Here is a 144,179-nt window from a genome sequence, read left to right on the forward strand (position 1 = left end):
GATTTCCAAGCACTTTCCTGAAATTAGCAAAATGCAGGTTAGTGCACTTAGTACCTTCACCAACACTGAGTATACATCCGCTGGCAACTAGAGATTAGCTATCTCCGTGGGGTGTAGGATGTTTAATGGACTGCTAGCAGCTAGGACCAATGGACAAATAATCCAAATCTGCCTTCCACTATGGCTCATTCGTTCCCTGGTGTACTTGGGGATGAATTTTTACTTGGCTTTCAGGGAGAGGAAATAGTCAAAGGCAGTAAATGCATTTAAATGAATTAATGCATGTATTATACTGTTATTTGATGTGTTAGAAGCTCCCCTAAAAAGGATTCTTTCCAAGTAAATATTTGTAAATGATGGTGGCTCTTGGAACACTGTTCTAGGCTCCTTTTCAGAATTCAGTTGTATTCTCTTTCTGAGTATAGTCTGAGGTCTTCCAGATCACCTCTCGGTTGCATAGTAGCCACTCAATCTCAGTCAGTTAAACTGGAAGTATCTGTCAGAATGCTTACAAGATGCTAGGGACCATGCTAGATGTTGGAGATTAGTTAAAATTTATTTCACAAATATTTATCAAGTATCTATTATCTTAGGCACTGTTCCAAGGCATTCTCCAATGAACAAGATAAAATTTCTGCTATCACACAGATATTATAGTTCCAGGTAAATGAGACGTGGAACCAACATCTTTTCTCAGAAGTAGTTACCAAGTGATCACAAAGAAATTTCTGATCAGATTTTAATAATAAATGTAATCTAGTGCCTTTGGGTTAAAACCGAGCTAGTTTTAATAATGCAACTGATTGGTTTAAATGAGGCAAGAATAAGACACATATACAGGCCTTTAAATAATTATTTTTTAAAAGATTTTATTTATTTATTTGACACAGAGAGAGAGAGAGGTTACAAGCAGGCAGAGCAGCAGGCAGAGAGAGGGGGAAGCAGTCTCCCTGCTGAGCAGAGAGCCTGATGTGGGGCTCGATCCCAGGACCCTGAGATCATGACCTGAGCCAGAGGCTTTAACCCACTGAGCCACCCAGGCGCCCCCACATATACAGGCCTTTAAAAGCTTTTCCCAAAGTATTGTCTCATCTATTTTTGTACTTTATCCTCTTAACAATCCCAAGGGATATTGGATAATGCTGATTATCCCTCTATCACATATGAGAAAAACTGAGGTAATATAGCACAGTGGTTAAGAGTATGAGTTTAGGAGCCAGATACCTAGTCTATTTTACTGGTCTGAGTAAAATGCGGACAATTCCTTTATTTATAGGGCTGGTGTGAGCTCTAAGGCACATTAGTATGAAATGTGCTCCCCTAGATCCCCAAGATTCTGACTTCCAGCCCAAGCTGGAGCTCAAGTCTCCTTTTACCATATTCTGCTGCCTTTCAATGCACACACGACAAGATCCATCATATTCCACTCTCTTATCATATGGTAAGGTCTAGGGGGGAGCCTATCACGTCCTCTAGGTTGGATGTGGCCAAGCCAGCAGGGAGAGGCAAGAACCGTAAGTTAAATAGTGCCACTCTCCAGGTCCTATTCATCTTAGTTAAAAGCTCCATGCCCCTCATTTCTTTCCTCTTTTTTTCCAAGTAAGCTCTGAGCCCGTGGTGGGGCTCGAACTCACAACCCTGAAATTAAAAGCCTCATGCTCCAACGACTGAGCCAGCCATGCGCCCCAAACTCAACACTTCTTGGATCAAAGGGAATTTTCTACCCACTCTACAGCTCCTATAGAATATGTGGCTTTCCATTTCGATGGCCAACTCTTAACTCTTCACATCTTGATGAAATGCTTCCCATGAGGACATGCGAGGACACGCCTGTGGGTTGTCAAATTCACTCTGTGGCAAGCTGTTTCTCCCAAACACAAGAGAATTTTAACATAGGTATTTGCTGTAGAAGACTGAGAAGCTCAAACAATAATTTACCAGCTGTTGGTCATATTGTTTATAATACTGCCCTTCAGCACATCCTTGACATTTTTCTTGGTCTGGTTGGGAAAACAAGAATCAAGGGTCAGGGATAATTTGGCTTACCTAAGATGGACTCCACCTAACTGTGATTGCTGACAAAGAAGATATTAGTCTTGAAAACATATTGTAAGGGTCCTCTACTGGCAATATTCTTCATACTTACTCAAGGCTTAAGTCTATAAATTAAAAGTAATTTTCAAAGACTGATTTCCTGGGCTCCACCAAAAGTTAGAAAAAGCTTTTCTTTTTTCTTTCTTTTTTAAGATTTTATTAATTTGAGAGAGAGAGAGAGAGAAAGAAAGAGAGAAAACACAAGTGGGGGGAGGAGCAGAGGGAGAGGGAGAAGCAGACCCCCTGCTGAGCAGGTCCCAGGACCCTGGGATCCTAACCTGAGCTGAAATCAAGAATGAGATGCTTAACCAACTGAGCCATCCAGGTGCCCCGCAGCTTTGTTTTTCTTAACACTAAATTCTCAGAGTATAATCTGTACAAATTTGGACAGTTTAGGACAACAGAAATCAATTCTCACAGTTTGGGGCACTCAAAGTCTGAAATCAAGGTGTCAGCAGGGCCACACCTGTTCTGAAACTTGTAGGGTAGAATCCTTCCTTGCTTTACCTAGCTTCTGAGTTTGTCAGTAATCCTTGGCTTGTGGACGCATCCCTCCAATCCGTCTCTGCCTCTATCTGTACCTGGCAGTCATCTCCCTATGTCTCTTCTCATTAATATACCAGTCATATTGGATTAAGGATCCACTCCTTAGGCCTGTATGAGCTCATTTTAACTAATTACATCTGCAACTACCTTATTTCCAAATAAGGTCACATTCTGAGATACTGAGGGTTAGGACTACAACATATCTTTTGTGGGAACCCAATTCAACCTATTACTTTCTATACTTGCAACTGAATTTATATAGCCTGTTTTTTCCATGGAAACTTAATAATTTAGGGGTACCTAGTGGACTCAGAAGAGTAAGCAACTCTTGATCTCAGGTTTGCGAGTTTGAGCCCCACACTGGGCTGGGTGTAGAGCTTACTTAAAAATGGATAAATGAATGAATAACTAAATGACTACCTCATTGTTACTAAATCCGAAAAAAAGGTCTACCTTATTTTTTAAAAAGATTTTACTTGAAAGAGAGAGAAAGTGAAAGAGAGAGCATGAGCAGGGGGAGGGGAGAGGCAGAGGGAGAAGTCGACTCCAGGCTGAGCAGGGCCCCAGGATCATGACCTGTCCTGAAGGCAGACACTTAACCACTGAGCTTCCCAGGTACCCCTGATTTTGATCTGATAAAAATCTTGACTGTATTTGACAAAGGATTTGTCTGCATCTTCTTTTTTATGTAAACTCTCTCACATTACTAAAGAAACCATAATCGGACCACAGTTCCTCTTGGGAATTTAGAATTAGAATGAGTGTGTGGTCCAACTGCACTCTTCAACTTAGATGTAAACCTAGGAACTATTGACTATGGCCTCTTACAATGTTGATTGTGCTGGAAAAGAAAATTGTGTAAAGAAAACAGACAGCAGCACTAAGAGCAAGAGTCTTGATAACATTTGAGTTCCAGACCCCTTATTACTGGGCCCAGGTGCATTCCTGTTCTCGGTGTCTGTCACTCTGTATCCTTGTAACTTTTTTTTTTTTTTTTTTTTTTTTTTTACCTTCGCACATTTTGAGTTAGGTTTCAGTATTTAACTTAGAAAGCATTTCCACCAGTGCCACTATATATACAACTCTAGGTTACTCAAAGAATAATCTGTATCTGTGCTATCCAATAGAGCAGCCACCAGTTTCATGTGGCTATACAAGTTAATGAAAATGAAATATCAAAAATGCAGTCACTGGGCGCCTGGGTGGCTCAGTGGGTTAAAGCCGCTGCCTTCGGCTCAGGTCATGATCCCAGCATCCTGGGATCGAGCCTCGCATCGGGCTCTCTGCTCGGCAGGGAGTCTGCTTCCTCCTCTCTCTGCCTGTCTCTCTGCCTCCTGTGATCTCTGGCTGTCAAATAAATAAACAAAATCTTAAAAAAAAAAAAAAAAAAAAAAAATGCAGTCACATTAGGGCGCCTGGGTGGCTCAGTGGGTTAAAGCCACTGCCTTCTGCTCAGGTCATGATCCCAGCGTCCTGGGATCGAGCCCCACATCGGGCTCTCTGCTCAGCAGGGAGCCTGCTTCCTCCCTTCTCTCTCTGCCTGCCTCTCTGCCTACTTGTGATCTGTCTGTCAAATAAATAAATAAAATCTTAAAAAAAATTAAAAAAAAATGCAGTCACATTAATCACAATCCAGATGCTCAATATGCACATGAGACTAGTGGAGAGCAGACAGAACATTTCCATCAATACAGAGAAGCTCTCAGACAGCCCCATCCTCAGGAATGGCTCCCCCTAGAGTCATACGGGCATAGTCAAGATGAAAGTCCGCATAGGGTAGCTATGTTTGCAAGGCCTGACATACAGTTGATATTATTTATAATTTATTTCCTAGTGAGGTTATCAGTTTCTGGAATTTCAAGTGTCTTCGAGTTTTCAATTCCCTTTTGGGAGGTGTATTTTATTATTGTTATTATTAACATATAATGCATATAATGTACTATTTGCCCCAGGGGTACAGGTCTGTGAATCATCAGGCTTACACATTTCACAGCACTCACCATAGCCCATACCCTCCCCAATGTCCATAACCCAGCCACCCCATCCCCCACCACCACGCCCCCAGCAACCCTGGGAGGTGTATTTTTAAATGTTTCTTTTAGCGGAATGTGCCTTGATTTGGGAGTTGATACCTGACTTCTCATTTTCTGACACATTCTTCTGCCTCTCCCCTCCACTTATAAGGACCCTTGTGATTTTATTGGGCCCAACCAAATAATCCAGGATAATCTCCCCCCTTTAAGTGTCAAATTTAGTGATTAGCAAACTTAATTCCACCTGTAATCTTAATTCCCCTTGGCCATTTAATCTAACATATGCACAGATTCCAAAGAGTAGGCAGTAATCATCCTTGGAAATAACAAGACTCTTGCTCTTAGCGCTGCTGTCCGTTTTCTACCACAGTGTTGTTGGGCAAATCACTCTTCAGCTCTGGTTTTTGCATTTGTTTAATTAATGAGATTGGTCTGTATAACCCCTCAGGTCCTTTCCAGCTCTATCAGCTAGAGCTCCAAACTAACAAAAGTTTATAGTAACTATTATAGCTGGCTTTTCACTGGATTTGCATTAAATAATTACTCTGAAATACTGTTAATTCTGATTTTATGTTCAGAAGTGACTTCCAAAGATATCAGGCCATGAATCTTCCACAGCAAGTGCTGGCCACCGTCCCCAAGACACAAAACCAATTATAATGCAGTAAGTCTTTCCACTTAACATCAGAATGGAGACATAAATAATGAATTTTCAAATGTGTGCTACACTAAGTGTTTAAATCACAAGTGAATGAAGTGGCATATAAATAAATTTTAACTGATGCACAAGAAAGCCCCCCCCCACAAGAAAAGCTTTTGATGAAGGATAAATGAAGTCTATTTTATTTTATGTCTATTAATCTCCTCTCCTCTTCCCCCTTTTCTTAGGAGTTTGCTAAGTCATATTACAAAAAGGAACAACAGACTGCTGCCATTAACTGGTGAGTACAAAAGTCATCCACATGAGGATCATTCAAATTCAAGGAAATGGAGTCAGAACAAACTCTAGTACGAAAAATAAAGGATTCACCTTTCCTTTCTGACTTACCAGAATGGCTTCTCTAGAAGGAAACAGTATTTGGGTTCTTTAGTATTTTGAGTAATAAAGTAGCTCTATCCAAAAAAAAAAAAAAAAAAAAAAGTAGCTCTAACACTCTGACAGACTCAAGATTATTTGGAATAGAAATTAAAAGTTGCTATAAGGGGGGGGAAAACTTGATATAAAGAATCAATCCTTCAGCAGTGATTTTTAATCCATATCCTTAACAAGTTTTCTTACCAATGTGTCCTTAATTACCACTGACCCTGTTGTCAGATGGTACTTTCTACATCAAAATACTTTTTTTCTTTAAAGATTTTTTTTTATTTATTTGAGAGAGACAAAGAGAGCACAGAGGAAGAAGGAGACTCCTTGCTGAGCAGAGAGCCTGATGTGGGGCTTGATCCCAGGACCCTGGGATCATGACCTGAGCTGAAGGTAGACACTTAACCCACTGAGCCACTCAGGCGCCTCTACATCAAAATACTTCTAATAATGTACTTTAGAATTCATTTTCTATATAGTCACAACATCTATAATCTGAAGAATACAGAAGTATTTTTATTTTTTCATTTAATGATGCAAAACACAAATGCTGATTTGACATACATTCACATACAAATTTTTCTTTCACGTTTACAACTCAACAGATTGGTGAATCCAAAGGAACTAGTATAATCACTATATGGAACATACCTATAATGAAGAGAAAAAAAAATTAAAAACTATAGCATTAACTAGCAGAAATAATATTAAAATTAGACCATTCTGAATAATTCACCTAGAGCATCCAGGAAAGTCTAGAAAACAAATTCACAAAGAGTAACAACCCTTCATTTTATTTAAGTTTTAATAAAAAATATTTTATGTGACCTATAAGAGATTAGCAAAAGCATATCTATGTTTATCTCTTGACTGGCTGACTAAAGTAGTGACAGCAAGGTGATATTAATATGAAAAAAGAAATGAAAAATCTGGATAATCAAACCCTAAAGGGCTTAGTCAACCTAATCCATGAAAACTGAGATTTATAAGAGTGATTTTTCATTTTGCAAAAGGATTAATATAGAATTTCTTTAAAAGGACTTTCAGAAATATACTATGTATTTAGATACATATATATTGACATATAAAATAAATTCCTTTAAATCACAGAGCATGCAGAGTATTGTATCTTGTTCACAACTAGATTTTAGTATGAATTGTCCAATTGGGTGTTAGTTGTAGTGACAATCACAATGAAGTGGTCACACAGTAAAAGATTTACCAATCTATTGCTCTTATACATTCATCCATTCTACAAATATTAAATTATCAGTAGGCCCAGGCACTGGGCAATTTGCTGAGTACATTATGATTAATAAAATAGACAGGGTTTCTGTTCTTATGGAGTTTACACTCAGGTGTTGTCTATGACAAACAGATATTAAGAAATACATACACAAATAATGGTAATTTGTCTTTAGTGTTATGAAGTTACTGTGCAGAGTACCATCAGATTTACAAAAATGGTATGATTCTGGTTTTATTCTTTTTTTTTTTTTAAGATTTTATTTATTTATTTGAGAGAGAGAGCATGAAAGGGGAGAAGTCAGAGGGAGAAGCAGACTCCCTGTGGAGCTGCGCAAGCCCAATGCGGGACTCAGTCCTGGGACTCTGGGATCATGACCTGAGCCAAAGGCAGTTGCTTAACCAACTGAGCCACCCAGGCGCCCCCCACCTTTTTTTAACGATTTTATTTATTTCTCAGAGAGAAGGAGAGAGAAAGAGGGGAGAAGGATAGTGTGCGCTCATGTGCACAAGGAGGGAGAACAGGCAGAGGGAGAAGCAGGCTTCCCACTCAACAAGGAACCTGATGTTGGACTCGATCCCATGACCTTGGGATCATGATCTGAGCTGAAGGCAGATGCTTAACCAACTGAGCCACCCAGGCATCCCGATTTTGGTTTCATTCTTAAATACAACTTTCTTTGAACAAACTCAAAGCATAATGATTAAAAATGATGCTTAAAAAATGATTATACTGAGGGGGCACCTGGATGGCTCAGTGGGTTAAAGCCTCTGCCTTCGGCTCAGGTCATGATCCCAGGGTCCTGGGATCGAGCCCCACATTGGGCTCTCTGCTCAGCAGGGAGCCTGCTTCCCCCTTTCTCTCCATCTGCCTCTCTGCCTACTTGTGATCTCTGTCTGTCAAATAAATAAATTTAAAAAAAATGATTATACTGAGAGATGCTTCAGCTAAGGTATTAAAATTCATAAATTTGTCAGAGACAGGAGTATCAGTGCTAAAAAGTATAAACTCAATAGGGGCGCCTGGCTGGCTCATCTGGAAGAGAATGCAATGTGATCTCTGGTTTTTGGTTTGAGCCTGATATTGGGTGTAGAGATTACGAAAAAAAAATAAACTTAAAGAAAAGTATAAACCCAATAATAAAACAATAAAAATACATTATTGAAAAAGAGATCAAACTAATTTGCATAAATAATTAATCCTATAACATTGCATACTTACCATATTAGTATTTCAATAGTTTATTCCAACCCATTTCTTCTTTTATACTCTAAAACATCTTCATTATGTTGTTTGATGAGCTAGAAGTAGGTAACAATTAAAATTAGAAATATAATCTTCCTGGCAACTTAAAGAGGCTAACCAATGATACTTATATTTGGTATAGAAGAGGTATATATGGGCGCCTGGGTGGCTCAGTGGGTTAAAGCCTCTGCCTTCGGCTCAGGTCATGATCCCAGGGTCCTGGGATCGAGCCCCACATCGGGCTCTCTGCTCCATGGAGAGCTGGCTTTCTCCTCTCTCTCTGCCTGCCTCTCTGCCTACTTGTGATCTCTGTCTGTCAAATAAATAAATAAAATCTTTAAAAAAAAAAAAACTTAAAAAAAAAAAAAAGAAGAGGTATATATGAGGAATAAGCATACATTAAAAGAACTACAACTATTCTAGGGGTGAGGGAGGACACGCAGCCACCGGGATCTGGATTTGCTTTTTTTTTTTTTTTTTTTAAAGACTTTATTTGTCAGAGACAGAGTTAGCAAGCATAAGCAGATGGACCAAGAGGCAGAGGGAGGAAACAGACTCCCTGCTGAGCAAGAGCCCAATGCGGGGCTCAATCCCAAGACCGTGGTATCATGACTTGAGCTGAAGGCAGATGTTTAACTGACTGAGTCACCCAGGTGCCCCTCTTACCCTTTTTTTTAAAAAGAAAGAGTTTTGTTTTTTTTTTAAGATTTTATTTATTCATTTGTCAGAGACAGAGAGAAAGAAAAAGAGGACACAAGCAGGGGGAGCAGCAGGCTGAGGGAAAGGCAGGCTCCCTGCTGAGCAAGGAACCCCGTATGGACTCCATCCCAGGACCCTGGGATCATGACCTGAGCTGAAGGCAGGCACTTAACCGACTGGGGCACCCAGGCATGCCTATACTAGTTCATTTCAATCTAACATACTAAATTTGAGAAGGCAACCCTTAGAAGTTTGTTTTATTTATGTATATGTGTATGTATTTACTTATAAGATTTTGTTTATTTATTTGACACAGACAGAGACAGAGGGAACATAAGCAGGGGGAAGGGGGAATGGGAGAGGGAGAAGCAGGCTTCCCGCCAAGCAGGGAGCCCAATGCAGGCTGGATCCCAGGACCCTGGGATCATGACCTGTGCCTAAGGCAGATGCTTAACAACTGAACCACCCAGGTGCCCCCCCCCTTATGAGTTTAAATTCATGTTCTGCCAAATAAATTATTTCATTCAGTGGGTAATTAATGTAATAGAATAATTTACCATAGAGGAGCTAAATCAGCACTGCCAACCAGAACTGAATTATTAAATGAGGTCTAGACTGCTTGCTGGATGTGTTATACTTCTAACCTTGGAAGTTTGATACTGTGAGTGACCAACTCCATCCCCCAACTATATGTGTATTAATTAGATGTCATGGGCGATAGATACTTTCTTAGAACAACTGTCAGACAGAATATGCAACCAAAACAGTGGTTGAGATGGGGTGACATTTGCTGCAATCAAAGATCCAATTTCAGAGTTCTCAACAGCAATCAAGTTTTTTCTAGGAAAATTTTATATTAAAACTTCATCATGACAAATATTATTTCAAAAAGGATTACTGCTGTTGTTATGTTGTAAATGATTTTTAACATCTCTTACTCCTTATCAACTTTTTTTTTTTTTTGGAGATTTTATCTTATTTATTTGACAGAGCACAAGCAGGGGGAGCAGCACACCGAGGGAGAGGGAGAAGCAAGCTCCCCGCTGTACAGGGAGCCCAGTGTGGGGCTAGATCCCAGGACCCTGGTATGACAGGAGACAAAGGCAGATGCTTAACGACTAAGCCACCCACGCACCCCATCAACAAGTCATTTTAATGAGAAAATCCAAAATAAGAGATATAAGAATTGGAGGTGGGAGGCAGTGGAGAAAACCCCTAACACATTAGATACAAAACAAAAAATTTTAAATACTAATCGAGCACACAGACTTTGAGTCAACTTCAGGAAAATTTATCTACAGAGAGGCAGTATTTCACAATGGTCTATAGTGTAATTCTAAATCAGGGAGAACTGGGTTTAGCAAACTAATTTCTCCAAGCGTTTTCTTTATCTATAAAAAGTCAACAATAATAGTACCTACTATACAGGGTTTTTGAAATCATTAAATGAGTTTCTACATGTAAAGCATTTGGCATACTCTAAAGACAAAAAAAAAAAAAAGGCTGCTACACACTAAGTACAATTTCCAACAATGATTTACCCAAACACTGATTAAAATCTTATGTTTTCGAAGTCTAGCGGGACTTAATTTGTATAACTTGTCCAGTGATGATCTGTCCCTATGTCATCTGAAAAAAAAGTGTCCTCATAAAACCCAACCAGTCTCCATCCTCATTACCAAGTAAAGGACAATCAATAATAAAGTTGCCATTCATCACAAAACTGGGCGCCTGGGTGGCTCAGTGGGTTAAGGCCGCGGCCATCAGCTCAGGTCATGATCCCAGGACTCTGGGATCGAGCCCCGCATAGGGCTCTCTGCTCAGCAGGGAGCCTGCTTCCTCCCTTCTCTCTGGCTGTCTCTCTGCCTACTTGTGATCTGTCAAATAAATAAGTAAATAAATAAATCTTTTAAAAAAAATTCTCATTAACCATGAATGACGTAAGTTTCAGCTTCATCATATTTTCTCGATGCTGCTGAATTCTTGAATATTTCTTTTTAGTCTTTGGGATTTCCCTTATGTAATCAGCAATTACATAAATATCCAATTGAATGGAAGATTTGCTCAGCAACAATGTAACACTGACATTTATCCTCCCCAGTGTGTTGGGGTCGCACGACATCAAGGGAGTAAAAACTCACATAGATCCACAAGAAGACGGAGGTGCCCAAGGTCAGTCCAACTTTCAGCCAGTCAGGTTTGTCATATGGCGGATCCCGAACGTAGAACTTTGATCGCGCTGAAGCTGAAAGGGGACAGTGTCTGTAAATCGATAACGTATCGCCTTGCATTGAAAAACCTAACACTTACGTGTGTATTACTGCATTTAATTCTCCCTTCGCCCCCGCCAAACATCTCCCGAAACAGGTTCAGAGACTCAAGTTAACTCGCCCTGAGCCACCAGCACAGCCAGACCGAGCCGCCCCTGTCCTCCAGGACGCCCTCAAAGCCTGGAGAACTGGCTTTTGCAGAGCTTCAGATGACTCCCGAGTTGGCCGCAAGCGGACGGAGAGGGTCTGTAGGACCCAACCTGCAGCGGGTTAGGGTGGTGGGGAGGACCCAGAGTCCATTCGTAGAGACCAAGAGTTGTCGGCACTAAGAGGAGGGTCGGCGGCGCGCGATGGGGAACCTAGAGTCGGAGCTGGGATTTAGGACGTAGGCCGGCGAAGGTCACACTGCAGGACGGGCCCGGGCCCAGACGCCCGCTACCCCGCGGGCTGGATTCACCATGAGAGTGAGCGACTAGAAGGTTGGGTCGGCCTGAAGGAAGAGGGACACTCACAGCCGCTTGGGAGCCTAGCTGGAGCCAGCAGCTTGGAGAACTGGCGTAACAACGCGGGGAGCGCCATCTTGCTAGGCACGGCTCCTCCTTTCCGCAACCCCGTCTCCCCTGGAGTCGGTGTCCAGCCTAGCGCCCCCTTGCGAAACAAGGTGCGGGATTCGCCAGCTGCGCAGCCGCGCTAAGTAGAGATGTTAACTTGAGAATCCTGGTTATTGCCTGGTACTCTAGCTCTCCTGGTCTCAGCCTTATGTCTGTAAAATGGGGTTTGGGAGGAAATGATCAAAGGGGGAAAGGGGTAGTTAGTTTATTCACTTCGCTGTCCCATGAGAATTTCAGGCACCTGCCCCAGGGATACTCGAAAGATTTACTAAAATCTTGCTACATGAGCCAGAAAACTGAAAACGAGGTGTTGTGTTGAGTAACCGCCAGCACTTTGAATTCTGTGTTTCAGACAGTGTACATTATGCATCCTATGATTTACATGTATCGTCTCATTTCATTTTCACAAGGACCGTTTGATATACCTTATTATTCTCAGTTTACAGCTGAAGCTCAAAGAAAGAAACTTACTCATCTAAGGTGACATACCATATAGTTGAAGAGACTTCCCACAGTTCCCCAAGTCTGTTCACATGCACTATCACAGTAAAGCTTCACAACGCTGTGAGGAAAAGAGAATCTTCGTGTTTTGGAAGTGCCCTGTCCGGCTCAGGATCCCACAGCTGGGAGAGGTGGGATTCAGACTGAGGTCTTCTGACCGCAGATCTAGTGATTCTTGTTAGCCCACCTAACAGACTTGGACAATCCCCTGAGGCCATGAGCTGCAGAATATGATTCAAAGAGTCAAGTTGAAAAAGCTATTCCTGGAGACCATATTTTAGCTTTTGATTTTTAGGCAAAGTACTTAATCTCTCTACACCTCAGTTTTACAGCTGTAACATAAAACCTAACCTCTGTGATCCTTGGGAAGCTTGGAAAGTGTCTGGTAGTTGCAAACAACTTGTTTTTGCCTACCAAAGACATTGTACTGACACTTGAACTGGATTTGTGCATTCACTTGTCAATTCAATCTGATGTCTAAAGACCATGTACCAATTTGTATTTAAGTAAAAGAAATAAAGAATTTTAATATTTTAATCCTTTAAACTTAAGGCCATTTAGGATCATTTTTTTTTCTCAATCTATATATCTGTTTTTTAAATTTCTTTTCAGCGTAACAGAATTCATTGTTTTTGCACCACACCCAGTGCTCCATGCAATATGTGCCCTCCTTAATACCCACCACCTGGTTCCCCAATCTCCCACCCCCCACCCCTTCAAAACCCTCAGGTTGTTTTTCAGAGTCCATAGTCTCTCATGGTTCACCTCCCCTTCCAATTTCCCTCAATTCCCTTCTCCTCTCCATCTCCCTATGTCCTCCATGTTATTTGTTATGTTCCACAAATAAGTGAAACCATATGATAATTGACTCTCTCTGCTTGACTTATTTCACTCAGCATAATCTTTTCCAGTCCCGTCCATGTTGCTACAAAAGTTGGGTATTCGTCCTTTCTGATGGAGGCATAATACTCCATAGTGTATATGGACCACATCTTCCTTATCCATTCGTCCGTTGAAGGGCATCTTGGTTCTTTCCACAGTTTGGCGACCGTGGTCATTGCTGCTATAAACATTGGGGTACAGATGGCGCTTCTTTTCACTACATCTGTATCTTTGGGGTAAATACCCAGTAGTACAATTGCAGGGTCCTAGGGAAGCTCTATTTTTAATTTCTTGAGGAATCTCCACACTGTTCTCCAAAGTGGCTGCACCAACTTGCATTCCCACCAACAGTGTAAGAGGGTTCCCCTTTCTCCACATCCTCTCCAACACACGTTGTTTCCTGTCTTGCTAATTTTGGCCATTCTAACTGGTGTAAGGTGGTATCTCAATGTGGTTTTACTTTGAATCCCCCTAATGGCTAGTGATGATGAACATTTTTTCATGTGTCTGATAGCCATTTGTATGTCTTCATTGGAGAAGTGTCTGTTCATATCTTCTGCCCATTTTTTGATATGATTATCTGTTTTGTGTGTGTTGAGTTTGAGAAGTTCTTTATAGATCCTGGATATCAACCTTTTGTCTGTACTGTCATTTGCGAATATCTTCTCCCATTCCGTGGGTTGCCTCTTTGTTTTGTTGACTGTTTCCTTTGCTGTGCAGAAGCTTTTGATCTTGATGAAGTCCCAAAAGTTCATTTTCGCTTTTGTTTCCTTTGCCTTTGGAGACATATCTTGAAAGAAGTTGCTGTGGCTGATATCGAAGAGGTTACTGCCTATGTTCTCCTCTAGGATTCTGATAGATTCCTGTCTCACATTGAGGTCTTTTATCCATTTCGAGTTTATCTTTGTGTATGGTGTAAGGGAATGGTTGAGTTTCATTCTTCTACATATAGCTGTCCAATTTTCCCAGCACCATTTATTGAAGAGACTGTCTTTTTCCCACTGTATATTTTTTCCTGCTTTGTCGAAGATTATGTGACATAGAGTTGAGGGGCCATATCTGGGCTCTCTACTCTGTTCCACTGGTCTATGTGTCTGTTTTTATGCCAGTACCATGCTGTCTTGGTGATCACAGCTTTGTAGTAAAGCTTGAAATCAGGTAACGTGATGCCGCCAGTTTTATTTTTGTTTTTCAACATTTCCTTAGCAATTCGGGGTCTCTTCTGATTCCATACAAATTTTAGGATTATTTGCTCCAGCTTTTTGAAAAATACCAGTGGAATTTTGATCAGAATGGCATTAAAAATATAGATTGCTCTAGGCAGTATAGACATTTTAACAATGTTTATTCTTCCGATCCAAGAGCATGGAATGGTCTTCCATCTTTTTGTGTCTTCTTCAATTTCTTTCATGAGTGTTCTACAGTTCCTCAAGTACAGATCCTTTACCTCTTTGGTTAGGTTTATTCCCAGATATCTTATGGTTCTTGGTGCTATAGTAAATGGAATCGATTCTCTAATTTCCCTTTCTGTATTTTCATTGCTAGTGTACAAGAAAGCCACTGATTTCTGTACATTGACTTTGTATCCTGCCATGTTACTGAATTGCTGTATACTCATACAGTATGTATATATAGTAGTTTGGGGGTGGAGTCTTTGGGTTTTCCATATAAAGAATCATGTCATCTGCGAAGAGAGAGAGTTTGACTTCTTCATTGCCAATTTAGATACCTTTTATTTCTCTTTGTTGTCTGATTGCTGTTGCTAGGACTTCTAATACTATGTTGAACAAGAGTGGTGAGAGTGGGCATCCTTGTCGTGTTCCTGATCTCAACGGGAAGGCTGTGAGCTTTTTCCCACTGAGGATGATATTTGCTGTGGGTCTTTCATAGATAGATTTTATGAAGTTCAGGAATGTTCCCTCTATCCCTATACTTTGAAGCATTTTAATCAGGAATGGATGCTGGATTTTGTCAAATGCTTTTTCTGCATCAATTGTGAGGACCATGTGGTTCTTCTCTCTTCTCTTACTGATTTGTTCTATCACATTGATTGATTTGTGAATGTTGAACCATCCTTGTAACCCAGGGATGAATCCCACCTGGTCATGGTGGACAAACTTTTTAATGTGCTGTTGGATCCTGTTTGCTAGGATCTTGTTGAGAATCTTAGCATCCATATTCATCAGTGATATTGGTCTGAAATTCTCCTTTTTGGTGTGGTCTTTGCCTGGTTTGGGGATCAGGGTAATGCTGGCTTCATAAAAAGAGTCTGGAAGTTTTCCTTCTGCTTCAATTTTTTGTAACAGCTTCAGGAGAATGGGTGTTATTTCTTCTTCGAAAGTTTGGTAGAATTCCCCAGGGAATCTGTCAGGTCCATTTAGGATCATTTTAAAAGCACAATGAATGTTAGTAAATCGTTTTTCCCCCTCTATATTTTTTCTTTTTAAAAAAATTTCTTTTTTAAGTAAGCTCTATGCACAACGTGGGTCTTGAACTCACCACTCCATGATCAAGGGTGGCATGCTGTACTAAGCTAGCCAAGTGTGCACCCCTGTATTTTCCTTAGCAATATTGCTGGGGGGAAAAATTAACCAAAAATTACTGACCAAAGAGTAAAGTAACTGTACTATGTTTTCTGGTTCTTTTTTATATGCAACTGATGGCTAACTGGGTTGCTAAACTGTGAATCACATTATAGTTTGTAACCTAGTTTGAGCCTCCTGGACTCATGCTCAAGTAAGCAAACCACCCAACTAATATGCTGAATCAGTTGTTGGTTCTCAACTTCTTGTCCACTCAGCAACCTGACAGTTGAATATTCTTTCTATGTCATCCCTTGGAAGCTTGTCCTAACACAGCTTTTGCTAGTATCCAACAAGTTGAAACAGAAGCCATATTTAGTCAGAGCATACAGAACCAGTAAGCAAATTACTAATTTCGGTACTGCTGTGGGAAAAAAGGCTGTTTTCTTCTTTTGGTCCCTGTATCCTCTTACTAGAGTATATTTTGGGAAAGTGATGAAATATAAGCACATTCCTCTCAGCATGTTAGAGCTGATGGAACCCTACACTTAGAGTAGGCAGCTGTAGGTGAAACTCCATCTTGAGAAGAATCCTGATGAAGCAATTCCAGCCAGGAGCTAGTAGCTGTGGTATTTTGGTAGAAGTTGCTACATGACATTCATTTAAGCGTTTCCAGAATTTGAATGCTAAAAATTTCTTTATGACCCAGGCAAAAGGAGAGAAGATTTGAGTTAGCAGCCAGAAAACCACAGCTCTAGTCCCAGATTTTTCCACTAGGCAACATCTTACTCAACTCACACTTCTCATTCCTAGGGAGGGTTAAGAAGAGCAAAAGTTGAAAACAATATAAAATATAAGATCACTACATATATGTTTATTGATTTATGATGCATGAAAATATCATACATCAAATTTGGGAGGATCTGGAGAGGGATGCAGTTCCTGATATAGTTGCAAAAATTTTTTTAAAGATTTTATTTATTTATTTGAGCGAGCGAGGGAGAGAGAGAGAATGAGCAGTGGGGAGTGGCAGAAGAAGATGAGAGGCAGATTCCCCACTAAGCTGGGAGCCCAACACAGCACTCATGTGGGGCTCGATTCCAGGACCCTGAGATCATGACCCAAGCTGAAGGGAAACGCTTGACTGATTGAGCCACCCAGGCAACCCAAGTATCTGTAATTTTTTTTAAAGATTTTATTTATTTATTTGACAGACAGAGATCACGGTAGGCAGAGAGGCAGGCAGAGAGAGAGGGGGGAAGCAGGCTCCCTGCTGAGCAGAAAGCCTGATGCAGGGCTCGATCCCAGGACCCTGGGATCATTACCTGAGCAGAAGGCAGAGGCTTTAACCCACTGAGCCACCCAGGTGCCCCGATATCTATAAATTTTTATTTAAAGAACAATCAGAAGCAATCACAAAATGTTAACATTTGTTAAATCTGGGTGACAAATATATAGACTTCTTTAATGTTGTATTTCTATAAAATTTAAATACTTAATGATTAAGGCATAAAAGTGTCAGTAGAGAACATCTTACATATATGGACATGGAGAATTTTACTCTACATATCCCTCTTGTAGAATTAAAGTTCTGAGGTTGTTTATTTATATATTTATTTATGGTTAATTTTTTTGTGAAGAGGCATTTTGGCAATAGTGATATGCAAATATTTAGGGTAAGATGAATGAATGAAACATCATCCTCATCATCAACATCATCCTCATGGTCTGTCATCATCCAGCCTTGGATATGTTAACTTCCTGCATAGCTGTCATTCACAGCATACGGGTTAAATAGGATCTGTTTGTCAAACAGTGGTGATCTACAAGAGCAGATATTTTATTATTGAGTTTAGGCTATCAAGGCACGGACTGTATGGTCCACCTGTTATCTATACGTGCATTTTAACTAGGAAATGACTCAGATAAATGATGATGCAAAGTAGTAGTCACTGAGTCTTTTTTTTTTTTTAAGATTTTATTTATTTATTTGACAGATAGAGATCACAAGTAGGCAGAGAGGCAGGCAGAGACAGGAAGGGAAGTAGGCTCCCTGATGAGCAGAGAGCCCGATGCCGGGCTGGATCCCAGGACGATCCCAGGACCCTGGGATTATGACCTGAGCCAAAGGCAGAGGCCTTAACCCACTGAGCCACCCAGGCCCTCCAGTATTCACTGAGTCTTAAAAATTTATTTGTTATCAGCCAAAAAGAAGATAACAGTTGCCCAACTATATTGGTGGCTTATCTATTCAGGTATTCAGCCTTTGGTGGGGACCACCGTTTGTTTCAAACATCAGAAACTTTCTTCCCTCAAGGGGAAAATAGTATATTATTCAAAGAAGAAATTTAGAAAACCTTAGCAAATAATATTTCTGTAGGAACTTTTGGATATGAAGCCAGATACCTGGAAACCAAAGTTAGTAGTGAAGCTAAAATTATCACTGTAAGTTAGATAACTTTTCTACTTCTTAATAACTGAGATGGTTGAAAGAAAGACCTCTTGGGGGCACTAAGTTCAAAGATTATCATTGAGTGACAACTGTTTTTATGAATTCTATGTTTGCTCTTAGTTTTACTTAAAAAAAAAAAGTTAAGGTTAAAAAACTGTCCATATTCCAAAACTCAAACATGGTTTCCTGTGGATACAACTTTTTTTAGTGAAACTTTTGAACAAAGATAACAGAATTTGAACAAATTGCAGGATTTGATTCATAAAACCTTATTTATGATCCAGGCAGAAGAAGAGATAGCAGGCATTTGAGATAGCAGCTAGAAAACCTGAGGATTAGTCCCAGATTTTTACAATGGGAAACATCTCCCTCACCTTACACCTTCTAGGAAGGGTTAAAGAAGAGCAAGAAGAAACAGTAAACTATCTGGGTAAATACATTTAAAAGAGCAAAGTTATTGCACATATAATGCAATGATTCCTGATTCAGAGAATGCTACAGACGGAATCCAGCATCTGGAGAGAGATCATCAAAAATAATCAGGTGCGAAAATGGCTCATATGAGGGGAAAATTGTAGATCATCAATGGAATGCCAGCTTTAAAATAGTTGTACTGTCAATTACAAAAAGAATTTTTTTTTTTCTTTTAAGTAGGCTCCATGCCCAATTTGGGGCTTAAATTCACCACCCTGATATCAGAGTCCTATGCCCTACTGACTGAGTCAGCCAGGCGCCCCTTTACTGTCAGTTGTTGTTGTTGTTGTTGTTTTTTAAAGATTTTATTTATTTGACACAGAGAGAGAGATCACAAGTAGGCAGAGAGGCAGGCAGAGAGAGACGGAGGAGCAGGCTCTCCGCTCAGTGGAGAGCCTGATGCAGGGCTCGATCCCAGGATTCCGGGATCGGGACCCGAGCTGAAGGCAGAGGCTTAACACACTGAGCCACCCAGGTGCCCCACTGTCAGTTGTTAATGAAATTACTTATACATATACTCATATGTGGAAAAGGTCCACTTCGGTATCTAGTTTGATCTTGTCTACTGCAGCGGTTCTCTATCCTTCCCTGATACTCTGACGTTCAAGATCTGAGGATTTCTGGTGATGGAGAGTTCAACACTCACAACATTAAGCACTTTAGCCATCTCCGGGGGAGTCAATGTCCCTGAACTCCACTCCAAGATGACTCAAACAGTCGTGAACCCTTCGTTGTATGGGCTCAACAATGAAATAAAACACATTTAACTTTCAAATGCTTCTTTGGCAGTGCAAATATGGCACTTAGGATATGGCTCTTTCCTCGCTCACCTTAAGTAATAAACTAAATCACCGATCTTCCAGCCAGCCCATTTAATTGGTCAAACTCTTTCACGGTTTTCAGATTCCATGAACTCTCTCTTTTTCGTACAGGTTTTCAAGTCCCCCCTGGGGTGAAGCCTTCGTTTCCCTTTCGCCTCTGCTTTTTAATTCGGTACTTGATGCACGATCAAACGCAGAACTTCTTGAACACCTTCACTTTAGCACTTCAGGCTCAAAGTATGATCATACAGGCTACGAGAATCTACCCAATGAATGAAAGGCCACTTTGGCATCAAACAGCAGAAAAGCTATGTGCGAGTGGGAGGCTGCTGGAACAGCAGTTAGGGACTCCCCCCAGCTCTTCCCCCAGCGCCTGCAAGACTCTCCGCGACCGAGGGAGGGGCGGGGCCTGCCGCGACCCTCTCGGCCTCCGCCCTCCTGCTGGCCTCCAGGTTTCCCAGCAAGCTCTAGGACAGAGGAGGTGGGGAAAGGAGGTCATCGCGCCTGCGTGCTAGGAGGTGTGACCCGGGTGGGAAAGCCCTCCGCGTCCGCCATTTTGGCTGCCTCTGTCGGTCTGTTCAGTTACCACGTGAACCGCCGACGGAGACCCGTGGGGGGGGAGGCGGCGGCAGCGTTAAGTGAGAAAGGAAAAAAGACAACGAGGGGAAGGGGGGTGTCGGGGTTGGGCGACGCGGTGACACTCGAGGCCTGGTGGTGGCGGTGGTTCGGGGCAATCAAGGCTGAAGCAGCCAGGGGACGGCGGCGGCGGCGGCGGCGGCGGTCGGACAAACAGACTGACCGAGCCGGGCGGTGGCGGGAGCAGCGGGAGGAGCCGGAACGATGCCGGCCGTGAGCCTCCCGCCCAAGGAGAACGCTCTTTTCAAGCGGATCTTGGTAAGTGTGAGACTTTGGGCAAGAAGTGGGGAGGATTTAGCCGGTACACGGGCCTGTCACCCCTAACCTCGGCCCGGCGGGCACGGGGCCACCTCCGCCAGGAAACCCGCCTTCGTACTCCTAGTCAAGCAGTATGCACCCCCTCGTCCCTTTCCTGTGGTTCCCACTTCGCCCCGCGCGCCCCGGGCCACGGGCTTCCTCCTCCGGTCTCCACGCTTCGGAGGCCGTGGTTCCGGAGTAGGCCCTGTTTTCCTAGCTTCTAGACTGCAGGTTTTCATCCGCCCCGAATGAAGGGAGGACAGGCCCGGCCTTTAGCCGGGAAGCGGGCAACACGGGCAGGAGTAGCGGCCGGGGTGGTGCGGGAACACTGCCGGTAGGTCGCGGTGGCACCCTTGTAAGGAACAGGTGGTGCGGATGCGGCACAGCTCATTCATTGCCCAAGCGCGGCTCTCCCTCCATCGTCTGTCCCTCCCTCTTCCTCTCTTGATATTCACCTGTCTCCGCCCGGGCCCGGGGTCACTGAATGACCTGGAAGTCGGGAAGGAAGGGATTTAGTAGAGGAAAAGAAGCTTTCTAAACGACTACCTCCTTGTAGTTAGTTTCATACTTGAGTCTGCAGATTCTCGGCCTTTTCCCCTCGTTTCTGTATGGAGAAGGGACATTTATTTCTTAGTTTCCGAGCGGGAAACAGCCCCACCCCATACCCTACTCGGGAGGTGGGGCCCACTGCGAGGGGGCGGTCCGGTTGGAAGTGAAAAGTTTATGGAGTTTCTGGTTTAGATGTTCTAGACGCGAATTTTCTCAGAGACTTTAGTGTATTAACAGTGATGCAAAAATTTAGCAGCAAAGGCAACTTAAGAACTTTTGAGATGGATTTTATTGACGCGAGCTCACACTCACTTATTTCTTACATTTCAAATGTGTGCGGTTTGCATTTTTTTTAATACCATAAAATACAGTGATGTTTGGAGGGACTGTTGACATTGTAAAATATATCCTGTGGCCTTGGCGCTATGATTAATACATCATGGCACATTTTTAGTTTGGCATTTAGTGTGTGGGTTGCCCCTTCATGCGAAGATTCTTTATGAAAGAATTAACTGTTTGACAAACTTAAAACTTTAAAAAAATTTGGTGTGTGTGTATGAAAGTGTTAGCTGTTTTCCCTTGCAATTTTAATTTGCTTCAATTATTTGAAAAGTAGACCAATTTTGGGGATCCAGTCTTCTAGAAATAGGAAGGAGTAATCCATGTTGAACTAACTTTGATTTTACAAAAATATCCGTATGCCTTACAGATTTAGTCAACTTATGTTGAAAAACTTACCAGAAAGTCACATCCAATACCAAGTAATTTTTCCTTTGAAATCCTTACCATTTTTTGGTTTTAGGAATAACCAGGGTAGATGGAACTCTCACATAGTTTTAATAGAACAATTCATTTGTTTTTTCAATCCTTTATTTATTTACTTTTAAAGATTTTACTTATTTAACTGAAGGAGAGAGCGTGAGCATGCCTAAGAGGAGGGGAGTGGGAGGCAGAGGTAGAGGGAGAAGCAGGTTACTGCTGAGCTGGCCTAGGTCCCAGGACCTGAGCTGAAGGCAGGAGCCCAACCCACTGAGCCACTCAGGCATTCCTACTTTCAAATCTTTTAAAAGACCAACTGGTGTGTCAGTTCGACTGTAACATACTTCCAGGGTAAAAATGTGTCTTAAATCTTACTCCTTAACTTTTTTTGAAAAAAATTCAAGCAGAAAAGTTGAGAGAAGAGTACAAGGAGCACTCATGAACTCTTTACCTTAAGTTAGTATGTAACATTTTGCCAGATTTGCTTCTTGCTCTTCCAACACACATAAGAGTAAATAGCAGGCATAATATTTAATCCATAAATGCTCTAGCAATAAGGGTATTGTCCTGTCTATCCATAATATTGTTAACAGTCATTTCCTGGTACTGTGGGATATCCAGTTCATATTCAAATTATCCCAATTGTTAGGGTAGCAGTTTTTTAAAAAAATCAGACTTTTTATTTTGAGATAACTAGATTCACATGCAGTTTTAAGGAATAATACAGAGATCCCTTGTACCCTTTTCCTAGTTTCCCAGTGCTAACGCCTTGTAAAACTGTAGTTCAATATCATAACATTGATACACTCTATCAATCTTATTCAGATTTCTTGAGTTTATTTGTACTAATTTGTGTGTGTATTTAGTTCTGTGCAGTGTTATCGCAATTGTAATTACATAACCTCCACTACAGTCGGTATGCAGAATGGTTCCATAAGCACAAGGATCCTTCTGTTGCCCTTTTAGAACCACACCCTCCTACCTGCTTTCTATCCCCTTTACCCCCAAACTCTGGCAGTCACTAACTGTTCTGTTTCCTATTTCTATGATTTTGTCATTTCATGAATGTTTACTGAAAAGAATCATACAGCATATAACTTTTTAGGATTGGCCTTTTTTTTTTTTTTAAGATTTTATTTATTTATTTGACAGACAGAGATCACAAGTAGGCAGAGAGGCAGGCGGGGAGAGAGAGGAGAAAACAGCCTCCCTGCTGAGCAGAGAGCCTGATGCACGGCTCGATCCCAGGACTCTGGGATCATGACCCGAGCTGCAGGCAGAGGCTTAACCCACTGAACCACCCAGGCGGCCCAGATTGGCCTTAACACAATATAATTTCCTTTGAGATACATTCCAGTTGTTGGGTGTATTAATACTAGTTTGTTCCTTTTTATTGTTGAGTAGAATTCTGTGATATAGGTGTACCACAGTTTAACCATTCATAGAATAGCATTTTTTGATAAATCATTTTGCATATTTTTTTTTCTCGTGATAGTGGGGCAGAACTTTTAAATTCATTGCTAAAATCGAAGTGCTTTAGCACTTTAGGATTTATTGTGATACAGTATATGCAGAAGAAATGTGAAAATTACTAAAGAGAAGGGGATAGAGTGTTTTTTGTTCTGTTATATTAGGAATGAAAAAAACTTTGCTAACCAAAAGTATAGTTAGTATTTGCTTTTTTAAAATTCCTTCTGATTCCTCAGTTTTTATGGTATGTTAACCCTTTTGATTTTAAGACCGCCAATTCCGAAAAGTTGGGCATACTTTAATGCCTGTAAACCAAGTGTTGCTGGGATGGTAACTGTTAAATCATTCCAGTAGTATTCACTTTTTGAGCTGCTACTTTGTTAGTTGTACCATACTTGTTTGTAGTAAATTCCTTTAGGAAATGAAATGAAGTTAGTTTGTATTTTTAAAATATTTGAAACCTCAATTTCAAAGTAATGAAATATGTTTTTGCCTTTATTTTTCAAAGGAGACCCAGAAAGTTTCTGTAGTGGATTTGCCTGGCTTGTTGTGGTTTAGTTTTGATATCTAAAATTCAGTTTTGGGGCGCCTGGGTGGCTCAGTGGGTTGAAGCCTCTGCCTTCGGCTCGGGTCATGATCTCAGGGTCCTGGGATCGAGCCCCATGTCGGGCTCTGTGCTCAGCAGGAAGCCTGCTTCCCTTCCTCTCTCTCTGCCTGCCTCTCTGCCTACTTGTGATCTCTATCTGTCAAATGAATAAACAAAATCTTAAAAAAAAAAAAAATTCAGTTTTGAGGGCGCTTGGGAGGCTCAGTCGGTTAAGTGCCTGCCTTTGGCTCAGGTCATGATCCCAGAGTCCTGGGATTAAGCCCTACATCAGGCTCCTTGCTTAGCAGGGAGCCTTAGTCTCCCTTTCTCTCTGCCTGCTACTCCCCCTACTTGTGCGCTCTCTGTCAAATAAATAAAATCTTAAAAAAATTAAAATATAATAAAATTCAGTTTTGTTGCATATTGGGCCCTTTTTTCATATGTTACTTAACTATTTTCTGACTGACGAATTGTTATAAATTTGTCAGAATGTCTACAAAATGTGTCTTGTGTGTAATTTGTCTAAAGAAAGGGCAGGGCATGAATTTAATGTAACATATAGCAGTTTAGTTTAAAGAAGAGTTATGTGTGTTTATCAGGAGTGGGTTTTTTTTGTGGGATTTTTGTTGTGATTATACTTGATTTTAACGATTTGGAAAATTAAGTCATTAGAAAATTGTGACTTTGCCTACTTATGATGCTATTTGTTTATCTAAATAGTTTGAGAACAGTACCAGATCTCCATACCACTTTTTTAGGATCTAGGTTAAGGGTAGGAAAAATGAGTTGCTGGAGTGGAATGAAATTCACACCTTTTTAGATTTTAGTCCACTTGGACAAGTTGGGTATACCCTGATGCTTTGCAGTCAAGTGTTGCCAGGTTGGTGACTGTTGCTGCTGCCGCTCTTCTTTTCTCAGGTGTTAATGTGAGCTATAAGGGCAAAAAAACCTATGTTGGGAGCACTTAAAATAGTTTACATCATTAATCTGTTTTGAACTTTTGCCTGAATGACTTATGTTGTTAGTTAAAAGTCTAGAAGACAGAATTTTTCTTTCCTAGAAAAGTGGCAAGAGAAGTGAAGAGAAGTGTAGCATGGTGATAACATTTGTGATTTACTGAAAACTTACCATTTGCACTGCACAATAGAACTTTCTGTGATGATGGAAATGTCCTGTATCTGCCTTGTCCAGTATGGTAGCTGTTAGTCACGTGTGACTGTTGTACACCTCAGATAGGCCTAGTGTGATTGAGGAATTCAATTTTTAAATTTAATTAAGTTTAAATTCAAATAGCCACATGTGGTGGTGTGGGGTTGCCGTTTTGGACAGTGCCCTTTGTGGATCCTTCTTTATTCTTGAAACTTCCCAAGGTGGAGACATTTTTTATTAAGGAAGCAGACTGAGATTAAGGTTAACACTTAGTGTTAGATTCAAGAATCAGTTTTTTTTGTTAGCTCAGGGCATTTGTACCATACCTGCCTAGTGTTTATCTGTTTGGTGGTGGTGGTGTGGGGTGGGAGGTTTGGTTGTAGGTAGAGGGAGTTAGGTGAAGGTGTTGTAATAATTGTAGGTGACTAGATGTATTATAGGTACCTACAGATTGTAGGTAAATTATTTCATATGATTTATTGCATTTGGGAAGAAGTGCTCTTTTTACAGTAATACTTAGGTTGGATTTAGTTGCAGATGAAATTAAGATTAGGAATTGTCAAGAAAATTTCCATGTGTACATGGAAGGTCTGTTGATTTAAATTTCTACGTAACAGTTGTAGTTTTGGCAACTGAATGTGGACAGTAACCTTGAAATTGGTTTTAATATGCTCTTGCCTGCCCTGCATGTGTTCAGAATGTAACAAAAAAATAAATGGAAACAAAGTTTTACCTACAGTGAAGTCCTTTTTCTTTTTCTTTAAAAAAATTTTTTTTATTTATTTGAGAGAGAGAAGGTAAAGCAAGTGAAAACATGAGTAGGGGGAGAGGGGCAGAGGGAGAGGGAGAAGCAGGCTGAGCAGGGAGCTGGATGTGGGGCTCAGTGCCAGGATTCTGGGATCAGGACCTGAGCTAAGGCAGAAGCTCAACTGACTGAGCCACCCAGGTGCCCCTGAAGTCCTTTTCTTCTGTACACTGTAGGTAATCAAATGTTTAAGCCAGAATAAATTTCTTCCTGGAAGTGTACTAGAAAAGGAAATGCAAATTTGCTATACTGTAAAATATACCATATTATAAAATACACAAAATGCTTTTTTTAAAAGTCTGTAAAAATCTTAGGAGAAAAAACCTTTCGATAATGTGGTGAATTCATGGTTTTGTTTGTTTGCATTTATACTTATGCCCTAAATCCTTTCTGGAATGGGATGTAGAATGAATGAACAAACAAAGAAATGTTTTTATTTAAATTGACAAAGCATATGTGTTTGAGCGTGTGTGTGTATTTATTTATTTTTTTTAATTTTAGGGGGGGTGGGAGAGAATCTTACTTAAGTAGGCTCTATGCCTAGCATGGAGCCAGACATGGGATTGATCTCAAGACCCTGAGATCCTGACCTGAGCTGACATAAGAATCAGTGGCCTGACTCTACCACCTAGGTGCTCCCAAACATATTTTTTAAATGGTTTATTGTGTTAGAAACCTGAAATGTCTCAAAGTGATTCTTTTGGATTGAGAGTAGGTTAAAGTACTAGTTTATGCAGATTATTTGGAGAATACTTTGGTTCAAAAAAAAAATCGACCACAGTTTAGTTTTTTTTTTTTTTTTTTTTTAAGATTTTATTTATTTGTCAGAGAGAGAGAGAGAGCACAAGCAGGGGGAGCTGCAGGCAGAAGGAGAAGCAGGCTCCCACTGAGCAAGGAGCCCAATGCAGGCTCGATCCCAAGACCCTGGGATCATGACCTGAGCTGAATTCAGGCAGACGCTTAACTAACTGAGCCACCCAGGTGCCCCCTACAGTTTAGTTTTTAATAGTAGGAGATAACACTTTATGTTCAGAAAAGCATACAAAACTTTAACAGGGAATTGAATTTAATGTTTGATTCTGTGGATATTTTAAAGGCTTGCAGTCTTGAGTCATTATTGGGGATTATACAAACTATGTTATTTGATGATAATAGAATTGCTATCCCAGCTATTACTTTGAAGCACTGGTTAAAAGACAGTTTCCACAGAGGCAGGCATGGTGCCCTGTATGGTTGGAGGACTGGAGAACTACTGGCCAACCTGCTTTAGCTAAAGGGATCTCTTTGTTTAGTGTGCATTATTTCCTTTAATATTTGTGCCTCTGACAATGCAGTTCTCACAGAGCATTGAATCAAATATATCGTCTTTGTACCTGAAAGTGGTTTTGGACATAAAAAGCCAGGTTATATAAGGGATCATATGCAAAGGACTATTGAGAATTTTCTCCCCCATCAGATACCTGCATGGCATATTTCTTCTTTAGAATTCTGTTCAGATGTTCTCTAAATGTTGTGTAGAGGCCTTCCTTCACCAGAAGTCTTCCTCAGCTCAATCTTATTTTCTTCCTTACTTTATGTCTTTCTGTATCATTTTATTACCATATGACATATATGTGTGAGTAATTTATGACATGTCTTCTATAATTAAAAATGTAGGTTTTATGATGATAGGACCTTTTTTCTGTTAATTACTATACCCCCCATTGGTTAGAATAATGTACCATAATAGACACTGAATAAGTACTTGTTGCATAAAATGAGTGTATAAACAGTAACAAGAGAGAAAGCTCTTTGGATTATGTTCTTATATAAAGATTTTTGAAAAAAGAGAGTTACTGGGCCTTGGCATTGAAGAGTACATTGTTACATGAGGTAATGGTAGGATATCAGGCAGAACCTGTATTACCCGGTAAGACCTTAGAAGTTTCATTTACAAGTGAATCATAGTATTAGTTTGTTTACATGGCCTTTCTCCAGTCACAGAAGCATAATAAGAGGAAATTTTATTTCTGTTTTGGTTGCTTTAGCACTGAAGGAAAAAATGGCATCTGGATTAAATGAGGATGTTTGTCATGAGGAGCCTGCTGAATCAGATAGTAAGGCTCAGTCATCTATAGTTTCAGAAAGCTCTACAACTGATTCCAACACACATTTGGGGTTGAGGACCAGTGCATGTGATATCATAAAACAGGAAGGGACATTTTTGTAGATTAAAGTTGTTTTGTAAGTGTTTTACAGAAAATGTAAAGATCAAGTTAAATTTTTGGAATTGGGAAGGTATGCTGGGAGGCTGGTGTGGCAGAGCAAGCCGCATAACTAATCATTGAGCCTAGCCAGCCATCAACATTCACATCTAAATACAACTTTGCTGTCTATTTATAGACAGTAGCCCTACTGAAGAGAGAAAAACTTAAGATTCTTAGTGAAAAATAGTTTTGAAAAGAATGTCAGTTGCCAGTGCTGATGGTGAGAAGCACATGTGAAGAAGTTTAAAAGAGTGTTGGTTCTTAATATAAATATTAGGGTTTGGTGAGGAGGGAATTTTATGCTGTGATTGTATTCTTGACTTTGGGGAATTTCCCTGGAATATCAGCTGTATATCTAACATCTAAGCTGTTTTATAATGCAAACTTGTGTTGAAGTTTTAACTTTTGAAAAACTAGCTTAACTTACTGCATATGGTTTTTCCTCCTTAGGTAAGATAGGAATTATATTGTTCCCTGCTAATTTGGAAATAAAATAATTCTTTAAAATTTTAACTTAATACAGCAATTTCTTTTTACTATTTAAAAGTAAAATAAAAGTTGCAGTATAGGGGAGCCTGGGTGAATCAGTCGTTAAGCGTCTGCCTTTAGCTCCCTGCTCAGCGGGAAGCCTGCTTCTCCTCCCACTCCCTGTGCTTGTGTTCTGTCTCTTGCTTGTCTCTCTCTGTCAAATAAATAAAATCTTTTTTAAAAAATTGCAGTATAGGGGCGCCTGGGTGGCTCAGTGGGTTAAAGCCTCTGCCTTCAGCTCAGGTCATGATCCCAGGGTCCTGGGATCGAGACTTGCATCAATCAGGCTCTCTGCTCAGCAGGGAGCCTGCTTCCCTTCCTCTCTCTCTGGCTGCCTCTCTGCCTACCTGTGATCTCTGTCAAATAAATAAATAGAATCTTTAAAAAAAAATTGCAGTATAGAAATAAATGATGGAAAGATTAATGTATTTGTTGCCTGATATGCTCTAATCCACTGAAATTTTCTTCATTTGGTGTAATAGGAACATATTTTCAGTTGAGATAATTTGAAATTTCTGTCAAAGCCTGTTGGGGAAATTACAATCTTTGTTCAGGCCAATGATTTTTTTCTTTTTTCTTTTTTGAGTAAGCCCTAGGCCCAACAGGGGGTTTGTACCACCACCCTAGGATCAAGGTTTGCATGCTCTACCCACTGAGCCAGCCAGGCACCTCTAGCCAGTGATATTTTAAAGATTTTATTTATTTATTTGACAGACAGAGATCACAAGTAGGCAGAGAGGCAGGCGGGTTGGGGGTAGGGGGGAGAAGCAGGCTCCCTGCTGAGCAGAGAGCCTGATGCGGGACTCGATCCCAGGACCCTGGGATCATGACCTGAGCTGAAGGCAGTGGCTTAACCAACTGAGCCACCCAGGCGCCCCTAGCCAGTGATATTTTAAATCTTGAATATTCCATTATGTAGGAGATTATTTAAATATTCCTGTATGTTATCTGTTAGAATTGTTCTATCTACATGTGTTGGATATAAAAGGAGAAATGAAAGTTTGCTTTTAAAAAGTATAGACCTAGAAAAAAACCCTTAAGGTTGGTTGTTTACTTCCACACATGGTTGTTCCAGTTAAAAAATTTTTTTTTCTTCTTACAGTAATGGCTTCCACTTAATATGGTACTCTTTATTTTTCAGAGAGATCTCGTTGGAGATTACAAGATCATCTTTGAGTATCAGTGCTTTGAAACTGAGTCAGAATCTTTAAGAAGAGGGGAAATGAAGTAAACTGGCATTTATTGAAGATTATTTTGAGCCAGATTTTATGTTAGGCTCTTCTTACACATGAGCTAATGTAAATAAACCTTGCATCTCTCCTTTAAGGAAACTGTATTAAGTATAGCTCATACTTAAGTTATTGTTAAAAGTAGATTTCTGATTGCTTTATATAGAGTCACTTGTGCTGTATCAGGACAAATGCGTTCCTGAAAGTCACTGCACTATGCAAAATCATGCAATAAAAACCACAAGACTTATGGAAAAAATGGGGTTAGGCACAATACTCAAAAATATTTTTATTAGTGAGGGGCACCTGGCTCAGTCGGTTAAGCATCTGCCTTTGGCTCAGGTCGTGATCCTGAAGACCGGGATCGAGCCCTGCATGGGCTGCCTGTTCAGCAGGGAATTCCCTTCTTCTCCCTCTCAAATAAATAAATAAAATATTTTTTTTTGTTTTTTAAGATTTTATTTATTTGGCGGAGAGATCACAAGTAGGCAGAGAGGCAGGCAGAGAAAGAGGGGGAAGCAGCCTCCCTGCTGAGCAGAGAGCCTGATGCGGGGCTCAGTCCCAGGACCCTGAGATCATGACCTGAGCTGAAGACAGAGGCTTAACCCGCTGAGCCACCCAGGCGTCCCTAAATAAATAAAATATTAAAATTTTTTTTTCCTTAGTGAAAAAAGCAAAGGTAAGAACCAAATTAAAATGATAGCACAATTTTTACATATGTTAAATGGTTAACAAATACATAAATATCATAGAATAAATACTGCATTTTACCATGGAAAAGACCAGAAGTTTGTGGGAGTGTCAGAAGGACTGCAGCTTGTGGACTGTTTTGAAGTAATGGAAGGAAAGTTATCTAAAATCTGAGGGAAAGTTGTAACACTAGATAGGGATGGGTGTGGCTTATAACACAGCCAGAACTGATGTAGCTAGTAGATGTTTGAGGTGTATGTCTGTCCTGTACATGCCTATGTGGTTTGTCTCAGCTGAGTGCAGTTTTCTTTGTTCACCTAGTACTTCTTTTTTTTTTTTTTTTTTAAGATTTATTTATTTATCTGACAGAGATCACAAGTAGGCAGGGAGGCAGAGAGAGAGGAGGAAGTGGGCTCCCTGCCGAGCAGAGCAGAGAGCCCGATGCGGGGCTCGGTCCCAGGACCCCAAGATCATGACCTGAGCCGAAGGCAGAGGCTTAACCCACTGAGCCACCCAGGCACCCCTCACCTAGTACTTCTGATGGACAAAATCCCACAGAAACAATCACGAAATTTTGAAATTTAGTGTGTTCAAAATACTCCTTACTGTGTCAGTGATGTTGGAATAAACACATGTTTTCCAAACAAGCATTATAGCAGAACGGACTATACATTATCTAACTTTGTGTTGTAGTAATCACACAGCCTAGGTTTGGGTAACTCTTCTTCCCTCTGGCATGTGATTATTTGGATTACTAAGTTAGAACTTCTTGCATTTAAGACCTGAGATAGTGTCACATTCTTTGCCATCTTAGTTGCCAACTGCCACTGTGAACACTTAAACTTATTTTAGTGTTTTTCTTGTTAAAGAGAAGCTTTGTCCCAGACTATCAAAGTTTCAGGCCAATTCATCCTAAAGATTTTTTGTGGGAACATAGTATTTTTAAAACAGGAAACAAAGTAGTACACATTTCTTAAATTTGTGTTTTGAAACAATTTTCAGTGTTGAGTAGAGGGAGCCTGGTGTGGAAAGAAAAACATTCTGGAATTGAATCCTAGCTCAGCTTTGTTTTATTCCTTACTCTTTTTAAGACTCAGTTTGCATAATGAGTAAAAACAGATAAAAGAGTACTTTTCTGACACACCTCATAGGTCGTGTAGTGAGATACATATGAAAATGCCTGGCAAATGGTAAAGCATGTAAATTAGTACTTGTTTTGTTGTAGGTGTAGTGTATTAAGAACTTTAGTTTTTTTATTGATTTCATTTTGTTTTATGTTATCCTTATGTTTCTTATATTCTGTTTGATATTTTTATTTTGTTCTGTATATTTTTTGGTATTTAGGAAGGTTTATATCTAGTTAGTTACCTTTATATTTTTACCTTTGAAAAGTTCTCTTAATCCTCTTTTTTTTTATTTAGGCTTTTGCTGTTTGATTTGTTAGCTGTAAATTAAATCCACTGATTCTCATTTTCTTACGTATGAGGCAATGAATGAGCTTATTCTGCTTTACATTTTTTCCCATGTCTCTTTTCCTTTGACATTTTAAAGTGATTTTTACTTGGTTGAGAGTATGTAATTTTATGTAGTTCTTTCACTCTCATCAATACCTTTGTTTTAGATTTAGTTCTATAAGTAAATACAGTTTATATTCACAAGCAGACCATTAGCTGAAGTTTTCCTAATCATCCCTTGGTTGGATAAAGCTCATTGTACACTAGAGGTTCCTCAGCAGTGCTTATGGAAATCTTTTAAGTTCATACATGGTTAAACTGTTTTTCCGTAGCCTTGATATTTGAAAGACAGTTTGGCTGAATGTAAAACCTTTGATGTATGTCTTAAGTTTTTTTTTGAAAATATTGCCCTCCTGTTCTCTAGCTTGTATATTGCTGATGCCACTGTGATTTTCTTTGTGGGTGATTTGTTGTTTTTGGAGATCTGAGGAGTTTTCCTTAAATCATTTTACTAGGATTATGTCTCTTTGTTAACTGTTCTGGATAAAATTTCCCTGGTATATGGTTTCAGGTACAGTTACAGTTTGTTAGTTCTCTTCTACTTTATTCTCTGATGATCTTTGCCTGTTGGATCTCCTTTGCCTCTCTATTTTTTATTTTTCCTTGGATTCTTTTCACATTTGTTTGTTTTTCACTTACTTGAGAAGCATTCCTATTTTCTATCACTTTAGATCATATATCTTGAAGTTTAGTCTTCATTTCTGAGATGCAGTTATGTCTCTTGTTTCTTTAGTTCAGTCTGTAGTCTGTACCTGTACCTGTTTTATATTTTCCTATTATTATTAAGAAATAACTGACATAGGGGCATCTGGGTGGCTCAGTCGGTTAACAGTCTGCCTTCAGCTCAGGTCATGATGCAGGGGTCCTGGATCGAGCCTCGCATTGGGCTGCCTGCTCAGTGGGAAGCCTGCTTCTCCCTTTCTCACTTCTTCTGCTTGTGTTCCCTGTCTTGCTGTGTTTCTCTCTGTCAAATAAATAAAAAATCTTCCAAAAAAAAAAAAAAAGGAAATAATTGACATACCTCGCTGTAAGTCATACAGCATTATTTAATTATTTTTAATTTGTGATGGAGTTGTATTACATGTTTTTTTATTGTTAGGCTTTTTGGGTGTGTTTCCATCTGCCACAAGGTTTTTTTACTTTTTTTTATTCCATATAAATAGCTTGGTATAGTTGATGGGTTTTTTTGTTTTGTTTTGTTTTTTGTTTTTTTCTTGTTCAGGTTGTGATGGATTTTACTAGACTAACGCTTGGATAGTTTAATTTTTTATTTATTTTTAATTTTTTTTAAAAGATTTTATTTATTTGAGAGAGAGAAGGGTCAGGGGGAGAAGGAGAAGCGGACTCCCCACTGAGCAGGGAGCCTGAAGCAGGGCTTGATTCCAGGATCCTAAGACCATGACTGAAGGCAGTTGCTTAACCAGCTGAATCCACTCAGGCACCCTTGGACAGTTTTATTTTTGGATTGAGGTTTGTGTGGCTTCCTTAGTCTCTTAGTTCAAGAGAGCACCCTCTTCTGTTGCTTCAGTGAATCATTTTTTAAAATAATTATATATCTCCCAATTGCTCTATCATTATTTTAGTAGAGTCTTCATCTTCACTGGTTTCTTTCTCTATTATGCTTTCAAGTGTCAGTTCCTTCTTCTAAGGTGCCTCCTTCTCCCCAAATGCTATGCCTTGCTAAAACTGTCGTCTTTGATCTTTTTTGTTTTTTAAGTTTTTATTTAAATTCCAGCTAACATACAGTGTAACATTAGTTTCAGGTGTACAATATAGCGATTCAACACTTCCATACATCACCCTGCACTCATCACAAGTATACTCCTTAATCTCCGTCACCTGTTTCACCCATCTTCCACCTACCTCCTCTCTGGTAACCATCAGTTTTTTAGTTAAGAGTCTGTTTCTTGGTTTGCCTGTGTTTTTCCCCTTTGCTTATTTGTTTTATTTCTTAAATTCCATATGTGAGTGAAACCATATGGTATTTGTCTTTCTCTGACTTATTTTACTTAACCTAACATGCTCTACCTCCACCCATGTCATTGCAAGTGGCAAGATTTCATTCTTTTTTGTGGCTGAGTAATATCCCATTGTTCCCATTGTGTATATATACCACATCTTGTTTATCCATTCATCATTCAGTGGACCTTTGGTCTCTTTCCATAATTTGGCTATTGTTGATAATGCTGCTATAAACATTGGGGTGCATATATCTCTTTGAATTAGTATTTTTGTATTCTTTGGGTGAATGTCTAGTGTGTAACTGCTGGATAACTTTTTAAGATTTTATTTTTTAAGGGGCACCTGGGTGGCTCGGTTGGTTAAGTGTGTGCCTTCGGCTCAGGTCATGATGCAGGGGTCCCGGAATTGAGCCCTGACATTGGGCTCCCTACTCAGCAGGGAGTCTGCTTCTCCCTCTCCCTCTTTCCTGTTCCCCACCATGCTCTCCCTCGCTTGCTCTCTTTCTCAAGTAAATATATAAAATCTTAAAAAAAAAAAAGATTTTATTTTTAAGTCATCTTTTTTTAAGTAATCTGTCTTTTTAAAGTAATTCCAACATTGGGCATGAACCCAGAACCCTGAGATCAAGAGTTGCATGCTCTACAACTGAGCCACCCAGGCGCCCCTATTTTTAACTTTTTTTTTTTTTTAAGATTTATTTGAGAGAAAAAGCACGCGTGAGAGAGCACAAGTTGAGTGGGAGCACATGCAGAGGGAGAAGCAGACTCCCCACTGAGCAGGGAGCCTGATGTGCTCTATCCTGGGACCCTGGCATCATGACCCGAGCTGAAGCAGATGCTCAACCAACAACTGAGCCATTCAGGTGCTCCTGTTTTTAACTTTTGGTGGAGTCTCCATATTGTTTTCTACAGTGGCTACCAGTTTGCATTCCCACTGTTAAGTGCAAAAGGGTTCCCCTTTCTCCACATCCTCGCCAAGAAACCTGTTGTTTCTTGTGTTGTTGATTTTAGCCATTTGGACAGGTGTGAGGTGGTGATACCTCATTGTAGTTTTAATTTGCTCTTCCCTGATGGTAAGTGATATTGAGCATCTTTTCATGTGTCTCATGGCCATCTGTATGTCTTTGGAGAAGTGTGTCTTCTGCCCATTTTTAAATTGGATTATTTGTGTTTTGGGTGTTGAGTTTTGCAAATTATTTATATATTTTGGATACTAACTCTTTATTCATATGTCATTTGCAAATATCTTTTTCCATTCACTAGGTTGCCTTTTTGTTTTGTTGATTGTTTCCATCACTCTGCAGAAGCTTTTTATTTTGATACAGTCTCAATAGTTTATTTTTGCTTTTGTTTCCCCTGCCTTTGGAGACATATCGAGAAGTTGTTAATGCTAATGTCAAAGAAACTACAGCCTGTGTTCTCTTCTAGTATTTTTATGGTTTCATGTCTCACATTTAGGTCTGTCATCCATTTTGAATTTTATGTGTGTCGTATAAGAAAGTGATCCAGTTTCATTCCTGTGTATTTTGCTGTCCAGTTTTCCCAACACCATTTGTTGAAGAGATGGTCTTCACAGACTTTATAAGCCTTTTCTTCTTGATGTCCAGTAGCCATTATTCTCATCCATTGTGTCTCTAAGTACTTTCTTTCAAGATGGGGCCTTCTGAGTGAATCCTAGGTAATATTACATATATTCAGTCACCACTTTGGCCCTGTTTTATTGCTCAGTTCCAGTGGGAGCTTCTGATCTTGGGTGGTTATGCACATATATGCAAGCTGGAATTTTTTACTTATCTCATCTTACAAAGCTGGCTTTGGGTGATTTTGTTTGCTCTCTTTCTTGGCCTTTGGTTTTTGTGAGGATTTGTGGAGTGTTTAGAAATTAGTGGGCAGCCTTTATGCTATAAAGAGTTTAGTTTTGGTTTTATGTGCTGTGCTTGTCAATAACGGTGTCTTTTTTTTTTTTAATTGCAGTTCAGGTTTTATACATATAAACCGAGTAATTGATTATGCTTCTGTTTCTGTGTCTTCATGGCCACTCCATTGTTTCTCTTCAGACTCTCTTGGAAGTATTTATTGAAATAATTACAAGGTTCTGTTACATAGTTGACTATCAAATGTGTATGTACCTATGAGTTTTACTGAATTTTGTCCTATCTCTAGCATTAGAGCTCATAGCTAATAGCATTTCTTTAGCAGAGTTCTGTTCGTATTAAGCAGAATCTGAAATCTTCAACTTTTTTCTCAGGTGATGTAGTTGAATACTGAGAAAAAAAAAAGTAAGATAAAACACATTTTACAATGCATTAACAGTGGTGTAGTATCCAGAAAGCAGATGGTGATTGTCACATTGAATTCTGCTGCTAGTAAGACCATATCAGATTTAAACTTATGTGTCCAAAAATTAAGAAAGTTATAGACCAGTGACTCCCTCAGGCTGATATGCCACAAGAATATTGGTGTAAAATTCCTACAGAACTTTCTTTGTTTTATTCTGAGACTGTGTATTTGTTACTTTTAAAATACTGAAATGCCTTTTGTTTTGTGAAATAGTAAATACAGTTTTTTTAAAAAAATGGTTTATTTAGAAAAAATAAAACTTAGAAACCTCATTTAAATGATCCTTTCTCTTTTTTTAGAAATATTACTAGTTTTGAAAAATTATACAGGTATGGAAACAATACTGTATTAACTTCAGAGAGTGGCCCAGGTTGTTAAAGGACTTAAAACTTTCTTAAAAGGAACACTTAAAGAACAAGGACGGTTAGCCTGAAAGAGAAAACTGAACTTTTTTTTTTTTTTTAAAGATTTTATTTATTTATTTGACGAGAGAGAGACAGCGAGAGAGGAAATACAAGCAAAGAGGGAGCAGCAGAGGGAGAGGGAGAAGCAGAAGCAGGCTTCCCGCTGAGCAGGGAGCCAATGCGGGGCTTGATCCCAGGACCTTGGGTTCATGACCCGAGCTGAAGGCAGACGCTTAACAACTACGCCACCCAGGCGCCCCAGAAAACCGAACTCTTACAAAGCTAAAATCAGTAAACAGAAGGTAGAGTGAGAGTTTGGCTCAGTATATCTGAAAACATTTTAATAGAGTGAGCTGGCAGCACATAGGAGCTATGTGACCACTTGCACCAGGTGATGTTTAAGGTTTCTTTTGACTGGAGACTATAAAATAGCCTTGACTTGTTAAGTCTTCTCTCAGTGGAACTTAGTTTTGTTTTTTTATTGTAGAAATAAGAGAAACATTTAAAAAAATAGGAGGAGAGAAGTCATCCTTAGGATTTCTTTTCATGGTGCTTGTAGTTTGCCAGAAATTATATGATATGAGAAGGACAATATATTGTCTGCAAATGGAAGTTGCAACTAAAATAATTTTGGGAAAGAAGATAGAGGTAGAGATCCTATGTTGTTTTTTGTTTTTTAAAGATTTACTTATTTATTTTAGAGAGAGTGCAGCAGGGAGGGGCAGAAGGGGAAGGAAGGCGAGTCTGAAGCAGATTCTGTGCGGAGCACGGAGCCCAACTTGGAACTTGATCTCATGACCCCGACAACACAACCTGAGCCAAAACCAAGAGTTGGATGCCTAACTGACTGTACCATACAGGTGTCCCTCTGTGTTTTCTTTTTCTCTCTTTTTTAAATTATTTTTTTTAAACAAAAATACTTGATATGTAATCCCTCAGGGTGCAAATTGTATAGGAGGGTGAATTATATTTTTGACCTGATAAGTTCGGTCTGATTACTAGACTTTTAGTGTTGTAAATGGAGATTCTTTTTAGATTTTAGTTATTTATCAGAGAGAGAAAGATGCACGCACAAGTGGGGGGAGCAGCAGGCAGAGGGAGAAGCAGGCTCCATGCTCAGCCACCCAAGGGTCCCTCTGTTTTCTTTTTTTAAAAAAAATTTCTAAAGTCAAAGTATAATTTACAGTAACATGATGGGTCTTGAGTGTACTATTTCATTAGTTGTCTTGAGGGTACTGTTCTATTCATTTTGACAATTGCATATGCCTATGAAATCTGTATGCCCCTTTCAAGATGTAGAACATTTCCATCATCTCAGACCCTTCGTTCCCCTTGATTGTATAATTTAATTTAGTTTCTGTTTTCATATTCCTCTGCACTCAGTCAATCTGGGTTAGGTATAAATATTGTAAGCTGTAACTGATACCATAGTGCTTTATTTAAACTTAATTTTTTTTTTTTTTTTAAAGTAAACTCTACCCCCAATGTGGGGCTGGAAGTCAGAGCTCAAGAGTCACATGGTACCAGCCACGTGCCCCTATTTAAACACTTTGATTGAGTGCTTATTCAGGTTCTTTATAAAATTTGTATTCAGTTCTTGCCTAAACCCCCCGCATGGTGGTTGATGATATAGTTGAGGCTATAGTCAGGCCAGTGATACAAGCTGTATATTCAGTGGCTGCTAGGATTTGAACAGTAGACCGTTGTTGTCCAATAGAATTTTTCATGGTGATGGAAGCGTTCTACATCTGAATTTCCAGGACATTAGCCACTGTTCACATGTGGCTGTTGAACACCTGGAATATGGGTAGTGTGAGAGCTTTACTGAAGAATTTTAATTTTTTTTTAAAGGGAAAAGTGGGAAGGGGCAGAGGGAGAGAGAAAGAATCTTAAGCAGGCTCCATGTGCAACGTGAGCTCCATGTGGGCTTGATCTCACAACCCTGAGATCATGACCTAAGCTGAAATCACAGGTCAGATGCTTAAGTGACTGAACCATCCAGGTGCCCGTTAAGAATCTTAATTTTTATTTGTTAATGAACTGAAATGTTAAATGGCTACAGGTCTAATCTCTGACTCCTAAGGCTTTATGTGGTCTTTTACCATACCTTTCTGCTCTATGGAAGTAGAATCACTGAACTAGCTCCAATACACTGGCACTAAGCGCTAGTCAGGCTTCTGGTAAGTGAATAAGCGCTTCTTTTTTTTTTTAATTTAATTTAATTTACTTTTATTTATTTATTTGACAGAGATCACAAGTAGGCAGAGAGGCAGGCAGAGAGAGAGAGAGGAAGAGAAGCAGGCTCCCTGCTGAGCAGAGAGCCCAATGCGATGCGGGGCTTGATCCCAATGACCTGAGCTGAAAGCAGAGGCTTTAACTCACTGAGCCACCTAGGCACCCCTGAATAAACGCTTCTTGATTTGATTTTGGCATACCTAAGACTTGTTTTCTTTTTAACTTAATTGTGAAAATTTTCAAACATGTGAAAATAAAGAAAATAATATAATGAGCCTATCTCCTAATTTTGACAGTTACCAACTATGGTTCATTCTTTTTCATCTGTGACCTCTATCCCCTAGACTATTTTGAAGAAGTCCCAGGCGTCATTTCAACATGGTTGACTTTTAAAGCCAAGTTTGGCTTTTATCATTTAGCTTGATTTGAAACTACATTCTTTTCAGTTTCAAAGAATGAAGTGTTTCTTGGCATTAGCTGAAGGAAAGCAATGGAAGGGTATATATAATACTAAAGAAAATCATGTAATCTTAACGTATGTACAGTTTTTGCCTAGTTTCTTTATTTGCCCTGTCATAGTTCCCACTTCTAGGGAACTCTTTTTTTCTGTAACAAGGATTCAGAAAAAGTTGATGAACTTTATTTCTGCAATAGATAACCTTATATAGTTTCTCTGGGCTTTTCACAACTTGTCTAGTTATTCTGTTTGTTTGTTTTTTTTTATTTTCCCCCAAGATTTTATTTATTTATTGAGGCAGAGAGAGAGAGCGAGAGCTCACACAGATGGAGAGGGAGAGGGGCAAGGAGACTCCCTGCCAAGCAGAGAGCCCTACATGGGGCTCAATCCCAGGACCCTGAGATCATGACCGGAGCAGAAGGCAGATGCGGAACTGACTGAGCCACCCAGGCACTCCTTGTCCAACTATTGTATTCTTTTTTATTTATTTACTTCTTAAAGATTTATTTTGGAGAGTACTTGTGCAAGTGGGGGGAGGGGCAGAGGGAGAGCATCTTCAAGCCGACTTCCCACAGAGCACCATGCCCCATGTGGGGGCTCAGTCCCACAACCCATGAGACAACGATCTGATCCAAAACCAAGCACCAGTCGCCCAACTGCCTGAGATACCCAGGCAGGGCCAGCTATTCTATTTATATAAGCAACCACCTGTTTGGAGATTTCTTAACAGCCTTCATATTAATTTCGTTTTATTATATATATATTTGAGAGAGAGCATGCAAGTGGGGGAGTGTGTGGAGGGAGGGAGAGAGAGAGAACCCCTGGCAGGCTCCACACCCAGCATGGAGCCCGATGCAGGGCTTGATCCCACGACACTGAGATCACAACCCGAGCCTAAATAGAGAGTCAGACACTTGCCTAAATAGAGAGTTAGACACTTAACCATCTGAGCCACCCATGTGCTCCAACCTCCTTCATGTTAGTCAAATTAGAGATCATTTTCCTAGGGAAGAACAGTGGAATAATTTTCAGTATTATGACAAAAGTTCTGTTACTTAACATCATGAGTTTGATTTGCTATGACCTCATGGTACCATAGTGCCTCACCTCAGGCGTTGGTGGCTGATGAAATGTGCTGGGCCACCTAGGGGATCCCAGAGGATCCCCTCTTCCAGGATTCCTCTGGCACAAGTGCCTAAGGCTATGTTCATTTTTTTAAAAAAGTCTTTTCTCTGTTCTTCAGATTGGATAAATTTTACTTACTGATTTACCAGTACACTGATTCTTTCCTTTTATCTCCATTCCGGTATTGAGCCCATATGATGAGTTTTCTTATCTTCCCAAAAAGAGTGTTGGAAAGTGTTCAGTAATTGCTTCCTCTGGTATTTTTATAATAGCTAATTTAAAGTCTTAAATCTCTCTCATCTCCATACTTGCATCCATACGTTGTCTTTTTCCTTGCAAGTTGAGATTTTTCCTGTGTCTTTGCATGCCATATAATTTTGAATTTTATCCTGGACATTTTGAATATCAGCTTACCAGAATCTGGGTCTTTTTGAGATCCTGTGGACAGTGTTACTTTTGTTTTAGAAAATCTGGTTAGGTTCAAGCTGCAAGTTTCAACTCTTTCTTTGGGCTATGGTTATAGTATCAGTTCAGTTTTTAAAATCTTTGTAGTCAGTTTTAAAATCCTGTATGTGCCACCATGTAACTAGTCTGAGTCTTGGACAGTGTATCTTTTAGTTCATTTCTCAGTCTTTGGTGTCATGAATAGGATCAGATCCATCCATGTATGTGCAGTTTAGGGTTGAACCATGGAGTTCATAAATGACTATAGGGTTGCTTTCTCTAGTTCCTCCTTTTCTGTGATATTCTTGGTACTTTCTGTTTCCCTGAGTCTTCTCTTTTCATCCGCTAGCTAGAAAGCTGGGGTTCTAGTTATTTCACTGTACTCTGTACTTTTGTGATTATGCCTGTGTCTGGCTAGAGCATAACAAATTCATTGATCTCAAAGAACTAGCTTTTGGTTTCAGTGGTTTCCTCAGTTTTCCTTCTTTTTATTTCATTGATTTTGCTCTTAATCTTTTTTGTTTCCTTTTTGCTTACTTGAAGTTTAATTTGCTCTTATTTTTCTAATTTCTTAAGGTAGAAGCTGAGATAATTGGAGACCTTCTTTTATACTTCGGGCTTTTCTTCTGTTACTTTTCAGCAGTTGGATTGTGATGTGCCTCTGTTCTCTTCCTATCTTTTTTCAGTTTATCTTGCTCGGGGTTTGTTGAGATTCTTGGATCTGCCGATTTAGAGTTTTTATCACATTTCAGGGTGTTTTGTTTTTTTTTTTAAATATTTATTTATTTGACACAGAGAGAGAGAGGGAGAGTGAGGGTGAACAAGCACACAAGCAGGGGGAGAGAGAGAACCAGGCTCCCCACTGATCAGGAAGCCTGATGAGGGGCTCAATTCCCAGACCCTGGTTCATGACCTGAGCTGAAGGCAGACGCTTAACTGACTCAGCCACCCAGGTGCCCCAAATCTGCAGGGTTTTTGTTTTTTTTTTTTAAATTTTTTATTTATTCGACGGACAGAGATTACAAGTAGGCAGACAGGCAGGCAGAGAGAGAGGAAGAGAAGCAGGCTCCCCGCTGAGCAGAGAGCCCGATGGGGGGCTCGATCCCAGAACCTGGGATCATGACCTGAGCTCAAGGCAGAGGCTTTAACCCACTCAGCCACCCAGGCGCCCCTGCAGTTTTTTATATTTATCCCACTTCAGTCTTTATTTTCTTTTGGTGTTCCTGTTACATGTATATGTTATACTTTTAGACTACTTGTTGTAGTCTATGTAGACTGTGTTATTCCACGGGTCGTTGAGTGTGTGTGTTTTCTTTCCCTGCTACCCCCTTCATTTTCCTCTTTTAGCTTCCATTTTGGGTCATTTCTGTTGCATGTTTTCACATTCATTGCAGCCACTTTAAGTTCTCAGTGGTTTTATGTTCACTGTACTGCCTTCAAATTCACTACAGTGTCTAATATTTTAAGCCTATATGATTAACTTTTCACTTTTTGGTATTTTCTAGTCTACAATGTCCTTTTTTTTTTGCTTCTATTTTTCTTGTTTTTTAAAAATAAATTTTAAAAAATTTTATTTTTAAGTAATCTCTATACTCAGCATGGGGCTTGAACCCACAACCCCAAGATCAAGAGTCACATGTTCCACAGACTGAGCCAGCCAGGAGCCCATCTTTTTTCTTCTTCTTCTTCTTCTTCTTTTTTTTTTTAAGTTAACTATCCCCAATGTTGGGCTTGAACTCCCGACCCTAAGATTTAGTCACATGTTCCATTGACTGAGGCCAGCCAGGTGCCTCCCCCCACCACAAAGTTTGCATTTTTCTATTTAGTTTTTCTGTTTTTTGATTGGGTCCATGTTTTCCTTTCAGTCCTTTATTATTACCTAATAGTTAACTGGTTTAAAGTCTCTGCTACTTCCATCATCATTATTTTTGAATTTCTGTTTATTTTTTTTCCCTATAGGTTGTGGGTCACAATTTTTGCTTTTTCACCTTTCTAATATTTTTTTTTCATAATACTAGGTATTAATAGATACTAGGGCATTGAATGTCTGGCTGCTGTTGTCTTTCTTAGAATTTTGTTTTGACAGACTGTTAATTTGCTTGTGTGTCCGCTTCTCTCCAGGGCTTGCTTTAAGGCTTTAATAAAAGTAGATCTAGATTAGCCTTATTCCTAAAGTGTTGGCTTTCTAGGTCTCTACTGAATCTTGGAGTATTTAATGAAGTCTCTAACTGGTTGTTAGGAACTCAGATGTCTCCTCCCATCCATGTATGAATGAGCACCAGTAGTTATTCTGTTCATGCTAGTTCGTAGTTGTTTTTGCCTAGCTTCTGTAGAATCTTTCAGTCAACCCACTTAGCTTAATATTTGACAAAAGATTCAGGTGTGCCTGGGTGGCTCAGTCAGTTAGGCATCCAGCTCTTGATTTTGTCTTGGGTTGTGATCTCAGGGTTGTGAGATTGAGCCCCATGTAGTCTCTGCACTCAGTGCAGAGTCACTTGAGAGCCTCTGCCTCTGCCCCTTTGTTTGCTGGCTCTCAAATAAATAAAATCTTAAAAAAATATATTTGACTGAAGTTTCCTGAGCAGAATTTCCAAAGCTTCATCTTTGTATAGTTCTCTCCAGTACCCTGCCCCATAAATTCTAACTATTGGAGCACTTTCTAACTCAGATTACCTGCTTAGATCAGTGAGATTGCCATGTTGTTTGCTCCCCACCCCAACCGTACCCCCCCCTTCTACAGTCTGGAAAATGCTTCTAGGCGGAGAAAAGGATTTTCTTGGGGTTTACCTTGATTCCCTTCTGAGATGACAACCTTGTGTTGGCTCTCATCCAACATCTGAAAACAATTATTTCATATTTACTTGTTTTATGCTTAGCAGAAGTTTCATCTTTTTTCTTTTTCTTTTTTTTTCCAGAAGTATTATTTGTGCCAGTTTTTCCTATACATTTGGAAGTAGGAGTCTCAGAGTATATGGTATCATCATTTAGCACATTTTTTTCCCTTATTTTAATCTATTAGGACCATTTGTTCTATTTTTTTTTAAAGATTTTATTTATTTATTTGACAGAGACAGTGAGAGAAGGAACACAAGCAAGGGGAGTGGGAGAGGCAGAAGTAGACATCCCGCCAAGGTGGGAGCCTGATGTGGGGCTCAGTCCCAGGACGCTGGGATCGTGACCTGAGCTAAAGGCAAATGCTTAACGACTGAGCCACCCAGGCACTCTGACAGTTTACTCTATTTTAATTATATCCTATTTTGCTTTACCTTTTTTTTTTTTAAAGATCTATTTACTTATTTTTAGAGAGAGAGCGAGCACGAGTTGGAGGGGCAAAAGGAGGAGGGAGAATATCAAGCAGACTCCACACTCAGCGTGGAACCCAACATGGGGCTCTATCCCATGACCATGGGACCACCATCTGTGTCAAAACCAAGAGTCAGAGGCTTAATCAACTGTGCCACCCTGTTGCCTCGTGGTTTACCCTTTCTAGAGCATAGTATTAGTATTAAAATTTAATTCCTAATGGGAAGGTAACAGTCAACAATGTTCTACTGTTTTTGAAACTATTATGTCTAATTTTGAATTAACATATAGCTGTGTTATAGGTAAGAGAACAAATAGAGCACTGTGGTATTCATTCCATACCAAGGGAAACCCTTATAGTTCTGGAATTTCAAGAACTCCCAAATACAAGAGTTTTAGAGATAGGGTTGTAGACGACGACTTCTTTTTTTTTTTTTTTTTTTTTTTTTAAGCAGTCTCCACACTGGGCTTGAACTCACAACACTTGAGATCAAGACCTGAGCTGAGATCAGGAGTCAGATGCTCAACTGACTGAGCCACCCAGGCACCCCTGTAGACTTGTACTTTTATTTAATTGGATGATTCCACTGTGGAGAACTTAATATGTCTGTCTACCATGTTGTTTTTTAAAATCTATTTTAAATGAATTGAATATGAAACTTTCCTTCAAAGTATACTGTATGTGGTATTTTGCATCTTTCTTTTCCTAAGTAAAAGTTCCTTAGAAACTTACTTTCGGCCTATGGGATTGGTTAAGGCGTTAAGAATCTTGTCATGTGGGGCGCCTGGGTGGCTCGGTCGGTTAAGCGGCTGCCTTCGGCTCAGGTCATGATCCCAGTGTCCTGGGATTGAGTCCCACATCGGGCTTGCTCTGCAGGGAGCCTGCTTCTCCCTCTGCCTCTGCCTGCCTCTCTGCGTGCCTGTACTCTCTCTATCTTTCTGACAAATAAATAAAATCATTAAAAAACAAAAAAGAATCTTGTCATGATGCCTGTCTTTTATATAGTTCTGTAGAATTAATTTAGTGTTAGTGTTACATAGGATTTTGAAAAATAAGCAGATTTTTTTCATTTTGTACATCTCCTCTTTTTGAATGGTTCAAAAAAGGACTTTTTATATATTTTATATTTGCTATTGCTTTTCTATTAAACTAGGAATACTACTTTCATTTGTAAAGAGTGACCTGTTGTAGAAGTAGTGCTTTTAGGCGAAAAAGAGACTGGGATCCATATCTCTTAAATACACACTGATTCTTAAGTATATAGAGATGAATTCTTAGCAGTTTTTTGGAGGAGTATGCCATTTTGAATAATTTTTACAGGTCACATTGACAGCAGTCATTGGTTTAGTGGCATTGTGTATAATTTTAAAATGGAAGACTGCCAGATTTCATTAATTGAGAACATAATCATTAGGAATTGAAACTTAATTATTGGTTTAAAATGTGATAAAATAAAAAGCTAGGTATTTTAGTATTACCACATTTAAAGAAAGTGGAGTTTGTTTTTTAATTTTCATTTGGTAAACTGAATTATTCGGAGGAATTATCCAGTTAATTATACTATGTGTGTTCATTTTTCTCACCTTACTTTGGCACTTCTATTGCCCTTTTATTTGACTATAATAATAAGAAAAGAAACAAGGTGAGGGGCGCCTGGGTGGCTTAGTCAGTTAAACCTCTGATTGTTGATTTCAGCTAAGATCTCAGGGTCCTGAGATCGAGCCCAAGTTGGGCTCTGCACTCAAAGGGGATTCTGCTTGAGATTCTCTTCCTCCATGCGCCTCTCCATCTAAAATAAATCTTTAAAAAAAAAAAGAGAGATAATGTTTGGATTTGATTAGAAGGTCTATTAAAAGATTATAGGCTTTTTAAAAAATTTTAAAGATTTTATTTATTTGACAGAGAGCGAGCACAAGCATGAGAGGCAGAGGGAGAAGTAGACTCCTCTGCTGAGATGAGAGCCTGACTTGGGTTCTGTCCCAGGACCCTGGGATCATGACCTGAGCCGAAGCAGACGCTTAACGATTAAGCCATCCAGGCACCCCAGCTTCTAAAATTTTTATTTTTTTTTAAAGTAGGCTCCATTCCCAACATGGCACTTGAACTCATGACCCTGAGATTGAGTGAGTCACATGTTCTACTGATAGAGCCAGCAGGCACCTCAGAACTATAGGCTTTTTTCTTTCTTTCTTTCTTCCTTTTTTTTTTTTTTTAAAGAGGGAATGCAGGTAGGGGTCAGGGTTTGGGGAGAGAGGGAGAGAGGGAATCCAACTGGGCTCCACATCCAGTGTAGAGCCCAATGTGGGGCTTGATCTTAGGACCTTGAGATCATGACCTGAGCCAAAATCAAGAGTCAGACGTTTAACCATCTGAGGTACCAAAGTGTACCCCACCCCCGCAAAAAAACTATAGCCTTTAATAACATTTATGTTAATAAAATTTTATAAAATTTCTACATATGATGGAAAGCACTTTCATCTGGGCCTCAGAGGGCCTAGGATGTAGTCTAAATTATTTTGCCACTCTCTAGCTAAATTGTTTGTTTTCTAAATCTTACTTGTACAATAAGGATTAACCCTTTTATTCCTAGTTTACAGGAGTATCATGAAGAGTAAATGAGAAGTTAGTGTGCAATCCCTTTGAAAAATGTGGTGCTGTAAACAATGTAAGGTACTTTCAGTAAGACCAAGAAAAAAGCAACTGGAATCCCAAGTATTTTAAGTTCAGCTATACAAAACAAGGTCACATTGTGCATATCAAGTAAGAATATAAATGTCTAGGGGTGCCTGGGTGGCTCAGTGGTTTAGGCCTCTGCCTTTGGCTCAGGTCATGAACTCAGGGTCCTGGGATTGAGCCCCGAATCAGGCTCTCCGCTCAGCGGGGAGCCTGCTTCCTTCCCTCTCCACCCCCCCCCCCCCGCCTACTTGTGATCTCTCTGTCAAATAAATAAAATTCTCTTAAAAAAGGGAATATAAATGTCTATAATTTTTATATGCTTGTTATCAATTATATTTATACAGGTTCACATTTATACTATGGGACAGTGGGCTGTTCTATAGTTTTTGAACTAAAACCTTATTAAAAAATCAGAATGTTAATAGCAATTCCCTCTGTAATGGGATATAGCTAGCTAGCTTGCTTGCTTGCTTTCTTGCCTGTCTGCTTTCTACAGTAGCATTCTATTTCTTGTGTTAGAGGTTTTCTTTTTTTAAGAACGTTTTCTATTTTTTCTTGTTTTTTTGTTGTTGTTGTTGTTTGTTGTTATTTTGGTCTGTGCTACACTACTCAGCTGTAGTAGAAAGGCAGTTATAATGGCTAGGTGTAATGGCTCTGAATCCAGATTGTCTGGTTTAAATCTTTTTTTCAATCATTTTGTAGCTGTGTGACCTTGGCCAAATGATGTAATCTCCCTGGACCTCAGATATCTCATCTAAAATGAGGATAAAAAGAATACTTACTTCATAACATTGTGAGAGTAAACAAGTTTTCCCTGTAAGGCATTTAGCACAGTACATGGCATTCAGTAAATGTGCAGTAAGTATTAGCTGTTAGTACTGTTTTACATGTTTTTTCCTGGCAAGTTTTCTTCAGGATTTAAGGATTCTTTCTGATACTCAGCAAAGTACTTAAGACTAAGTAACTAGTTTGTCTGAAGTCAGTGTTAAAGCCAGAGCTATTTGATTCTATAGGTAGCTCCTTACAGTTTGACTAATTCCTTGAAGTAAATTTTTCTATTCATAATGTTACTAGTCTGTAAAAATTACCTACAAATTTAGTTCTAGGATTATGACATAGTGGCCACACTTTATATGATTTGTTTACTTTGCCAGAGAAGACCTTTAGTACCATATTTATTGTATTGGCTTTGGTAAATTTAAGCCTTAGGCATAAAGGCAATTTTTTTTAAAGATTTTATTTATTTATTTGACAGAGATCATAAGTAGGCAGAGAGGCAGGCAGAGGGTGGGGGGAAGCAGGCTCCCCGCCAAGCAGAGTGCCTGATGCGGAACTCCATCCCAGGACCCTGAGATCATGACCTGAACCGAAGGCAGAGGCTCAACCTCTACTGAGCCACCCAGGCACCCCATAAAAGCAATTCTTTTTTTTTTTTTTTTTTTTTTTAAATAACAGTGCCCATTACTTTTTTTTTTTTTTTAAGATTTTATTTATTTATTTATCTGACAGACAGAGGTCACAAGTAGGCAGAGAGGCAGGTGGGGGGGCAGGGAGGCAGGCTCCCTGCTAAGCAGAGAGCGCGATGTGGGGCTCGATCCCAGGGCCCTAGGATCATGACCTGAGCCGAAGGCAGAGGCTTTAACCCACTGAACCACCCAGGTGCCCCACATAAAAGCAATTCTTAATCCAAAGTAAATTTAAAAATATAGTAAGTTTTTGCTGAGTTATTACTGTTATATAGGTAGGTTATTAGGTATTTTTTGTTGCTTTCACGTATTTTTTTTTTAAGATTTTATTAATTTTTTTGACAGAGAGAGACACAGCTAGAGAGGGAACAGAAGCAGGGGGAGTGCGAGGGAGAGAAGCAGGCTTCCCACTGAGCCGGGAGCCTGATGTGGGGCTTGATCCCAGGACCCTGGGATCATGACCCAAGCCGAAGCCAGACATTTAACCACTGAGCCACCCAGGCGCCCTGCTTTCACGTATTTTTTTTGTAAACTCAGCTGTTAATAAATGTTCATATTTTTCCTGTCTTTTGGTGAATGTATGTTTTTGTTTATTTTGATGTAATTAAGCACCTCTGATGCGCTTATGGGCTGTTAGTATAACCTCTTTTGGGTGCATTTTTTCAAGACCCTTCCCAATTTTTTTAATTTTTAAAAAAGATTTTATTTATTTATTTGCAAGAATGAGAGAGAGAGTGCACAAAGGGAGGCGGAGAAGCAGACTCCCTGCTGAGTGGAGAGCCCAGTGCATGGCTTGATCCCAGGACCCTGAGATCATGATCTGAGCAGAAGGCAGACACTTAACTGACTGAGCCACGCGGGCCCTCTTCCTTGACCAATTTTTTTTTTAATTTTTTTAAAAGATTTTATTTATTTGTTTTACAGACAGAGATATCACAAGTAGGCAGAGAGGCAGGCAGAGAGAGGGGAAAGCAGGCTCCCCGCTGAGCAGAGAGCCCGATGCAGGGCTCGATCCCAGGACCCTGGGATCATCCTGAGCTGAAGGCAGAGGCTTTAACCCACTGAGCCACCCAGGCACCCCCTTTGACCAATTTTTTAATGAGCTATCTATTTGATACTAACTTAAAGGAGTTCTTTATATATTCTAGATATAGGATCTTTTTTGGGCATTGCTTATGTCTTCTCTGGTTTGCCCTTTTTTTTTTTTTTTTTAAGATTTTATTTATCTGTTGTGAAACAGGAAGAGCATGAGCAGGTGGAAAGGCAGATGGAGAGGGAGAGGCAAACTTCTCCACTGAGCAGGGAGCCCAGTGTGGGGCTTGATCCTAGGACTCAAGCTGAAGTCAGGTGCTTAACTGACTGAGCCACCCACATGTCCCTGGCTTGCATTTTATTAATACTATGTTAAACATTTAAACTCACCTGTTTAAGGGATAAAGGAGCCTGTCAACCCAACCTATAATGAAGATATTTTAAAATGGTTTTGGGGCATCTGGGTGGCTCAGTCTCTTAAGCCTCTGCCTTCAGCTCGGGTTGTGATCTTAGGGTCTTAGGATTGAGCCCCGCATTGGGCTCTCTGCTCGGCGGGGAGCCTGTTTCCCCCTCTTTCTCTGCCTGCTTTTCTGCCTACTTGAGATCTCTCTCTGTCAAATAAATAAAATCTTTAAAAAAATTTAAAAAATGGTTTCTTATGGAAGCTTTATTGTTACACCTTTTTCATTTAGATTTGTGGTGCTTTTAGAATTTTTCTTTTGTAAAGAAGGGTTGTTGCTTGGCTTCATGAAGTTTTACCCTACATATTTAAGACTTGGTACTCAACAGTTTTTAGCAACAGATGCATGGGGACTCTGCTTATCTACTTTTTCTATCTTTTTTCTCTATACTTCAGTTCGGGTAGTTTCTATTGCTGTGTCTTCCTTTTCACTCGTTTTTTCTTTTACAATGTCAGTACCTTTAATCTGATATTATACAATTTTCATTGTATAATATTATATTTTGCACCTCTAGAAGCACTGTTTGGTTCTTTTTTATACTTTCTGTTTCCCTTTTCTCATGTTTATATTTTCCTTAAACTCTTGAGCATCTACTTGTCTTGATATTTTGACCTCATTATTTCATCATTTCTCTTATTTCTCCTGGTTATGGATCATATTTTCTTGCTTCTTGGCTTATCTAATAATATTTTGTTGACTATTGGGTATTTATGAATTCTACATTGTTTTCTATGACTTAACTGTCTTTAAGGAGTGTTGAACTTTGTTAATAGTAGACAGTGAGCGTACTTGTATATCAGCCTAGGACTCTGCTTAGAGTGGATCTAGGGTACACTTATTCTAGGGTTAGTTTTTGTCTTCTGCTGAGTAGACCTTTTTGCAGTATTTACTGAATTCTGCAGGTGTTCATTGAAGACTCCATTCTGGCTGTTTGGAATTCTCAGTACCATGTGAACGCTGAAAATTCTTGAACTTACTGCTTTCTGGTCACTCTTTATTTATTTATTTGACAGAGAGAGCACAAGTAGGGGAAGCAGAAGGGGAGTGAGAAGCAGACTCCCTGCTGAGCAGGGAGGCCAACCCGGGACTCGATCCCAGGACCCTGGGATCATGACTGGAGCTGAAGGCAGATGGTTAACTGTCTGAGCCACCCAGGTGCCCAAGTGTCCCACTCTTGATCAGCTCTTGATCTAAAGTCCCATATTGGGCTCCACACCGGGCATGAAGCCTACTTAGATAAAATTAAAAAAATATATATACACACATATACATACATATATATAAAGAAATAAATTTTCAGAAAGGTAATTGAAGATTTTAAGAACAATGCCCTTAAACTGGTCTTTGTATGTATATAGTTCCTGGAAAACATTGACACATCAAGAGTGTCCCTTTTAACTAGTGTTTACATTATTTATTATTATAATTATAAATTATATATATAAATTATAGTTGGTTATAAATAATTAGTATAAGAAGAATATACTTATACTATAATTGGGCTTTCTACTTAGTAAATAGGAACACGAAATTTAATTAGTTATGTTTCTTTGACTACATATGGTTGATGATAGCCCTAAGTTACTACTTCTGCTTTCCCTTCTCTCTTATCCCCAGATAAGGCCTCCCAAGTGTATAGTTGATGGTAGGGAGAGGGGGTAGGGAATTAGGAAGCTCTTATAGAGTTCTAGTGGTACTAGAGGATGGAAGTATGAGTGAAAGAAAGCACCCAAGATAAATAGGGTTTTGGGTTTTTTTTTCCCCTTCATATCTGGTTGGGTGAGTTAAGGGCAAAGCATCTACTGAGATGATGAAGACTTGGTGCAGAAGAGATTCTGGGAGGAAGGTTCAGTTGTGTTTTGAATATATTAAGTTTGAGGTGAGAAATAGCGAAGTAGAGATGATGAGTACATACTTGGTTATAGAACAATTCTGTAGTTGGCCCTAGCATTGAGCTTAAGCAGTTGATTTCTTTCTACACATTTTTTTTTCTTTCTACACTTCTTTTTCTGCTTTGATTTTTGTCATCATTTGCATTAAGTCTCCCTCCCAGATTTTGAAGATACTGTTTTAAAAGTTGTGAGTGAAATTTGCTTAAATTTATGACAGTGAGTTCTGGCGTAGATTATTATATCTTTAAGATGCAGGCTTTTCTCTGTAACAAGTAGAATGGTTTAAAAAATAATTATTGGGGCACCTGGATGGCTCAGTCAGTTAAGCATCTGACTCTTGTTTTTGGCTCAGGTCTTGATTTAAGTGTGGTGAGTATAGGTTCTGCCCTGGGGTTCACGTTGGGCATGGAGCCTACTTTAAAAAACCACAAACATTAAAAAATAGTAATTATTAGTGAAACCACACATTGATACCTGAAAGTCAAATAGCATTAAAACATTTATGATGAAAAAATATGTCCCCCTCTTCCATTTTACACTAAGACCGTATTTTTCTTTCTTACACAAGCCTTTATTTCTCCTAGAGTTAATACTTGTCTCATTTAGTTGCCTGGTTTTCTGTAGACCTAGTGCTCATTTTTCTCAAATGTGTCTGAATTTCTGTCATTTGCTTATGAATAATGATTTCCATATTATGAAATCTATGAGTTCCATTTTGCCCTTACTGGAAATCTGTGTTGTGGTGGCCTTTGGCTTCCTTTTTTATTTTGGAGTGGTTGTTCTCTATTCTTTTTTCTGCATTAAATTTACTTACCAAGTGCCATGTTGTCTTTTTTTGTTTGTTTTGATTCCTTTTAATAGCTTCATAAGAAAGAATGCATAGAGATAAAATTTTAACTTTCCGAGAAGCCTGTGTCATTTTCACATACTTGATAATTTGGCTGGCTTTAGAATTCTAGGTCAAAACTTGATTTCAATCTGAATTTTGAAGGTTTTCTCGTTTTTAGCAGAATTGCATTATGACTTTGGAATAAAAGTTCAGTGACATTCTAATTACAGATCCTTTTTATGTGCCTTTTTTCCCCTCTCTGGAAGTTTTTAAGGACCTTTTCTTTACTTCCAAGGCTTTGAAATTTCATTGTGATCTGCCATGGTATATAGATCTTTTTCTTCTTCTGCATTATTTTGCATGTACTTGTTTGTTCCTGTGGCTTGAGAGATTTCTTTCCTTCAGTAAGAAGAAAATAATACTTTATAATACAATTTCCATACGTTTATTTTCTTGCAGATTTCATTTTCTGTAACATTTGCTGGACATTTTGGAGTGAGCTAATGATTTCTTATTTTACCTACTCTGTATTCTGTCTCTGTCTTGCTTTTACTTTCTATATTTGAATCTTCTGGGTTTTTTTTTTTGTTTGTTTGTTTGTTTTTACTGGAATTTTAGTGGGATTTAGGAGAAAATGGAAATAACATTTGATCATTCTGTTGCATTTAGCAATCAAAATTTTAGGATCGAATTTAAAATTGTTTGCATTTCTTGCTGAACCCAATTTTTTCTTTTTTGTTTTGACAGAGATGTTATGAACATAAACAGTATCGAAATGGGTTGAAATTCTGTAAACAAATCCTTTCTAATCCCAAATTTGCAGAGCATGGAGGTAAGTATAAATACCATATACTAGTAAGTATAAGTAAATAAAGGTTTGCTAACATGTCTGGCTTCCCTTACTTGGGTGAGTGAAGCTTACCCTATCTATCTCAGCTGCCCTATTTTTCAGACAGAATGGACCTTCTCCAACTCTTGTGTAAAGATGTTTTAATACTGTAGTTTGAATTTAATGTCAAGAAAACTGTGACACATTCTACTTGATTTCTGGTTTATTCCCATTTTGAAGATTAGTGCTGTAGGAAAGACAGAGGAAATTAATAGGGACAGATATGTTTAAATTTAATAAATAAGCTCATTTAAGATATTAGACAATTTTGGTTTAGAACTTATGTTGAACTGGAGAAATTTGATGTCTTACATTAAGCATACTCAGAAAGTGTCCATTTTGTCCTTAGCTTATGAGCTAGCATCTTTTTATTCAGCATTGTGTCTTGGGTTTTCAAGACAGTCATGTTTAAGACATATTTGTATATAGTAATGTTCTGAAAATTTACATATACCTTTCGCCTAGGTGAAGGTAAGATTGGACAGTGAGATGTTGGTAGGGTAAGAGTATGTGGCTGAACTTGTGAAGACACATAGGAAAGCTAAGCTTTCGCAAGTCTGATTTGTAGTTAGGAAACATGGCTCTTCAGTAATTAGATAATCTTTTAGTATTGAAGAAGAGGGAGAGAGCGATAGTTCTTATTGGCTCTCTTTACTCCTGTGTATTTTTACTGTAATAATAAAATTGGAGGTGGAAAGCAGGGGGAATAAAACCATCTAAATTGGGGCACCTGGGTGGCTCAGTCAGTTAAGCCTTGACCTTCGGCTCAGGTCATGATCCCAGGGTGTGGGATTGAGCCCCATGTCGGATTCCCTGCTCCAAGGGGAGCCTACTTCTTCTTCTCTGCTTGCCTCTCCCCCATTCGTGTGTTCTCTCTTTTTCTGTCAAATAAGTAAATAAATCCTTCAAAAAATTTTTTTTCTGTTAAGAGTGATGGTATGTTGTATGAAGTGCCATAATTTAATTGAAAGTTTTTTTTTTTTAAAGATTTATTTATTTATTTATTTATTTGACAGACAGAGATCACAAGTAGGCAGAGAGGCAGGCAGAGAGAGAGGAGGAAGCATGCTCCCTGCTGAGCAGAGAGCCCGATGTGGGGCTCGATCCCAGGACCCTGAGATCATGACCTGAGCTGAAGGCAGAGGCTTTAACCCACTGAGCCACCCAGGCGCCCCTAATTGAAAGTATTTTAATAGTACGTAAAATGATGGTTTGTCTTAGACTCACTAGCGAGTACAGGGTTTCATTAATTAAGGCACGTTTAAGATGTTTGGTAAAACTTGTATGGATAGATTTTACATATTTGACAACAAAGAACTATTTTATACTGTTCGCTACCTTGCTAGTTTGGCTACTTGCCAGATATATTTTGTTTGCTTCCTTTTCCTTTAAAGTTTTATATGATTTATAATGATTTGTACTTGATTTTCCCCTCTCTTTTCTATTTCCTTAACTGTATTTTTCTAATAAATGTCCTCAGGGTAATACCTTTCTTTTAATCCTTACTTTTTATTCTTAATTAATTCTTCTATAAATTATAAATTTTAGCCCTAAAATTTAAGTAAATCATAATGAGTATTTTTTATTCCTATATGCTTCATAACATGCACGTTATAAAATTAGGAATCTTTTTTTCTTTTCCTTTTCTGAGAACTTAGTATTTCCCTGAACTCTGTTAATCTTTTGATTGTGAATGACAGGTGCCTGACATTTTCTTTGTTGTGTGTTTGGTAGTAATCCCAAAGAATCATTTAAAAATTTATGAAAGTCAGAACTGTTAGATAATTTATGTGAATGGTTTAACCATTGAACAGTGAATTTAATTTTAATGTAACTTAGGTTCACAGAAATAAAGTCTGTTTTAAGGTAAAGTTTTCCATGCTTTAAGGTAGTGATTAATTATATGAGGTGACCCCATGGAATTCCCTTGAAGAACAATAATAGAGTCATTGTATCTTGTTAGCATAGGAATTACCAGATATTCATACATTTTTGTATCTTTTTATTTAGAAAAGATTTCTGGGGATGCCTAGACTATAGAATGTGTTTCTTCTTGGTTTGTCAAATTTTAAAATGTTTTAATTCTCTAGAAGTCTGAAATTTTTCCAAGTAACCCTCTTGAAAGTTTAAATTCTTAGGATAATGTAACATTTGTTTTTTGTTAATTATTTTTAATGTTTAATTACTTTCTTTTTTCTTCGTTTTCCTTCTTTCTCTTTTTTAAAAAATAGAAACCCTCGCTATGAAAGGATTAACATTGAACTGTTTGGGGAAAAAGGAAGAAGCGTATGAATTGGTTCGTAGAGGTTTGAGAAATGACTTGAAGAGTCATGTGTGTATCCTTTTTGAGATGTTTAAGGATTGGTTTGGGATGTCTTAAGCTAAGACAGCAATTTGGGAGTCAGAAGTCTTAGATTCCTCTTACTGTGTAATTCCGGAGTTTTAAATTGAGTAACGGCTGTCACTGTGGAACATTTTTGTGTACCTCCCCTATTCTCACATTACTTCTATTCGGATACATTGAACTTACCTTGTAAAATACCATAGTCCCACCTTATCCGCAGTTTCACTTTCTGCAGTTTCAGTTACCTGAGCTCACCTGCCATTTGGAAGCACATGATCCTTCTGATGCACTGTCAGGTCAGTAGTGGTATTACCCGACATCACAATGCCTGCATCATTCATTTCACTTCATCTCATCACGTAGGCATTTTGTCATCTCACATCACAAGGAAAAGGGTGAGTACAGTATAATAAAATATTTAAAAGAGAGACCACATTCACACAACTTTTATTACAGTGTATTGTTATAGTTCTATTTTGTTTCTAGTTATTGTTAATCTCTTACCATGCCTAATTTGTAAATTAAGTTTTATCATAGGTGTGTGTGAAGGAGAAAACATAGCTGTATATAGGTTTCAGTATTGTTGATTGTTTCAGGCAGTTTTTGAGAGTGTTGAAACCTATCCCCCACAGATGGGGGTACCATATTTACGAAAGCTCTTCCCATAATTACAAACAAAGTAACACCCTGGAGATTTCATCATCATTATAAATTTAGAAAAAAATACACAATAAGAATAATAAAGAGGCAGATAGTATACTGAGGAAGAGCACAGGCTTTGGAGTAAGCTTCCCTTAGGTTTGAATTTCACCTCATCATCTTTTTGTGATCTTAAGACTTAGTTTCCTAGTGTATGAAATGAGGATAACCATATCTATCTCATTGTGGTGTTTTGAGGATTTAATGATGAGGTAGATATTTAACATAGTCTCTGATAATCCCAGGGTATTATACGAGGTAAATTTTAAGAGAAGTGTGAAGTTAGGAGCAAGTGCAAATGTTTGAAGGAAGATAGAGAAAAAATTGTGGGTTCTTTTTTTTTTCCTGCATAAAATTAATATTTTTGTTGTTTTTTTAAAAAATTATTTTTATTAAAATTAGGTTACTTTTTTTATAAACCATTTTTAACAATATTTCTTTACCTATTTTGTGAGCTGGCACAATTTTTAGTGCTGAGACATTTGAATTTCAGGTGTTTACCAGACCTCTGGTAAACTACAATTGAAGAAAAGTTAGGGATTTTGCTGTTGAGGGATTTATAGTCTGGTGAAAGAAGGTACTTATTGGAAGCATAAATAGGAACATGTTTGAATATTACATAAAACGTTACACTTGTTCAAAAATTATAACTAATCTAATAAATCAGAAATGAGTTGGGAGTAAGCGGAAACTCTAAGGTAATCAAAGGACTAATTAGTAAGACTGTTGTAGATACTTTTTCATCCTTTTTAATGATTGCATAGTGTTCTGTATGTATTTATTTGTGTTCCTCTTGATGGACATATGTTTCTTTAAGTTTTTAGCAATGTTAAACTCCTTAAGTATAAATTTATAGGAGGTGACGTTTAGAAGCAGTTGAAAGATAGTTGCAGTGCTTGAGAGGTGATAAAGTCCTGAAATAAAGGTGATGGGGGCCAGATTATGGAGGGTGGTGCCTTAGGCTTTTAAAAACATGTACTAGCCAAATGAGAAGATTGTGTTAAGCTTTACTTTGTCATTTATAGTGTGAAAGCAAGGATTTTTCAAATAAAATTTATGGTATTAAATATGTTTTTCAGTTAAATTGCCATCCTGGACGTTATGTATTTAACTGACTCTGTTGAGGATCCCTGGCATAAAAGTTGGTAGATTGAAAAGTTTAAATCTGATCTAAGAGAGAAACACTACAAGTTTCTAGAAAGGGAAGTGAATTATTTTCTTTTGATTTTATGTATTTTTTTTTTTTTTTAAAGAAAGGTTACTCTGGAGAGAATAAAAGTAGAGAGACTGAAGGTAGGAGGATCGGTGACTGTGCAGTAATCAAGATCTGAAGTGAAAAGGACCTATTACGGGAGTGGAATTATTTACATATTTTCCCCCTTTATAGCATTTTTTACAACCAACTATAGTTTACTTACCTGTGCCCTTACTAGCCTTCAAATTTTTTGAATGCAGGAAACAATCCATTTCAGTCATCTACACCCTGATTACTAAGATTTTTTTTTTTTTTAAGATTTTATTTATTTATTTGACAGAGATCACAAGTAGGCAGAGAAGCAGGCAGAGAGAGGAGGAAGCAGGCTCCCTGCTGAGCAGAGAGCCCGATGCGGGGCTCGATCCCAAGACCCTGGGATCATGACCTGAGCCGAATACAGAGGCTTTAACCCACTGAGCCACCCAGGCACCCCTATTAAGATATTTTAATAATTATTTGCTAAATGAATTTTTATCTTACATGTGGTTTTTATCTTCTGTGTATTGACTTTCAGGAGCTTTGAACTGCACTAAACATTCTGTACTAAGGATATTGTTAGCTAAAGAAAATGTACATGATGTAAAATAATTATGTGTCATGTATATACCGATTCCCTCTTTTTTTCTTTTAAAAGTAAAGATGATTCCAGGGGTACCTGGGTGGCTCAGTTGGTTATGCATCTGACTCTTTTTTTCTTTTTTTTTTTAAATTAAAAAAAAATTTTTTTTTCAGTGTTCCAAAATTCATTGTTTATGTACCACACCCAGTGCGTCTGACTCTTGATTTTGGCTCAGGTCATGAGCTCAGGGTCCTGAGATCCAGACCAGTGGTGTAGAGCCAGCTTGGGATTCTCCCTGTCCCTCTGCGTACCATGCACATCCCATTCCCCTCGACCCCCCAAACTCATGTGCGCATCTGCACTCGCTCTCTCTTGCTCTCAATAAATAGATAATTCATAACATTTATTGAGCGTTTATTTTGTACCAGTCTTTTCCATTTAGTTATGAAACTATGCTGTGTAAACTTTCTGTTTACATTTTATAATTGAGGAAACAAAGCAAGACTAACTTACCAAGGTCACAGCTAATAAGACAGGTGAGTCCTTTTTTCTCTGGCTCAAAAAGCTGTGTTGTTTTCTAGAGTGTTAAACTTCTATCTTTATATTCTCTCCTTTTTTTTTTAAAGCTTATAATTTTATAAATAGTTGTAGTTTTCTGAGTTTCTTGAGAAATATTACTGGAATATTATTTCTTGACTTGTAGGTTGTGTCCTTAACTAAATCCTTTAGGTTGGCATGTTTATGGCCTTCTCCAGAGGTCAGACAAGAAATACGATGAAGCCATTAAATGTTATAGGAATGCGTTAAAATGGGATAAAGACAATCTTCAAATCTTAAGGGACCTTTCTTTACTACAGATTCAAATGAGAGATCTTGAGGGTTACAGGGTAAGTAAAATAGCCATTTTTTTTTTATTCTAAGGAGAAAGTAGTATTAAAATATTTAAAACTTTTGTGAGTACTTACTGAAAACAAAATTTTCTGTTTTTAAACAGAATTGGATTGACTCTTAATCATCTCCTTCTAGTAGTGATTGTGTATATGTTATGACTAGACTAACCAGATTTTTTAAATAAATTATTTTACTGAGGCAGAATTGGATTACTGTGTAGAATGGAGTTAATTCAGTGAAAATTAACATTGATGTTCCTCAAATAGGCAATGCCTTTGTCTGCTATTAACGTGTAAATACAACCTTTAGTTCTCACACTTTTCTGGAAAGCATATTTGTTTCTTCTTTTTACCTCCACTGAGATTGTTTTTGTGCCTATATTTTAACCCTTAAATCAGTCTATTAATTCAAATCTATAAAGTCCATGTAGTACCTGCTCAGTTGTTTTCTATAGATCTTAACTCAGTAGTTGGGCCCTGTATTTTTAAAAAAAGTTTTTCTTATTTACTCTTTTTCATGCTGTCTCTCTCTTTTTTAAAGTAGTTCAGGAATTAATAAAGCATATTTAGTCTTAAGTTCTAAAACAGTTACAAGATTATCTTGGAAGCTCATTGTACTTCTTACCAAATATTGTTTTGCTCCTATAAAGCTATACAATATGGGTGTCTGTAGCTATTTTCTGTTATTATTCCCAGTGTTGTGTTGCAAATTACTCAGCATTGTTGGATAAATTAATATAATCTTTTTAAGAGCATTTGCTTTCACTGTAAACCTAAGAAAATGTGGTTTTTTTCCACCTTAAAGGAAACGAGGTATCAATTACTTCAGCTTCGCCCTGCACAGAGAGCATCATGGATTGGTTATGCTATTGCTTACCATTTATTAGAAGATTATGAAATGGCAGCAAAGATTTTAGAAGAATTTAGGAAAACACAACAGGTAACAACCAGAAGCCAGACCTAGTAAGCTGGGTCTAATTCTAAGTATAATCATAAAAAAGATTCTAAGTATAATCATAAAAAAAGTATAATCAAAAAAAAAGAAGTGCATACAGACTTGCAAATTTTTTATTTTGAAAGAGTTTCAGACTTCAAGAAAAGTTGCAAGACTAGTACAAAGAACTCCATATATGAGTTCAGTCACATTAATGATAATACTTGGCACATTTACTTTACAATTTTTATTATTTACTTATCTTTTTAAATTTTTTTCCTGAAACATTTGAGAGTAATGCAGACACCCTGATCTTGTACTCCTAAATCTGTTATGTTATTGTGATATTTCCTGAGAATAACTCTTATCGTTATTAACTCTATACATAGTACAATATACATTATCAAAAATTAGGAAATTTAACATTGATAGACTGTTATTATCTAATCCACAGCTCATATTAAAAATATATTAATTGCTCTATTTATATCCTTTCTAAGATTTCCCCCCCATTACTGGAATCATACTTTGCATTTAGTTATCATTTCTTTCCAGTCTGATTTAATCTGAAAATTTCGAAGACTTTTTCTGTATTTCATGACATTGAAATTTTTGATGAGTACAACAGGTGCTTGTGGAATGTCCATCTATTTGGATTTCTTTGATGTTTCTTCATTATTAGAAATAGTTAAGAATTTTTGGGAGGAAACTACAGGAGTTATATTTAGCCCTTCTCAGTTCATCACCTTGAGAAGTGCAGAAGGTTTTTTTGTTCTGTTTAATTACTTGGTTAGGGTGGTGCCTGCCAGGTTTCTTTACTAAAAAGTTGTTATTTTTTTCCTCTCTGTATTTAGTAAACAGTTTGAGATTTTATGAGTAGCCTGTTCTTCATGAAACTTACCACTAGTTTTAACATTCATTGATTGTGATTCTTGCCTGAATCAACTGTTCTATGATAGTTAAAAAGTGGTGATTCTTTAACTCTCTTACTTTTTCTAGATTTATTATTTGACATTCTACCCTTAAGTAAGAGCTTTCCTTTCTCCCGTTTACTTATTATAGGTAAGGACTTAGGGATTCTTATTTTATTCAGTTAATAAGTTAATACTGTCATCTTTTACTTAGTTGCTCTCTAGACAAATGTTTAAGAATTTTTAGAAAATGAATTTTGTCAGTTATTATCCTTTGATCTCTTAAATGTATTTTGAGTGTTTAAACAGTTTTCTAATATGAAAACAAAATTCTTACTGTTAGTATTCCTTATATCCATATATAGACATCCCCTGATAAAGTGGATTATGAATATAGTGAACTCCTTTTATATCAGAACCAAGTTCTTCGGGAAGCAGGTCTCTATAGAGAAGCCCTGGAACATCTTTGTACCTATGAAAAGCAAATTTGTGATAAACTTGCTGTAGAAGAAACCAAAGGTATTTTAAAAATTTTTTAATTTTTGTTTACTTATTTATTTTAAAGATTTTATTTATTTGAGAGAGAGAGAGAGAGCGCGCGCCTGTGCGTGCACAAGTGTGGGGTTGGGGGCAGAGGGAGAAGCCGCCTTCTGCTGAGCAGGGAGCCTAATGTGGGGTTCTATACCAGGACCCTGGGATCATGACCTGAGCCAAAACCAAGAGTTGAACACTTAACTGACTGAGCCGCCCAGGTGCCCCAAAGGTATTTTTCTTTAAAGGATATCATTTATTCTAGTATTTAGTTATGACAAAGAGCAAGACTAAAAAACTAGTTGCTGCTGATAATTGAATATAATTCAGCTTTTTGGAGATAGAAAATCTGTTTCTTGCTCATGCACGCTGAATAATTTGTAATGTTGGAAAATATACATTTAAACAATGGATATTTATATAGGAAAGAATAATTGCAAAAAATAGGATCATTAAATGAAGTGATTCAGGATATTTTTCTTTAAAATGTTTTTGGCTTGAAAATATTAATAAGGTTTGATCAAAGTACAGGAGGTAATTGCTTAATTTTATAAGGCAGGAATAAATTTCTTAGGAACAGCTTATTAGCAAAACTGAATGTGTTATTGACAGTAATATTTGTTGATAATCAGTCTTTACTGAAGTATATACGGGGCAATAATGAGGTCTTTCTAGTTTATTTGGATGTCTTTCTGGACATAGAATATGAATTGAAACCAGAGATTTGGCTTTATGTGTTTGGATTGAGGTAAGAGGGATAGATCCCTCAATAAAGCTTTCTAATGCTGCCATTTATTAGAAGGCTGAAAAAAGGAGTCTCAGTTTTAAAACTTGAGGACCTTATTATGGAAAATGAAAGAAGAATAACCAGTAACTGAAAATAGAAGTACTTTTCTAAGAATTACCATCTGAAATGTCTCTTTGCCTGGGTTAGTCCAGGGAACTGATGTTTGCTGGTTTCAGATTCCTTTGGCTCCTGTTGAAGTTGAACACTAAAAAAGTACGGTACTTGGTTATGTTTGAGGTTGGTGTTGAGGAGCATAACTACCATGACTTCCAGTGCTTTGATGAAACCTCCGATGCAAGGCCTTCTGGCCAAGCATCTGTGATTTTATGTTGTTGGAGCCTTTGTTGTATCCCTGGGGGTTGCAGCTTTCTCTAAGTTTCCTGTGGCCAAACCAAGAAAGCAAGCATATGCAGATTTCTACAGAAATGATGATTCCATGAAAGATTTTGAGATGAAGAAGGCTGGTATCTTTCAGAGTGCAAAGGGATTTTGGAATGTATAGTATTGCTTTGGGTTGAGTTCTATTGAAGTTTGTCACTGACCTGTGTTCCTGAACTATGAAGCGCAGATATTGGGTTATGGAGTTGTTTGTCTTGATAAATAAACAACTAACAAATACTTTGGACAGTAAAAAAAAAAAAGTATGGTACTTGCTTACATAGTGGATATGACCGTTATTTGCCAGATTAGCTTTCAGCAGAGGATACTGCTATTGGCAAGAAAAAAAAAATGGAAGTCTGTACCTCTGTTGGAGCTCATTTGTGAGCTATAGATCCAGAAGAGCCGACATTCCTTTGAATTGATCATTCTGTAACAATCTATTAGTTATAATGGGAGAGTATTTCTGACTTCATGGAAAGATCACAAGATTGGAAAAAACTAGTTTGGATTTCTTTATTGGCTACTATAACTAGCTGTATGACCAGTCACAAGGCTTGGACCTTTGTTTCTTTATCAAAGTACATGCTAGTTTTCAAAATACTCTTAAGTACCTCATTTCATTTGATCCCTTTTGATAATTATTTTAGCGAGAAAGAATGACAGATCAAGTTAGGTGAGGATTCACAGTTGATCAGTGGATTTTAGGAATTTAGAAGTCATTGGTGACCTTAACAAAAGCATTTTCTGAACATTTGGAGGGAGGGTGGAAAAGGTTAAACAAATCGAGTAGAATTAAATGACATTGGAAGTCAAGGAATTAAAGATAGCATGCATGGATGACTCATGAGAGGAGTTTCGTTATCTAGGGAACCAGATAAGTGGGGTTGTGCTAGATGAAATGGAATATAGAATCAAGAGGTTTTTTTTACAGCATCTGCTTATGCTCACTGGAGAATGATCCAGTAGAGACAGAATATTTGATACAACAGAGAAGATGTGATCTAGTGGATAAGTTGAAAGATTAGCTTTAGATAACAACATGAATAGTTCACAGTAGCAAGAGAGGGTAGAATATATAGGCAAGTAGATATATAGATGTAGTGGGTATTTGGGAGTTCTCTTCTGATTGCTTTTGTGTTCTCAGTGAAATAGGAAACAGCCATCAGTTCATTCCAAAAAGTATGTATTGATAATTACAGTCAGGTGATGGGGATGGGGTATATGAAGAGAATAGAAAGGAACCGAGAGTAGTAGAACATTAATCTTTGGAAATTCCAGTAATAAAGGCATTGTTAGTGGTCTGAATAATTTGCAAACTTCTGGAGTGGGTGAGACGGCATAATTAGCAGAAAGTTTCATTGTTGATTTTTTTTTTTTAAAGATTTTATTTATTTATTTGACAGACAGAGATCACAAGTAGGCAGAGAGGCAGACAGAGAGAGGGGAAGGGAAGCAGGCTCCCCGCTGAGCAGAGAGCCCGATGCGGGGCTCGATCCCAGGACCCTGAGATCCTGACCTGAGCTGAAGGCAGAGGCTTTAACCCACTGAGCCACCCAGGCGCCCCTCATTGTTGATTCTTAAACCACCTGTTCCTTCTACAAAGAAGAGGTGGGAGAAAATTAAGGAAATGTTGGGCGGGTATAGTATAGGGGAGAAAAGTTGCAGGATTTTTTTGTTCTCAGTGAGGTAGGCTTTTGATTAGTAGAGAGCAGGTTTGTCATTGTCTGATGAGAGCAGAGTGTGCAAGGGTGAAGTTGTGGTTTGAAAATGATGCCTTTGGTGGATGGAAACCCACTAAAGATAAGGAAACGTGTACCTGAGCAGTGTTTGAAGCTCATTTAACTTTGGAGTTCCTAGATTTCTAATGAAACTGGTATCTCTGTCCATTCTTCTAATGACGTTTTGTGAGAAGGTGTGTAGCAAGCAAACATTTGGGATGATCCAGGCCTTGAAATTGGTAAATAAGGGAGCCTTGTGTTTTGAGACTGATTTTGATATTTGGGTCTCTTAATGTCATTTGGGGATGAGATTTGTTGTGCAGCTCAGAGAAAACCAGCAATGAATCTGTGATTTACTGAAGGGTCTGAAGGAAAGGGAATGGTTTTTCTCTAAGATTGAAGGCTAGGATTAGTGAGACAAGAATGAGCTAGACAAGACAGTGAAGCTTAAAGCAAGATAGGTGCCCTGTTTGGTAGTTGGAAGAGCTAGAAAAAGCAGGTTTTGAATGTGGCCATGACTGTGGGCTGCTATAGCTGAATCCTTTTATAATTTATTTGGAGATCATAAGGTTAGAGTGTTGGATTTGGTCAATAATTCAGATATGAAATTGTGTTATGTCAGGCATAATTAAGTAGTAGGTGGTGGCTTGGTAACTGTGTTTAGTGAATTTGGGAATAGCCTGTAGTTAGACAAATACCTTAATCAATCGAGGATGTGGAAAGGATGGCATTTCTACGTAAGAACTTCAAAAAGAGACAATAATATGGTAGTCTTGTTGAAGGGTATTGGGAATTGAGGATGATACCAAATCCAATTCCCAATATTGGAGAGGCTCTGAGAGAAAGTTTAAGGAAAAGTTAAAGTTATAATCAGAAGATATCTGGTTAATTTAATTTGTTTTTCATCAGGGGAACTTCTGTTGCAGTTAGGTCGTTTGGAAGATGCAGCCGATGTTTATAGAGGATTACAAGAGAGAAATCCTGAAAACTGGGCCTATTACAAAGGTCTGGAAAAGGCACTCAAACCAGGTAGTATTAAAACTTTTAAGTTTTAATTGCACCTTTTGTTGATAAATATTTTATTAATTCATTGAAAAGCATAATTTAGAAAATTAGTCGTTAAGAATTGGTTTCAGAAAAAAAAAAAGAATTGGTTTCAGAATTTGAATACAAAAGTACAGTAGCAAACTTCCATTTAATATGAGAGAGTGAGCATTTTCTGAAACCTCTCTTCCACACATTTATAGAAATAGTTGAGAAAAGAATTCAGAGACAACTTTCAGAAATTCACAAATGGAATGGCAGCAACAAAAATTGAAAGGGAAATTCCTACGGATAGAAATGTCTCCTTACTTACAGAGATGTCTCCCTAAAGGAAAGAAACAGGTGTAACTTCTGTGGCCACAGCAGCATGGCCTCCCAAGGGCATATGAATGTAACCAAGCTGAAAGAGCAGTACTGTTTCCTATGTGGGAAGAGGGACTAAATTTCCATCACTCAAATGAACTTGGGTCCAGAGAGTCTCCCCACAACTTCCCTTCACCCTCTCCCATGAACGGGACCTACTTCGGAGGACAGACCCAGAAACATGTCATCTACAGATAGGGTCCTTAGCCATGATGATCTGATTTGAGGCTGTCTCCTTCAAGAGTGGAAGTGAGCCATTACTGATACATTGATAAGTACAAGAGAAACCATATAACAAAGAATATTTTACTACTCTGGAACACTATCACGAGAATGGTAATCATTAGTACAGCAAAAGAGAGTAAGTGGAGGAATCTAAGATAAAAAAAGGGAATTGGCAGCCATGAAATAATGAAGTTTTGAGAAGGTACCAATTAGGAATTTAAGAAATGAGAAGCCTACTTCTTGACATAAAAATCTTAACAGATTGAATGGAAGAGAGTCCACAGGTGAGGAGAAATTAGTGTACTGGAAGACTGAACCGAGGAGAGCTCTAAGCTAAGAGTAAAAGAAAATATAAAAGAAATAAGGAAAAATGGAAGATGAGGGGATAGATCCAAAAGCTCTGTAATAAAGGATAGGCTGAAGAGAATAGTAGAGAAGCTATGGAAACATAATAACCAAGCCTTTCTTAGAACTAATGTAAACTCTGAGTTCTTAGATTCTGAAAGGTACCTAAAGGAGAATGGATTTAAAAAATTATGTATTTTAGATGATTATAGGTATTTAAAATATGAAAATGTTAGGAAAAAATACTCTAAAATGATTGGTGTATTTGGGTGGTTATTTGAAATTTTCTTTTCATCTTCAACTTTTCTGCTTAATAAGAATTTATATATACTTGGAGAAATTTATAATTTGTTAGAAAAAACATATAAGTTATAATTATATATAAAAATAATTTTTTCTTTGTTTGCAGCTAATATGTTAGAACGACTAAAAATTTATGAGGAAGCCTGGACTAAATATCCCAGGGGACTGGTGCCAAGAAGACTACCGTTGAACTTTTTATCTGGTGAGAGTAATTGCAAAGGAATGAAAATGATGTTAGGATTTACAGTTTGTTTTCTTGGTTTTAGATATATGAATATGCATATTAATATTAAAGTATGCATTTTAGAGTTGTCTGGGTAAATGCAAATCAACAGAATTTTTTTCTTTCAAGGTGAGAAGTTTAAAGAATGTTTGGATAAGTTTCTAAGGATGAATTTCAGCAAAGGTTGTCCACCAGTCTTCAATACTTTGAGGTCATTATACAAAGATAAAGAAAAGGTAAAGCAAAATACCATTTTTCCCCCACTATCATTTCTTTGCTCAGTATTTGGAATTGTTGATTTCTGATTATCTGTGTACATAGTACACATTTGGTGAATCTGGTATCTGTTTTCCTATCTTGCAGTTTAAATGCTTCTGTACCTCTTTATTTTCCTATTTTCTCTTTTATTTCTGCTATTTACTTTGAGTCTGTGTAGGTATGGAAAGTTCATAAGGTAGTGATTTCTTCAGTACTTTCTCTAATCCTTGTTCATGGTGAAAGTCAGATGTGATTTTTTTTTTTTTTTTTTTTTTTTTTTTTTTTTTTTTCAGATGTGATTTTTAAACTAAGGTTTTGCTTAGTAATCTTTCTCCTTTTTTTTTTGGTTGGAAAGAAAATTCTGTCAGCAGTTCGTTTGCTGTCCCAGTAAGTTAACTTACTCTTTGAGCTATGTATAAAAATGCTCAAATTGCTTATTAAGAGGCGTTTTAATTTTAATTTAGATTATTTTGCTTGCAAGTACAGTGACATCAAGACATGTTGGTTGACTAAATAGAAATCAGTTACAGTGAAGAATCAGAAAGATGGGACAAATTGAACATGCTGAACACTTTAACCTAAAGCACAGAAGGTGTGCTTATTTTCCAGTCTTTTGTTGAGAGGCCCAAGGTACGGGCTTTATGATGACTTTCACTCTTTTTTAAATTGCATAAATCACATTCATAAAATGTGATCTCTTGTTTTCAGTATCAATATTATGGGAACTGGATGCTTATGAAGCAGTCTTGATTATAGAAACCTCTTTATTAATGATTTTCCCCTTTGTGGTTGTATCATTGAAACCTTAATTTGTTAGAAGTATCTAATTTATCCTTGAGTCTTTCCATGGTATTCAACGTAGAACAGGTTTTTCTTTCATTCTCATTTATTCAGTTTGCATAATATTGAATTCTGTAATGATGATAATAAATGTAACTGATTCAAACAGGTTTGGGAAAACAAAACTCTTAGTAAGCAGGTAGCTCACCTTGTGGGAGCAGAAGAACATGGGCACACCAGAATAACCTAGCTGTGACCATTCAGTCCTCACAATTTTCTGAGGTAATGGAGAGTGCTGGTGTTAATCTGTTGAGTCAGTTAAGTTGAGGTCATTTAGGAGAGCTTCTATAGTAACAAATCCATTATAGATGGATTAAGTGAGGAAGGGAATTAATAAATTAAAAGTGTTCACAGATCTCTTACAAAGCCAGGAGCAAGTAGTATAGTCATGACTCAGGAGAAACCAGAACCTGGACATCCACTCACTATCCTGGATTTCAGAAACCCACCTGCTGTTCTGTTTTTACTAATGCTTTTCCTTGGATTTTAAAATCAAGAGTTGATGCTATTTTGTACTTTCAGAATTTCTCTTTTCACAGTGTTTTTAATTCTTGATTCTTGGAGGGCAGATGTTAACTGTGGGTGTTATTTATGTGAATTGAGATAAAAATGAACCAAGATAAGTGTCATCTGTAGTGTTACCTACAGTATTACCTCTTTTTAGCCAACCTTTTCCTGATTTCTAGCTTGATGCACATTCCCTCCTTTCTAGCAGGGAAAGAAGTTGCCAGTAAGTTTCTAGAAAGTTTTGTGGTTTTTTTTTTTAAGACTTTATTTATTTATTTGAGAGAGAGGGAGAGGGCATGAGCAGGGGGAGGGGAAGAGGGAGAAGGACAAGCAGACTTGCCAGTGAGCTCAGAGTCTGATGTGGGGGCTCAGTCCCAAAACCCTGAGATCATAACCTAAACCAAAATCAGGAGTTGGGCACTTAACTGACTGAGCCACCCAGGGACCCTGAAAGTTATATCTTAATACCTTCAAAAATGTATGGCTTACTTGCTTTTAATTTTTTTTTTAAAGATTTTATTTATTTATTTGATAGACAGAAATCACAAGTAGGCAGAGAGGCAGGTGGTGGGTGAGGGGTTGGTTTAGGCTCCCTGCTGAGCAGAGAGCCGGAAGTGGGGCTCGATCCCAGGACCCTAGGATCATGACCTGAGCAGAAGGTAGAGGCTTTAACCCACTGAGCCACCCAGGCGCCCCTGGTTTTAAGTTTTTATCCCTAGGTTAAGAGGTTTATAAAAGGGTGTGTACATGAGTGTGTGTGTGTGTGTACACGCGTGCGCACACACACACACGCCAGTTTTTGGAATGTTGATGTAGCTCTTTAAAATAATAAATAACGGGGTGCCTGGGTGGCTCAGTGGGTTAAACGTTTGCCTTCAGCTCAGGTCATGATCTCAGGGTCCTGGGATCGAGCCCTGCATTGGGCTCTCTGCTCAGCGGGGAGCCTGCTTCTCCCTCTCTCTCTGCCTGCCTCTCTGCCTACTTGTGATCTGTCAAATAAATAAATAAAATCTTTTTAAAAAAATAAAATAATAAATAACATTTTGTACAAGAATGGTAACTGCATGTATATATATTTTATTAAAGTGTGCTTGTTTGTTTGTACTCTAGGTGGCAATCATAGAAGAATTAGTAGTAGGTTATGAAACCTCTTTAAAAAGCTGCCGGTTATTTAACCCTAATGGTAAGTGCTCAAGTTTTATGTTTTAAAACATCTTGAAATTTTTAATATATTATGAAATTCTTAATCAGAAGGTCAGTATATTCATTATTTAGACAGTAAGCTTAGTATATTTAAACTTTTTTTCTTTTTAAGATGGAGATGGATTAATTTGCACACTGTGAAAATATTTGGCTAAGAAGAGAATCATATTTTACTGGAAAAAAATATAAAATTTTAAACATCTATAAAACTAGATCTAATCATACAATGATCCTCCATCATTTACCCATCATCCAGTTTTAATAATTTTTAACTCATGGGAAAACACATTTCATGTATATTCTTACCTGCTTCCTTCTTTTCCCATGGTATTCTGAAGTAAATCTCAAATCCAGTCACATCATTTTATCCATGACTATTTCAGTAGTCTAAGATTATAATCATAATATTATCATTACACTGAACATTAATACTTTGTTAAGATCAAAGAAAAAAGTCCATGCTTAACATTTCCAGTTGTCTTAGAAATGTCATCACCCACCCCAAACCCCTTGGCTTTAAAGTTTGTTTGAATGAGGATCCATATGAAACCTGTGCTTTGAGTTTGATATGTCTCAACTCTCTTATAAAAAATCTATAGGTTTTCTGTTTGCTCTTTTTCCTGTAATTTATTTGTTTAAAAAATTAGGGTTTTTTCTAAAGTTTTTCCATAGTCCATATTTTCTTGAATGGATTCTTATGGTGTTGCTTAACATGTTATTCCTCTGTCCTCTGAATTTGTTATAAATTGGTGGTTGGATGTAGAGCTGTGCTGTCTAGTATAATAGCTATCAGGCTCATGTGACAAAATTTTTTAAATTAAAGACAATTAAAACTTCCTTAGTTCGAGTAGCCACATTTCAGGTGCTGCTCAGTAACTATGTAAAGCCAATTCCTACTACCATATTGGCCAGGGCAAATACAGAACGTTTCCAGACTTGTTTAAGCTTCTCATGGACAGGTCTGAGTAGAGGATTAATAAGATTTACTTTTTTTTGTTTTCCCCTTTTAAATATAGGGGGTAAACAGGTTATTTCTTGGGGAGGGGGTGAAAGTATATTCTTCCATCAGGAGGCATTTAGTATTTTGTATGTTAGCAACTGTCAGGAATTACAAACTGGTGATAGTCTATCATTCATCTTCTATTATCTTAAAAGAGAAATTTCCCTTCATCTGTTACCTGTTTATCCAGTATTTTGGTTTGTATAGGAAAAGCAAGGTAAATGCTGCTTCTTTCCCCTTTATCTCCTACTTTTTGTTGTTTTCTTAACTAGTTTTCAGAATAATGAATTCATTTAGTATCATCCTTCAAAGATGCCAGTACACATTTTAAAGGTATTATGAATTCATGGGTTTAAACATACTTGATGTTTTAAATCATTGCAGTTTCGAATGGTTCCAGCCTTCACATACCATGGTGTAGTAGTTGATAGCTTTTTTGCAGTTTGGTATGACAAGATATTCCAGTTTATCTGGTACACTGCCCATAGCAGACCTGGAATCAATTGTTATTCCAAAGGAGCCCTGGTTCTTACAGTGGGAAAGCCCAGTATGGGACCTGGGGTGCCCATTGCTATTGGGTTGATCATTGTTTCTAGGTCTCAGATTAATTTTAATAATAGTTTTTAGAAGGCGTTACCATGGTTTCATTGGTTAATCATCATGATGTTCCTTTGATTATCAGCATTTTCCTACATATTTTACAAATGTGGAAGAGGTTCAATGACATGCCCAAGAATATGCAGCACTTTAGTTGCAGATCTATCAGATCGGGAGTTGGTGAGTTCCACTCCTATTGTTTGTCCACTGAGCCATCCTGCTTTTACTAGGATAAAAATAAGCAATCTGTTGCTTTCTTTGAAAGCAAATTAACAGTTCTTAGATTTTAGATATTGGTATTAAAAAAAGTATTTTATAGTGTGTGGGTTGTATATTTAACTTACACATTTTCTTGTGAGTATATAAAAATTATGAAATAAAATGTAGAGTAAGCATTTTTACTTATCTCAATTTTGGGGTATAGTTTTTATTCAACCTAAATTATGCATCATTGCATATCAGCATAATATTAGAATATATTAGTATAATCACCCAAAACTCAACCACATCACAAGTATATTTATGTATAGTTTAGTATATTAGCTAGAAACCCAATTAAGCAGTCAGGTGTTTTTGTTTTTTTTTTTTAAACCTCACATTAATGGAAAATCAAAGTTTCTTCTGATACCTGTTTCACCTCTCATAAATAACATCCTGATCTTTATAGTTCCATAGTACTAGCACAATTTGTCTCTCCCCCTCCCCATTCTTTTCTTTTTTAGGTAGTTTTTTTATATCTTTGATCTCATTTATCTGCCATTTTTATTATATAAAGTTTTTACTAAATTCAAGGTTTTGTGTTAGGGGCTATAATACAGAACAGACAACGTGGTCCCTTCCAAAGATCTTATAAATTTAAGGATGGTTTTATAGCTAGATACATAAATAAATGGTTCAAACTACTTTTCCGTTTTAATAAAGATAAAGCCATTTGGAGGTGGGTACTCTCTTAATATATGTAATGACTAATCTTGGTTTATTTCCTCTCCCACCCACCTCCCCCACTTTTTAAAGATGATGGAAAAGAGGAACCACCAACCACATTACTTTGGGTCCAGTACTACTTGGCACAACATTATGACAAAATTGGTCAGCCATCGATTGCTCTGGAATACATAAATACTGCTATTGAAAGTACACCTACATTGATAGAACTCTTTCTTGTGAAAGCTAAAATCTATAAGGTAAAAATCCCCCCCCCTTTTTATAAGGTAATGAGTCTTATAAAAACTTCTTTCTATAATTTGTAGATTCTGAAAGCGATAATTAAAATGATACATTTGATGGCTCGTAAAAGCTGGAATAAGTATAGAACATTTCTCAGTCTGATTACTTTTAGATTTGTCATGGTCATAATTTACTCATTTTTATCTCTGTATACACACAGATATACATACATGCATGTGGCTATTCAGATATGTGGTTATTCATATTACATATTCTTATATACACACACGTCTGGTTATTTTCTTGGGTTTAAGTAGTAACAGTATAGATACTTGAAAGTAATTTGCTGCGACATGTTTGTTTCTATTAACATTGGAGTATGATCATGATCAATATCTGGTAATTTCAGTGAAATGAAACTGAAGATTTTACTATTTTACTTGTCTTCTTAACTTCTTGGTCTTACTTGAAAATCTCCAGTCATATGTTTTAGCATCATCTTAATGTTGGCTCTTGTTTTTCTTAATACAAATATAAAGTAGTAATAATAGGTCTTAGGGAAGAGATTGTAAACTTACAATTTATTTACCAAAAACTAATGAAATTAAGAATTATTTTGAAAGCACTTTTCAAAGGTTATGCTCATTAGTTTTGTGACTTTGACAGATGGACTAGTAATGTAAATTAAAACACATCGTGGAACGTCCAGTAATAGGCAGTAATGTTTCCATGATTGCTTTGGGGTGGAAATTTGGCCATATCTTTGCCTTTTTTTTTTTTTAACTTTTCAATATTGATCAATAATTTTTTTTAAAATAAGCATTTTTGTATGTTAGTAGAATTTCCCTGATATTCAGCCATGAACCCTTTTATGAACTATGTGCTGTTCTGACTTAAAGATTTTAATTATTATTTATTCTTAAAGTCAACTATTACTTTTGAGTATTCCTTATGTGCCAGACACTGATACAGGCAGTAGTGAGATATAACTGTAAATAAAAATCTTTACTGTCAGAGAGCCTGTATTCTAGATGGCCAGAAAAGTATCAAAATGTATGCATCTACATTGATTAGGGTCTTATGATCAGTCAGAAGAATACCTTTTTTTCTCATTTGTGTTATAGTTATTTATCAGTAGGTAACTAATTACCTGCATGGTAAAATTAGCATACTGACTGGTTTATTTTGCTTTTCTATAAGCATGCTGGAAATATTAGAGAAGCTGCAAGGTGGATGGATGAGGCCCAGGCCCTGGACACAGCAGACAGATTTATCAATTCCAAGTGTGCAAAGTACATGCTAAAAGCCAATCTGATAAAAGAGGCTGAAGAAATGTGCTCAAAGTTTACAAGGGTTTGTACATCTAATGTTCTCATGAACAGTTTATACTTGTATATTTTTCAAAATTTGTTTTTAGTATTTTTAGTATGAAAATAGGATTTTAACTGAATTGCCATAGGAGAATGAAACTGAAATCAATATTAGTATAAAACATAAATAAAATTTCTTTTTAGTTGGTTGTGGGTTTTTAAACTCTGATTTATATTGATGTATGTTCAGATGAATTTTTTTTAGGGGTGAAAGGAACTAATGTTAAGACTGCTTGCTGTGCGCTAGTGTTCTCTTATGTTACTCTCCAACTCCAGTTATGTAGATCTTTTGATGATTTACAAAGATACATTTTTTTTTCAGTGATTAGAAATATAATTCCACTTCCTTACACATAAGTGTTCCCTCTAATTCTGAAAATGGTTAAAAAGATAGAAAGTGATTTTGAAAGAATTCGTTTATCAGTTGACCATATTTCCTTCTTAAATTCTATGATGAAGTGCTGTATTTGGTAAGAAATGGTCTTATAATTTTCATATAGGAAGGAACATCAGCAGTAGAGAATTTGAATGAAATGCAGTGCATGTGGTTCCAGACGGAATGTGCCCAGGCTTATAAGGCAATGAATAAATTTGGTGAAGCACTTAAGAAGTGTCATGAGATTGAGAGAGTAAGTACTATATATATATGAGTTTCTCATTTTTTTGTTATATGTTGAAGGTTTTGAGAAAGAAAAACTATAGTTTTTCTTCTTTATAATTCACAGCAAGTGATTTCTAAGTATCCGTGCCCACATTTCTACGGTTTTTTAATGGAAATGTTATAGACTACATTTTTAGCAGACTTGCCCATTATCTACTCTTCTGGCAAGAATTCATGTGAAAACTTGATAGAAAGTTTGTAGCTTGGCTGTTTTTACTGATTTTTGAATGTTTCACATTGCTGCTCCATCTTCAGTAATGCAAAGCACATTATGGTATCCTAGAAAGCTGTTTGTTTCAGGGGTTGATTGGTGATGCAGTGTATCTTTGATAGTCATAAAGTATAAGCTTTGAATCCTTTTTGCATATTTCTGTAGCCTGTATAATTCCTCATTTTCTGATAAGTGCATTGTTTTCTTAGTCCTCTTCTGATTTATTTCTTTCACGAATGGTTAGTTTTCTTTTTTTCTGTTTTTCACAGATAAAAATAATTGATATAATTTCACGCTGTTCTCTTACCAAGTCCAGAACCCCAGAGCTAGTTGAATGTGTTAGGTTCTGGTTACTCGACTTAAATGCTAATTGATTTCTCTCCCACATACCAGCATAACGTTATGTAGGATTCAAATTTGTATTTTTAGAAAAATTGCCAAATACTACATATAGTCTTTGCAGGTCATTCTAAATATAAAAACTGAATGTTTAATGTGCAAATGTACTACATCATTATGTGTATTAATTATGTTAATTAGTTGATTAATTATGTTAGTTAATTGATTTGTCATGCTAGCTTTACGTATGATTAAGGAAGGAATACATATATTTCAAATCATGTGTTTACTTTTCATTCAACAAATAATTCAGTGCTTGGTGTATGCCATATATTGTGCTAGGGGATGGCCAGTTGTATTTGCTTATATGATATGCAAAGTATTTATATTGGATGATTGTAATTTTTAATATATTTTTATTTTACTAGTTTTTTCATGCATAGGAAACAAGTAATTAGGAGTTTGATTTCTGTAGTTTTCTTTGACATTGTTTTATTTCAGTATAATAAAAAAGATAATTTTGTTAGCATTTTATAGAAATCACTGATGACCAGTTTGACTTTCATACATACTGTATGCGGAAGATTACCCTTAGATCATACGTGGACTTATTAAAACTAGAAGATGTACTTCGACAGCATCCATTTTACTTTAAAGCAGCAAGAATTGCTATAGAGATTTATTTGAAGCTTCATGACAACCCCCTTACAGATGAGAATAAAGAACATGAAGCTGATACAGGTATAATACTCAAAGATATCTTATTATTTGCTGTGGTGTGTATGTGTGTCTTTGTATTTTTGTGTAGCATAAATTTTTCTTGAGATTTTTAGTAGGCACCTTGTGGGAAGATGTTATACATGCTTAGAAAATGATGATCAACAAAAAAAAAAAAAAAAGAAAAGAAAATGATGATCAACATTTTGTGGATTTCCCTAAGCAATAAAAGAAAAATACTGTTTATACTTTAAAAAGTTAAGCAAGAATTTAATTTGTACTGATCATTAGCTCTTAAGAAGTTGAATTTTATGAGTTTAACATTTAAAATCTGGTTTACCCCGTACTGTAAATTGCTAAGTATCGTTAGTGTCGGCACTCTACATTAGTGTTGGCTGTCAGTATTATCTAGTTAGTCTTCTTTGTAATATTTATAATTAACCTACTGAAAGTTGAATATTGCTTAAACATTAAAAGCCAACTTGGAATCAAACTAGTGAAATTGCCTAATGATTTATCATTTGGCCAATTTTTAAAGTGCTGTTTTTATGCCATGATGCTAGAATGTATAGTCTTCCTTAGATAATTATTTGGGAAGGGATCTCAGAATAAAAATGATACAGGCATGTAGAAGGAAAAAGTGTGTCCAATTTTATTATTCATTCCTGAGCTTATTTTTCTTCTGAAGTTATGGTTGGTTGTTTTCTGTTTCCTTCTTCCTGTTACAGACCTTTGGATTCCTTTTGTTAATTTTTATTAAAATTTAAAATCATAAATTGAAACCCTTGTATAGATTTCACTTGACCCTCTACCTGGTGTTGCTTCTTTAACTAGAAAGCAAATGCCAGTAAGAATCTACAGAACAATTACAGTTGAAGCTGAGAGCTGTGATCCTGTGGCTTCTTTTGTTTACCTTTCTGTTCGCTCCTCTTGCCTTTCTCCTCTTCAAATTATACAAATGATACACAATTAATTCTAGTTAGACAAAGTTAAAACAATTCAGAAATACAACTAGCAAGTGTGAAAATCCCCTTTTACTATTCTTCGTACCTGTAGATAATCTTTCAAAGGTTATCCCTATAAAAGGTTCAGTTGCTTTTGTACAAAATTACATATTTGTTTTATGTGTATGTAAACTCCAAACACATATTTCAGGACAGTTCTTTGAGTTTATTTGGTTTTCTTTTTTTTTTTAATTTTAATCCCATAAATGAGTGATGTTCTCTCCAGTATTTTACAGCTTAGACTTGTTTTTTCATAGTGTTGCTCGATATCTGCATGTAATCTATTACAGTCATCAGTCATTTTATTTATTTTTTAAAAAATCTTTTTTTTTTAAAAAATTTTTATGATTATTTATTTGACAGAGAGCACAGATAGGCAGAGAGGCAGGCAGAGAGGGCGGGAGAAGCAGGCTCCCTGCCAAAGCAGAGAGCTCGATACAGGACTCGATCCCAGGATTCTCGGATCATGACCTGAGCCGAAGGCAGCAGCCTAACCCACTGAGCTACCCAGGCACTCCATTCTAAAGGCTATGTAGGAACCTGTGTGGGTTTTTTCCCCCTCACCATTACAGTGCTATAGTAAATGTCCTTGTAGATCATTTTGTACTTGTTTATTTAGCATGGATTGTTAGAAGTGGAAATTACTGGGTTAGAGTATGAGAATTTGAAATAGTGTCAAATTGCCTTCCGTAAAAGGTTCATCAGTTTTTATTACCACAGACATATGTTGAGCTTATCTTTTACTTTTTTGCTAACACAAAAAATTATCCAGCCTTTACATTTTCATTATTTTGGGGAAAATATCTGATTCATAATTCCTAGATTATTTAAAGATTTATTTATTTATTTTTAAAAAGAGAGAGGACGCATGTGGGCACGCTCGTCTGGGCGGTGGGGCAGAGGGAGAGAAAATCCTAAGCAGACTCTGTGCTGAGGGTGGAGCCTGACACAGGGCTCGATCTTACAACCCCAAAATCATGACCCAAGCTGAAATCAAGAATCAGACACTCAACTGGCTGTGCCAGTTAATTCCTAGATTTTTAAGAATGGAACATCTGTATATATTTTCATGTGGCCTTTGGCTTTCTTGTGTAAATTGCCTGTTCATGCCTTTTTCCCATTTTATTTTTCAACTTGGTTTGTAGAAGTTCTCTGCATGTTCAGGACTTTGATCCTTGTTTATGTATTGTAGAAATTTTCTTCCTGTTTTACTTCAGTCTTAACTTTACGGTGGTTATCTTTTATTATGGAAAAATATTTTTATGAGACAAAATTTCTTTAGTCTTTTGTGACTTCTAAGTCTTGCATAGAAAGGCTTTTTTATTTCAGAATTTAAAATATATTTTAGAAGGTATTTATCTTCTGTGTTTCCTTATAATATTCTGTTATGTTTATAATAATCTGCAGTTAATATTTTAAAAGATTTATTTATTTATTTTGAGAGGGTGGGGGAGGGGTAGAGAGAGAGGGAGAAAGAGAATCCCTAGCGGACATGGAGCTCCATCCCATGACCCTGAGATCATAAACCCAGCCAAAACCAAGAGTTGGATGCTCATCTGACTGTACCACCCAGGCACCCCTCATCTGGAGTTAATTGTTACATAATGATGTGAAGTAGAATGTAGCTTATTACCCCCAAATAGACTGCTGGCTCCTCAACAGTATTTATTGGTACGTTGTCATATTCCCCACTGATTTAAAAAGGGGCACCTGCCTGGCTCAGTCTGTGGAGCATGCAACTCTTAATCTCTGGGTTTTGAGTTTGAGCCCCACATTGGATGTAGAGATTACTTAAAATTTTTAAAAATAAAAAAATAAAATGCCACCTTTATCATGAACTAAACTGCGAAATACAATGTAGTGGGTTGTAGGTGTCTGGTTCTAGCATACATCAGAGCTGCTTGTAAAGATATTAAACTGTGGTGTTGACATCAGTATGCAGGATTCTGTTATGATCTCTTTGTCTCTTCTTAAAATCTAATACTATGTCTTTAGAATTTTCTTGCTTTTATATCAACTTTCTTTTACATTTGCACTGTAGAATTAGCTTGTCAGAAAGTTTAATTTGAATTGCATTTAAGATACAGATTACTATTTGGGGTAGGGATATCTTAAATAATATCGCATCTTTGCATACTAGAATGCATTGTATCTCCTACTTGTGTTTTAGTGTAATTGTCATATAACTTTGGTGAATTTACTGTTAGCATTATCTCTACATGTCTTTTTTTTATTATTACAGTATTCTAAATGAATATTGTTGTAGTTTTTGTTGGTATACTTATTGAACTCTGATATTAAGTTTAATAGTTTTTTCAGTTGATTTTTAAATAATTTTCTGTGTAAGCTATTAATCTGTAAACACTGGTAGTTTTCTTTCAGTATTTATACCTCTCTTTTTCATGCCTTATCGCATTGATGAAGGTTGCTGAAAGTGCTAATTAATGGAAGCAGTAGTATGCTTGCTGCTTTTTTTAACTTCAGACTTAATGTTTCTATGGTCTGCCATAATGCCTGCTATTTGTAGTAAATATCTGGTAGTTACCCTTTATTTGGTTGAGAAGTTGTTGTGTTTTTATCTATTTTCAGTAAATTTAGAATCTTACTTGTGTGGCCAGATTTCTTTTATTTTCCCTTATGTGAATGTTGATTTGGCTGTATAGAGTAGTCTAGATTTGGGTGTTATTTACTATGTATACACTTACGTATGCATACACATACATATACACATAATTTTTTTTTTCAAGATAGTGCAATATTCCAGCATAGTAGAATTCTCCTCTGGCTCCTCCTAAGTGAAAATTCTGAGCCTTTATTTTGTTAACACAAGTAGTAGGTAATTCATGTAAAGTTGAGACACCGTTCTTATCCAGATAACTAGTGCTACGTTAAGTGAAACAGGATTTGAACTCTTAGTTTCTCTATTAACTTCTGATGTGGTTATTCCTTTCTCTTTTTGTGTGGCAACTCTGTTATTATGAGTTAGGTGAGTCCTTTCAAGGCAGTGGTAGATAATACAGAGTAAGATCACAGAATAGCCAGTGGGCCAGATCCATACTGCAGTTTGACTTGATAAATAAAATTTTATGGGGACTTAGCTTATGTTTATGTATTATTTATGGCTAATTTTGTGCTACAACAGCTGCGTTTAGTTGCACCAGAGACCCGTGGCTTACAGAGCTGAAAATATTTAGTATCTGGCCCATTACAGAAAAAGATTATTGACTCCTGGTATAGCATAGTGGAAAGGAAGAACCCAGACTTTGAAGTCAGAGTGAAGTGGATTTAAATCCTTGTTCTACCTTTTATTATTAATCTTGAGTTAATATTTTTCCTCTGATACCTCAGTTTTCTCATACATAAAATAATATTATACTCTAATCCATGAGATTATTGAGGATATTAAGTAAAATGTATGCGTGGTGTCTAGTATATAGTAAGGATGCAAGTGGTAGCAGTTATTTTACAAGTCATTAAAAGGTCAGAATTTTTGTGGTTATTCATTTATAAATGTCTTAAATTTCCAGAATGTAATTTTTGGTCCTTGTTTGAAATTTTCTTTTTTAGTAGTAAGGGCTTCTTTACTAGGAAAAAGAGAAACAGGTATGTATTTATTTTTGATGGTTGTTGTCTATTGACACATAATAAATTACCCTAAATTTAGCAGCTTAGAACAACTATTTTCATAGTTCAGAAATTTAGAAGTATCTAAGTTGTTCCAGCTCAGGGTCTCTTATAAAGCTGTAGTTAAGTTGTTGATGGGGCGGTGGGGGACGCACGTGGGTGGCCTAGTTGGATAAGTGTCTCTGCCCCTTTGGCTCAGGTCATGATACCCCATCCTGGGATTGAGCCCCACATTGGGGCTCAAGAAGCCAGCTGGAAGCCTGCTTCTCCCTTTCTCTCTCCCACCTCCCCTGCTGTGGGCTCTTTTTCCCTCTCTCTCTCTCTTTCAAATAAATAAATAAATAAATAAAATATTTAAAAAGAAAAAGGTTAACTGGGGCTAGAAGATCCATTTCCCAGATGGCTCTCTCACGTGGCTTTTGGCAGGTGACCTTAATATTGTTAGTCTCTCTAGAGGGTTTCTTCAGTTCCACGAGACATAGTAGCTAGCCATGAGGGCAAGGAAGAAGCCACAACACTTTTAACGTTCTGTTCTCTCGACATAACACCCTGTCACTTCCTACATGTTCTATTTGATAGAAGTGAGTCACCAAGTATAACCTATATTTGAGTGGGAGAAGAATCAAACAATTTGTAGACATGTTTTTAACTGCCCGTGTTCTGCATTCTGGACATAAATTATTTACATTATTTTTTTTTCCTTTCCTTTTTTTTTTTTTTTTTTTTTAAGATTTTATTTGTTCGAGAGAGAGAGCAAGAGCAGGAAGGAGCAGGAAGTCCAATGAGGTACTTGATCCTAGGATTCTGGGATCATGGCCTGAGCTGAACGCAGACGCTTAACTGACTGAGCCACCCAGGCGCCCTATTTATATTATTCTTACATGCAAATTACACTTGCCCCTTCCAAGGCCTTCAAAAGTCTCATTCCATTACAGCATTAACTTGAAGTCCAGTTAGTCATGTATGTATATGAGGTACTGGTGTTGATTTGATTTCTTGAATATGGTTCTTTAGTATAGCTGGTATAGCTCTTCAAGTGTAGTTCTTGATATGAAATCCTGTGCCAGGGGCTCCTTGCTCATTCTCTCAAATAAGTAAATAAAATCTTAAAAAATCCTGTGCCAAGTACATGTCCAATATAAATTGATTGCAAAGGAATATTCTTGGTCAAAAGGGGGTAGTGAAGGGGAAATGGAAGGTACACAGGAGTTACTGGTTCTGTTAGTTCTCAAGTCCAGTTGAGGATAGCAGTTCTTTGATGAGGGCTCACGATGTAGGACTGATTCTCTAATGGTTCCTGGTTCTGTGCTCTGGTTTTTTGGTTCCACCTTCTGCATTTTCTTTCCTGTTCTTAAAAATTAGCATTTGTGGGGTCCCTGGCCAGCTCACTTGGAAGAGCTTGCAACTCTTGATCTTGGTGTGGGGGTTCAAGCCCCATGTTGGGTGTAGTGTGATTACTAAAATTAATTTTTTTAAAAAAGTTAGCATTTGTTTGTAACTGAATAGTTTTTCAGTCTGCTTCCAAAATTTGGGAGGTCTTTTATACTATCTCTATTCCTTTCAGTCCAAATTTGCTGTTTCTGCCCATAGAACTTTATGTATTTTTTTATGAATTTTATTGGAAGCCACATGCACAAATATCATTGTCTACCTGAGTTTTTGCTGAGAGGACAGCACCCTTGAGTCTCTTAGAAGCTCTGTTGTCTGAAAGGGTCAGTGAATCATACCCTTAAAGTTTTTAAGAGGAAAGAGCCTTTTGGGTGACCAGTAGCTGAGGCACCATCTTTTGAGTTTTAAAGGATTTTAAAGCCAAACTCTGCTTTCCCCGTTGACATATTTTCTTGGCAGTTCTCTGAATTTGACCTTTGCTTAGGAGCCATTTCCAAAGAGGCTGAGAATTTTGAAAACTGTCAAGTCCTTCTTCCATTTGTTTCTTTCTCTTGCATTTTAATTACAAGCTGCAAGAAGAATCAGGTGCTACCTGAACAACCTTTTTTTTTTTTTTTTCCCCAGTTTGGAAATCCCTCTAGCTAGATCACTCAGTTCATTTGATACATTTTATGATGTTATTAAATACATGTTATTAAACTTTCTGCCTCTGTGTGAGTATGACATGTTTCACTTGCAGCCTCTTCAAAATCCAGACTCTATTAAATAGTCTAGGGTCCTTTGAGCTTCATTAATACTTTTTTCCATGTCTTTCCACCTTTTGCCATGCTCTGGAACCACAGTCAGTCCTACATTTTAGGTTTTTATTGCAGCAGCACCCCACTTCCAGGTACCAAAATCTGCCTTGGTTATCTATTGCTGCCTAACAGATTGCTTACACAGAGCTTTAAATAGCAAACATTTATTATCTCAGAGTTACTGTGGGCCAGGAATTCAGAAGTCACTTAGCTTAGCTGTAGGATTTTGAAAGATGTGGGTTCTCTCAGGAGATTGAAGTCAAGATGGCAGCCAAAGACTTCTGAAGGGTCGATTTTAGTAGGAAAATCTGCTTTCAAGATGGCTTACTTTAGTGGCTGAGGCCTTTTTTGGCCACACGTGTCCTTCCATAAGGTTTTCTGTGTATCTTCACAACATAGCAGTTGGTTTCTTCTGAGTGGTCCAAGAGAAAGCAAGGAGGAATCCACCGTGCTTTTATGTTCTGATCTTGGATGTCATACAGTTTGATTTCTAGCATATTCCATTTGTTGGAAGTGAGTTAAGTGTAGCCTACAATTAAGGGAAGGGGAAATAGGTTCCATCTTCTGAAGGAAAGAGTTTATGGGCATATTTGAAAATCACCACCATGATGGTATACTTTAGATTGACCTTATTCATTTCTCACTAAGTAATACCCAAACAAATACCAGTTGCACACATAACTTTCAGATTTATTGCTTGAAGACTATAGATTTTTTTACTTTATTATCTAATATTTGTAATTTTCAGTCTTTATTTTGAGACATTCCATAGTTTGTACCACAAGAGCTATTGTTAATTTTTAGTGTCAAGCTTTTAATTTACCATATAGTTATTTATTATTCCATGAACAAATATTTGAATATTTTCTGTATATTCTGCTAGTATTCTGGTAGGCCCTGAGAATACAAAATTTATGAATAAGACAGGGTCTCTTCACCAAGAGTTCACAGTCTAAAAGAGAAGCACATGTATAAATGAAGTATTGTGACAAGCAAATATATATGTCATAGTAGCAGCACTGAGTATAGAGAATGAAAACTCAACAAGGTTAGAGAGGCATGACTCTAAGAAAAAGCATAGTCTAAGGCCGTAGAAATATGAAACAGCTTGTTAGATTTCTAGAACTGCAAGTATAATATTGCTGGGGGAACTTGTATGCTTTTATGTTTTGCTATGATTGCGACACCAGGTCTCCACCTGGTTTCAAAACATTTTTTTGAAGGGATCACAGTGTTCTCTAGCCATTGTGGAACCATTAAATGGCAAGGTACACATAGGCACGTGAGCTTGTATAACATGTCATATTTTGTCTGGGAGTTTTAATGAGAATGTCAAGTTAGTGACTGATCATTACTAACCTGATTAATATGCTTTTCATTAATTAACATATTGCCTACAGCAAACATGTCTGACAAAGAGCTAAAGAAGCTACGTAATAAACAAAGAAGAGCTCAAAAGAAAGCCCAGATAGAAGAAGAGAAAAAAAATGCAGAAAAAGAAAAGCAGCAGAGAAATCAGAAAAAGAAAAAGGATGATGATGATGAGGAAATTGGAGGTCCAAAAGAAGAACTTATCCCTGAGAAACTAGCCAAGGTACTTAATAATAGTGTTGAGCACAATTGAGTGAAATTCTGTGACTAGCTATTGTCATTTTATACTGTCTTATTTAACCAATTTGATTATAGATTTTAGAGTGAAAAATCATTTTAATTTTTTGTCTATTTTCTTTCTTTCTTTCTTTCTTTCTTTCTTTCTTTCTTTCCCTCTCCCTCTGTCTCTCCTTCCCCTCCTTCCCCTCCCTCCCTCCCTTCCTTCCTTCCTTTATCTTTCTGTCTCTTTGTCTGTCTTTCTGTCTTCCTATCTGTCTTTTTTTCTTTCTTGGAATAATGATCCTGATCCAGAGTAATCTAGTATGGTATAGTGGAAGGTTTGGGCTTTTGAGTCATTCTGATCTGGGTCCACATATCAGCACTTACACTTCACTGTGTGTCTTGGACACTTTGTCTAACCTCTCTGATGGTATTCTCTTGTATAAAATGGGACTAGGAAAAACTCCCTACTAGGCAGGGATGTTAGGATTAAAGGAACTTTATGTGTAAAGAATGAAGCATCTGTTAAAAGTGGTAACATGCAACTTTTTATATCTAGACCAAATTGAGCTTATCTCTCACCAGTGTGTCAGTTTACGGTATTTCCTTATTGGACTTTGTGATTTGAACCTAATCTCTCTAAAAGCCCCTAAATACCTTCCCCCACGCCAAAAATCATATCTGCCGTTATTAACTGTTAAGCTGAAACCAAGGTATTCATTGTCAGATGAGCCATTTTGATTAGTAACATATCCATGCAGTTTTCTTCTGGCCCTTGGTGTTGGGCTACTCCATGTGAAAATAATTGCATAGTTTATTATGTGAAAGCAGTAAATACAGTACGCACATTGCGCTAGGGTTCAGTATTAGCCTCACTAGTAACTAAAAAGTCAAAATCAGCTACCTTATAACTAAGAAAAATTATAATACCTAATAAGTAGAGTTGAAAAATAGTTTTAGGATCAAATCAGAGCAGATGGACGATAATATCTCATAGCAGTATTGCTAAGAACCATAGAGAAATCTAGCTTGGATTTCAAAGGATTTATTGACATCTTTTCACAAGTAAATGTATAACTTCTAGGAACAAAGATACTACCTTTTTATTGTTGAGAGTTTATTGGAAGAATATACAGAATAGTGAGGAAGCACAGAAAATTGACCTTTTAGGCCTCATGGAGAATTACACAGTTACTCATGGGTAATATCAGCTTTAAGAGCTTTCCATCTTTATGCTTCAGCTTTATTACTACCACTTTTACCACTGTCACTGACTGTGTGCCACCACCATTTTTTCTACATGCTTTCTCTATAGCCCATAATTTTTCCTAATGACTTTTCTTTGTAACACTTCATATCTTCCATTATACTTCTTAAAGAGAGGCTCTATTTGAATTGCTTAGTCACTGTCTAATAAAGGTTACTTATCCCCACAGAGCAGAATTTTTATACCAAGCCTCCTTATAGACTATTGACCTTGTATCCATCGTATCATAGCTGCTCTTGGGCCACATACCAAGTTATAGTCTAATTATTTATAGCTAGAGATTTATAGAGTCTCAGAAGAAAATAATCCCTATAGAAATTGCTTTATTTGGAAAGAGCCAGTGAAAGGTACCCAGTTTCATAGGCTGCCATTTAATATATACTATTCTTGCCTGTTAGGCACATAGCACACTTTTCTTCCTAGGATAACTACCTCCAGGATGCCCCCTTCTAATAGCATCCACACTTACTTATATCCCCAGTGTGGTGGCAGCGCTAGATTACACCAAGCCATCATAATAAAGCTTGGCATTGTAGGCTGTTTAAAAAGCTGCTTGCCAAGTCTGGATTTACAGTGTCTAGATTCTGATTTTTTGTGATCCCGTATTTTATCAGTCTTAATGTTATATCATTATTAATGTTATATCATTCTTAGTGTTATTAATGGTATATTTAGTGTCACCAGTTCAGGATTTTATATATGTAATATAAAAACATTATTAAGTTAGCAGTAATTCCACTTAAAGAAAAAAGGAAAATAGGAAGAGGTTTAGTGAGTTTAATATTCAGTTAACTGGAAAAAAAAAATTCAGTTAATTGAGTATAAACCTGAAGTCTTTGTTTCTCCAACTTACCATGAGGCAATAATTGGTATTTATGAGTTCCCTCATGTACCACCTATGCTATGTTCCTCCTTGCCTTCAGGTAGTATCCATTTCAGCTGGATTATTTTTTTCCTTCTGTGCACACATACGTTTCTCCTCATCAGTGTATTCTTATTATTCTGTCTGTATGGGGTTTATCAGTTTCAAACTTTCTGTTGCTACTCTGGGAGTATAGGGAGATATATTCATATACAGCATATTATAATACAGATTAGACTTCACATCAGTTTATAAATTTAAAAATCGCGTATGATCAAAACTGCCCTTGCAAATCTCTTACATTGCCCATCAACACAATGCAGTCCCATTCTGTATCTCTTCCAACTTAAGTAAATTCAGATCTTCATGACTAGATGTTAAGTTTGAGAAACAAAAATGAGTATGCATAATTCTGGCAATTTTCATCCAGTACTCCACTCAGTGAACACAGGACCCCAGCTGAGTTTGAGACCAAGGAAGTATGACTACCATTTGTTTAGTCCATGTCAGTTCCTGTGTGCCTCTCCCAGTGTGAACATTTTGCTATAATGAGTCTCATTTTGGTACTTAATAGGGCTGTTGTGCACAGAATGCAAAGTTGTGTGTGAGAGAGAGATATATGTGTGTGTGTATATATTCATTTCTATGCATCTTGTCTTCTTTACAGCTTTAGGGATTTGATGGTACTTTTTACTTTCTCTTTTTTTAATCTTAAACACTGATTTTAGAACTCGACCCTGTTGATAGGCTTTTGTATATATAACTTCATATTTCATTATGTATATATGAATATAGAATGTAGGTAGCTTTATTATGGTTATGTACATAACTGTATGTGCATGGTTTTGTAGACAAAATGACAAAAATCTTACCTATACGAGGCACACAGAAACATCTGGGGACAACAGGTCCAGATTTTTTTGTGGTGGCATATGTTCTTCTTTATTAGGATTGCAGGCAGAATTTCTCTTTTCTTTTTCTAAGTTTAAATACTTAAGATTTCAGTAAGTATAATGCTCGTATTGACTTAGCTTCCCTATATTCCTTGTTTCCATTTTGTGACAGCAGCCATAGCTCTCTGGTAGTAAATTACCCTGGTCATTACAGTGATCCTCATTTCAGTCTGTGCTCTGGAAGTCTTAAAAAACTTGATACAGCTCCATTATAATTTCAGTTTTTAGTTCTTTACCTTTCCCAGGTAGACCTTTCTCCTTTGTATACCACAAATCCCAAATCAGTAGAACATAAAATTGTGGAAATAAGAAGCAAACTATCTGCAAATGTATGAGAAAGACATACTTAGGAGGTCTCCTCTCTCCCTGCTGTCTCTTGGTATCTATGGCTAGTAGAGTGACAGTGCCATACAGTGATTTCTTGTTTAGAGCATGTGTCCTTCAGAATAATGCCAGCTGCCTACATGCTAGTATAAGGTAAAACTCCTAGACATCACTTTCTTGCCTACGGTGTTTTTTATTTGTTTGTTTGTTTTTAATGCTGTGAAATAATTTCCTTAGCCAGAATCTGTGTTGGTAAAACCACAATTACCATATTGGTAGAGGCATGTTGGATAGTTAGGGCAAATACAAATTCCACCAAGGATAAATCTTACTACCTCTGTGATGAGACAAGGCAAATACAGGCGCGGATGTTCAGTGCCTTTCTGATAAATATGGTATTCCTCTCTAGCCCCATCCCAGTCAACAGAGATTAATTTTGTCTTAGATACTCAGTCTAGGAATGTAACAGTAACAAAATTATGTAGTAGGTATTTCCTGTCTAGGAATTATTACAAGTATATAATTAGTATGACATCTACATAATTAATAAAGGCTGACAGAGACAGTTCAATAAATATAAATCTTCTTAAATGCTATCTCACCATTCGTATGGCATTGGAATAAATATGGATTCTATAGAATTTGTATGAGAACAAAGCAAGATAGAATGGATATTTTATTGCCTTTAATAGCTTGATTGTACTTCACTTTGAATTTTAAAAGAATGTTGACTCATTCTGTAATATTCTCTTTTTCTCTCTCTTAACCCCTCTGTATCCTATTTAATATTTCTCCTCTGTCCTCCCCCTGTCCTACCCCTTGGCTACCTTACCTGTTCATCTCGCTGCCTTTCTTTGCCTGGTTCTGTTTTATCTTTCTTTTTACTTGTTGGATAGTTTCTATACAGACATAATGTAATATATATGGGTAAAAACCTGTGAAGAGTTGTAGAGTTCAAAATCCCCTTCCTTTAGATTATGGGAGGTTAAAATATGACAGTATTTCTGGGTAATGGGTAAGTGATTTTTACCAAAAAGAAAAAACCCAGAAAGTGAAGTGTTTTAAATAGAATAAGGTCACATCCTCTTCCCCCTCCCCCCATCTTGTTTCCATTTGTATAATATCTTTTATTTTTGTTAGGTTGAAACTCCATTGGAAGAAGCTATTAAATTTTTAACACCGTTGAAGAACTTGGTGAAGAACAAGATAGAAACGCATCTTTTTGCCTTTGAGATTTACTTTAGGAAAGGTAGGCAATTAGGGTATAGTGACCCTGACAAAATTGATCACTGTATTTCTTAGATACAGTCACCCGAATCCAGTAGTCTCACCACCGTAGGGTTTTTTCCCAATGTAGCTTCTCACAGAAATGCCTGTTACATGTGTAAGATATTGTGGGTCTCCTAGGACATTAAAATGAACAATAGATATATATACATAACTAAGATTAAGGTCAGATACAGTAGTTACTATGTATGGGTGTAAATAAAATTAGTTAATGATACAGAGCTTTGATTAGTGCTTGATACAGAGGGAGCACTGAATAAATGTTGGTTATTACTAATATTGTTAGAAGGTGTAGTGCTTGCGGTATATCTTGAAAAATGGATATTTCTAAAAGAGAAGATGCATGGAAAGGAAGAAGATGCTTTAAGAAAACACAAATATGCTTAAATAATGTTGAGGTTGTCTATATTGCCTGAGTCAGGTAAAAGATAATGGAATGTCAAAAAAAAAAAAAAGATAATGGAATGTCTTGGTTGTCTTGCTTAGAATGCCTAGACTATATATAGATACTAAGACTTTGTGGTATTGAATTGCTATAAAGGTAGTTCACTGAAAAAAAAAAAAAGTATATCATTAAGGTGATGCATCCTGAAGGGAAGAGAAATTGGTTAGTAAGATCTGACAGAAGGTTTTTGCTCCAAGCAGTGTAACTGTTCTAAAAGAGATTGAATAAAATGATACCTCTATAGAGTATCCATTAAAAAATCAAGTTTATCCAAAGTAATTAATAATGTTGGGTAAAGTTTGCTATATAGCATAGCTTGGAAGGAGGACACAAAACTATAGTTTGCTTTTAATTTTTATTAAGATATTTACATGGATATGTAAGATAGAGAAAGGGCCAGGAAGAAATAGATAAAAAAATAACAGATGGTCTTTTGATGGATTTGAGTGATTACAGTGATTTCCATTATATTTCTGTTTTCCAAAATGATTATGTTATAATTTGGAAAAGAAATTTAATAAATAGTCCAGTAATTTAGAAACTTTTAAAGAAAACACAACTCCCCTTTTTCTTTCCTTCTTTTCTTTATTTAGAGAGAGTGTGGGAGCTGTGTGGGGGTTGGGGGGAGAGAGGGAGAAAGAATCTTAAGCAGGCTCCATGCATGGAGGAGCCCAGTGCAGGGCTTGATCTCATGACTCTGAGATCATGACCTGAGCCAAAATCAAGAGTCAGGCATGTAACCGACTGAGCCACCCATGTGCCACAATACAACAAATGTTCTTAAACAGAATCCTGAAGTATAAAAAAGCTGTTCTGCCTTAAGTGGGGAAGGGCAATCTGAATTCCTTACAATTGGCTTCTTGGTTGTGTTCTAATCTCTGAAGGGCTCGTAAGCATTTGGAATTCGCTGTAGTTGTGTGATAATAACAAAGGGTATGGCAGTATTTTTAGCTTTCTGAGTGTTGGAGTAAGGGAAAAAGAAATGTCAGAGGAGCCTGGAGTTTTGAATTTTGTTATTTGGAGAATGGTACCAAATCGGGAAGTCTTAACAAAGAAGTGGTTTTTAGATGGGACTTGGAAGTACAGTGAGTAATCAGGTGAAATTTCCATTCAACAGATGGAAACACTACTGAAGCTTGGGAAACATGGGGGTGTGAGTGTAGGGATAGTGTAGAAAGATATGAGAAATCACTGAAAACATAACCTTGGTGAATATTGTACCTTTAGAGGAGGAAGAGGAACCAGGGATTGATTAGGAGAGGACACTCAAGTAGGAGGGAAACCATTTCATATGAATGTCACAAAACCCAAGAAAAGAGCTAGTCTGAAGTATAAATAATGAAGTTTTATAAGTAGTACAGAAAATCCCTTTATTTTTATTAAATTAGGAGGTTAAGAAATGGCTTAAATTTTGTTTATATGGCATTAGTTCAAATATTATTGAATGCTGTCTAAATTTTTGTACTTCATAAAACATTTTTTTCTTAACGAATATTGTGTGGAAAATATTAGCTAATGTTGCTAATCTGAGGAAATCATTTGCTTCAGTCATGTTGCAGTTCACATATGATTGACTCTAAATTAGTTTCTCTATTTGTAATTCTCTAAATTAATCCTCCAAAGGAGGGCAGCTTATTTTATCAAATGATCAAAATATATCTTACTTTTTCTTTTTATAGAAAAGTTTCTTTTGATGCTACAATCAGTAAAGAGGGCATTTGCTATTGATTCTAGTCATCCCTGGCTTCATGAGTGTATGATTCGACTCTTTAGTACTGGTATGTTTTTGTTTTACATTACTTAAGTATTTGATTACAGTAGTTGATAGTGACTGTATAAGTGATCTTTTTAACTTTGTCATAAACTCAATCATTTTAAAGCTGATGAATTTTAAATTAGCTAAAGGGAAAAGCAGGATTCTTTTCTTTGTGATGAAGGTCTTTATTTTAAGGCTAGAAATGTTACTTGATTTTGATATAGAATTGTTCAGTCCGAATATTTGAGAATCACCTTTGTTCCTGTTTCTAAAAAGTTACATGTAAGTTGAAATTTTGAATCATACTGATTGTGTAAAGCTTTTTAATAAATTGTTCTAAAATTGAAAAATCTCGTTGAAATTGACTAACTATCTCCTTGCATACCTGTCTTCAGAATTCCTGGAGTCATAAAATTTTTGTTACCAAATATAGATTTAAAAGAACTTTACTTTTCAAATATTTTCATAGTAAGATACATATATTACTTTTTTTTTAAAGGTCTTTTTTTTTTTTAAGATTTTATTTATTTATTTGACAGAGAGAGAGATCACAAGTAGGCAGAGAGGCAGGCAGAGAGAGGAGGAAGCAGGCTCCCTGCTGAGCAGAGAGCCCGATGCGGGGCTCGATCCCAGGACCCTGGGATCATGACCTGAGCCGAAAGCAGAGGCTTAACCCGCTGAGCCACCCTGGCGCCCCTCATATATTACTTTTAATGTGAAGTAGAACTAAAGAATTTGAGAATGTAAAAGGTACAATTTTATGCTAATTATTTTTCATTTTATAGTTGAGAAATCTAGGACCTTAAAAGATTAAATGACTTAGTCAAGGTAACACAAATAATTAGCAATGAAGCAGGAATGAGAGCTCAGGTCTTCATATTATTCTTTATACTAAAGAGCTATACATTTAAAGTAAAGTATTCCTGTAGTCAAGTGATGATGATGGTTTTAATTTTTAAGTGACTGAATCTTTATAATAGAACAATCTGCAAATACTGTTAAATTACCTATCTCATTGCTGAATACTCAGCCACATATGAATCCATTACATATTTAAATAATGAGAGTAAATCAGGCATCCCAATCAATCTTTTGAAAAATGCTAAATTGTCCTGATTAAGAACATTCTTTTGACTTCTAAGAAAAAGTAAAACCTTACTTAAATTATATTTATGCTTGTCAAAAAAAATGATTCCTGTTCTAGACACTGAATCATAGAATGTTTCTCAGATTCTTAAATTATGAAATTAATAAATAACATAACTGCCTTATAGAAAATAGAAGAAAAAATTGCTATATTTGTTTATTTGTTTTTAAAGATTTTATTTATTTATTTGACAGAGAGTGATCACAAGTAGGCAGAGAGGCAGGCAGAGAGAAGGGGAAGCAGGTTCCCTGCTGAGCAGAGAGCCCGATGTGGGGCTCGATCCCAGGACCTTGGGATCATGACCTGAGCCCAAGGCAGAGGCTTAACCCACTGAGCCACCCAGGAACCCCAGAATTGCTGTATTTAGAGAAAATAAAATTTCTAGTCTCTTTTTTTGTATTGAACTTTTTGAAATCATGAGTCAGAAGATGAAGGCCAGGAGTAATGGTCTTAAATCCATTCCTGGTTAGGATGGAGTGCACTTAAGCTGTTTTCAGAATTAATATAAACACTTTATTCTGTGTAATCAGCTCTTTTCTAAAAAGTAGTAAAATAATACATAAAATTCTATGGATTTGGAGACTAACCTTTGAAATAGGAATTAAAAGTGGCATATCTAAATATATTTACTTAGAGTATGTGTGTGGATTGATGAACATACGACTGTTTCCTTGGAACAGTTCTTTCAAGAATTAAAATGCTCTTGGACTTCAGAAGAACAAAGGCAGGATGGTCCTGATGTAAGAGTAGACTTATTTTGTGTCCCTGTTAGCTATACCCATTGCTCCAGATGTTTAGCTGACAGCATTGTCAGGAAGAGAGTTACAAAGTAATTCTGATTTTGACTAAATTTAGACAGTTAAGTGATAATTTGGAGTGATAAAGATGCACTGTCTCTTTAAAAAGCCTTCAAGAATTGGGTAGACGGCTTACTACCTCTGTTAAAAACAGGTATGTACTGTGTAAAAATATCTGTGAAACTACAAAGGCACAGAGTAGGGGCATCTTTGATATACCCCACAGGGTTCCTTTAACTAATATATTTGGTACTTTAAAAAAACAACAACAACACTAACTTGGAAGTAATTTTTCAAGAACACGTTTGTCATGTCAAGTTATATTATACTAACTCCTTCTTCACAAAGAAATTCGCACAGTAACACCTTTCTGGGAAGTATGGGGATAAAAAGATGCATCAACACCTATTTTATTATAGAAACTTCTCCAAGTAAATATACTCATTTTAGTCTGGTTATGAGTACCCTCAAAATCCTCCGAATGTTGTTATACTACCAATGTAATTAGTATCTGCTACATAGTAATTTACCATACAGGTCATCTTCCTTTCCCCCTTTTAATTATGAAGATGATTTTTAATTTTTTTTTTTAAGTTATAGGACTTAGAGCAACTTAAACTACTACATTCCTGCTCATGCTAAGTAAAAGATAGGAGCTTAGGTATTCAGTTGTTTCATTATTCGCTTACATGCTTTTAAAATCACTGGTCATCTTATTCTACAATGAATCTTTTGTCTTTTCCTCTGTCATTTGTACAAAATCCTTTTTTCTTTTATTTGCAGATTATTTTTCTTCTGTACTAATGTATTTCTCTCCTAAAAACTTCATTAATACTCTCATTTACCTACTTTACTATTTTGAGTGGTAATCACTTTTAGGTTGTCCTTTAACTAGTAGTGAGTAATCTTTAGCTTACACAAAATATGAGCTTTTTTTTTTTTTTTAAGATTTTATTTATTTATTTGTCAGAGAGAGAGAGCACGCACAAGCAGGCAGAGTGGCAGGCAAAGGCAGAGAGAGAAGCAGGCTCCCTGCCGAGCAAGGAGCCTGATGTGGGACTCGATCCCAGGACCCTGGGATCATGTCCTGAGACGAAGGCAGCGGCTTAACGGACTGAGCCACCCAGGTGTCCCGAAAATATGAGCATTTTCTACCCAAATTATAAACGAAAATGCCAGCTAGCCTGGGAATCCAGAGAAATTCTTTTTGCTAAGAATCAGCCTCCTTTTCAATGCAACTGTTAACCATTGATGATTACTAACTTAATTTAATCTGCTCCTAAGCTAATAGCATGAACCAACCATTATTTTAATTTTAAGATATTGAAAGACTCAAATCAAAAGCCTCTTAGAGAAGGTTTTATTACCCTTCCCTCAATCAAGTATTGCTTTTCCATGATTCACAAGACATTGTGTTCTATCAGAAGATAGCAAGGAAAATAAGTAGTCTGGGATTTTTTATTTTCCTGAGACCTCAGTATTTTTTGTTAGTTTTAATCACTTTCAGAGGATTTTTAGATTGATCCAGCAGCCCACTAGTCTTTAGCAATAAAAGCTTATCTAATAGGCTGTGACATTTGAGGTTGCTCCTTTCCTTAAAGATACAGGTAAAATTGTATAGAATTCCATACAACATTCTAAGCTGTACTGCAGCAGGGTTTTGTTGTTGTTGTAATTAGTATCTCCCTGGAAATTACAGTTCCAATCTGCATAACACAGGGGAGTAAACAGAGTCAGCCTCAAACATTTTGTGATTTAGTGACAAATATTTTTGGAAATAGCTATTAATGGAAGTTGGGAGTTACATAAATATTTCCTCTTTATATATTATATATCCCGAATATATATATTTTTTAATTGTGTGGGCTTTTTTTTTTTTTTAAGCAGTTTTGATTTTTCTGGGGAGATTGTTTTAATCTGAGGAAAACACATTTAATAAAGGTCATAAAAACATGAAAAGCTTAGCTTCCACCTGTAACCAACTGTAATATAGCTATATGGTTACTTTCCCATCTTCATACAGTGTCCAGAAAGCACTTAATGCAAACCAACAAAGCCCATGGAAATACCACATTTTATAGAAAACCTGTGGTTTTGACATAATGTTCATTGTAATTGGCTATAATCTATTTTACCAGCTTTTCTTTCAGTTCTCTCTGTACTCCTGCTTCCCCTGAAAAACAAATACTGATAAATTGCAAAAGTTCCAAGTACAGCCATGATGGAGCTTAAGCTATATTCTTTAATAACTCATTTAATTGGGGAGAAAAGCCCTCATTTAATTGAACCACTCAATTCTATAGAATGATAGAAGAAATGTTATTTAACCAACAAAAGTCTTCTAATTAATTATTCAGGTACATAATAGTTATATGTAGAATATTTCATGTAGATATTTACTACCCAAGATTTCATGTTTAATTTTAAACTTAGGATAGTGATCCATTAGGGAGATAATGAAGCAGTTTAGTAAGTCATTACTACCATTTGAAAATCTAAAATAGAAACAGAGTAGAAAATACCAGAATGCATAGCACAAAGTTAGGGTTAGTGTTCTGTGCAACTTTTGCTTCACATAATGAGTTTAAGTACATAGGATACATATTCATCAGTACGACATTTGAAAAGTGACCTCTGTGGTTCCTAACCATAAGAAAGATATATTTTCAATCTATGACAAAAGTAATAATAATTTGTCAAATTATATATTTAGCTATTATATAATTAGCTCTTTTATATATAACCTTTCTTTACTGTGATCATTTTAGGCTAGGTATTTCCTCAATTTTACAGATCAAGAAATAAGTTCAGAGAGGTTGTGACTTGTCCAAGCCAAGATCCATACCCAGGTCTGTCTGGCTCAAAGCTTCAGACTATCTCTCTATACCAAAATAATGATGAAAAAAAGCACACTAAAATTCAGTCAGTGTTTGGGGCGGGGGGTCAGCTTTTCCATCTCTAAATCCCAAGCCCTGGAAATATGATTATTACTAGCATGCAGTCATTACAGGAAAATACTTTGTTGATCCTTTAGAATTAATTATATAGTGATAACTCAATTTAAATAGCCCCTGCAAATAAAGGTCAATGAAGTCAGTCATGTTGTCTTTTAAAATTGCTAAATTTTATAATGCCTTACTTGGGTATAGAAGATGGAGGTTAGGAAAATTCTGTTGTCTTCAGCACTGCATAATTACTGTGACAGTATTTATCAGGTAGGTGTCATCAAAGCCCCTACTTTACAGATTTGATTTGAAGTTGAGGGGGGCAGCCCTTTGGGCTTGGAAGGCTACAGAATTACATCTTTCATTATCTGTTTTGCTTTCTGTTTTTTTCTGAAAATGAATCATTTATTAATGAAATGTCTTTGAATGCTGTTAGAAAATCGTTAGATTATTCTGCTGACACACATTCTTTACATTTATACAATAAGCTCTTTAAATGTTGAATTATAAGTAGGTTTTTCTAGTTTTTACATATAATTGCTGTATTTCATCAGACTCTTCCACATAATTTTTTAATTTCTGCAAACTGTATCAGAGTATCTAACTACTAATTGAGTTTGTTTCTAATCTGTTCAGCAGTGTGTGAAAGTAAAGATTTACCTGATACAGTTAGAACAGTATTAAAACAAGAAATGAATCGTCTTTTTGGAGCAACGAATCCAAAGAATTTTAATGAAACTTTTCTGAAAAGGAATTCTGATTCATTGCCACACAGATTATCAGGTAATCACATTATTTTCTTTTCTTTTTTTTTTTTTTTTTTTTTTTTAAATATTTATTTATTAAAGATTTTATTTATTTGACAGAGAGAGAGAGATATCACAAGTAGGCAGAGCAGCAGGCAGAGAGAGAGGGGGAAGCAGGCTCCCCGCTGAGCAGAGAACCCGATGCGGGGCTCGATCCCAGGACCCTGAGACCATGACCTGAGCCGAAGGCGGAGGCTTACCCCACTGAGCCACCCAGGCGCCCCTCACATTATTTTCTTTTTATCTTAACCTTCTAAAACAATTTCAGTTTTTATCGTAATGGATCAGTGACAAGGTTACATCTTTCTCGTGGAAGAGGTACTGCAATTATCTCACATTTTAGTCTTATGAAAATAGGCAGCTTAAATATGCTTCCTATAAACTTTAAATCTTTTAGACAAAATTATTACTGTGCAACAAGGTCAGTAGTTTTTCCTAGTTCAGCATCGTCTTTACAACAAAGCAAGTATACTGCATTTGGCTGTATATTACATATAGTGAAGGTGGGAGGAGCGTTCTGTTTTTTTTTCCTTTCTCCCTTCAGTGTTTTCTTAAAATTCACTTGGATGTGACCATCATCTCTTACTTCTCATGCTTATATAAGATATTAAACTAAACAATGCAGAACACTTGAAACCTTTTCATAGGCAGGGGTCCATGCTAGCAGTCCAGAGTCTGGACTTGATGGGACCGTGTGGGTAGTACATTAGTAGGATGCTTTTAGAATACCTGGCTAAGAACGCCAGCAGCTTTGTATGCCTTTGTGGAATTCTGAATTCAGCTTTTTGGCCCATACCATCAAGGTTGGATGTCTCCCTCCCACATCCCCAGCCCCATCACATTTAGTGGAGTATTCCCCTCAGCCCCAAATTATGTTCATTTTAAAAAGAAAACTATCCATGGTTCCGCTACACAAACACAACTATTATTAGAATATTTTATTTCTTCATAGTTTTTTACTTTAATCCTAGTTAAGCTATTTTTGGCCTATCAGGGTTTTTTTAAATAGTGTTTCAAATGACTGTTCCTATTTTTCTAATAAAGTGCCTCACTGAGTACACATATATGTTACATTTTATATTTGAATGGATAGAGGATAAGATGCTGATTTTACTTTGAAATAAAACAGACTTCCTTTTTACTTCTTCTTTAGCTGCCAAAATGGTATATTATTTAGATCCTTCTAGTCAGAAGCGAGCTGTAGAGTTGGCAACAACGCTTGATGAATCCCTCACTAACAGAAACCTCCAGGTAAAGAGTTTCTCATAATCTCTATTAAGAGTAGCTGATTACTTCTCTGTTTCTCTTTTAACAAGAATTTCTCTTCACGAAGAGAATAATTTTTACCCAGTTAACTGTTTTTTATTTACGCATACTGTTTACCAAACCATTATGAATACGTATCAGAAACTAACCTTATCTTAAATTTACGTAGGATTGTCTGTGTGTGCACACACATAGCAGGCTACCTGGCATTCAAGAGCTAGTTCCACATCTGTTACTTATTTTTTTCTAGATATATGTTTTAGTAAAATCATATATATATATATTCCATAGTTAATTTTAGATTTCACTTCATTCATATCTGTACATTTTTTTAAATGTGTTTATTTTAGAGAGAGTGTGTATGTAAGTTGGGGAGAGAGGCAGAGGGGGAGGGAGAATCCCAAGCAGGGCAGCTCAGTCTCACCACCCTGAGATCATGGACCGAGCCCAAATCAGGAGTCGGATGCCCATCCGACTGAGCCACCTAGGCGCCGCCATATCTGCATTTTTGAGCAAGCAGTTGTCTCTGTGAGGCTCTTTTTTTAAGATTTATTTACTGAGAGAGTGTGCATGCATGCACACGGGAGTTGGGAGGGACAGAGGAAGAAGACAGTCTTAAGCAGACTCTGATCCCTATGCAGGGCTGGATAGTACCACCCAAGATCACTACCTGAGCTGAAACCAAGCGTCATTCGCTTAACTGACTGAACCACCCAGGCGCCCCCTTGGTGAAGATTGTGACATATTGAAGATGCATATGCCAGTGGTCAAATTAAAACACTCATTTCTTAACTTGTAATGTAACATGAGATTAAATAGAGTAAAAGATACATGGATGTCTTGAAAAATACAGATTCTAGTTTAGACAAAAAACAAAGGACATAGTGTTACTTCCTATGATAATTAGCCAGATAAAATAAGCATTTGATATATTGCTTTAACAGCAAATGAAGTAGATACCTTCAAGAAACATTTGACTTGTTGATTGCTAATATTTTAATACATCACTTAGATTAGAACATTTCTAGAGCGGCGGAGTTGTTGGATACTATATATCTGCAAACTACATAATGTTTTTTCAGGTGAAAAGATAAAACATAGGAAATGCAAGTCAACATAAGATATTTTAAAATATAAGAAGATATACTAAGGGGTTTGGTTGAAACAGTTGTCAGTTTTTATGAACAAATTTTTCTTGTGTATATGCCCTTTGGTTTGAGACTTCCTTTCTTGCTTCGTTAGTACAGAAACCTACAATTTGAATACAAGGGTGAAAAGCAATGTTTGATACTGCCAGCTATCTCTAAGCCTCTTAAAAAAACAAAACAAAACTGTGAAAGGTGTAAGTAACTGACATTACCATAGAAATTTTTGCATTTATATACAGGGCCAGCCTGGGCTGAGGCAGGGTTTCCACCTGGGTTTGAGCACTTGCTCAGAGTGAGTGGGTCTTTAAATGCAGCACCCTACACACATTGCTTGCCCAACAAAATTCATCCTTTTTGTGTAAACCCTGCAATTCCAAAGAAACTAACTCTTATGGGATATATACGTGCGAGTGAAATGCTTTTGTGTATCTTAAATACGTGTGTTTTAGAAAATCTGTGGATAATGAAATGTCTAATGAATTCACAGTACAAACTTCTTCTTTGACAAGTTATAACATGACCTTTTCTCTTTCTTTAGACTTGTATGGAGGTATTAGAAGCCTTGTGTGATGGTAGCCTAGGAGACTGTAAAGAAGCTGCTGAAGTTTATAGAGCAAATTGTCATAAGCTTTTCCCCTATGCTTTGGCTTTCATGCCTCCTGGATATGAAGAGGATATGAAGATCACAGTTAATGGAGATAGTTCTGCAGAAACTGAAGAACTGGCCAATGAAATTTGAACATCATTAAACAAGCAATTGGAATGACTTTGGACCATATCTAGTGTATAATATTTTTGTCACGCACCTGCTGCATTGCTCTAACTTACACAGAATGAGAAGAGTAAATGTTCTTGCCTTCAAATAGTGTTTTACGTTTTTTTATCCTGCTGAAAAAGTATATATAAAATATCTAACATATTACAGGATATAGGTTCAGTTTCTTAAAAAATTAAAAGCTGCTAAAATTGAGGGATTAAAAGAAGATACCTTATTCTATTCCTACCTACCCACCCATGTTTTTTAACTAATTTATATAAAAATCTGGAGGCTGTTACAGCTAACAAAGCAGGTGTGTGGCAGAAATATTACTTTAAAATTTGTCTTGTGAGATTTTACTATATCTCAGACAGCAAAAACGCTGTTTTAGCACTGGATTCTTTCACTGAGCACAAAGAGTTGTTGGGGCTTTAGCATCTGACTGATTTTGTTACGGGGTTGATTCTGACCATAGGAAGTATGCAATGTGAATCACTATTTACAGAGAAACCTACAACAGATGCTTGATGTTGTAGAAGCTGGGACATATAGATACCAAGCAGAACTATAAGAAACCTAGAGGGTGTTCAATACGCTTGTTGTGTTTCCAAAATTCACTGTACATGATCAGTTTGGTGTTCTTGTACCACAGTTTTTAACTGAAGGAACCAGTTGGAACAATCTCAATTTTAACTAAAACTTGAAGAACTAAAATAGCAATGCAAACCTTTCAGCATTGTTTTGGCCAAACTTGTTAAAACTGTAATGCAAGAACCAAATGCACTGTGATGTGGCACCAACTAATTAGCACGCATGAATTTTTTCACCCAAGAGTGAAAAAAGAAAATCTACCGTGGCTTGAAGTTAAAGAGCAGAACTCCTGACTACCATTCTATGACTGATCAAGAGACTAATAGTTTAAAACCTCAGCAGGCCTTGTTCACGATATGCAGAAAAAAAGTGCTGCAGTTTAGATACCTCTGGAATTTTTCCACAGTGTCACAGGTTTGTAATACTTGAAGCCCTACATTTCTAAGAATATATTTCTTGCTCAGTCGTTTCAGGCAAGCCCAAGACTTTGTAATTTTTAAAGGGCCCAAGATTTTTTTTTCAATAACAGACCAGCTTCTTTTTCCTGCAGTTACAGATGTAATTTCCTTTTTGTTGTCAAACATAAGGTACCAAATATGATGCAATAAATTGTTTTGAAAAACAGTTGTGTGAATATTTCAACTAATCTGTGTTGGGCTTCTGTGAAAATACACAGGTGGAAACAGAGGTGCAAGCCAGAGGCAATGTAACGTGCTGTACATCTAATGCTGATGGGAGCGTTTAGGATGGGCCAAGTGCCGATGTCAGGGGAACTCCGTAATGCAGGTGTAGTGCCGCTCCTGCATTAAGATTTCATCGAGGGCTAGGATGGTGGCAGGTACTATGAATGTAATTCCTAACTCATCATTTGAAAGGAAAACTGAATACTGCAATTTTGATGGAGAAAACGAGCCTTAAAATGTTAAACCTGTATACTGAGAACTGGCCTCAGGCTCAATAGTCTCATTGCGTTGGCAAGATCCGAGCAAATTAAGTGACTCAATTGTATATATAATTGACCTTTTTGTGGTACTTTAAGTTTATAAGACGTATATTCTAAAGGGAATTTTCAGGAGACCTTCTGCTCCTACTGACTGAACAGTTGTGCTAAACTCAACCTTTCATAGTACGTGACCTGCATTCCGCGTCCCAGTCTAACGAATTAGTGATGTAAAGAGAAGTACAAACTGAACTCCAGTGCTTTGTTATGTTTTCTTAACTGGCCCTGTCTCAGGAACATCTTAACAGATGGCAAAAAACAAACAAACAAACTTTTTTTCAACTTCTCCTATGAGTGGCAACTGAAGTTCTTATTGTTGGGAAAGAACACTAGTGCTACCTCTGCCACTACTGAGGTGTTGGGAGGAGGCACCAGCCATATAATAGGGGGTATATGTGTGAATTATGTTTAAACTCTACTGTATATTGAAATGAAATTCATATATTTGTCTTGATAATGTTCAAATGATGTAGATTGTCTTAGAATGAAAATTCATAAATACTCAGAACTCTTGATGCAGATGCCACCCGTGAGGAGCTAAATTCCTAACATGTATATTGTACTCCAACCCAATTTTACTGGAACTATTGAATAAATATTTTATTTTCTTTCAGGTTTACTTGATAGTGGATACATTGTCTGGTGTCAGAAGATCTGACAGGGTTCATTTTATGTCCAGACAGCAACCCTAAAGCATTGTACTGTACTGTCTTGCTCTGAGTAGTATCAACTGGATCATCTCACATTTGCCTCATTCACTCTATTAATTCCAAATGATACTGTGGGGGAAAACAGGGTTAGAAAAACAAGTTGGGGGGGAAATGCAGTGATGTTGTATTCTAAACAAGTGCCTTATGTTTATTGCTGAGAACTGGTGTTATCAACCCTTTTCAGAAGAAAGGGTCCCTTGACCTGTATTAACATAGGAAAGTAAAGTTATTTTTGTTTTTCTTTATATTTACTACTCTTGTCATTTCTCATTTAAAAATTAAATTCCAACTAGGTTAGTTTACTCAGCTTTAATTAGATGGTTGAGTCCTACATTTTCAACATTTTTCTATATTTATTATGCACAAAGTGTGATCTATAATAGTATGGCTAAAAGTAGTCCCAATATTAGGGAATAGCTTTTCTGTGGGTTTTATCAGGCCCTTGTTTTCCAGTGATGTTTGTACTCCATGGTGTGTTGCTATTAAAGCTGTGATTGTAAGAGGAGGCCAGAAATTGTGGTCTAGTTTCAGGTAGGTGGTGATAAATTCAGGGAAGTCTCTCTCCTGCACAGTTTCTAGGAATATTCCAGTTGCCATGTGTAGAGTCTGTTTGGGAAAAGGTTAAAAGTGAAGTGTTAAATTTTCTTACAAGATAACGTGTATACTTAGTAACTATGAGCCTTAAATTTTGAAATAACTCTGAGAAATGAGTTCCAAGAAAGACTGACCTGTCAGATGGAAGGTAGTCTTCGTGTTCTAGCTCATGCTCCACTTGAAGTTATAGGCAAGCTTTCTTGATGCCATCCAGCTACCATCTAAACTTCGTTGAATCCACTGCCGAAACTAAATTAAAAACAAAGTCACATGAAATGGCTGTATTGCCCCATAAGGAGCTGAAACCTTAGGTTTTGTTCCAATTTTTGATGATTAAGAAATCTCACTACTTGTAGCAATAAAACATTTTTGGAAAAGGCCATTGTTCTTTATTGAATTGCACTTTCACCTTTTTTAGTATGCAGTCTACAGGGTGGATGTTAAAAGTGTTGGTAGTGTGCAGAAGGTTCGGGAGAAAATGCTCATTTCAATAAAGCATAAGAGTATCTTACATACTGTAGGTTATACAGCTGAGTTAACACTGCTACTACCTCCATCAAGATCTACTCCTTTTATGATGACATAAAGATGAGCAGGAAGAAAGGGAGCAGTATGTGGTAGAAAGTGGGTCTTCATGGTTTGCAGCCTCAGTTTATCCAATTGCCTTTGAAATGACACCATCTTGGGATTGTAGCCAGAGGAAAAAATTGGTATTGTTTATATCAGAATTTTTACTTGATTGTCAATGATAGTCAAGCTTGCAATATTAATGTTCAGTGCTCTTCCTAGAGTGCTAGATGCCAAAAACAATATGGACTGTTTTAAGGTGGCTTGTAAAGCAAAAGTAAAGTTGGTACTTGGCAGTCTAACAAAAGACTGTAATGTAGTTCTTGTATTTTTTATAATAGGCCTTGTGTCTATTTTAACAGTCTGTATTATTTCACACAGGTGGTACAATTCTTAACTAAAAAGTAGTGATCTTGAGCCTGAATATGTGATGAAAATTTTCCTGTGATATATATTCTGCTGTTGCTAAATCAGCTTGGTCTCAGTAAGTTCAAATTATCCTCTCATTTAGAAACAACATAGAAGCAAAGAGATTTTGGGAATATGGTTTGGGTCCCCTGCCTTGCTTTCAGCTAATAATTACATTTGCCTTCTATATCTAGTTGTGCATTGTCTTAACAAACAAGAAGCCTTTCTCCACACCATTCTGTGTTATCTTTCCAGTCTACTATAGTTTCCTAATGGGCTTTTATGAACTTGCTGCTTGTTTAATCTGCAAGTTTACCAGGTCCATTGCTTAATGCTTGATGCTTCATCACAATTGAGATAGGTGCTCGGTTTTCTAAAGTGTTTTTCCAGAACTCTGGTGTTTCTTCATTAATAATGAGTAATTAAATTAGCTACCACTTTTTTTCTTTCTTTCAAACTACTTACTTGCCTTCTAGTAGTCGGACTACTGTTTGATATCTTTAAAAATGAAAAGGGAGCCATTTAAAGAAGTAAAAAATAAACATCTCCCAGATCTTATATTTGAAGTTATGAACTATGGATATACAAAATGCTAATTCTTCCCTTCATTAACTTCTAATAAAATTTACTATGCATTAATAACAGTAGTAGAAGTATTCAGAAACGTATTCAGCTGGCATTTTTTACTGTTAAGCATAATTTGCTTAGATCTGATTTAGAGTATTCCCATTCATCTTGTGCTTCTCTCTTGGTCTTTGGGAATTTCCTCAAAATACCACATATCATTATATTTTACTTATTCTAAGTACATTTCTCACATCTAATTTTTGTTTCTTTCCTGTAGTTTGTCAGTGGAATGGTTGTGACTGGCCTTGTAGGAAGCAGATGACTGGAGGACCATCCTCTAACTTTTTCAGTTGCCTGTTCATTTTCGCTTAAGTTAGCAGTGAATCTACTCATCCTTCATGTCTTTAGCAACCAGCCACCCAGGTAACATCCCATCCCATGGAATTAAGTCACTACAGAGATTGTCATTCAGTGGTTGCTTTTCATCTTTCCAACATTTTAAAGGGATTGGTAACACACACACCAACCACCTATCTAGAGAGCTCTGTTTTCTATAGCCTACTGTCTCTACTTTTAATCATTACAAGTAAGGAGACACTGGGGTAGGGTCTGCAATGGTTAGCTCTAGTCACATGACCTACAGCCAGTGTTCATCACAAGGAGAAGTTGTCCACAGTTGATCTTAAGGTAGGCAATTAAATCCTTTTACTGTTTATTTAACCCTGTTTATTAAAATCTCAGGGCACTATTTAAACAACCCTCAATACATGGGCCTACCTGCAGAGATTCTGATTTGAATGATCTGGAGTCAGGCCTGGGGATGGGTCATAATCTCCTTTCCCACACACCCCACAGTGATTTTAAGGTGTAGCAATGTTGAGGACCACTGTCCTTAAAATTTAAAATACTTTATAGTACTGAGTTTTTTCCTTAGCTTGAAGAAGGAAGCAACTATGTAAGTCCAAAAAGATGAACTTTCCCCCATCTTAACATTAAGGGGAAGAACTTAGGTTTGAATTTTCTGTCAAGACCTTTGTCAAGCTTCTGTCAAGACTCTTCAAAGTCTATGACAGACTTTTCCCTACTTAAATCCTGCTGCTACTGTACTACCAGAGATGCTGGTATTCAAAGAAAAAAAATCACTTAATAGTTTTATTGGATGTCATGGTAACTTGTCTTCATTGAAGCAAGTTTTAAAACATAATTGCCATGGATAGATAGATGCTTGAATTTTTGAGTGGATGAGTACCAAAGCAGAGCATGGACTTTTAAATAAGAATGGGTGCTAGATAGTACTTCCTGGAAATCCATGCACACCTAACCCCCAATCAAATACATGTGTGTTTTCTCCCTAAAGGACATTTTATATAAACAAGTGGATTACTGTTACAGATCAGATGTGAAAGGAACCATGATTCTTCGAAAGACAGAATTCAAAGCTAAGTGTTGGCCTGTTAGTGTAGAACCTGGAAAGGAGATTTACATAACATGCAGTCCTATATCAAACTAAGACCTGCTTTGTGAGATCTGTTGAAATAACATTCTGGGTAGATAACCCAAAACTATCCAATCTAGTGTGTCTTTTTTTAGTAAAATAGGAATTGTTTTATAGACAAGCCTCAATTCTGTCTAGCTTGTTCTTGTCTGGTTAAAGGATTTGATAAACGAGTCTGGTTTTAATACTGTTCGTCACCATTCTTGAGTTCCTAGAGGTAGATGATCTTCCCTCACCTTTGCAAACTAGAAAATCTGAATTGTCTTAGTCTTTTCACATAGAAGCCTGGCCTTACGTGTTAGTTACTTTTCTCTGATCCTTGTGACTAAATGCCCACTTTGTGGCTTGGTACAATAATGTGATGTAGTTGAGAACGTAAACTTTTAGGTAAGACAGAACTAGGTTTAACTCCTGGTTCAGGTCCCTTAGGCAAGATAATAAGAATTTCTAGTTCATAGTTGAAAGGATTAAGTAACATATATACTGTATAGAAAATGACTGGCACAAGGCCTGACCTGACACATAGTAAACATTCATTATAAATACTATTATTTGCAAAAGGATGTTCATTTCTGTTTGAGTATTCGACTTGGTTATCCTTATTTATTGACTGTAGTACATTGGGCCAGCATATTCAGGAAATAGTTTATAATCTTTATCTGGATACTGACAGCTCAGTTTTTTATTTTTTTTCCCTAGTATTTTACTTCACATGAGAACTTTACATTGTTTTGCCTTTTCTCACAGTAGAAAAAAACACCTGTAATACCTGCATCCTTCAGTGATCATTTTGACATTCATGGAAACTTTTACTGGTGTTAGCGAACTTGACAGATTTCTGCAGTTTAAAGTTATTTAGAAGGTGTGGAATTAGGCCAGTTCCAGTGTCCTTCCAGTGTCTATCCAGTAGTTAATGAATGCCTACTACCCCCAGGAATTGTGCTTCATATTGGAAATAGATGACATAGTCCTTGCTCTCACATTTTTTACAGGCTAGTAAAGGAGACAGACAAATCAAGAAATGAATGCAGCAGCAATTTATAAGCCCCCATTCTTTTTGAATGGGCTAGGAAAAGCTTGACAGAATATTCCCTAGAGCTTGGAAAGATAAAGACCAGTTTCCTAGACATATAGTAGGTAGCATGTACCTAAAGGCACAGATACATGAAACATGTATTCAGGGACTATGTAAACTAGTGAGAAGAGAATCCAGTAAATGAGGCTGGAGCTCAGATTAAAGTGTGTTAGATGATTTACTAGAAGGCTTGATTTGGCTTTGTGTAAACAGGGGACAGTTATTGAAGAAAGAGGGAAAGGTAAGTGAGAGAATTCTGCTAGCATTGTGATCATGAGGGCGGGGAGAAAGATTGGAGGCGCCAAAGCTAATCACAACACTCAAGTTGAGCTAATGAAGAATAGCTATCACTGAGTTCTTACTATGTGCCAAGCAATGTAGGGAGCACTTTGCATTTATTAGCTCATTTAATCCTTGAAGAGACCATATGATGTAGATATTGTTCCCATTTAACAGAAAACTTGATTATAATTTGCTCATGGTCACACAGTTTATAAGTGATAAAAGTCTGCATGCAAGCCCAGGTGCGTCTAACTCCAAAGTGCTTCTTTCTGATCAGTATAACCTCTGGCAAAAAGTAGTAAGGACAACAACAGTAAGTATGGGGAGGAGAGCAAGATACAAGAGATGTTAAAAAGGTGGGACTTAGGGTCACCTGGGTGATTCAGTTGGTTAAACATCTGCCTTTGGCTCAGGTCTTGATCCCAGAGTCAGGCTCCCTGCTCTGCAATAAGTCTGCCCCTCCTCCCATTCGTTCTCCCAGTCTCTCTCCTCTCTCTTCAAATAAATAAAATCTTAAAAAAAAAAAAAAAATCAGCTGACTTGTTGGAGGGGAGAGGACAGTGGGTGGAGAAGTAAAAGTTAATGATGTCCAGCATTTGGGCATGAAACACTTTGTCTTTGACAGTATCATTAAGCAGTAAGAGTTGGGAAGAAGAAATTGAGGGGAAAAGAGAGGTCTTTTCAGAATGAATTTTAGTTTATAGGACATGGAAGTCCCATAAGATTAGTAGACAGCTAGGCATATGGGTCTGAAGTTTAGAAGAGAGGTGACTTGTAGATTTGAGCAATTAGTTGTGAGTAGTGTAACCTGGACAAGACTGCTCAAAAGAGAATAAACAAAGATGATGACCTGCAAATGCCAAGAGAAGTGGGTAGAGGAAAAGAAACTAACAAAAGAGACCAAGAAATAATAGAAAGTTAGGAGTAGAAGATGATAATGTTGGGAAATCAAAGTTCTGCAACAATTAGGATCAGTGGGGTCAAAATCAAGTTATTAAAATTTGTGTCAGTCAAGATGGAACATTTTAGAGGTCTGAATATCAGATGTTGGCTGGGATGTTGAAAAACAACATAGAACTCTCAGGTACTGTCTTAGGCAGTATAAATTGATAGCCATTATGAGGGCAATTTGGCAATAATAATTTACTAAAATTAAATGTGTGCATATGAACCAGCAATTCCACTAGGATATATACACACACATATATATGCCCTGTAAATATTCCTACATATTTGCCAGAGAGACATGGAAGAATGTTCATCGCAGTATTGTTTATAATAATGAAATTTGGAAATAAAGTGTCTATAACATAAGAATGAATAAGTTGTGCTATATTTTCATTTAATGGAATACTGTCCAGTTAAAATGAGTAAGCCAGCATTAAGTGAATCAGTTACCCTCCAAAACAGTGGTGATTTAAAAAAAAAAAAGGCAAGTTAATGGCGTATTATGTTTCTTGTATGTATATTTATTAATATAGGACAATACTGTGTGGTTTATGGATATATTCATTTAAAGTAAAGTTTTAAAGGGGTGCCTGGCAGCCTCATTCAGTGGAACATGTGATTCTTGATCTTGGGGTTGTGAGTTTGAGCCTCACATTGAGTATAGAGATTACTTAAAGATAAAATTTTTTTTTAAAGATTTTATTTATTTACTTGACAGAGATCACAAGTAGGCAGAGAGGCAGGCAGAGGGCGGCGGGGGGTGAGGGGAGCAGGCTCCCTGCTGAACAGAGAGCCTGATGACGGGCTCTATCCCAGGACCCTGAGATCATGACCTGAGCCGAAGGCAGAGGCTTTAACCCACTGAGCCACCCAGGCGCCCCTAAAGATAAAAATCTTAAAAATAAGTAAAGCTTTAAAAACAGGTTTGGGAATTATAAACCCAAAATCCAGGACCAAGGTTCTCTTTATAGGAGGGAAAGGCACATAGCCTATACTTTTCATTTCTTAAAAAATATTCTTCAGTATGGCAAAACATTAAGATTTGATGTCCTTGTTAATTTGGGGTCTATATAAGATACTTTCTTGAAGTTAAATAATTTTGCTGATTTTTTAAAAAACAATTTTATTTGTTATACCCCACTAAAAAAATAGGGAGATAAAAATGCCTCTACCATTGAAACAAAATTTCCTCTTTTTAGGGGGGAGGGGCAAAAGGAAAGGGGAAGAGAATCTTAAGCAGGCTCCATGCCCAGCACAGAGTCTGACATGGGGCTTGATCTTGCAACCCTGAGATCATGACCTGAGCTGAAATCAAGAGTCAGATGGTTAACTGACTAAGCCACCCAGGCGCCCCAAATTTTGCTTTGGTATTTTTACTGATGTACCAAGAACGAGAAAATGAAGGGAAGATCACCAGGATATGTGACATAATTTTTCAGGAGGAAAAGTGGCTCCCATAATATCTAAATTTATTACCCTTTGTAATTACTCATATGTAGGTATAATCATTACAGAACATCTCAGAGATGTTAAATGACTTGCTAAGGGAACCCAGCTAATAGTAGTGCAAGTGGTGCATTAGGTATTCAGGTTACAGACCTGTAGATGTTAGAACAGGAACTTGAACCCAGGTTTTTTGTTTCAAGGCAAACAAAACTATGTATGGTGTGTTCCTGGATCCTACTGTTTTGCCCAGAGAGCTATTAGTGAAGTTCAATGTTTTGTGCTATTGAGAAGTCCCTTAGAAGAAAGAATTGTTGAAATGAGATACGGATATTTTCTTAAGTATTCATTTTTATACAGTATCTGTTTACCCCCCCCCCCCCGCTTTTTAAAGATTTTATTTGACAGAGAGAAATCAGTAGGCAGAGAGAGAGTGGGAAGCAGGCTCCCTGTTGAGCAGAGCGCCTGATGCAGGGGTTGATCCCAGGACCCTAAGATCATGACCTGAGCCAAAGGCAGAGGCCTAGCCCACTGAGCCACCCAGGCGCCCCTATTTATCCCTTTTGATATATACTACATACTTAATGCTGACAGAGCTTTATGTTTCAGACTTATCTTTTTTTTTTCTATAAACCCCTGTTATGCTGGCATTTGGATTTCCTTTTGTAGAGATCACCATCTTTAAGATGGTGAAGATAAATGTTTAAAGTTCATTTACCAATTCCATAAATTAGAACTACCATCCCTGTATCCCTCAAGTGAAACACAGTGTCCTGCAAAAGAAACTACACTAGTGGGTAGGATACCGGCAGTAACGTGGTCAAGAGCTATAGGTTATAGATGTATTAATTATCAGACATTGCCAGGCTTTCTTGTCTTTGTACCTGGGTCATGTTAACCCTTCAAATCTCAATTTTTAAAATCATTTTCTAGGAAATTTCAGCATTCAAGTGATCTGTCAAATACCCAAATATTACAGTTCCCAGGCCACGTCAACCCATTCCCTTGGCCATATTCCCTACTTTGTTATAGAATAGTTCTGAGTGATTTCAGTACCCTTCTCCCATCCATATTATCCCCAGTATGCCTGATCAGAATCTCAAGAGCTCTATTCCTGTAATACTGCCTTCCAGTTTATTCTTGTCCCATTTCTTCCATATCTGGCCTTGATCTCTTATTTGGTCACATGACCTGCTCTCTCACCAGTACTTTCCATCCTCTTCCATATTTTTCCTTTCCTGGTATCTTTCTTCCAAAGCACATTTCTAGAACAGTGCTATATTATTCCTGGCATCAATACCCTCAATTCCCTTCCTCCTTGTCTTTCTCCTCGATCTGACATCCATCTCACAATTCTGGATCAGTCCTATGATATCTGGCCCTATAAGCCATTCAGCTAAGATACTAGAAACAATCATAAAATCACTATACTTTTATGATTTCCAAACTCATTTTGTAGTTAACACCACCATTAATGCCTTTGTCTTCTATTTCAGAATGTCTCCATTCTCTTTAAATCCCCTTTTCACTCCTTTGTACTTCACAATAACATCAGTTATTACTTCCTACTTCACAAAAAATAATGAGGCCATATAGTAAAAAACCTTTCCTTTCACAGCTATAAATTTATTTGTAACCGTTCCCCTGCTCCCTTGATTTCTGAGAAAAGGTATTTTTTTCAAGGGCCATCTTTTCGGTTTCCTTTGGGACCTGGCTCTAATTTTCTTTCCCCTTCTCTACAAGCTCCTTTTCATTCAAATTGTCATCATGCTCAGATCTCTCAAATATCATGACTCCTCTCTCTTTTTTTTTTTTAAGGAATTTTTTTAAAAGATTTTATTTATTTATTTGACAGACAGAGATCACAAGTAGGCAGAGAGGCAGGCAGAGAGAGAGGAGGAAGCAGGCTCCCTACTGAGCGGGGAGCCCGATGCGGGACTCCATCTCAGGACCCTGAGATCATGACCTGAGCCGAAGGCAGAGGCCTTAACGCACTGAGCCACCCAGGTGCCCCATGACCCCTCTCTTTTTAACACTTATTTCTTTCTGGTTTCTGCCCTCTATCTCTTCTTTCCATTTTACCTCCAAAACATTTTGAAAGTGATTCTCTTGAAGTCTATGTCCTCATCTCCCATTTCTTCAACTTGTTCCTTGGCTTCAATTCCCACCGTTCTGTGGAAACTAATTTTGCTAAGAGATGACGTCTAATAGCAAAATCTAACATTAGAATTTGTGTTTATAATAGTTTTCAGTAATGGTAATGTTTTCCCTAATTTTACTCGGGAGGAGTTACTCTTCGACCTGAAGTATAATATTTTAACTGGGGTATAAGGTAAGTACAGATAGATCCTATATTCTTGGTTTCTAATTGTAATACTTTAGCAAGAAAGAAAGCCTGGCAATTCCCATTCCTTTCCAAAGCTCAGAAACGTATTTTTCACTTTCTTTGTGAAGCATCCCTCGCCATTTTAAGCCACAGTGATGCCCCCTTCCTGGAAATTCAACCACTGTCTTACTACTCACATGAAAACATCTGATTGTAACAGCTCAAGTTTGTATTTAGTTCTCGATTTACTTGGCATTTTTATTTATTGAGATCTTTGCTACCAAACTGGGTTTTGTACCTGGCACCTTGTATTTTTCTTATATACTTTACTATCCCGCCCATAAGTCCTTGCACAAAGGAAATGCTCACTGAATATTTACTAAGTGCATGACTTTTATCTCACCTGGAAATGTATTATAAACTTCATGTATGCCCTTAATTTGATTAGCAGAAAGTAGATAATTTCTATCATCAAAATCAGCCTGTAAGATATCAAAAAGAATTGTATTTCCATATTACTTGACATTGTCACGATTTTGTATATGACCAGCTAATGGATTGCTTCAAGTAATAATATGTTAGACAACAGGGTTGAGCCTGATATGTGGCTAAAGCACAGGTTCAGGAACTCTGTTTTAAAAGTTTATCTACTGGTAATAAAGCTTGGTGAGACTAGTTCACACAAACATCTGAATAAATTAGACTGCCAGCTTAAATGTATTAACTTACCATAAGAAAGGTCATCATACAGGGTGACTAATCCACTTTAAACAAGTCATAGTTCAGAAGATGGCTCAGTGAGCCAACATAAGCAACCAGAAAGTGCTCAAAAAAGATCACCAGTCATTTCAATCTGTATTTTGGACTATAGGAGCTTTCCTCCTGGAGCTTAGTAGCTGGAAAGTCTTAACTGTTCACGTAAGGTTAGAAATTAGGTAAGTCATAAAAGAAAAAGCTAATGCTTTTTAGAATTTGCCACGAAGTCAAGCATATCATGGGCCATTAGAAGTTAAATCAGTATGTGAGTACTGCTCTAGGTCAGGTATTTAACTGATAAGACTCCATCCCTACTTGTAGTAGCTTTCTGTCATGGGCCCTGGATCCTACCACCTGGAGGAAACCTCGTGTTTGCTAAGGAGCAGTATCAGCAGCATACATGGTGTTTCCATACCTCCAAGGTACAGGCGCCACTTGTTTTGTTTTTCATTTTGAATTTGGGCATTGTGAGAGAAATTCAGAGGCTGAATTTCAGAGGTTAGGTTCAGTGAAATTTTTAAACAATTCATGGTTGTAGGATCTCTCCAAAATATCTTTACTGCTGTTGTCAAGTCCTTATAGACAACTCTAATTCTTCTATTATGTAATAGCCAATACTTGGAAATGGTCAGAACTAAATTCAAACCTCAAGGACCAGATGAATTCTATCCCAGGGTTCTGAAAGAATAATCAATCCAGTAGGACACCAAGGTGGCAGTAGAAAATGTAGTCTTCTCAAGGGAAAGCAGTTTTCCATTAAAGCTAAGAGATAGAAGGAGTATTTTGTTGCACGGATGAGAAAATAGGTGAGTTTGTTTTGAATCCGCAGGATTTCCAGAGGACACGGGGATAAAGAGCAAGAAGAGCTAGGGCTTAGGAGGATTGTAGGGCAGAATGGAGGAGGATGGCCACTTGGAGAGCCTTGTACTGGGGAAGTGCTAAGTATGATAGGGAAGTGAGGATTAATGGACCTTTACAGGTCTCAGGCCATACTTGGAAATGATATATGAGGACTGGTCCAAGGCAAAGGCCTAGGAGGCATCAATTCTGAAGAAGGGAACAGTTGGCAACCAAGTCTGGGAATACATCTCTTTCTATCCTAGCTGGTGTTAGAGACATAATGCTACTAGCAACCTTTATTCAAGTTTCTTTTGCTTATTCAACATATATTGATAGAGCATCTCTTATGTCCCAGGCATGATGCTTGATTCTAGGGGTGAGGTTACAGTGGTATGTGATAGGTACAGCCTCAGTCCACAGGAAGCATAAAACAGTGTGAGATATAGGCCAGTTGCAATGGTCTGACTGTGTTCCACCTACATTCATATGTTGCAATCCTAATCCCCAAGGGGATAGAATTTGGAAGAGAGGACTTTGGGAGGTTATTACTCATGAGAGTAGAGCCCTCATGAATGGGATTAATGCTCTTACAAAATGGGCCCTCGAGAGAGCTTGCTTACCTTTTCTACCATGTGAGGTTACAGTGAGAAGTCTGCAACCCCAAAGAGGGTCCTCACTCACCACTGGCACCCCGACATTGGACTTCCAACCAGAACTGTTAGAAATAAATGTCTGTTGTTTACAACCCACCCAGTCTGTGATGTTTTGTTATAGTAGCCCAGATGGACTAAGAAAAAATACAAATGTAAGACAATTATATTTTATATTATGGTAGGGGAAGTTCAGAGTGTAATGGAAATATGAGTAATTGGGGTGGGACACATAACCCAATTTAGGAAGATCTAGGAATGCTTCATAGAGGGAATGCCATATAAGCTGAGACCTAAAGTTCAAGTGTGAAGTAGCCAGATGAGGAGAGGGGGCAAAGAACAGGTGAAGAGGAAGCAGGATTATTTTAGGCGGAGGACAGCATATGTAAAGTCCCAGAGCAAGATGAAAAAAAGGCTGAGACATTGAAAGAAGCTTGTTCCTGTCTTACAGGGTTGCCGTGAGGTTTAGCTGTGTCTGAAGAGAGTAAATGTCCCATATATATCAGAAATTACTACTGTGCCTAGAGCATAAAACTGAGGGTAAGTGTGAAAAGAGGTGAAAAATAAGGCTATGTGAATAAGCAGAAACCAAAGTAGTCCTGTAAACCATCATACCAGGCATTTAGTCTTAATCCAGGAGTCATTGGTAAACCACTCACAGATGGTGAATAGGACAGTAAATTTCATGCATTTTAGGAAGATGGGCCGAGACTAGCGGCAGGGAGACAAGACAGAAGATTGTTGTAACTGTGGTCTGAGTTAGATAGGGGCAGTGATGACGGAGAAACATGGAAGGATTTCAAAAGATACTTAGAAGATAGATACATTAGTTTTCCTGGGACTGTATAACAAATGACCACAAACTTAGTGATAAGGATAGAAATTTGTTCTTTCACAATTTTAGAGGCCAGAAGTCTGAAATTAAGGTGTTGGTTGGGCTGGGCTGGCAGTCCTTAGTGCTCTTTGGCCTTTGGCAACATGACTTTCGTAGTTCCTTGCATGTTCTCAGGGGCCTGAACAGGGCCTTCTCTCCTGCTTTTGGGTCTCAGTTCTCCCTCTCCTAACTCCTCTTCTTTCTTATATAAGGATACCAGTCATATGATCTCATCTTCAGATCCTTAACTTAATCATATCTGTAAAGATCGTATCTGCAAATAAGGTCACATTCACAGGTACCAGGGGGTCAGAACTTGGACATCTTTGTTGGGGGGCACAATTTGATCCAATATAAAATTAATGGAACTTGATGATCGGCTGGACTGGGAGTGGGGGAAGTTGAAGGAGAAGGAGAAACCAAGAATAGAATCTGCAGCGCCTGGGTGGCTCAGTGGGTTAAAGCCTCTGCCTTCGGCTTGGGTCGTGATCCCAGGGTCCTGAGATCGAGCCCCGCACCGGGCTCTCTGCTCCGTGGGGAGCCTGCTTCCTCCTCTCTCTCTGCCTGCCTCTCTGCCTACTTGTGATCTCTGTCTGTCAAATAAATAAAATCTCAAAAAAAAAAAAAAAAAAAAAAGAATCCATGAACGCCTGGTTGAGAGTGATGGTACCATTCACTAAAATAAGTTAACAATGGAGGAAAAATAAGTTTGGAGAAGGAAGATGACATCTTTATTTTAAGGCACTTGTGGAAACCTAAGTGAGGATCAAGTAAGCACTAGGTCATGTAAAATGTGAGCCCAACAGAGGGAGATGTGGGCTGGGTATGCAGATTCACGTGCTAATTGGAGCTATCGACATGGGAAAGATTGCCAAGGGAGAATGTGTAGAATAAGAAAAACCCAAATCAGAACCTGAGATACACAGAATTTAAGGGTGGGACAAGAAGAGTAGCAGGGAAGTGGGAGAAAAACAGTAAGAGAAGTATGTCTTAGAAAAGCTCCGGGAAGAAAATTAAAGCAGAAGTGAGCTGTTTCTAAGGACTTTTGGAGAAACTAGAATGAATGAAAGATAGACAATGCAAAGAGGGTAAAGAAATATTTCAAAAAGTTTGACTTTGAAAAGCAAGGGAGATTGGCAGCTGAATGAGATGAATACAGAGGACTTTTTTTCTTCTGAGTTTTATTTAAAATGGGAGAGACTTTTGGCTGCTAGGAAAAATGTATGCAGTTAGAGATTTGAATGTAAAGGCTAAGTCAGGATCATTAAGGAGGCCGAACATACAGGAGACAAATTCAAAGAGGAAAAAAAAATCATCTACTTAAAGGGAGGAAGAGGGGAAAGAAGGGCTCTAGAAGTGCTAATTTGATGGCAGGAAGTCAAAAGTTTTTTTTTTCATGGATTCATTCAAAAAATATTTTTGAATGCCTGGTATATGCCAATCATTGTTCTAGATGTAAGCAATATAAAAAAAAAAAAGTCATGGGAGCATCTGGGTGGCTTAGTGGGTTAAAGCCTCTGCCTTCGGCTTAGTTCTGGGATCTGTTCTGGGATCGAGCCCTGCATCGGGCTCTCTGCTCAGCAGGGAGCCTGCTTCCCCCTCTCTCTCTGCCTGCCTCTCTGCCTACTTGTGATCTCTCTCTGTCAAATAAATAAATAAAATCTTAAAAAAAAAAAAAGTCCTCATCTTCTTAGAACTCACATTTCAGGTGGCAAGATACAGTAAATATATATGTATGTGTGTTTTACAATGCCAAGGTATGGTAAATGCTATGAGGAAAAATGAGTATAAGGAGAGTTTTGGAAGGATATCTGTTTAAATAGAGTGCCTAGGTTCAGCCTCTCTGAGGTGAAGAATGAGAAAGCGAGGAATGATGGATCTAGGTAGGAGGAGCATTCCAGGCAGAGCGAACAACAGATAAAAAGGCCCTGAGGAGGGAGTGTGCTTGGCAGAAGCAAAAAACAGCAATGGTATGAAAAGGGAGGAGAGAGGTACAAGAATGGTAGGCAGGAACCAGACCATGGAAGTCTTGTAGCTTTTGGTACAGACTTCGGATTCTTCGTCTAAGAGTGATGAGGATCTCTTGTAAGATTTTGAGCAAAGAAGTGACATGATATAATTTTTGAAAGAATACCGTCTGCATGCATAGAGTAAATGGTGGGGAGAAGAATGGAAGCAGGAAGTATAGTCAGGAAGTTGCTGCACCAGTCAGATGAGAGATGAGGATGGCTTGGACCAGGGGGGTCGTTATGGAGGGATAAGAAATAGTTGAATTTGGGATCTGTTCTGAAAGTGAAGCCCACAGCACTCACTAATAGATTGAAAAAGGGATATCATATAAAAAAGACTCTCCAACACCTCAAATAGAACACTGGCTAAGATGTAAATGATTCTTTCAAGTAAATCCTAGCCCAAGTGTGTAAGGAACATCTGGATGAGTGCATAATGCAGGGAGAAAGGAAGAAAATGTCTATCTGCTAGATGCCCGTATGTCCTAGTTTTTTATGTCATCTCTTTTAATCCTCTACCACCTTTGGTGATGCTAGGATTCTTAATTTTAGAGATAAGAATTTTAAATTAAAAAATTTAATAATTTACTTAAATCATAGTTAATGTGTGACAGTTAATATGTGAATTTTAACTTGAGACCTAAGGTCTTTTCACACACTGTCCTCTAAAAATAAAAAGCAGAAAAATAAAACACTTTTATAATCCTTGTACTAATTTTAAATTTTAATTTATTTTCAAGTAAGATGGTACTTGAGGAAAAGCAGCTTTAGATGATAATTCAAAGTGTGTTCATTTTGGGAGCAATTCTGAAAGATTTTTTGGGTTTTCTTAGGCCTTCAGAGGGTAATGGCCCTAGTTATTTCAGACTTTCAATTTCACTTCTTAAAGATTTATCACTGAGTACAATTTTTGCACGTATTAGCACTTATGCCATTTGGTTTTGAGCACAAAGATAAATGCAGAGCTGGAGACTGTTTTCCCTGAGAATTTGGGCCAGAGCTAAAGAGAGAAGGGGGAAAGTTCGTGAACAAGTGTACCTAATGACGTTAATTCTAAGCTCTGGTCATCAAAAATTTAAGTAGGGAGCATAGCATGGATAAAACTGGCACAGGGGAACCCAAAAAAAGCCTATCCATAGTCCTAAATCTCTGACAGAAGATTCTTTGTTTCCTCATATTCCTCCCAGTAAATGTTTATACTTTCTTTTCAACCATGAGGAACGTGACATTGGGGATATGCTGAGAGCTGTCACCAAAAGCGCGGAAGGAAGAGGCACTGGGGTAGAGCAGCTGCAGGTGGACCTCAGAGTGGCTGGCTCTGCCCCCCTGTGCGACTCACTCACTTTCTCTGAGCCTCAGGATCCTCACATGTTAAATGGGGATAAATGAGAGTAAAAACAGGACCTACCTCATGAATTCCTATGAGAATACAATGAGATAATCCATGTAAAGTACTTAGAAAACTGGTTCAACAAATGTTTGTTACTAATAATAAGTTTCATCAGCAGCATGACTTCAGACAAGTGGCTTCAAATTTTTGCTTTGTTTTCTCAGCTCTAAAATGATGGATAGAACTAGGTGATACTGCAGGTTTCTTTACTACTTAGAATTATGATGTTGTGTGCACTGTTTCTTAAAGTGACAGAAAAAGAAGTAAGAAACCTCTCTGTGGTAGCCACCAGGTGGCAACAGTGAAGAGTTTAACTGCTCTCCCATTTTGGAGAAAACTTCATTAATTTTTCAGGATACAAATTCAAAAAACAAAAAGAATTGTTTAATCATCCTTAACTCTCATTTCAAGGGAACTGCTGTTAACATTTTGATGTATAACCTTCCATCCAGGTTATTTCTTCACCTATGTATATAAATTATTATTTTTAAATTTTATATAAATGAGGATACTATTGTATATCCTGTTTTATAATCAGCTTTTTCTTTAACAAAGGAGATATGCAAACACCTTCCATAGTAATTAATGTAATTCTACACTACATAATTCTGAAAGGCTCCATGATATTCTCCAGGTATTTGAGCCATGATTTGTCTGAACCATCCTCTACTTGGGGACCACGAATTGTTCCTGTTGTTTTGGCATTACAGACATTGCTCTGATAAACAGCTTTGTCATATTATATAACTGTAAGGGCCTATTTAGCCAGAGCGATTCCATCCGGTTAAACAGTGATTTTGTTTATGCAGTAAAACAAACTGACACTGCCCCCCGCCCCAGGGGAACTTACTTAAAAGCAAGTCCGGGAAACCAGTAAAATATGGTCGACCAGTCCCTGATAACAGGGCCCAAATACAAGGGCGGGTCAGGTCAGGTGGAGGTAACAGAGCCCGAATGCAGGGATGAGTTGGGCCAGGTGGAGACTTCCAATCAGTGGGGCACGCATACTGTCTCCCTAGCTACCAAGGAGCGTGGGTCCTGCCTTTTGGGTGCCAATTCTGACTAAGGTGATAGGCTAGTTCAAATAGCTACTACGGGGTGAATTGTAATTCAATTGGCCACCCGTGTGTGACCTAGCATGACTGTGCAGCTTTCTCTGTGTGTTACAATCTCATTGGCCACCTGTGCGTGGCCAGACTCAACCACATGGCCTTTGCTCTATAAAAGTTAGTCTGTGAGGCTGGGAGGGGTCGCCCCCTCTGTAAGAGGTGGCCCCGAACAGTCGGTTTGATTCTCGATGCTTGGCGTGAAATAAAGCTTTGCTTGACTTTCGCTTTGTATCAGTCTCGCTCATTTGATCACGGACCTATCATTGGGGGACCTTTCAATAACTATTTCTTGGGAGAGATTTATACAAGTAGAATGTCTGGGTTAAAGGATATACTTTTTTTTTTTTTTTTAAGCTTTCAATGCAGTTTGTCTTTTCCCATGTTTTCTCGTCTGGGAGAGCAAGGTCCCTGATTAGTACCTTTCCTCAGAATTTAATTTGCTATTCTACAACACTTATTCTTTCTGATGAAATTTAAAATCTTTTTGTCAACTTTTGCCTTTCCCTTTTTCCTAAAATTTTAGTTGGGATTTTGACTGATACTGTGTTAAATTTATAGATTAACTTGGGGTGAATTTGCATCCTTAAAATATGCTTTTCCATTTAGCAACATGGTATGCTTCTTTATGTATTCAATTCTTCTGTCAGTAAAATTTGAACGTTACTTAGTTTCCATATCTCATATCCCTATTTGCCTCTTTTTACAGGTCAAGTCTATATAGATTCTTTTTTTTTTTAAGATTTTTATTTATCTATTTGACAGATACAGATCGCGAGTAGGCAGAGAGGCAGGCAGAGAGAGAGAAAGAGGAGCAAGCAGGCTCCCTGCTGAGCAGAGCCCGACATGGGGCTCGATCCCAGGACCCTGAGATCATGACCTGAGCCGAAGGCAGAGGCTTTAACCCACTGAGCCACCCAGGCGCCCCATATACAGATTCTTAACCCCCAAATGCCTTGCTTTAATCTAGCCTAACTTCCCATTTCTTTTAATCTACTTGATTCTTCTGTTGTGCTGAGATCAAATGCCCTGTATCTTTAACAGTTTTTCTAAACATTCCCTTTGTCTTCTTACTCTAACCAAAAACCTAGCCATTTCCGGAAAACATGGCTTCCTCTGCAATTCTTTTATTAATTTATTTTTAAAAGATTTTATTTATTTATTTTACACAGAGAGAGAGAACACAAGCAGGGGGAGCAGCAGAGGGAGAGGGAGAGAGCCCCATGTGGGGTTCAATCCCAGGACCCTGGGATCATGACCTGAGGTGAAGGCAGAAGATTAACGATTGAGCCACCCAGGTGCCTCTCCTCTGCAGTACTCTTGAGTTGTGGTTTTTTGTTTTTGTTTTTAATCCCTCACTCCACTAAACAAAGGGCCTAAAGATGAGGTAGGTGGCTTGCTTGCTCCCTATTGCCAATTCCACACCTTTCCTCTTCCTTCCAGAATCCTATTCCCTTAGGTGCATACTGTTATGCTACATTATCCATTCTCCCTTCTTGTGACAGTCACCTACTGGTCTGGCAGTCCCTTTGCTCTTATTACAGAAGAGTTCAGCATGTGATATCCTGCCTTTCTCTCCACCACTAGTCCTGTCATTATTCTTGACCTCAGTAACCCAGCCAGTACTTGATCTATGGCTCCACATGATCTGGCCTTTGCCTACTTCAACTTCTACATCCTGCCATTGTTAAGACAGAAATGGAGGTGTCTGAGAGTGTATCCTCCTTGTGAGCTGGCACGGTGGCCTGCCACAGTTTCATACACATATACTGACAGAAGACACCAAACTCCTGGGCCAGGGACATAGAGGATTGGTTACTCATAGCAAATAGCGTTTACAGCAATATTTTATGTCAGTTCCTCATGTCTCAGTTCGCACAGGTGACAGGATGAGGGCCAGATGTATGTGCAGTGGGCTGCATCACAGGAGTATAATCTGAATTTAGGAGTCTAAGCTTTTATCAAGGCTGCTGGTTACAGGATCATCCCCCCCTCAGGAGAGATTACTCATTATCTTGAAATGCAAGCAAATTTCCTCCAGAGAGGAGAAAGGCATCTGTAGGTTTATTATCTTGGAATGTAGTAAACATTGGGGGGTTTTTTGCTAGGTATTTTTATTACTATGCCCTTTCCCCCCACAGAAGGCTACTTTAAACCTATCCATGTTGATTGCCTGCTAAAACAAAAACATCAGCATTCTCAGTAGAATGTAAACAAGACCTAGAGTCTCAAAGCAATATTCAAAATGTCAGGATACAATCCACAATTGTTAAGCATACGAAGAACCAGGAAATTTTCAATTTATAAGGGGAAAAAAAAGAAGATGCTAACAATCGAGAGAACAGAGATGATGGAATTATCTTAGAAAAGCCTTAAAGCAGTTATTTGTTGGGAGATAATTCTCCATCGATCTCCTGTATTTCCACATGTCCTTTTGGGCAAAGGCATTAACAGCTTTTTTCCTGGGCTGTCTTTTCAGGGATGCTTGTATAGCAAACATCCTTGAAAAATAGAGATAACATCTTCCTCTGAGGATAAAAGTAGACTTGTTTGTTGTCCAGGATGAAAAAAGATTGTATCTGTCTCCAGGGCACAGGTGGATAGGTTTGCTAGCCCCTCATTAGGGGAGTTTCCCATAGAGATCCTCTCTTGTAATGCAACTCGCTTTGGGTACAGGTATCACCTTGTCCTCCAGGCATCACTCTGTGGAAACTGGGACTCAGGAAACTGGCATAAATGCTGATGCTTTGCTTCCTGCTACTGCTGTGGGTAACAGATTGTTCTTTGTTTTGGACCCAGGATATTTCTGCCACTATCTATGAAACTGTGGGCAGCCTAACTTATTAATTTGCAGGTAAGGTAAAACCTCAGGCCCTTCAAAGTTCTTGACTATTATAAAAATTCTCTTACAAGTCGGGCTTCTGGCTGGCTCAGTCAGTCTAGCATCTGACTTTGGCCCACGCCATGATCTCAGGGTCCTGTGATTGAGCCCTGCATCAAGCCCCACCCCACTGGACTCCACACGCAGCAGGGAGTCTTCTTATTCCTCTGCCCCACCCCAACTCGTGCTCTTTCTCTCTCAAATAAATAAAATCTTTAAAAAGATGTTCTCTTACAAGCAATCAAAACCACTTTTGAAACCAATGAAAAAATATAAAGTATCAGCAAAGATATGAAAAATATAATGAAAACCAAATGGTTATTTGAGAATTGAAAACTATAGTAGCCAAAATTTTAAAAACTCAATGAGGTAGTCTCAGAAGCAGAGTGGAGATGACAGAAAAAAGTGGTAGTGAACTTGCAAATAAATCAATAGAGATTACCCAATCTGAACAAGAGAGAAAAAAAGTACTGGCTTAACAGTGAATGGAATCTGAGGGATTGTGGGACAATAACAAAAAGGGTTGAAAATAAGTTTTAAAAATTTTTTTACTTATTTATTTGTCAGAGAGAGAAAGAGAGCATGAGCACAAGTACACAGAGGCAGGGGGAGAGGCAGGCAGAGGGAGGGAGAGAAGCAGGCTCCCCACCAAGCAAGGAGCCCAAAGTGGGGCTCGATCCCTGAACTCTGGGATCATGACCTGAGCAGCAGGTAGACACTTAACCGAATGAGCCACCCAGGTATCCTACTGAAAATAAATTTGAATAAATAATTAATGAAAAGTCTTAGATTTGGCAAAAAGACAGAAAGTCAGGTTCAACAAAGCCCAAACATGATGAAAGTGAAATACATAATAATTGAACTGAAAAATAAAGACAAGGTCTTGAAAGAAGCCAGAAGAGTACAATGTATTATCTTCAGAGTAACAATTTGCAGATTTCTTCTTATCAGGAGTCATGTAGTCCAATAGAAAGTGGCACACGATTTTTTAAGTGCCGAAAGAAAAGAATGGTCAACATGTAATGGTATATCCAGTGAAAATATCCTCCGGAAATTAAGGCGGAATGGCATTTTCAGAGGAAGAAAACTGAAAGAATTCATTGCCAGCAGACCTGTTCTAAACAAATTGCTAAAGGAAATTCTTCAGACAGAAGAGACGTACCCTGGAAAGAAATTTGAAACATCAGGAATGCAAGGAAGAGCACCAGAAATGGTAAATGTCTGTAAAAATATAGAAGACCATTCTCTGTTTGAGTTCTTTAAAATATGTTTGACATAGGAAGCAAAATTCACATTTCCTCATGGAGATTTCAACATACGTAGATGCAACTGATGACAACTATAACATAAAGAGGATAGGTTGTATGGGCCTATTATGATGGTAGGGTTTCTGCATTTCACTTAAAATGGAAAAATTGTGTTGATTCTAAGTAGGTTTTAAAAATACAAATACATATATTTGCATTCCTTGAACCTTATTTTTGTGTCAGGGTCTTTGTAGTTGCTTCTCCCTTTGCCTGAAAACCCATCACATCATATATATTTATCACCTGCTCCCTCACCTACTGGGGCCTCTGCATAAATACCAGTTCCTCAAAGAAGTCTTCTCTTAACCACTCACATGAAATGCCACCTCTTCCAATCATGCTCTCACTGCTTATCTTGCTCTATTTTACTTCTTTCATTTATCATTAGCCAAAATTTATGATATATGTATTTTTAAAGATTTATTTATTTGAGACAGAGAGAGAGTGTGATGGAGAGGGGCAGGGGGAGAGAGAGTCCTAAGCTCCTGGTTGAGCATGGAGCCCAATGTGGGGCTTGATCTCAGGACCCTGAGATCATGAACTGAGCTGAAACCAAGAGTTGGACACCCCAACCACTGTGACACCCAGGCACCCCTTATTATATTTTTGTTAAGATGTTTTCCTTCTCTAGCATACAGGCTTTCTTCTTCTTCTTCTTCTTCTTCTTTTTTTTTTTAAGATTTCATTTATTTATTTGACAGACAGAGATCACAAGTAGGCAGGGAGACAGGCAGAGAGAGGGGAGGAGGCAGGCTCCCTGCTGAACAGAGAGCCTGATGAGGGGCTCTATCCCAGGACCCTGAGATCATGACCTGAGCCGAAGGCAGAGGCTTTAACCCACTGAGCCACCCAGGTGCCCCAGCATACAGGCTTTCTATGAAGGTAATGTTTTACCTCACTGACTTCAGTATACCTGGTGCCTAGGCCAGTGTACTGATTTTTATTTATTTATTTATTTTTTGCTTAACCTGTCAAGAATTGAGAAGGTTGCCTGGAAATTTGCCACAAAAATCTGTAGTTTTTTTCTTGTATATATTCCAAGTCCATTTTATTAGTTACAAACAGGTTTAGAATTATTTTATCTTTCCGGTGAATGAAACTTTTTTCATTAGATAATGATCCTTTCTATTTCTAATAATGTTTTTTGTCTTAAAATCTTTTTCTCTGATATTAATATAGATAGGTGAGTTTTCTTTGGATTAGGATTTGCCTGATATGTTTTTCTATCCCATATCTTCTGTTTAGGCCCTTATGTTTTGAGTGTCTTGTACATGGCAAATAACTAGATTTTTTCCTCTTTATTTCAATGTGACAAATTTTATCTTTTAATTAGTAAATTTAAGACACATATCTATTGTGATTTTTTTTTAAAGATTTTATTTATTTGACAGAGATCACAAGTAGGCAGAGAGGCAGGCAGAGAGAGAGAGGAAGGGAAGCAGGCTCCCTGCTGAGCAGAGAGCCCAATGTGGGGCTCGATCCCAGGACCCTGAGATCATGACCTGAGCCGAAAGCAGAGACTTTAACCCACTGAGCCACCCAGGCGCCCCTCTATTGTGATTTTTGATATATTTGGACTTGTTTTTACATCTTACTTTTTAAATTTATGTTTGCCCTTGCGCTTTTTTTTTTTTTTTTTGCCCTTGCTTTTTCTAAGCAATTTTTTTTCACCCTTTTATTTGCACTTTTTTGGTTAGATTTTTTTTAATTCCATTTTTTCTCCATTTATTGGGAATTCATAATTCTATATTCTTTTTTAGAAGTTTTCTTATAACTCTAACTTTAAAAATGTAAAGGTAAACAGCATATTAATCCTCCTTCCAAACAAAACAATGATCTTAGAATAATTTAACTCCATTGACCACTCATCCTCTCAACACCTACATGCTATTGATATTCAAGATATTAGTTTTGTTTTTTAAGTCTCATAAGTCAGACTTTTTTTTTCTTAAGTCAGTGTTTGGATTGACAGGCTTTTTTACTGTTTGATTCACTCACCATTCTCCCTTGTATCTCAAACATTCTTTTAGGATAATTTCCTTCTTAAATTTTTTTTAAAAAGCTCTCACAAAGTATTTATGTTCAGCTTTGTACTAAATGTTTTATTTTCTATTAACTAATCCTCATTTAACAATTCTATGAAGTATATACTATTATTGTCAACATTTTACAAATGAGAAAACTGAAGCCCAAAGATGTTAACTCACTTTTCTAATGCCCTACGACTAGCAAATGACAGAATAGGGATTTGCATGTAGGCGGTCTCCAAAGTAAATGTTCTTAACCTCTAGGAAATCCTGCCACTCAAATCTATTATTTAAGAGTTCCCTTAATGCAGGCCTCTGAGGTAAACTCTCAGTTCTCACTTACCTTTAAATGTTTTGATTCCAATCTTGTTCTTGAAAGATAGTTTGGTTAAGTACACAACTTAGTTGTTCATTATTTTCCTTCAGCATTTGAAATGTATTATTCCATTAACTCCTGATTTCCACTGATGCTGATGAGAAATCCACTGTGGTTTTGTTTTAAGATTTTATTTATTCGTTAGAGAGAAAGAGAGAGAGAGACTGAGCAAGCAGGGGGAGTGGCAGGCAGAGGGAGAAGCAGGCTCCCCGCTGAGCACGGAGCCCAGTGTGGGACTCCATTCCAGGACTCTGGGATCATGACCTGAACCAACAGCTGACGCTTAACAGACTGAGCCACCCAGGCATCCCCCATTGTGGTTTTAATTGCTGGTTTTTTGGCAAGTGATCAGTCCTTTCTCTCTGGCTGCTTTTAGGATCTTTTTTTTGTGTGAATTCTTCAGTTTCTTTACAGTGTGTTATTATGCATTTCTTATTTATCCTGTTTGATTATGTGATTCTTGAAGCTCTGGGTTCATGTTTTTCGTCATTACTGCAAAAGTCATGGTACTGTTTCTTTAAATGTTGCCTCTTATTATAGCAGTTGTTACCAATGGGAGGTAGGGGACAGGGTTTGACTGACAAGGGACATGAGGGAACTTCCTGGGGTGATGGATATGTTGTTATTTTGTTTTTCTCAGGAGGCTCCACTCCCAGCATGGAGCCCAACACAAGGTTTGACTGAGCTACTTTGGTGCCCCATATGTTTTATTTTTTGATAGGCATTTGTGTTACACCAGTATATGCACTTGTAAAAGCTCAGGGAATGATGCATTTAAGACTTGTGCATTTTATTGTACTTAAATTTTACTGGGGTGTGTGTGTGTGTGTGTGTAAAAAACCCTATAACACAATATTGGACACTAGTGAATGGTAAACATCTTAAGGGCGAGGACTGCAAATATACTGTGAATGCATCAAAAAATATAATGCTTTGATGGATGGGTAGGAGAATAGATAAATGATATAGTGTATGAAATAAAATGTTAATTCTAGGGTCTCGGTGGTGGATTTGAATATTTGCTATAAAATTTTTTCCACTTTACTCTATGTTTGAAGTTTTATAAAATGTTGAGGAAAAATACTGCTTTTCTTTTATTATGTCCTTCTTTGATTTCAATTAGTGATAGACTTTCTCATCCTAGCCTCCATCCTTTTGTTTGTTTTTAAAGATTATTGATTTGAGGGGCACCTGGGTGGCTCAGATAGTTAAGCATCTGCCTTGTCTCAGGTCATGATCTTTCGGTCCTGGGATAGAGCCCCTCACTGGGCTCCCTGCTTGGCAGGGAGTCTGCTTTGCCCTCTCCCCTAGTTAAGCATCTGCCTTGTCTCAGGTCATGATCTTTCGGTCCTGGGATAGAGCCCCTCACTGGGCTCCCTGCTTGGCAGGGAGTCTGCTTTGCCCTCTCCCCTCTGACCCTCTTCCTTGATCATGCTCGCTCACTCTAATAAATAAATAAATAAATAAATATTTTTTAAAAAAGTTTACTCATTTGAGTGACCAATGTGGGGGCAAGGGAAGATGGAGAGGGAGAGAGACTCTGCACTGGCCATGGAGCCTGACATGGGGGTCCATCTTGCAACTGAGATCATGAACTGAGCCAAAACTGTGTTGGATGCTTAACTGACTATGCCACTCAGGCACCCCCTAGCCTCCATCTTTTAATATCTTCTCAATATTTTTAATTCCTTGCCTTTCTATAGTATATTCTAGATAATTTCTTCAGGTGTATCTTCTCATTTATTAATTCTCTCTTCATCTATATCTAATTTATTCTTTAATCTTTCCATTGAGTTTTGTCATTCCGGTAATTTATTTTTCTTGTCTAGAAATTCTCCCCTCTCCTACCTGCCTCCCAATCTGCCTGTTCTTTCTTGCTAGTCTTTTGCTCATCTTTGTGATTACATCTTGTACTTTTTGAAACTTTTGGAACATAGATATTCTATACTCTGTATCTTTCAATTCTACTCTCTAGGGCCTTGGAGTTATATATCTACTGAATGTTATTCCTACAGATATCCATATGGTTTCTTTGTGTTTGGAGTTATTTGATTGTGAGCTCATTGCTTGACCTTAATTTCAAAAGTCCTCTTGACCTAAATTGGGTATGTTTTCTTCCAGAGAGATTTTGCTTCTTTTTCTGCTTGTAGCCAGGGAGCAACACAGACTTCATATTAATTCAGTTCTTTATGGGAGGATGAGGATATTCTATGTATGGCTTTGTCACTTGCAGTTAATCCAGGGTTGTGTCTGGATTTCAGCTGACACATGTCCTCCTGTCTGCTTGTTGATCAGCCTGTGCCAAGGGTTTGAGTGTGTGATAGTAGTGGGGATTCCTTAGGACTTTCTCAGTCTCCTGGGGACCAATGATGCCCTTTAGCTGTTTGGCATCAGGGTTCCTCAAAGAACCTTACCAGCCATACTTCTAGAAGAAAATGTTCGATATCCTTTACTAGTATCCTATTCCTAATTTACCAAGGATTTTAAAATTAGACATGAATGTTAAATTTTGTATCAAATACCTTTTTAGCATCTGTAGACGTAGCATCTCCTCTAAGCTTTATTAAGAATTGTTCTATCTCCTAGCTTCACTGCTTGTCCTAAAACAGGAACTAACCTCTTTAAACATTTTTCCTTTGCTAGCTGACAGTGTGAAGCTGTCAGTAGAGGATGCTGGGAAGAACTGTCTTTCCTAGTTCTTGCTTTCTTAGCTGGCACTTGCAAACACATAGCCTCTCTAGCAACTCCTATCCTGCACTGCCTACTTTTCCTTTGCCTGGCTCCTTCCTAGTGCCTGGCTCCTATAGTGCAAGTGGCTCCCGCAGCACAAGGCTCCAGCAGTATGGGCAATTTCTCCAGCACCCGGCAGCTCCTGAAAATCCACCTTTAGACTGTTTTGTCTGCAGGATACCTACCTATGAACAGTTTTTCTGGTACCCTAGAGGGTGGACTTTCAGCAAGTTCCAAAGAGTGGATTACCATCATGTTTCACTGGCACAGTACCACAGCAAATCCTTTACCAGTCATTAAGCCAGGGCCTTGTCCTCTGTAACAAGGTCTAGATCTCAGCCTGGAGCTGGGGGCAGGGTGTGTGTATGGAGGGGTGCTTTGGGGATCTCCACTTAGGGATAGCAACTGCTTCTTATATCTGATATGCCGATAATAGAGTTCTGTTTACTTTCTACCAGCTAATCCCTTGTTACCTCAATCCCATCATAGTTAATAATTGTTTATATTAAATATTACATGGCCAAATTACTATGTATCTATTTCCTGACTGGACCTTGATTGATAGAATTTTCAGTTATTTTTACATTTATTGAGAATTTTATTTTTATTTTATTTTTTTAAGATTTTATTTATTTATTCGACAGACTAAGATCACAAGTAGGCAGAGAGGCAGGCAGAGAGAGGAGGAAGCAGGCTCTCTGCGGAGCAGAGAGCCCAATGCGGGGCTCGATCCCAGGACCATGGGATCATGACCTGAGCCGAAAGCAGAGGCTTTTTAACCCACTGAGCCACCCAGGCGCCCCACATTTATTGAGAATTTTTAAAAAATCTCCCAGTTTGTGGTCTGTCTTGGTGAATCTTCCATGTGCATTTAGAAATAAATGCATATTCTGCCATTGTTTGATGTAATTTCCTCTGAATATTAGGTCAGATGGGTTGATAATATTGTTGAAGTCTTCTTTATCATTACAGATTTTAAAAATCTACTTGTTTATCAAATATCAAGAAGGAAACATTGAAATCTTAGCTATAATTTTGGATTTGTCTATTTCCCTTTTCTATCAGTTTTTACTTCATGTATTTTAAGCTTTCTTGCTCTCTCTTCTTGATGAATTGATCTTTTTATATTATGAAATGTCGCTCTTTATCTCTTCCTAAAGATAGGCCAAATTCCTTTTCCTGAAGTCGACTTTGTCAGACTTTCGTAGATATTCCAGCTTTATTCTGTTTGCTTATCTTTTTCCATCATTTTACTTTGAACTTGTCTGTGTCTTTATGTTGATGATGCCTTCTTTTTTTTTTGGTATTAGTACATAATTAGGCCTTGCTTTTCTATTTAGAGAGGTATGTCTTCCTTTTAATTGCAGTGTTTAGACCATTTGTAATTAATTTAATTTTTGATATATCATTTTCTATTTGTTCAATCTACATCTTTCTTTTTCTACTTGTCTTCTTTTGGATTAATTCGTAGTATTTTATTTTAATTTCTCTGTTGGCTGCTTGTGTTTTACTGTAGCTGTTGTTCTAAGTTTTACCATATGAATCTTCAACTTATCACAGTTTATCTTCAAGTAATATCATACTACAACATGCATAATATAAGACATACAGTGGAAGCTTAAACAATACAGGGGTTAGAGGTGCCAACCCCTTTTTTCTCCGGTATTCTGTTAAACAGGTTTCACAAATTGGGTCTGTTAACCACAGTATCTTTAGCAACTCATATAGTGCCTGTTTTTTACGTGGTAGGTGCTCAATAAAATATTTTTATGAATATGGAGTTATACATAGTATTCTCTTATATTTAAAATTCCTGGGGTGTCTGGGTAGCTTAGGTGGTTAAGCATCTGCCCTCAGCTCCAGTCATTGTCCCTAGGGTCTTGGGATCATGTTGAGCTCCCTGCTCAGCTGGGAGTCTGCTTCTCCCTCTGTCTCTCCACCTTCCCTTGCTTGTGCTCATGCATGTGCTCTAATAAATAAATCTTTAAAAAAGGTAAAAATAAAATTCCCTTTAGGGGTGTCTGGCTGGCTCAGTCAGTAGAGCGTGTGACTCTTGATTTGTCAGTTTTGAGTTCAAGCCCCACACTGGGTGTAGAGCTTATTTAAAAAAAACAAAAAAAAAAACCAAAACCCTCTGAATCTAACTCCTTTTTCATTCTTCACATCTTCTGATTTAAAAATCTTTGCTATTTTTGTTTTGCCATATTTATTTTATTGATCATTTCCAAGAACCAGCTCTTTCCTTTTTTGACCTGTTTTATTTTTCTGGATTTAATTCTAAAACTCAGTAAGCTAACCTATAAAATGGTAGTAGTAATTTACTGTTTAGGTACTAAAATGAAACTCTGTTATTTATACTGTGTATCTCTTTTTTTTTTAAGGATTTTATTTATTTGACAGAGAGAGTTCGTAAGTAGGCAGAGAGGCAGACAGAGGGTAGGGAAGCGGGCTTCCCGCCGAGTAGAGAGCCCAGTGCCAGGCTTGATCCAGAACCCCAAGATGATGACCTGAGCCAAAGGCAGAGGCTTAACCCACTGAGCCACCCAGGCACACCCGCAGTATCTATTTTATATTTGGGGTTACTATTAAACACAGTGGTATGTTAATCTGGTGGAGGCCCGTAAGACCAATTCTATACTTCTCTGGGGAATTAAGAGTTCTCTCTTTAGTGACTCCTACTATCAGCTGGACAGCTAACCAGAATTGTGAGAAGAGTCCTGATATAGGCGGGTGGTTTTCAATGACAGCAGGGAGGGGCCACAGATTTGCCCCTCAGGGGCATTTGGTAATGTCTACAGAGGGTTTGGGTTATTACAACTAGGAGTGGAATAGTACTGGCATATATTTGGTGGCAGCTAGGGATGCTGCTGAACATCCTACAATACTCAGGTCAGCTTCCCACAACAAAGAATTACTGGCTCCAAATGTCCTCAGGGCAGAAACTGAGAAACCTTTACTTGGGCAAGCAAGAGAACTCTCCTTTATCCTCCGTGCTCAGTCCTGAACATATGAGTGAAATTGCCTAGGAGCTATTCCATGGTAAAATCAGTTTAAAAATGGCCTCTGCCACAGGGAAGCAGCATCTCTGCAGAAAAAGCTGAAAATAAGTAATTATACTTTGTACATAAGATTACCCTTATTTTGTGGTTCTAATATTCATTCACTTTTTTCCATTAGAAAAGTATTTTTTTATTTATTTTTTTAAAGATTATTTATTTATTTATTTGACAGACAGAGATCACAAGTAGGCAGAGAGGCAGGCAGAGACAGATGAGGAAGTGGGCTCCCTGCTCAGCTCGGGGCTCGATCCCAGGACCCTGGGATCATGACCTGAGCCAAAGGCAGAGGCTTTAACCCACTGAGCCACCCAGGCACCCCGAAAAGTATTTTTAAACATACATCTAAATAAATACCCTAAATTATAAATTTATAAACCTAAATAAGTACTCTAAACTGTTTATAATGTTAGTTTTTTTTTAAGATTTTATTTATTTATTTGACAGAGATCACAAGTAGGCAGAGAGGCAGAGAGAGAGAGGGTGGGGGGTGGGGAGCAGGCTCCCCGCTGAGCGGAGAACCCAATGCAGGGCTCAATCCCAGGACCCTGAGATCATGACCTGAACCAAAGGCAGAGGCTTAGCCCACTGAGCCACCCAGGTGCCCCTATAATGTTCCAGTTTTAAGTTGTATTGCTAAAAGTTCAAATTTTTTCTCTTCTCAACTATATTGCAAAGTATTAAGAAAAAGTTACATGCTGATACTTTGAGGTCAAGTGGTAGTGCCAGCAAATAGAGAAGAATTCCAAGGACAAAATGAATTTTCAGAAAACAGGGCTGCATAATCCATCCGCTCTTCAAATAGAATCTTCAAGTATCAACCTGGAGGTTCTGGGATTATTCAGTTAAGATGAGTGACATACTTCAGTCACACAGAGTGTCTCAAACTTCAAGCTGAAAATATAAAATGCTTCATAACGGTGTCAAGTGTCTATAGTATTTCTTCTATTTAAGTAGTGCTGAAATGTGTATAATTGGTAAAGGGTTCAAACTGACAAACTTTATGCAAAAATTTTCTCACTTCATTAATTTATTCATCATTTGCTGAAAAGCAATGAGCTTTCCGTCAGTACTCAAGAGCTGACAGTCTGGCTGGTAAGACACAACACATAATTATGAAACTTAAACAGTGAAGACAGTATTCAAAGACCAAATAAGCAATACCCCAAAAAGCAAAGAACATTCTGAAATGGTCATCAGGAAAAGCTTCACAGAGGTGAAACTTTTGATGTAAGAATAGGATTTGGATAAACAGACAAAATAAATTTCTAATACAGTTTAGTAGGAGCTAAACTGAAAAAGCTAGAATACAAAAGAAAAAGGGTCTTAGGATGCAAGGATGCTAATGCCTTTTTTTTTAAACTCATCCTTTGCAATTATCTAATTATCCAGAGCTTTGAATTCTTCAACTAGTTTTTGTCCTAAATCTTCAGCTTCTTTGAATAGAGGAATATATTTCAAGGCCTTTTAATAGTGTCTGGGATGATCAATCCTCACAGAAATAACCTCACAGATAAACAATTAGAATTTTCCAGCCCATGTTTTAGTTTCTCTAATAGGATATTGAATAAATGTAATTGGCATACACATTCAACCAGGTGAGTAAACTTTTTTTTCCTGGCTAACATAACTTGCTCTATTAGTGACTGTATAGTTTTTCTATAGCAACAGAAGTTACTATATATTAGGGCTATCGCAAATTCCTGGTAATTCTGGGTAGCCTCGGGTTCTTCCACTAATTTACAATGACTACATTTTCATTTTACCTAATGGAATAAGCAATTTATCTCCTTTCCTAGAACTTTTAGTACTGTACTGTTCCCCTTACTCTAAAGCCTACCATGTCCTCTTCTCCATAGGCCTTGACTTTACAAGCGGCATAACCATTTGCTCAGAGGAAAAAAAAAAAAAAAAAAGTCTTGTCACTGCAAAACAAAACAACTTTTCACAAAAAACAAAGTTCGCACACTTTGGACCTTTTGAGTTACTGTGCGGGAGGTTTCATCTGACGAATTCCAGAGAAGATTCTTTCCGGTTGGGTGGTCTCGTCTGTTAATGTTTTTCTTAGTGTGCCAAGACAATTTCTGCGTGCGCTCAGGAATACTGAGCGGCCACATCATCATCACCCAGGCATTAAGACATAACTAGGGCATAATGGGTTTTATTCTCATAGAGAGTTCGTCTGGAAACAACTCCCGATTCAATGCCCCTAAGTGTCCCACGAGTGATCTGCTCTACTTCTTGGGTCTGGGGCATCCGCAAAGCGAGCCCTGGGCACCAGAGTCCCGCGGATACCCTCACATGGCCTAGGGGGCGAGGAAATTCTCCGTGCCACGGCGGCGGCGGCCTCGACCTCCCCACGGGCTCACTGACAACTCCGCGAGGCCGGGGGCTCGCCTCCACCCGCGTCCCGGGCCTTCCGGCGGCACCTCACGCCCCACCCCCTACAGTCCTCGTTGCTACGGTCCCAAGTCCCGGGGTCCAGGGAGCCCCGAGGGGGCAGGCGGCACAGCCGATTCCGCGCCCCCCGGCTGCAAGCCGAGAGAACTCGCTTCCACCTGCAAGTCCGGGGAACCCCCAACAACGTCAACAACGGCGCCGAACCCCACACCCCAGCCTTCCGAAGACCTTTCGGCTCCTCACCAGGCACACGCCCCCGTTTAAGGCGGCTCTTCGGCCCTCTCGCGAGAGAGGCCTGGTGGTACCTCCTTCCTTTCAGCTGTCTTTCTCTCCCCGCCCCTAGAGTGATTGCGCGGCTTCCTCCAGAGGGCGGGAGTCTTGGACGAGGCGAGGCCAGTCCAGCCCGGTTGCCGGGCCTAGGGCGCTCTGGCGGGCCGTTCTGCAGGTCCGCTCTCCGCAACCGCTGTCAAGCTCCCGGCAGGGCCCCCGACCGTCAAGCCTTTCCAGGTAGACCGGGGCCGACGGGAGAGACGGCGGGGCGGAGCCGCGGGCTAGGTGGGAGGAGCAGCGAGACGGGGCCGCTGGACGCCACACCTGCGCGACGTGGGGGCGGGAAGGTGCGCACGCGCGCTGCGGGGCGGAGGGCGGTGGCTCCTGCGACGTTACGCTTCCGAGCCGGCAGACTGGGCGCCCTCGCTCGAGGTGGCGTATTCTCTCGGTCTTTCCGCGTCTCCTTTCCTCCGCCTCAGTTTGGGGCGGGTCCGGAGAATGGCTTCGGAGATGGAGTCGTCTCTGGAGGCGAGCTTCTCGTCCAGCGGTGCGGTGTCAGGGGGTTCAGTGTTCCTGCCTCCGGCTCGCTCCCGTATCTTCAAGATAATCGTGATCGGTGACTCCAATGTGGGCAAGACGTGCCTGACCTACCGCTTCTGCGCCGGCCGTTTCCCCGACCGCACCGAGGCTACCATCGGGGTGGATTTCCGAGAACGTGCGGTGGAGATAGATGGGGAGCGCATCAAGGTGAGCGGAGGGGGCAGTGTCTGGGAGGAAGGATGCCTTGGGGTGACAGGTCCGGACCCCACCGTGGGTTGATCGCTGGCCCTGTGCAACGTGTGCGCGCCGTCTTTTCTCAAGCTGATGTAGAGATTGGAGCTGGGGCTCGGAAGGATTTATATATATAAAACTTAGAAGGCAGTGCTCCACAAACTTTAATGTCCCGCGATTTACCCGGCCAACTTGGTTTTTGTTTTTGTTTTTGTTTTTAATGCAGATTCTGATTTAGTAAAGCCGCCGGTGATGCAGATGCAACTAGTCCGTGAATCACACTTTGAGTAGCAAAGAGTGTAGAAGGTATCCATTGACTCGTTGGCAGGGTCTCATGTGTTGGGAGTCAGGGAAGTAAGGCTGAAGGAAAAACAGTGAAATTTCTCAGGCATGGAAAACATTTAATAAATATTGTATATTAAACAGTTGTCTGAGCACTGTCTCAGATATGGTGGAAGTAAAGCCTTATTGCCTTTGAGGAAGTAATTAGGTGTTCTCTTTCGTGCAGTTTGCTTCAGAAGTTTCAATCTGGCATTGAGTTGTTGAGAAAAGTCTATTTTCCTGCAGAACCATTCTATACACAATAGTTCCTACTTGGTTTGCCGGAAAACACTTTCTTAGTACCACCCTCTCCCAATTCTTAATTCTTATTGGTGGCTCTGGAGACTAGGGAGACAGTTATAGTGGAGAAGGGAGTAGGCCCAAGGCCAAGATTAGGGTTCTGAGGGATTGGAATGGGTACATTGGAAAAATGAGGATTGACGACAGGGCTGAGACCTTCTGCTGGTATACACTTCTTCATTCCAGACCACCACTAAGTCTGCAGCCACTGGCTAATCCCACCCCTTAAAACATGCAGACCCCAGGAAAAAGCTGTGCCTTCCTTATACTGTTTACTTTTTTGCTTAAATTAGTATGTACATCTTTACCTCAGTCCCGTGTAGGGGGAAAAGCAGACTCATTTTTTCATTCCTCCTTTCACATCCTTGAGGCAAGAACAATTTATTTTTTAGTTCTCCAACCACTGCCCTTCACCACCACCCCCCTCCCCAGAGGGGTTTAAATGCTAATGATGTAAAGGAAAAATAGGGTTGAAAAGAAATCAGCCCTCTATAGGCCCTTTTGCCTTTTAGTTTTTATTTTAATCTTTTATCATTCCATTCAGGCTGTCTGTGGTGGTCTTTTGGATACTTTGTATTAGGGAGTTAAGAAAGATCTATATATACTACAGAGGAAAAGACAGAATAAGAAAAGACTAAATCTTTTTCATCAGAATTAGGTTAGGCGCAGAATCCTGAGGGTGAGGAAAATAATGGGGCTTCTGAGATTTCAGGAGGAGGTTAGTTTGGGAAAAGCAGGAGTCCTGGGATCTCTCCCAGGACTCTCGTGCATGGGCTTTGGAGCCCAACTGACTTGGCCCAAATTTGAACCTATGAAAGGGTAAGGAAGGACTATGTGTACTTAGATGGGTGACCAATTTTGCCCAAAACTTTCCCAGTTTTATTTTATTTTTTAAAAAGATTTTATTTATTTACTTGACAGAGAGAGAGAGGGAGTACAAGCAGGGGCAGTGGCAGGCAGAGGGAGACGGAAAAGGAACAGGGAGCCAGATGTGGGGCCCGATCCCAGGACTTCGGGATCCTGACTGGAGCCAAAGGCAGACACTTAAACTGACTGAGCCACCCAGGCACCTCAAGACTTGCCCAGTTTTAAAACTGGAAGTCCCGCATCCCAGGAACCCCCTCAATCTCAGGCAAACTGGGGTAGTCAGTTATTCTAGTCCTAAGGCAGGTTCTTTAATCTTTCAGGGACCATTTTCTTTCCTGAAAATACCGTATTTTCAGATGGTGATGAATTGGGATTCGTATTGGGATTCAGTTGGGGTGATAATTGGGATGATAATACCATATGAGATTAGGTGAGAGGATTAAATGAGAACATATGTGTAACAACTGGTTCATAATTGGTAATCTTAAAAAGGTTCTTCTTCTTTAGTAGCTTAATATCATTACTCCTCTTTGACGGTATCACTTCTGTGGCTGTGCACTTAAAGCATGAAGCAGAGATAAAGTAGGGCATAAGCAGACCGGTGAAGGTGAGAGAAATTACCCCCAAAAGCACGATTTTAAAGAAATAAGTAGAGGGAATAGAGGCAGGGGAGGAGTTAGGATTTTCCTCCTTTACCTACTTATGGCTTGCCATTTGTACTTGAACATCTCAGATGAATCAGTTGCAAATTTAAGAGACACTTAAAAAATATAAAACTTGCCCATTATCTAAGCTGAATACTTAACTACTGGAATAAGTGCTGGCAGTGATAAGTAAACCAAAAGCCATAAATGTGATGAATCTGGGAGCACAGAGCTCATTCTTCTGATTGAGAGCAGTAAGGAGAAAACATTTTTGGGGGGGATTATTCCTCCTGAGCTTTAGCCTAACCTGTTTGGTTGGTGGAGACCTGGATACTGAGTTTCTTTTCCTTTGAAGGCCTTAGCCGTTGACTTGTACCTCCAACTTTTAAGACTTGAAAGATTTTTATTGTGGTTGAAAAGACTCTAACAGAAATATTGTGAGATTTCTGTAGTAGAAAAAGATGACTGTTTTGGACATTTGCTTTCACAAAGTTTTAAGAAACAAAAGATATTTCAAAATATGTGTATCCCCATACATTATACATTGGACTTAAAAAAAAAAAAGGTTTATTTATTTGAGAGTGAGTGGGGAGAGGGGCAGAAGGGGAGGGAGAGAATCTCAAGTAGACTGACCAAGGAGCCCTCGTGGGGCTTGGTCTTAGGACCCTGAGATCATGACCTGAGCAGAAATCAAGAGTGGGATACTTAACTGACTGAGCCACCCAAGGCGCCCCAGAACATTTTTTTTTTTAACTATTTTTAGGGGCACCTCGGTGACTCAGTTGGTTAAGTCTCTGTCTTTGGCTCAGGTCATGATCTCAGGGTCCTGGGATCAAGCTCCACCCCCCCACCCCAGTCAGACTTCCTGCTGAGCAGGGAATCTGCTGCTGTTTCTTCCTCTGCCCCTTCTCCTGAGTATGCATGCTTCCTTCCTCTCTCTAATAAACAAGTGAAATCTTAAAAAAAAAATTTTTTAGTGTCTTAAAAAAAATTGAAGTCAATATAGAAGAGCTTTATTCCATGTCCTGATTCTGCTTTTTTGTTGTTAACCTGTAATACATCTTAAGTGCTGCTCAAATGGTCATACATATTTTTTCTTTGGAAAATTTTTAGCCTAATCTGAAATGACTTGTCTTTTCATCTTTCATCTTAAAGTGAAAGCTGGAAGACATTATGTTACTTTACTAATAACATGACATTCTAGACATTTTTATTTGTTTGGTAAAAGTGAGATGTGTTAAATATATTTTTTTAAAGATTTATTTATTTGAGAGAGAGAGAGTACATGTGTGCACACACACGTGAGTGAGGGGGAGGGTTAGAGGGAGAGACTCTCAAGCAGACTCCCCACTGAGTGGGGACCCTGATGTGGCGCTCTGTCCCACCACCCCAAGATCATGACCTGAGCCAAAATCAAGAGTCAAACACTTAACTGTCTGAGCCACCCAGGTGCCCCGTGTTAAATGTTTTTAATTGTGGACTGGAGGTTTTTTAAAAAGCATGCCTTAGGGAAGTGCTCTTTCAGAATCAGTTAAAATGTTTTATGAAATGTAGCAAAGTCTATATTTGTTCACTTTTTCCTAAGTACTATATATGTATGGTTGAAAAAGGAAAATCTTGTTCGCAGAATTTTGGAAGTTGAATAAAATTATAAAATGAATTCTTTAAATAAAAACACATTAGATTTTTAAATTAAGACGCTCAACCCTAATCCTTATGCTCCTTCCTTGTATGTGTATCCCCATCATAACTAGCTCTGTTCCTTTCATACAAGCATTTTACAATGGCAGACACCAACAGAATAATTAAAGCCTCATGTTGCATTTAATCTGTCTTCTCATTAGGGTTGAGCAGTTTCTATTTGAACATTGGGATGGCTTACTTATCAATTATAGAGGTATGACTTTTTGCCATGTTAAATACAAGATGTTAATATTAACTAAAGGAACATAAGCAGGACACCTCTTCCCCTGTTGTTAAAACAAATATTTAATGAGTAATTGCAGGAAAGATGACATTTTTGTTAGTCACAAAGAATTATGATACATCATAGGGGTTGGCAAACCATGCTTGAGGGCTGAATATGGCCTGCTGCCTGTTTTTTTATGGCCAGCAAGCTAAAAGTGATTTTTACTTTTTTAAATGGTTGGGGGGGAAAATCATAAGAATATGAATTCATGACAGGTGAAAGTTATGTGAAATTCACATTAGAGTGTCTATAAATGAAGTATTGAAACACAACTGTGCTCCTGTATTCACATACCGTGCTTGCTTTTGCACTACAGTGGCAAGAGCTGAGTAGTTGTGACACTGTTAGGCCCACAGAGCCCAAGATATTCACTCTTTACAGAAAAAGTTTGCTGACCCTGATATAGTGCATAGATGAATTGTTGTCCCAGATTGGGAGAAGAGGTATGTACCTAAAAAGATGACCAGCAAAACCAGGCGATGAATGAGTACCAAGTTATTGTTTGGATGTGGGTGGAGGAATCATTTGTGTTTGGAGTGCGAGGTGAGGTTTCACAGAGGGAGGGCAGAGCTGAGGGGGCTTTTCTGAAGAGGACCATTGGCAGGATGCTCCATCAGGATCAGAGGTTCTATAGAAAGGTGGCAAGTGGGAAGAATGTGAAGGTGTTGGTAGCAACATTTGTGAGGAGTCTAAAAAACAAAGCTAAAGAGTCTAAGCTTCATTTTGTATGCATGGTGAAAAGTCCCCAATGTTTTCGGAAGATAAATATGGCACCAATAGAGGATGGATCTGGAGTGAGACTCAGTCTACCCCTTGACCTGGTTTTCTATCTACATTCTCTCCTTTGGTAGTCACTTGACTGTTGTCAGCTGTCAATCCATGAAGATAACTTTTAAATCTTTGTTTAGCCTGCCTCTCTCCTCATCTCACTCTGCATTTCCTACTGTCTTCTAGACATGGCTATTTGGATAATCCCTCCTTTGCCTTGAATGTCTGAAGTGAGTTCATCTTCCTTGGCAAATCTGCTGTTCCTGTTTCTCCCCACATCATCTAGGTTGTCATGATGGCATCCTCCTTTTCCTCAAGGCCCCGTTCCTCTCTTTTGTACCTAATTCTAGCCGGTTCTCTACATGCATGATTCTCTCATCCACCCTTTGTTCAAAATCCTAGGTCAGGTCTTTCTTACCTCCCTGTGAACTGTTGCAGCAACTCAACTCATCTCTCATCCCTAGTTCTCAATGAGCCTGTTTTGTACATTGTTGCCAAAATGCCAGATTAGTGTTGCATTTAAGGGAGATTAATGTCTCCTGCCTCAGATGTCCTGGATAGTTCTCCATTATATTATAAAATTCCAATTTAAAAAAATTAATGTAGGACTTCCTTTATCTTGCTCCAGACTGCTTTTCAGACTTTTTCCCCCCCATTACTTTCCTTCAGGTACCCTATAGCCTAGCTGCTTATTTGCTGATCCCTGTGTTTCCCTTTGCATGCCCCGCTCTGCCTGGAATATTTCCTCTGCTCATATTTCAGCACATGTAATTCTTCCCTATTAAACTCAGTGTGTCTATCAAAAACATCCCATTCCTCCTTCTCCATTCTATTTCTTCTTTCTGTGAACTCCCTTTAGCACCTACCTGAGCCTTTAAATGATCTCTTAACTCACTGTACTATTTAGATGTCTCTGTCTCTTTTATTAAGTCTTCTTCGGTCTTACTCAGAGCAGGATCCATGTCTAGTAATGCCATAGACTTCTCTGAGTATCTAGCTTTAGTTTCTAGTTTAGGTTTCTAAACTAGGTAGTACTCAGGGGATACACATCAAACGTATGGAAAACAAGGACATCAGTTGGTAGGCTACTCTGGTAAAATCCAGAATTGAGGTGATAATGGAAACTAATGGAAGTTTGATAGCTGATCAAAGAAGGAAGATCATTTGGGTTAATACCTTTATCATTTTTAGTCAAGCAAAAACAGTATTAAGTCATTTTAGCCAGATCATTTCTCATTTTGGTCATAAAACTACTAAAAGAAATTTCATCAACAGTAAGACTCTACTGTTGAGATTGAGCAAAGAGCTAGGTTGCCATTTTTGTTTGAACTTTGTACTAGAATTTAGAATAGAGATTTGTGAAATATTATTAAAGTATATTTTACATTGTCCTTATAATGTGTAAAGTGGGAGTAATATCTGTGGGAGCATGCATTAGCCATTTTCCGTAAAACATTATTAAATTGGGAAAATTGCTCTGAAAATATTTCCTAATTTAACCAAACAAAGGCATGTCACTTCCTTAGGTTCCACAGTGTAATTCTCCTTTTTAAAGCACCGTGTATCACTCTACTCATAGCTAAACCTCAAGACTTTTCTAAACTGTGATGGGGTTCTCCACTGAGTATCTCCCTATGTCCGTCTCTCTTTTGGTCAAAGTTTCCTCTTGCCTTTTATGACTGACAGTGTTTATCATTTGTCCTGTCCTTTCTTTGCAGAGTCTCTCTTTGCTCATCCCAGTCCCCTTGCCCTCACCTCAGTGTCCCATGCAGGCCTGAAGGTTGCAGACAGCAAGGTGGTTTGCCTTTGCCTGAGCCTTCACTGTTTCGGCAGTTCTGTCAGTGAAATTTTGAAGGTTCTTTTAAAATACTCCTTTGTGGGATGCCTAGGTGGCTCAGTCGGTTAAGCGTCAGCCTTCACCTCAGGTCATGATCCCTGGGATCCAGTCTCCATCAGGCTCCTTCCTTGCTCAGTGGGGAACCTGCTTCTCTCACTGCCTGCTTCTCCCCGTGCTTGTGCTCTACCCCAACCCCCCACCCCCCTACAAATAAATAAAATCTTTAAATAAATAAATAAACACTCCTGTGTAAATGCCTCTTTAACTTAGTAATTACTTTTATGGCTTTCTGGTAAAGTGTGAGAGTTACCTCTTGTTTCCTGAAAGTCTTGATAGGGTAGAATGCATAATTCTGAACAGGACTGGTGGAAATCCAAGTATTGTTGAGTCTGTCCTATCTTAAAACAAACAAATGGTTTTCTTAGGGATAAACAGCCTCATCATCACCACTTTTATTGAGGACTTTCACAGTTCTTTGAGGCAGGTCTAAATTCTGGGTAATTATTATTTGTTTTAAAGTTTAGTTGGTTTTTATAGAAAAAGTGGTTGGTTGTTATGGAAAACAAAAGCAGAAATAAAGGGGGAAATTGCTTTAAAGACAGCATGGTTATTTGGTATTATTTCTTGGTGTGCTTTTCATTTATTTATTTTTAACTTAAAAGATTCTTTGCTTAAACCCTTTAAAATCATTCTTCATTGATGAAATGGTTTTTGAGTACCGGAGCTACAGGAATTCTTTTTAAAAGAGAAAAGATCAGGTCCAGTTTCTTTGGACAGCTTTTATATGTCATCCAAATTATTCCCCAAATATCTTTCTAAATGTTAAAGATACAGCATGGAGTGGGTTTTGTTTTTTTTTTTTTTTGGTCACTCTAAAAAACATAATTCACGTGTCATAAGATTTACCCCTTTAAAATATACAATTTAGTGGGTTTTAGTATAATGACACGGTTTAGTATATTATTTGCTATCCTCACTATCTGATTCCAGAAATCTGAAAAGAAACCCCAGGCCCATTTTAACAGTCTCTCCCTGTTCCTCCCCTTTTCTCAACCTTGGCAGCCACCAGTCAGTCTACTTTCTGTCTCGGATTTGCCTATCCTGGACATTTGATACACGCAGAATCTTATGGTGTGTGGCCTGTGGTGTCTGGCTTCCTTCACTTTCTAGATTCATCCATGTTGTAGCATGTATCAGTACTTCATTCCTTTTTATGGCTGAACAATACTCCATTATATGGACATACATTTTATTAGTTGATGGACATTTGGGCTGTTTTTTTTTTTTTTTTTAAAGATTTTATTTATTTATTTGTCAGAGAGAGAGAGAGCGCAAGCGAGCATAGGCAGACAGAGTGGCAGAGGGAGAAGCAGGCTCCCTGCGGGGCAAGGAGCCCGATGTGGGACTCGATCCCAGGACGCTGGGATCATGACCTGAGCCGAAGGCAGCTGCTCAACCAACTGAGCCACCCAGGTGTCCCTATTTGGGCTGTTTTTACCTTTTAGCTATTACAAATAACTGTTGCTATGAACATTTGGGTACAAGTTTTTGTGTGAACATATCTTTTCGATTCTCTTAGGTACATACCTGGGAGTGGAATTATTGGGTCGTATAGCAACTCTGTTTGTTTCTTTTAAATAATTTATGGAAGTGGATTTCAGATAACATAAGATTAACTATTTTATTTTATTTTTTAAAAGATTTTATTTATTTATTTGACAGAGACACAGCAAGAGAAGGAACACAAGCAGGGGGAGTGGGAGAGGGAGAAGCAGGCTTCCCACTGAGCAGGGAGCCCAATATGGGACTCGATCCCAGGACCCTGAGATCATGACCTAAGCCGAAGGCAGACGCTTAACGACTGAGCCACCCATGCGCCCCAAGATGAACTATTTTATTTTTTTTTTTTTTATTTTTTTTTTTTTTAAAGATTTTATTTATTTATTTGATAGAGATCACAAGTAGGCAGAGAGGCAGGCAGAGAGAGAGGGAGGAAGCAGGCTCCCCGCTGAGCAGAGAGCCCGA

At 38.0% G+C, this 144,179-nt stretch overlaps 3 protein-coding genes and 1 pseudogene across 5 annotated transcripts in view; 3 read left to right on the top strand and 1 right to left on the bottom strand.

Moving 5' to 3' along the window:
- Positions 1 to 6,248: 6,248 nt before the first annotated feature.
- NDUFC1 (NADH:ubiquinone oxidoreductase subunit C1) lies at positions 6,249 to 11,980 on the bottom strand. Its single transcript, XM_080796493.1, has 4 exons — positions 11,730 to 11,980; positions 11,089 to 11,192; positions 8,225 to 8,304; positions 6,249 to 6,408 (listed from the first exon to the last, which is right to left on the bottom strand). The coding sequence occupies exons 1-3, from the start codon at positions 11,794 to 11,796 to the stop codon at positions 8,245 to 8,247; spliced, it is 231 nt and encodes a 76-aa protein (XP_080652619.1). The 5' UTR covers positions 11,797 to 11,980; the 3' UTR covers positions 6,249 to 6,408; positions 8,225 to 8,244.
- Positions 11,981 to 20,030: 8,050 nt separating this feature from the next.
- NAA15 (N-alpha-acetyltransferase 15, NatA auxiliary subunit) lies at positions 20,031 to 103,273 on the top strand. Of its 2 annotated transcripts, none has more exons than XM_080796494.1 (20): positions 20,031 to 20,374; positions 53,312 to 53,396; positions 55,685 to 55,789; positions 59,040 to 59,197; positions 60,006 to 60,140; positions 61,411 to 61,564; positions 65,372 to 65,491; positions 66,849 to 66,944; positions 67,095 to 67,201; positions 69,681 to 69,753; positions 72,385 to 72,554; positions 73,738 to 73,890; positions 74,408 to 74,536; positions 75,646 to 75,859; positions 84,050 to 84,243; positions 88,786 to 88,894; positions 91,057 to 91,155; positions 96,659 to 96,805; positions 97,982 to 98,079; positions 99,781 to 103,273. In XM_080796494.1, the coding sequence occupies exons 1-20, from the start codon at positions 20,321 to 20,323 to the stop codon at positions 99,979 to 99,981; spliced, it is 2,601 nt and encodes an 866-aa protein (XP_080652620.1). In that variant the 5' UTR covers positions 20,031 to 20,320; the 3' UTR covers positions 99,982 to 103,273. The 2 variants fall into 2 exon arrangements, with proteins under 2 accessions (XP_080652620.1, XP_080652621.1); XM_080796495.1 differs by having other exon boundaries at positions 96,662 to 96,805; positions 99,781 to 102,550.
- LOC308339011 (cytochrome c oxidase subunit 6C-like) lies at positions 62,626 to 62,865 on the top strand (annotated as a pseudogene). The gene has a single exon. The product of its transcript is annotated as a cytochrome c oxidase subunit 6C-like (transcript).
- A 29,756-nt stretch (positions 103,274 to 133,029) lies between the features above and the next one.
- RAB33B (RAB33B, member RAS oncogene family) overlaps positions 133,030 to 144,179 on the top strand; it is a 17,229-nt gene continuing 6,079 nt past the window's right edge. Inside the window, exon 1 of the mRNA XM_080796496.1 lies at positions 133,030 to 135,424. Coding sequence (XP_080652622.1) covers positions 135,176 to 135,424 — 249 coding nt within the window. The 5' untranslated portion in view covers positions 133,030 to 135,175. The remainder of the gene's footprint in view (positions 135,425 to 144,179) is intronic.

The sequence above is a fragment of the Martes martes genome (genome assembly GCF_963455335.1).
Source record: "Martes martes genome assembly, chromosome: 2".
In the NCBI taxonomy this organism is placed as follows: domain Eukaryota; kingdom Metazoa; phylum Chordata; class Mammalia; order Carnivora; family Mustelidae; genus Martes; species Martes martes.

Excerpts from the sequence above, each read along its gene's own strand:
- NDUFC1 (XM_080796493.1), bottom strand. The coding sequence starts at position 11,796 with ATGGCGCTCCCCGCGTTGTTACGCCAGTTCTCCAAGCTGCTGGCTCCA. Across the intron at positions 11,193-11,729 it reads AGCTAGGCTCCCAAGCGGCT|CTTCAGCGCGATCAAAGTTC; the intron begins GTGAGTGTCCCT and ends GTCCCCTTTCAG. Across the intron at positions 8,305-11,088 it reads CCGTCTTCTTGTGGATCTAT|CTCATCAAACAACATAATGA; the intron begins GTGAGTTTTTAC and ends ACCTACTTCTAG.
- NAA15 (XM_080796494.1), top strand. The coding sequence starts at position 20,321 with ATGCCGGCCGTGAGCCTCCCGCCCAAGGAGAACGCTCTTTTCAAGCGG. Across the intron at positions 55,790-59,039 it reads TGACTTGAAGAGTCATGTGT|GTTGGCATGTTTATGGCCTT; the intron begins GTATCCTTTTTG and ends TAAATCCTTTAG. Across the intron at positions 96,806-97,981 it reads ATTGCCACACAGATTATCAG|CTGCCAAAATGGTATATTAT; the intron begins GTAATCACATTA and ends CTTCTTCTTTAG.